The sequence below is a fragment of the Uloborus diversus genome, chromosome 5 (assembly GCF_026930045.1).
Source record: "Uloborus diversus isolate 005 chromosome 5, Udiv.v.3.1, whole genome shotgun sequence".
Taxonomy (NCBI): Eukaryota; Metazoa; Arthropoda; class Arachnida; order Araneae; family Uloboridae; genus Uloborus; species Uloborus diversus.
The window spans coordinates 46,555,112-46,687,614 of NC_072735.1; the positions used below are offsets into that span (position 1 = coordinate 46,555,112).

Sequence of the window (132,503 nt, forward strand, 5' to 3'; positions counted from 1 at the left end):
CCCAACCCTAGGTGGGCACCCTTGGAGTAACCACTTTTCAATGACTTTCTTCCAATGTTTATGAAAGATAGTCTCTTTGATTGTGTTCATGTTTTAGCTGGCAGTTCTTAGAATTATGGAAATGTATTAAAACGTATATTAGTTATATGTTTCGCAGTTCTAAAACTTATAGCATCTTGGTAATATAGAAAATAGACACAAGCGTACATACTTCAGCACTTCAATATTTTTCTCAATTTTTTCATCGATTTAAATGGTTAATAATTGGTTTAAATGCCTCCGTCATTCAGATTTTTATAAAGTTCTTTGAGCAAATTGAATTACTTTTTTTCGTTCATTGATTATAAATATGGTTGGCAATAATGAAATGTGATACTGAAATCAAAAAAAAAGAAAGAAAAATAAACTTTGTACATATCTAGAACAACTGATGCCAGGATTTATGTGTTGAAGCGGTCAATTTAGTGCTCAAATACAATTATTAGTTGCATGCATAGAGTATTTGGAAAAACACCAGCATCGCTCGTTACTATGATAATATTGAGGGGGAAAAAACAGCTCTGTCTAGGTTTTGCTCTCAAATGAGAGGAAAAAATCAGACACCTATGGGTTCCGCTGTCAAAAGAGAAAATCAATCATCATTTGCTGATCCATTAGCGCAAAACCGTGTGAAATTCATCCTTCACCACTTGGCTACGTAACTAAGTTAATTATAGAGTTCAGTATCCGTTTTACGAAGTGTATCTCCATAGCAAATGTCACAAGCAAGTATGCTAAGTTTTGTATATTTAACTTGCTAAGTTTTGTATATTTAACTTACAAAGTTGAGAAATTTCAAATTATTGCTAAAGTCTTTCTAACGTCTGAACTGAAACCGGGTTATATTAGACACCCAACGATCCAGGGGTGCCTACCAGGAGAGGGGGTCATAGTGCAGATTGCGGCATTGAATTTTTTAGGGGGGGTTTTCAGAGGTAGCTCCCTCTTTTTGGGGGGAGGGCTCTCGTTCTTGGGATCTTCCTGGTATTTGGAGAGGGGGGTGCGCCATTTCTCTTTGGATGGGGGGGGGGTAGAGGAGCTCCCTTATAACGATGTTTAACTTAATTATCGTAATTTATTTATTTTATTTTCATTTGGAACACATCAGCTGCGACAAAATTTTCTATCTTTCAACGTTGAGACCTTTTTTTTTTGTGTGTGAATGATATTTATTTGTGCAAATTGGTTGTTGATGAGAAAAAAACACTTAAGCTCAACCTTAAGATAAATATAAAGTTTTATTTCATTGAATGCAGCTGCCACCAAATAACTTTCAAAGCGAGAAAGAGAACCTTAGCTATCACTTATAATTCGTCCAATGTAGTAGGCACCAAGCAATAGTTAGCGTGGAAAGATAAAGCAACCTTAAAATAATTTTCAGTTTCATTTTAGCAAATATCGTGTTTAGCATTGTCCGTCATTCATGTATTTTTTGACATAAACTCATAAACAACACATAATTCCAGTAATTACATGCGTAATTATGACTTCAAAACCTTTTCTTGTGCAGTTTGTTATGCTTCCGTTTCTAATTCCGTTAACAATGAATTAAGACTCATAAAAGTACATCTTTAGGATAATAATGAGACTTAAAAAGAACGAAGGCTAACTTTAGAGAAATACACAACTCAATGTCAAAATGCTCCATTAATTCGCAGCATGTAAAGGTTTTACAATACTTAACAAAGCCCTTACACGGTTTTTCCAAAGTTGAGATTTATGTAAATAAATACCACTTTGTACGATGTCCTTATTTGGCAATTTCCATCATTCTCTCGTTTCTGCTCCACCCTACGCCTGCATCCAACTGTGCTACCTGGTGTTATCAGAAGACTTACTATATCTCTGTGTAACTTAGCCCACATTTTGTCGTCGTCCCCCCCTTCCCCAGGTGCGGCAATACTTAGCCCAAAATTCTGTTTCCACGTTGGGACTTGGAAATCACCCACGACTTTTAAACGTGACCTTCACAATGTACCTTAAGCGGGGCCTCGCGATGCTAAAAGACCCGTAAATCAAACTCTTATCTCCGAAAAAGTATATACTTTGTTGGCCAACTGAAAGAAAGAATATTACGGCAGGATGCATCAATCAGTCAACCCATGTAGTATAACAGTGCCTCAAAATTTTACTAGCGCTGAGTTGTTTCGGGTTTAGCGTGAGATCTGCAACCTATATATAGCAACGAAGGGCTGAGGCTTCAAAATGTCAGGTTCCTTCGCCCTAGGTTCTAAAAGTAAAAGAAACACGATACAAAGCTGATTCCGTAAGTCAAATTTGGGAAAAATCAATTATTTTTTTCCTCCAAGTTTGTCTTACATGTCGTATGGGTGTAAAGTTATGCTTTCAAAGCTTTCGGAGGCAATCACTTCCATCAAAATAACCTGCATTTGATGGTTAAATGTCATTTTGACTAAGATAGATGTCCGTGTATTATATTTCTTTATTAGGCTGCAAAATTTACGTGCTGCTCTCTCACGTTTGAATACTGGTTTTATTTTGGTCGTTGTATTTTCTTTGCACGACATAAATTCAAACATTTTACTTCATTACGTTTTTACTACTTCAATAACTTTAAACTTCAAATTCCAAGCTATTTAATGGTTTTTAACTTAGAGCAGGAATTAGTAAATTGAGGGAGCTAGTACAATCATTGGTTAAGCAAAAGCTTGGGCAAAGTGCTCAAGTCACGGGACTCAACAACAACGAATGGTTGACACGTTTTGCGTGAAACTAGCGAAGAAAATCTGATTTCTTCCAATGCTTTTCTTTAAAATATATCACGTGATTTGGGGTCTTTCCTTCACGAATGAAAGTCTTCTCTTCTTAATGGTTTTGAACTTTACTAAATAAGCAACTTTTTTCTGTGTTTCTTTTGCAATTTTTACTCTTTGTAATCTAGAAAGAGAAGAGTATTTTGTTCCTTTCATATTTTCCTGAAAAATTATAAAGATATTGCAAACACGTGAAAATTTTCATTGAACTAAGGTCCTTTCAAGGTACAGATTAAAGAATTAAACATTAGAGACCAAGAGTAGCGTTTAACGAATCTTTGAAATGCAGTGAATAGGGAAAATAGTACTGAAATGGACAGAATTATTGAGTTAATATGTTATTTGAATTTGTGCCTTTTACATAAGATTTTGGTATATGCACTACTGATGTGCTAAACAAAAATGTTTTATAAGTAACGCGTTCTTCAAAAATATACCTTTATTTATAATCATTTAACTCCAAAAAATCTTACCACATTGGTAAAACTGTGTAATGAGTATGAAATGATGTAAATCTCAATCATTGATGCAGTAATTGGCAAATTTGTGCTGTGTATGACGTTGTTGCTGTTTCTGTTACTTTTAATAAAAATCTATCCATTAATGTCTTGTGATATCATGTTTTAATAAAGTTTTAAGTGCGATTGTGAACGTGATGGAAACGTTATATCACGATCAGAACAGTAAACATTTCATTTATGAACGTAATATCTCACGTTAAAGTGTTCAAGTTTAAACATGTTGATGTTTTAAGTGCTGAGAGGGGGAAAATGAAAGGGAAAAGAGGTTTTGGTTTCATCTCGTTTTCAAAATGGTCAGAGCAGTAAAAATTTCATTTATAAAAGTAATATCTCGCTCAAGGTTATTGAAAAACAAATTTTTAGAATATAACCCATTTTCACTGGTCTTCAGACAGTGAGTGTTCAACAGGTTTAGTCGTGATGTCATTGTATTTAAGTTTAAACATGATATTTTAAAAGACTGAGAGAGGCAAAATGAAAAGAAAAAAAAAGTTTTTGCTTTATCTCGTTTTCAAAATGTTATCACAAAATTGCAAGTTAATAAAGGTTATCCTGCATTTTAATCGATATTCGATTTTTTCCAAAACATAAAAACAGGATTGCGTCGATTTTAGGAAGTATATATATATATATATATATATATATATATATATATATATATATATATATATATATATATATATATATATATATATATATATATATATATAAAACATAAACGGATTTTAGTCAGACAACTTTTTAATTGCGCTGGGTGAAAAATGTAACTCCGCAATACATGTAAATATAATACCTGTTTTGTATATACTTTTCCATAAAACTGAACTGAAGGGCTGTTATGAAAAGTTAACCAGATATATAAAGGTATACCAGAAAACGATAGCTTAGTTTTCATACAGAATCTTAACTATTCATATATATTTATTTAATATACTTTTTGACGCATAAGACTAATTAGTTAATTTTCCCCACAAGTTTACACTTACAGACCTTATGTTCTGATAATATAGTCGAAAATTAACCAAGAAAATACTTCTAGCGTATCACATTTAAGACGGTTGAGTTCAGAATAAATCCTAACCCTCATTGTTATTTTTCAATAAATTCGTGACATGTGTACACACATACATTTAGCATTTCTTAATTTCCTGAATCACCAGAACACTGAACGTTAAATTCCTTGTTCATACTTATTTTGAAATAACATCCCCGCCCCCTTTTTTTGAGTGCTTGAAACGTTTTGTGAAATTTAATTAAAAAAATTAATCTTATTAAATCCTAAAATTGTATTATTACTTATGCCTCTTCATGAAACACATTTTAAAAAAATGATCAGAACTGTAGACGTCATACAGACATTTGCATTTCTCTCAACACTGCCTTTTTGTTCCCACTAGTTGAGAAAAAGGGCGTTGCAGCGAAAGGCTTTCCCAAATATTTCTCAACATCTCCTCAAACAAGGCAACTTGTCAAACTCATAAAAATTTATAGCGAATAGGGTAACTGCATGCGGAAGAAATTAGAAGCTTAGGTCAATCACACCTGTGGTAAGAGACCACAAATTTCGCTGCATCCTGAACAAGTTTCAAAAGCTATATGAGAAGCTTCTAAAAGATCTTCAGATTGGAAGAATTCTGAAGACACTTGGAGAATGTATTGACCTTTGTTTATCTGATGTTATACATTCTTGGGTAATAACTGCATGAATGGATTTTAAAGCATTTCATTCATGGTCCTAGTTTTAATTGCTTTTGTCAAGATAAGGAAGGAGGCAGAGTTTATATTTTTGTTGTATGATTAATTTTGACTTGAGAAAAGGACCAATTAAAACTTTGAACAAATTTCTCAAACTTAATTGTTTCTTATGGAAATACAGTGAAATCTCGTTACAACGAATACCAATACAACGAAATATCCTCTTCAACGAAATAATTTTCATTACATTGCTTGAATTCCATTATAACGAGGTTCCCGTTACAACTAACAAAATTTGCGGTCTTTTAATGTTCGTTGTATCGGGATTTCACTATGTACGGGAATGTGGGGCAAAGTGAAATGGTTAAGATTACTTCCTTTTTTCCATATGAATAAAATTAATTTTTTTCTAAAATTTACGGTTCATAAAGAAAGAACAATATATTTTATAATAAAACTTGCACTGAAACATTATTTTTTATTTTTGTCCGTAACTTTACCTCCAAAAAAAAAGGTGGAAAAATTTCACTTTTTTCCATGGAGCAAAGTGAAAAAGGAAATGTTGTTTCGAAGGAAGGATTTTTTATTTAATTATTAAAAATATTTTTGATCAAATTAATGAGTAAATAAAAGAATGAATAAATAAATAAAAACAAAAGGAAAATAACAAATAAAAAATAAATTACGAGGAAAGTAAACGAGTGAATAAAAAAGTGAATTAATAAGAGAATAAGTAAATAAATGAATAAATAAAGGAGTTATTAAATGGAAGAATGTAAATGAGAAATCTATACATATAATAACATAAGATGTTTGTGTGTGTGTATGTGTGGCGCGCATCCCGGGAAAACGGTAAGGCCTAGAAAGATGAAATTTGGTATACAGGTGTAGTTTTTGCTGAAGTTGTGCACCTCAGGCTTCGATTTTTGATATTTTAATTAGAAAAAAAGTTATTTAATGTTTTATGTGATTTTTAGCACTTTTTAGTACTTTTAACCTCACAGACCCCGAACCAATCGCGCCAGACAAATATTTTTGGTACTATAGTGTCTGAAATTTAATTTTAAATATGATGAACAAAAAAAATTGAAGATAGAGCAATTTTTGTATTTTTTATGAATTTTTGAAAAAACCTTTAATTTGCATGTTTTCCTGGGTTTTATTTTTTTCTAATATCATCCTGCGAGAAGTATCAAAGCCTCATTTCTGAAATTTAAGTTGGTAATAGTAAAAACATTTCGCCCTCTTCAGAACAAAAAAGTTCTTAAAAATACGCAATAGTTTTTTTTTACATTTTTTTAAATGCTGAACACATCATGTCCCTTCACGCATCAGTCGAAAAAAGCGTTCTTCAATCTTTTATGCCTGTGACGTCATTACTTGGGTTTCGATTCGATATTTACGATGGAATCTTAATCGCAAGCAATGTTAATCTTTTTTTTTTTACTATATAGCTTACTTCTACATTTTCTGACGTGATGACCACGTGTTTTTTCGGCAGCGCTTGCTTTTTTTCTTTCCTTTTTTTTTTTTATTTAGGGATTGCATTTATTTCTTTTTCCATCCCCCCCCCCCAAGCTGGACCTTTCGCTGTATCTATATTACGTTATACTTCATAGTTGTGCGCATTAATTCAATAAAAACAGCGAGATTTTTTTTATCTTTGTCAAACGTTACTTTTTGCACACTACGGGGAATTTGAGCTTTTTTTTTTTTTGCTCTACTTAAATAAAAAATAAAGCGGATGGACAGAGTAAGAAATAGAGGAACTTCAACGGCGATCAATAGCCCCCCCCCCCCCCCACACACACACACCATGACTTTGAAAAACATTGCTTTCACATAAAAGTGGAAGTGCTTTTTGTTATTTTCCGACAAAATTTGCATGAAGAGTATGCCCTTTGTGCCTCCCCCCCCCTTTAAAAATATTCCAAAGGATATAACGGGAGATAGATCTAGAAAATACTTGATTCAACACAAAATTTATTTAAGCAGCCGCCGAAGAAGCCAACATTGGCGTAAAAAGGCGAATGATAATATTGATATTTTGAGAAAAACATTGATTAATACTGTCGCTAAATTGTCTAAGCAGCCTCCGAAGGCGGCAACCCTGGCGCAAAAAGGTGAATTGCGTAAAAAGGCGGACCAGCTGGTCGCCGCAGGCGGCTAGTAAGTAATAAATGAATACTCAAGTGATTTGATAAAGTATTGAATGAGTAAACGAAATGAGCTATTTCACTTTGCCCCATCCACTTTGTCCCGCATGCACTTGAATGCCTGTGCAAATTATTTTAAACACAAATAAGCTAATATTAAACAAATAAATACTGCACCGAATATTAGTAGATATCAATTACTACTGAAACCGTTAATGTTATTACATAGTTAAAATGTTACCACATAGGTTGCGCTGAAAGCGGAGTAAATATATCGCCATTTCACTTTGCCCCACATTCCCCTACTTAAAAATGCGAACTGCTGGAAAAGATTGAAAATGGGCGAAATGTAAAACAAGTGAAAGTAACATTAGTAAATGTCTTTGTCTGGTCTTTTGTGAGAAATAAATATAATTGCGTCGATAAAAGAAAATAAAATGAATTCAAAGCAAAACAAATCGCGCGATTTGACTGCTTGACTTAAGTTAAGAGCAACGTAAAAGTCGTGGGCATCGTGATGCTTTAAAACTTGAGATAAAAACAATTGACGAATTCAGCACAGTAAAGAAACAGCTCCACTTTTTGCCATTTTTTCCTTCTTTTGATTGAATTTTATATGGTAAAATAGCATCTTTCATTATGCACAATGAAGAGAAATCTCCATCCAGTGCTGGATAACAAATTTAAGAAACGGAGCTGTAATAGGCTGCAATTCTGAAGTAAAATGGTGCTGCTCCCATAGACTAATAATAAGAGTAGACCGAGCTATGGCAACCCTTTGGCTGCTCATAAACCAAACCATGTGACTGGTGGATATCCTAGCAACAGCGGGCGTTGATCGTAGCAGACGATCAACGTCCGCGAGAAATAAAATAAATAGAATTGATGGAATAAGAAAGAATGATCTTTTATGGAGTCCGATTTGTAAATATTCTGAAGTTGTAAATATTTTGTTAATATAGTGAGTTTTTCGTTTAGATCGTATTGTGCATTTTCTTTAGTCAATTTCAATAACTCTATAAGCAATTAAAGATGCAAGCGCCCAAAAGGAATCAGCAAACGGTAAGATTTTTACCTAAAATTTCAATTTAGGATACCGATTAGTACATTTTTTGGGTTAACACGAAACGTTTACGCCATTACGTTCACGCTGACGCTGACGTAGCAGTTCCAAATGAAATAAAAGTTACTGAAAACTGTGATCAAAAACTAATGCCAAAATAATGCATAATTAAAAGAAACACAGTTCAATCTGCACCTGAAAAAAAAATTATAATGAAAATACATTACGTCTTAAAATACATGTCGAGTGCCAAACTATAGATAATATTGCCATCTAGCAACCATGCCGCCAAAGTTTTCGCCAAGCCTTCCACCAGTCACATGATATATCCATGAACCAATTTTTTTCATCAGCCATTCTGGGAAAGCTCGGTCTACTCTTATTATTAGTCTATGGCTGCTCCTCTATTAAAACTCAACGTGCCATTTTGAAACTGAAATGTTTTCTATCACAAGACTCGTATTGTTTTCTTAAACAAAATTTGTCTTCGAAGTTTGTGTAATATATGCTTATATTTATGTAAAATATGTTAGCCCATGTAAATAATTTATTTTCAAAGATTAATAACACTGCTAACTTCTTAAAGAAACGCAGAAAAAAGAAGAAATAAATAAATTTGTAGTTTTTAAAAATTTTAATATTTTGTTTTTGTGCAAACCTTTCAAAATGCTTCTTGCAAAATGGCAACAACAATCACTTCTACGAATCCGTGCATTCACTTCTTTACTTATTTATCCGAAAATATTAAATACGTAAAGAATCAAAAAATGTTTTGTTTTCATGCTCTAAAATTTTCAGAGTATAAAATACTTATTCAATGCTCCGTTTTGTTAAACATCGCACACAATTTCAAAAGTTATACTTCCAAGTCCTCAGGAATTCAAAAACCATGCAAACAGAAAAATATAAATCATTTCTGAGAAAACAAACCTATAAGTTTTCGTTTTTGCCTTAAATCACTTTGCGTGCATGACTAAAACCCCTTAGAAATTAAAAAAAAAAAAAAAAAAACAATAACAAAACATTTGATTCTATAGTCATCTTTTCAGATAACTCTTCAAGAGCATATGACTTCCAAGCAGTTAACGAATCCAAACAGGTTTTCATCGTTTGCAAATGGAATATTGTTATTATTATTAGTATGTAATAGTCATTCTAAAAATGGTGTTTTCTTTTGACTAGTTTATAAAAACATTTGTAAAATAAAAAATGATGTTTGAAAAGTCTACAGATCAGAGAATAGAAATTCCTTAGCCTAAAACCTAAACTTGAAGAACAAAAAAGCGTGAATAAATTGTTTTTGTCACTTTTATGAACTGCATTCTTAGCTGGAGAAGTGTATTAAAGAAATAATATGCATCGAAAGTGCTTAATTGTTTATTTGTTTTTTTTTGATGAATTTGAAGAAATATCAAAGAAGACCCCTTATTACATAATTTGTGAGTTTAAGCTGCAGTAAACCTGTTTTCTCTCCTGCAGAAAGCGGCGTTTCTATTGCTTTTATTTTACTCTTGGTGTGTCGCCCGGCTTTGCACGGTCTGCCTCGAAAATAAAAGTTACGTCAAGTGATGCGTGTTCAGTTCAACGATCAGACTCAAAAAAAATGTAAAATTTCCCGACCGATCGTGATAATATAACCAAAAAGGATATTTTTTTTTAAATCTACCGATTACAGTGAAACCTGTGTATAACGATACTGTCTATAACAATAACCAGTCTATAACAATTTTTCTTTTTATTTTTGGTCCCAGCAAAATGTCAGCATGAATAATCAAACTGTCTATAACGATAACCTGCCTATTACGATGTGTTTTTTTTTTTGGTCCCAACAGTATCGTTGTAGACAGGTTTTACTGTATAGAAAAAGCCACAAAACAGAAGCAGGTATTTTACTCGTTCCCAGTCGCGAAAAAAATGGCAACAGATCTTTCTTCTCAATGATTTTATTCGCGCTAATTAAAACTGAGCTCGCGACAGACAATACATTTCCGATTTATTATTGATTTTGCTTTACTTAATGATTATAACTTTTCTCCTGGTGATTTTACAGTCTTGGTAGTTTTGAAAAATGAAGGAAGTAAATCTACATTTTCGCGGGCTTTCGAATTAGACTGAAGTTTAGGCAATCGGATAAATGTTTCATGCAGAAATGCCATTTTCGGGTCCTAAAATTGAAATTTGAACAGTTCGGTACTTTTTTGGCGTTTGAACCCCTGCCCTCCACGTAACTTCTCGGGTGTCCAAGTATCTCCCTGCCAGATTTGGTCAAGATCCGACGTAAGCTGTAGATTTGTGTAGGGAACAACGCACATACATACATATATATTCTTGTTTTATTAATATAGATTTCTTTCTAAATTCCTCTCTCTTAAAAAAAAATTAAAATAATAAAAAAAAGAGCTTTCTTATGAGCTTTGAGCTCTAAATATTAATTTTCACTGAACAAGGAAAAAACTCTTGACTTACTTGAAATTGAAACATTTATTTATTGAGCAAACGTAATTGCCGTTATCATTACCTGTGGGCGATTTTTTTTCTCAATTGAAACACGTGGTTGAAATAGTTTTCCCCCATAACTTTCCTCTTGACCTGACAGGGAAAATACGGAAGGAGAAATAGCAGTAACTCTGTGACCACTGTATTTCACTAATTGAAGTCAACTCTAATTAAAACTGTTCATTTAAAAAACTTACAACAATATATCTACAGGGAATTAAACATGGCAGCATTCGTCAATTTGACCTTTCTTGAAAGTGTTTCTCCGCAATTGAACCTCTGGCTAGTAAAGTAATTTCCCCTTGGTGAGGTAATTGAGTTGTGATTTTCACCACTATCAACAATGCAAATTACTCACAATGCAACTTGTAATGTAAAAATCTGTGTGTAATAGTTTACCTTAAATCTTTTGGAATAATGTAATTTTTAAATAGCAGAACCTAATTGAACTATTATTTGCTTGTTGGGTAAAGATATTACGTGACACAAATTTATTGAAAAGTCATATTAAAACGCATGCTGTGAACTTAACTTTTCTTTGCTTCATTCAGCCAGCGTTTTTTCAGTATGATGCTTTAGTGTTTAAAACATTGTATCCTTTTAAACATTTTTATTTTTGAAGCAGACTTTTTATCTCTAATTCAAATTCCTATCGTAATTTCGTAATTGTCACCTCAAACCCGAAAAAGAGGGGAAAATAAATAAAAGAGATAAATAAATAAATGCAAATTTTCGAAATTTTAACAGGTTTAGATTCTTCAGATGCTTGATTTTTTTTTTTTTTAAATTCTCAGAGTGGTGTAAGTGGCTATGTATTGTCATATTGGGGGAAACACTACTAATTTCAATAAAAAATTGTTTCTTCACTGCTTTTATCGTGAAAATAAAACTAAATATTTCCGTGCAACAAGTGCCAATAGTTACTTTTAAAATTAAAAACAAAAATGACCGTTTTTGACCATAAAAACAACTGTTTAGGAAAAAGTGCGAGTTCTAAAACAAAAATTTCACTTCAATATGTTTATGAACGTAAAAATAAAATGTGGTGAAAATTTCAAAGTATTGCGTGTGTAAGCAGTTTTTTAGAAAAGGAACATGAGTTTTTAAAATTGCCGTTTTGAGAAACCGCGCTTGAAAGAAAAATTATTCGTTCATTTTAATGCATTCCATCTCCATTAATATTTGAACTGAGTTACTTTTAATCCAGAGGTGCCCAACTGGGGGGAGGGGGTGTCATGGCGCAGACTGCGCCATTGAAATTTTTAGGGGGTAGTGTTTTGAGGGACGTATTCTCATTTGGGAGGTTCTTGCTTTTGGGGGGTCTTCACGATATTTAGGGGGGATGTACCCTTGTTCTTAGGGGGGTGGGCTGTTTAATTTACATAAAAACATTAATTTTGTGTCTTGAAAGCTCTTGATTTGAAAATTGGAAATTTTTAAAAACTGAATTATTTTTTTACGGTATTAGGGTACCAAATCCCCTTAAAAAGAAAACAAAAAGTGTCGCTATGAAGTATTTTCCAACTCTTGAGTATTAAATCCCGCCAAGAGTTGGCGAGCGCGCTTTCCGTCGGTCGCCAAAAAACTCTACTTAGCGCGCGGTTTCGGTAACAAACAAATTCATCATTTCGTCCTCCGCGCATCTCGCATCCAGACAGTCATGATCGTCCGATTTCGGCAGGAACGTAGGTAGTCCCCGGTTTCGAACGCTCACGAGGTTTCGAATTTGAGTAGTACACACAACGTAGTAATGTGTTGTTGAAAGTACAAGTTCCACGTCAAACAGGTTTGCACGCCAAAGTGGATCTTTTTTATTTTTATTTCTAACCATTCAGGTTCAAGTCTTCGCACAGGTCAGTCACACACTTCCGGTTCGTATTCTTTATTTTTGTATCTCTTTTTAGCCGGTGTTACTGTTTTATTGGCATATGTATCAAGTGAAAAGTAAAAAATAAACCCTCTTCCTTGTTCGTATGACTTTAGATGTTTAACGGCTGGAAACTGGTCAATGACTATAATTTAGTACTTCACCGGTCCATTGTGCGTCGGAGCAAAATTTCAAATTGCAGATATTATCGTTTGAATAACAGGGTTCGGCTTTTGCAGTGTATTACTTTGAGACTATATTTTTTTACATTGTATTTCTTTATATCAGGTATTAGTTACTTTGTTTTATATTTTCCAAATTTGATTGAATGGACGTTTACAACGCGAAAAAAATTACATCTGTTAAAACATTTAAGTTTTGTGAAAACTGGAATGTACATTTTTATTCGAAATTCAAAACTTTTATTAACTGTAAATTTTTGAAGCATGTACTTACTCATATATAACACTTACTCATTTTTTTAAATTAAGAAATTTTGAAATTGGATGTCCACGGCTTCAAATTTTAAAATCCAAGTCTGGGTTTAGTTTGCAAGGGATCTGGGGGGAGATCTGCTCTTGCGCTTTTTTTCAATTTTGCGTAAATTTTAACATGTTAAATGAAATTCGTGCTATTTATTTTTAAAAAGAAGTTCTTAAGACTATAGGGCTGTTACTCTTCTTTAGTTTGAAATAACTTCCTGTTCCTAATGATAATTAAAATAAATTGACGTTTCATAAGAGCTAGCCTCTTCGCATAAGAACCTCATTTCGTTGTGTGTATTCTAAAATTTCTAATAATTACTCTTCTATTTTTTTAAAAAAAATCAACAAATTACACCTAAAGTTCACACTTGCGAGTCGTAAACTTTCTTAAATGCAAACATAGGTTCTGTACCTTTCATTTTAACTAATATATGGTATACAATGTTACTGTTTTCCTACTCATTTCTTAATACAAGCTTTTACCCGTATAAATTTTCTGCGTGTTCTTGCGAATATTATAAAACTTATGTCGTGTAATATTTAAATTACACGTAAAAAAATCACAATTGACAGCCGACTAATATTTTAAGCACACTACTACTGCTCACATAGAAACTTCATTTAAAAAAAATGCCTTAAATTTACATTTTACATTCAAGTGGTTTGACAGCGCTTTAATTAGCGAAAAGTTACATTCGGATATACTGTACTACATTATAACATAAATTTGACCTTGTACTTTACACAATTTGTACATAACTAAAAAATTTACTAAACTAAAAGTGTAATATTTTAATATAGAAAAATGAGTAATTTTTTTTTAGTGTTATACGATTTATTTGTCATGTGATTCGTTTATTGCAAAAGTGCAAATGAAAATTTAATATTATGTAATTTAACGGTTGTATTGCTGAGTGTTGTAAATTGCACTGGATCCTTTCAATTTGCATAGTTGGAAGTAGAGTTGCGACATCGATGGCAAAACATCGATGGTATTAATACATCGACCAAAAAACATCGATGTTTTAAAACATCGATTTTTTTATCATGTATAACATACATTTTTGAATGCACTACACCACAGTATGAACTACATTTTTGAATATACAGTAAAACCTGTGAAGTTGATCACCCTTGTAAGTTGACCACCTATCTAAGTTGACTGCTTTTTTTTTCAGGCACGGAATTAGCCCTTATCATTTAATTCAACCTCTGTAAGTTGACTACCTGTTTAAGTTGACTACTAAAGTAGTACACCGCAAGTGGTCAACTTACACAGGTTTCACTGTACTACTTCTATACATACATGATAATCTAACAAATGTTTCTTAGTGGATCAGTGAATGCTTTTGGCATTGCGTCATTTCGTTGAATTATAGCTATTATTTCAGAAAGTTCTAAGTAAAGTCAATAATAAATTATATATATATATATATATTTGTTAATTTAAGCAATACAAAAGAATGCGTACCCGACGAATATATTGAAAATACTGAACCTTAAATCATGAGTTCAATCCTCATATATATAATAGCGAATGATCGAGTAACGTGACATCATCAAGAATGAAACTTGCGCCACGACATGATAATTTTATAATAATTTTTGGCAATGTTTGACATGAGTAAATGGGAATGCTTATTTTGACAAGGCTGAACTGGATCCTGTCACTTAACTGTTTTACTGGTAAGACAGTCGTTCTAGGGGAATGAAGAAATAAAAAAAGTGGTTGAAAATTAACGCCATCCACTGGAGTTTAGGGTTCATCCACTGGAGTTAGGGTTAAAATTTCAACTGTCAAAATATCACCAAACAGTCAATTGCTTCGTTAAAATGTAGAAGAATAGAAGCAATTTTCACCCGTCATACCTTGACGGGCGACTTTCTAGTTTAATAAGAATAATTTTGAAACATACGTGTGAAAATGAGATCTGTATTTGAGAACTATAGGGCTTCAGTACTTCTTTTGTGTCGATGTTTCAGGGAGTTCAATACTTTTGAGTCAATTTATAGAAAACATCTTGTTTTTTTTTTTTTTTTTTTTTTTTTTTTTTTTTTCATTTTGAAGATTGATGTTTTGAAACATTGATGTTTTTCAATCGATGTCGCTTCCCTGTGAGATATTTTATTGTAATTTTCAATTAAAATACAAAAACATGCAGCATCGAAACAATATCGAACCCAAAACATCGATGTTACAAGAAAAACATCGAAAGTTAAACATCGATATTAAAAATATCGATGTTTTAACAAAAATATCGATGTTTCCAAAACATCAACAAAGATGTCGCACCCCTAGTTAGAAGTAAAATGCCGTTCTCATCAAAATGCTTTTTTGAAAAGTTACCCACACTTTTTTAATTTGTTGTTTATTTCGTTTGTGTATCGGTGTATCTGAAATATTGAAATTTCAAAAATCATCACTTTCAATACTTAATATTAATGGAAACATGATTTCAGTTACAAAAATAAAATGTTTTTTTACGACTCTAGATCTCTAGGGTACAGATCTCTTTAGTTTTAATTTGCAGCATTTTTTTTTTTTTTGAGAAATCACGATTGCTTATTGCTTTCATTTGACTGTTTTGATGTCCTATCATTTTATTTTCACACCGCCACCCTCTGTGCCATCACCGTCGACCGGCTCCTCAAGATGCTGCTCCTATAGCGAAAGCCGTCTCCAGGTTGCGTCCATGTCCCTATACACACGCGCATACATACACAACTACACACGCACACACATACACATACACACACACATTCACACACGCATACATACAGACACCTACACATACACAAACACACACACGCTACATACAGACACCTACACATACACAAACACACACACGCTACATACAGACATCTACACATACACAAACACACAAACACATACAAACACGCTACATACAGACATCTGCACATATGCTTACACACATATACACATACCCCTCCACACACAAACACTCATACACACAACTACCCAAGCACTTATGCCAGCACTCAGACACAAACACACATGCCTACACACACATACACATACCCCCTACACACAAACGCACACGCCGACATACACACTCGTGATTGCGAAAAACATAATTTGAATTCAAGATGTCAAAATTCAAATTAATTTTTCTTCTTTTTCTTTTCTTTTTTTTTTTGCTATCATTTATTTACTTCAATTTTAATATGTTTGTTATAATTTATTCATATTTCAAAACCGATATTTTACGATATTTTAACACTTGATGGTTCATTTGTTTTGCACTTTGGATTTCAATTTCATTGCTTAATGTTTAAGAAGGTATAAAATTTTATTTTTTCTCCACGGCGATCCAAAAATATCGACTATCAGAATCTTTCACAGCCACAGTGTCATGGTGCAGTTATAATTTACTGTTTTCGGCTAATTTTTACTCATCTCTGCAATGTTTACAACATTAAATGTTTCTCTTTATGATGAGCACATAAGACTATACGTAAACTGTGAAGCTAAAAAGTGAATATTAGTAATGGGAGAAAATGTAGAAAGAGAATTTTTATGAAGAAGATAATACAGTAGCAAAAATGTTTCATGAAAAGAGTACTCTGCAAAATTTAGTGTATATAAAGTTATGTAAGTAGATGTTTTACTTATAAAAGACGATCGATGAAAATTTTAGTTTATGAAAAGGAAAAAGTTAATTAAAGACACTATAACAGTTTAACAGGCAAAAACTTGCTCCTGCCTTTGCACCGGCTTTGGAGTGGTTACTTACAGAAAGCAGAAAAATCTCTTTGTTAATTTCATAGAAAAAAAAAGATGCTGATATTTTATTTTTTAATGAAAGCAATAACTAATCACCATTTATAAAATAAGGTCATTAATTCATTTTAAATTTTAAAATGATGACATTAATGTTCCCTAGGAGGTGGCTATTAACATTGAGTGCTATGGGACGGTGTGCTACAGCAATAGATCCCGAACTGAGAAAAGTTCTAGTATGAAAAAAATGTGATTAAAGTAATTTTTGTATAGCTATAGAAAACGTAGAAGACACCAGTAATGCGATCTGGAAATAAAGCCCCGTAATGAGTGGAAGGTACATAAACACAATAAACTAAGTTTCAATTCTGAATGATTAATGGTATTGACACTCGGTTTCGCAAACTAGGTAGTTGCTTGAAAACATTTTTGAAAATCTATCATGTGTTGTTTCCAGAGATCTTGATATGTTTTTTTTTTTTTTCAAGTTGTGAAAATACTCCTTGAGCTGGTTAGACGAGTAAAATTCGTGTTTCAGGAATGAAATATACTTGATATACTTGAACAGATACCATAAAAGTTTCCAGAAATATCGCTATGGTTTTTTTTTTCTTCCAAGGAGTGAAAATACTCTATGAACTTTTTTAGCGAAGCGAAATTAATGTTTGAGGAGCGAAATACACTTTTTTTTTTTTTTTTTGAAGGCGTGAAAATACTCCGTGAACCTGTTTTAGAAGAAGGAAATATACTTAACAGTGACTATAATAGTTTCCTAAGATATCGCTATATTTTATTTCCAGGGAGTTAAAATACTCCTTGAAGTTTTCTAGAGGAGTGAAATATACTTAAACAGAACCATAACAGTGAGATTACAATGTGTTTCGTTATAATATGCTTTGTTACGTATATAGTTCGCATCTGACTTGTTACTTTTGAGAACTTTTCAACTGTTTAACCTTTTGAGAACCATTGAGGAACATACATGTGGCCTGAGTTCAAGGCCATTATATAAACTATTAATTGAAAAGAATAAATACAAATTGTATTTTTTTATATTATTGAGGCATCAAAATCTTAAAATTAGAAAAAAAAAAGAAAAATATTATATTTTCAAAACTTATGCTGATGTTTTTTTTTTTTTTTTTTTTGAGAACACTGCAATTTCAATGTTCTACTTCAGAGCTTATGATTCTGAAAGAGCTGATACTTTTGAAATGAATCTAAAGCAATTGCTGAACACACATTTTCAAAAAATAAAAAAAAAACGCACAAACACAAATGGCTTTTTAAAATGTTTTATATCATTGTTAAGCCTCAAGAACCATAAAAAATCGTAAATCCCATAATTTTCGCAGATGGAAAATAGAAAGTTCTAGAATTTGCAAATATTATGACAATACACTATCTTGACAATGAAAAATAATTCAAAAGCTTAGCCCGATGTTATGACAAACACACCTAAATCACGCATCATTAGAACTCAGTGTGACTGCCATTTCATCATAATGTATTTTAATTGCTTTGCCAGTGCTTCTTGAATGACTCTTTTCTGCGGAAGCCACCGTCGAATGCGTTTATTATTTTCATTTTGTTCATGTAATGGCACTTACTTCCCTCGAGCTGTCCTTGAAAATGCGGAAATTAGCGAAAGTATTTTATGATGGTTTCTTTCCCACATTTCTTTTTCAGTTTTTTGTTAATCGCCATTTTGTTCATGCTTGACGCAGAGTTGAAGAAGAAATAGCTATTCCTTCATGAAAGTTTCAATTTCTGTATAAGGTTTGATAGATTTTGCTCCAAATAAAAATTCTTTCGGTCACTGCATATTTAGAATAAAAATAAGAAACAGTGTTTTTTTAGTTATCTTTAAAAAGTTGAAACGAAATCTATTTTTCTTCCTCTTTCTCTCTCTCTCTAGAGCAGCGTTTTCCAAAGTGTGTTCCACGGAACCCCTGGGTTCCGCCGAAGTATATGAAGGGTTCCGTCGTGAGTCAACCGTTTCATAAATTTATTTTACACCAGCGTCGAGAAAAATGAAATAATCAATATCAAGAATCTAAAATGTCCCTCAGAAGTAGTAGCCATTACAGTGTTTTGCATCGTTGTACAGTGTCATGCCAGCATGATCGGGTAAATACCATCTAACTTGAGGAAAGTTCTTGATGAAACATCAGAAGTCGTTTTTTTTTTTCCAAATCTCGTTTTCTCCAGTCAAGACTCTTTAACAAAATTCATGAAGACATGGGTATGCAGCACAAAACAATACTTTTCCATGTGAAATCTGCTGGCTATCAAAAGCAAAAGTTTTTAAAAGGTTCTATGAACTTCCAAATGAAATGAGGGTTTTTTCACAGGAGCAATAGGCATCAATATTTTCAGCTGTCTAAAACGGTTGTTAGGTTCCGCGCACCTTAAAACGTGTTAATCTGACAAAATTCTCACTTAATCAATAGGTTTTTCTATGCAGAAGAAAATAATCGAATGATGATCATTTTTCATCCGTATCATTTGACTCCTAGATCGTTACCATTTCTTCCTTTAGTCATCAACAAAAATGGGGTTCCTTTTAAGTAAAAAAAAAATTACTAAGGGTTCCGTGACCTAAAAAGTTTGGGAACCGCTGCTCTAGAGTAAGCCCACAGTTACATTGTGACGAAAAATATATGTAAAAGCAAAATATTTAAATTCCCTTTTTTTTCCAGTCTTTAAAAATGCGTCTTCACTGAAATGGCTATTGAGCAACTCATACATTTAATAGCGAAATCGAGTAACGCTCCTGACGTTATAAACAATGAAACTGGCTCCACGGTATGATAATTTGATAATATTTTTAGTGATGTTTGTCATGCAGGGAAATGCTTTATTTTGACGAGACTGAACTGGTTCCGGTACCTTAACTGTTTTACTGATAAGACTATCATTTTAGGAGAATGAAAAAACGAAAAAATTGTCATCAATGAACGCTATCTACTGGAGTTTAGGGTTTGAGGGGGGGGGGGATTAGTTAGGGGCCCTCCCATTTGGAGTTAGGGTTAAAATTTCAACTATCAAAATATCAACAAACATGCAATTGCTTTGTTGAAATGTAGAATCAATTTTCCCGCTTTATACCTTGACGGGCGATTTTCCAGTTTTACAATAATGCTTAGTAAAATGTCTTCTAAAAATTATTTAAATGAATAACAACAACATCCCAATGTTAAATTTTGACCAAATTTATTCTTCACGAATTTGTGGACAAACTTCTATGAACTTTTGGATGCAATAGCAACCAATAAGATGCAGCGCCCTGGTATTGAGTTACAATAATCACGTATATCAAATGTCTAAAAATCTTTGTTTTTCCATTACCAGTACTTTTGTTTACAGATGAAACAACACTTGTCACTTTGAATTCAAGTGCAATTAAAAATATTTAAAATTAGGTGTACATTCCTGATGTAACAGAGGACAATTATCTCTAATAGTGTAAAAATTTCGCTGAACTCGCTGGTTAGATGAAGCGAGAAAAGTATTTAAGAAACTTTTCGACCGCTTTTTGTAAAACTGATATTGTTGTTTTTGGGTGTTGTTCCTGGGAGTGCAAAATAATTTGTGATGTTGCTAATTAACTATAAAAAGCTTCAGTATATTTTTAACTTAAAAAAAAAAGTGACAGCAGAAGTAGAGTTGCGTCGAAATGAAAATTTGCTTCAAGAAAAAGTTATTTAAGCTGTTCATTTGTTTTTTTGTTTTTTTTTTAATGTAAAGAAAATAAAAATTTAATTGTGTCGTATTAGTACAGTAAAATTAGGCCAAAAAATGGCCAAACCCAAACATCCAAAAAAAAAAGTGAAACCTGTTGCAAATTACTCTCTACCCTTCCAGCAAGAAGGGGTAAAAAGTCCCAGCACTTTGCGCGTCGGGTTTTGGGGGGAAGGGGGGGGAGACGAAATAATCCTCTATTTAAATAAAAATAATTTCTATTACTTAAAAAAAATTCTGAAACCTCGCAGAAACCACTCTATAATAGTAAAACAATAAACTCTCACATAAAAAAATTCTAATTAACAGGGGTGTACAGGCGGGGGGGGGGGGGAATGGGGGGGGGGGTGTCCATGGAACAGCTTTGCGTCATTGGAATTTTTAAGGCAGTTTTTTCAAGGGGTATTTCTTTCTTTATTGAGGACTTTTATTCTTGATGGGTACTCCGTCACACTTAAGGGGTGCGCCATCGCTTTGAGGGGGGCGGGGGACCCTGAATTTACATTCCAAAATCACAATGAGTGCACATCTGCAGTGAAGTTCACGAAAGAATTTCCCTGACTTAAACTTTTCCGGAGTACAAAATGCCTCACAATGATATGGTAATGTCAGAATGATAATTCTAAAAGATCTAAGCGAGCTCAGTCACCAAATTATTTGTGACTGGAGTTATTAAACTGTTTAGAGCGCTGGAAAAAAAAAAATTCCTGTGCAGCATAAAAAAAGTCCAAATTGACCAAAGTTTCCCTACTTCTTCTTGATTAACTTACTTCAACTTTTCTACAATCTTTTGCCATCACCGTAAGAGTGGGACAAACCGGAATTGCCAATAGTGAGACGGGCAATGCTGCAATTCTGCACCCTCTAAGTCGGTGGGGGTTTTCATTTGCAAACACCAAGCTACCTCTCTTTTACGCAGCTGGTTATGTGAATTATGCTAAATATGCGGACATATACTTGCAACTCTGTCTGAAACTTTTGAGTACAGTATGCGATAAAAAAAATTTGATCACATCAAACATCAGCTATCCATCGATCTAACGCAGTGACAAATTCAGGTGGTCTAGAACCTGTAGTGATTCAACGATAGAACAAGTCTTGATGAGAGCAATGAGCAATACATCAATAGAATGCTAAATATTTACACCTTTTTGTCTCTCAGTTTGGAAATCTCAATCCGTTTCTAAAGCCCCAGAAGTTTCTTCCCTCTCAAGTTGGTATGGGTATTGCTCGCTGATGATAAGGTGAGTTGCGATAAGACCTTTAACGTTCGGGTAGTAACATCAAACCATATTGAAGGCAAACAATTTTGTGGCATTTCTTTGTAAAGGAGGTAAGCAGTTATGTCTTTAGCTTCTGTTACGAGAGTAGTTACTATCTGTAAAGATGTGTAGTGTAAGCCCAAACCATCTTTTACACCGAATGGTATGAACAGTAAAGATGGAATAACAAATTGCTAAAAACTTCTGGTACGAGTTATGCGCTGATCCTCCATCAGTATTCGATGAATCTGGTTTCAGAAGGAAAGAAATCCTGTATCGTTAAAGTACTATTATCTGAAGCAAAAGGTTCATCCAAAATCACAGAACGAACAGCTGGTGTCATATATGAGGCAGTGAGAAGCAAAGGGATGTAAGTGGACATTTTCAAGTTTTGAATAAAACGCGTTTAAAGATAAGATCCCAGGTAGACTTTCATTGATTTTTTTTTCTAAATCATGCTGTATAGAAGCAACTACCAGGTCTACTAGGACCATTTCTTGCCCCAAGATATAGGAGAGGTTCACCAACCATTTGTACTGGTTATCTCCAAATTTTGAATTTTGCCCTTTGCTTCTCACTGCCTCATATGTAATAGAAGGAAGATACCCGCTTGAACATATTTTTGGTAATGATATGTAAGTTTCAAGGAAATATGCCAGCAATGCAGCGTGTAGGTCACTTGTAAGTATGGGAAAGCTAGTGTCATTTTTGATGGGTGTAAAGAAAGCACCACAGAAATATAAATGAAGTCCTATTACAACAGCCAAGCCTTCTGCTCTAGAAGACTTTCTGCGTCTCAAATCTTGTGCTTGCTCTGAGGGGTTCATTAGTGAATGTTTGAAAAGTCTGAAAGTAGACTGAAGTGCTCAATTATATGCACAAACTGTGTTAGACATAGCTGCAACAATAACGATTTTGCTGAGGATCTAGATTCCAAAAAACATCTTGATAACGAAGACTTTTTGTTACAAGCTTAGGAGAAATCATTTGAAAGCAAAAAACAGTTCAGCGTTATTTTTCTGGCCATTTAATCAAATGTGCATCATCAGAGGGGGTGGGGGGGGGGGAGGATAATATTTTAGTACATAATTTCGTTTTGGGACTTGAGCTACTGTTCTTATGGGGTGGACAGTCCTGATTTATGCATTTTAGATTTGCATGAAATAATACTTCTACTTGAAATAAAAGGTGGAGGGGGGGGTGAGGATTTATTTTATTTGGCAGAGGGGGGGGGGGTGTTGTAGCTTTGAGAGGAGGTGCACCATCGCTCTTGGAAAATGGACACACTTGATTTCTAACAATTTTCTTAGCATAAAATGTTTCCATATGAAATGTATGGAGGGGGTTCGGGGATACTGCTTCGCTTTACCGTGGATAGGGGGGCGCTGTAGCATTTGTGGGTTTTGTCATCCCTCTTGGGGGTCAAACACCTTTAATTTTATGCTTTTAAATTTAGTATAACATAATATTCTCACTTTAAATTTATTCTAAAAATTCTGAAAAAATACCCAAAACTGCAATTTTTAGATGCCCCCCATTCCAAAACCCGACGCACAATGGGGTGGGACTTTTTACCTGTTCTTATTGGGAGGGTAATAAACAATTTGCACCAGGTTTAGCTTTTTTTTTTTTGGATGTTTGGGTCCGACCCCTATTTTTACTGTACTATATGTGTGATAAGATGTGAAGAGTTTTATCTCCCCCACCCCCACATGCGTGACATTAACCGAAAAAAAATTAAGTCGAACCCTTATGTTAAATGCGCCCCCTCCCGCTAAAAGCAGCTGAAAAAACAGACGAGGACGTCTGGAGAAGTGTTGGGAAGTGCCTGTATTTCTAGCATCGGTTTTCTAGGCCAATCTGGTGAAAAGGAGAGACTGCCTGCTTTCATCACGTGACCTATTTCATAAGTCAGTTACTAAATTATAACCTCGTTTTAATGTCAACTACCCTCAAGCTAATATCGTTTCACTTTCAGCATTAGTAAGCAAAAGAAAAAAAAAGAAAACCAACAACAACAAATAAATAAATAAATGAGTTTCTCGAATTAATAAAGCATGCCAATGATGGTTTCTTTTGCTAATTGAAAGAATTTCGGATCTGGAGAAGTGTGTTTAACTTAGATGTTTCATCGTTAATTTCTAAATGTATTTTGGCTGCAATACGTTTCAGTGGTCCATCCATTAATCGCACGCGTTAATTGGCAACCAATGCCACTACTACGAAAACCTGCACCATTAAGTTGAGAGTAATACATGTATACTAGAAAAATTGCACTGATGAAAATAATTTATTAAAAAAAAATTTAAGGTTTATACATGATTTATTTTCTATTGTGCACCTTATGGCTTTAAGTTTCTTCCCAGGGGTGCCGCAAGGGGGATTTTGAGGGTCAACCCCCACCAACCTTAAAAAATTCTTGATTTTTACACATTGCCAATTCTAATGGTTTATATCTATCTGAAGACAGTTATGACCATTGACCAAACCCTCAACCCTCAAAACGTACATTTTGACTGTGATAATGCCTGACGCGAAGTTGAAAATCATCTAAACCTTCTTAGAACTAAGAAAAGTGCACACGGAAAAGTGTTTTGACGTTGTGAAAAAAACTTTTTGAGAGACGGATTAATGTAAGAACAATAATGCTATAATCTAGACTGTTTTTTTAAAGACTTAAGTACCTTATAACTATTTGCTGCTATAACCATAAATCAATTAGCAGTATCAATATTAAAAAGAAGTTATAGTTTCAATACGAAAAGTGTAATTATTTGTGGGGAAAGGTATCGTAGATTTTGCGGAAAGGTGATACAAGCAAACTACAACGAAAAATTTGTGAGAATTCGCTTGAATCCTCTCATTGATCTCACTTCTTGTTGAGTAAAATAATGTTGAGCAGAATGAAGCGATAAAGTATTTTTTCTGAAAGAAATATATTATTTATTTCGCAGAAACTTCTAGTATTTGCCGTTCAACTAAAGCAGAGTTCTTGAGAAAGCACCACAAGCGATAATTCACAATGAATTGTAGTCAAAAAGAAAAAAAAAGAAACAATCAGTAAACGAAATAATTTGACAAGTCATACATAAAATAAACGCAAAATTAAAAAATCCTTTCAAATTTTCAAAATTAATTTGAATTCTGAAATTTTGAATTCAAATTATGTTTTTCGCAATCACTAGTTGCGACAGGTCCCTACACTTTTGGTTACTACCACACTCGCTTGTTTCTAGAAACGGTTTCCGTCCCTCCTCTTGGGCGGTTACGTATGCATAGTTGTGTATGTGTAGGCTTGTGTGTGTTCGTAGACCTGTGTGTATACACGTTGGCTTGTGTGTATGTGTGTGAAGGCGCGTGTGTGGATGTGTGTGTATGAGCGTGCGTGTATTTAGGACATGGACGCCACCGACCAGGAGCAGCGGCTACCGGGAGGAGTCGCGCCTGCAGAGGACGGTGGGGTTGAAAAAGGAACCAAACATCAAGAACGATCAAATGAAAACAATTAGCAATCATGATTGCTCAATAATGATACATAGTTAAATATTCAATTAATATAAATTTGGAAATACAACTTTTGAGATGGAAATGAACTTGTTTAGATCTTCGTAATACATTTTTAAAAGTATTGTCGAATTCGACAAAAATATATTTTTCTTCAAAATGGGGGGGGGGGGTTGCCTGCTCAGCTTAGTATTGAGTTTAATTTTCATTTTCGAAAAGCTTTATTTTGAATGAATAATATAAATAAATAAATAATACCAAACATTAAGGGGATATTTGAATTTTCTATAAAGCCTAATCAAATGGACTAAATTGATTCATATTTTTGTCATAGAATACGTAGGTAAAAATATATTTATTTTTATTATTATTGCGTTTTTTTTTTCTTTTTTTTTTAGTTTTTTGAACAGTTCAAAATTATTTTTGCATTAAAGGGGGAAATTTTAAAGCATTTTTCATAAAAATTAATAGCGTTTGAAACACAGGTCCTATCATAAAAAATAATAGCCTTTTCAAAACACAAGTTCAAAAACTTTCAGAAATTACGCACATTTTTAATTTTTCCCATGAATAGAAATAAAAGCTTTTGCTGAAAGCAAAAATTATTTACCGGTAAACTCTTAAACGATTATATGGAATATGACTCGTTCAATTTTAAGGCATTCCAAATGTGAAAGATAATGGAATTTCTCTCTAGATAAAACGATAAAACGAGGACAAAAATCACATAATTCCAAGAAACACACACACACGCACACATATATATATATATATATATATATATATATATATATATATATATATATATATATATATATATATATATATATTATATATATATATATATATTGTGAAATAATGGTAGATACATTTAAAGTGATTTTTTACATTTTAAGTGAAGAGGGGGGGGGGGGGAATCATCGTTCTATTCAAGCACTTTTTTTAACATAGAAAAGCGTTACTTTGCCAGGATTTTGCGTACCACACATTTTTTAAATAGTTAGGGCTACTCTCAAATTAAAGATAAAGTTTTCAGTCAGAACAATAACGATGCGAAAACAAAATCACATCTATTTGACTGAAGAAAATTTCGTTTATTTCTACTACCATCAAAAAATATTTCCTGGAATTTTTGTAGATTGGTGGCAAATATTTTCTGAAAATCTTCAATCTTATCTTTTGCCTGTGTACAGGGCCAACACGCTCTGGTTCAGACTGAACAGTTTCAAAACTCTTGAATATCTACAAAACTGTCACTTGCCCGTTTTCGTACCATTCTCTGCGGGAGCCGTCGTAGTAGCTGCCAAGAGTAGAATCTGTTGCTTTTGGCAAGCTTGAGCGGCGCCAGATTTTATCGTCCTTATTGAGTGCAGGGTAAGGACTGTCAAGTGCCGCAACCACCTGTAGAATATACGTAGCTTCAGCGCGGGAATTACTTTATTGAATTATTTTATTTGCTGTGCTGTTTTCTCGGTTTATAATAGTGAAAATTTTCGTCTGTTATCAAAAGTAATACAGTTAAAAAGTAAAATATAATTAGTTATAAAAAATAAGCTACTGGCCATAAAAATTGCTACATCAAGAAAGCATGAAATTTACACGACAGGAAGACGATGTGGTATGCAAATGAGTATATTTTCAACTCAATCATGTGAAATAGGTAGCGGCAGCGCCCCCTGCCATTTGATTAAATAGATATTAAACGCAGGTTGCCGTATTTTTTAATTTGTAGTCTGCTTACATTTAATCTTTTGAAATCTTGTGAAGATGTTTTGTCAATGGTGAAAGTTGTTATTGATTGTGGAAGAAATAGAAAGAGAATGTATTTTAAGTTTCTAAAGGCTGTGAGGCTGTGTTGAGATTTTATGTTCCATATCATTCTAATAAAATTAAGCGCGTGGTTTTAAAAATGTCATTGAGAGTTTTTCTTAAAAGTTATTACAAGACAGTTTGAGTAACGGTATTAGATAAGTTCTGCAACATTTAACGATGGTAACTAGCTTTATCATAATACTTGTACTTTCTGAAGTTCAATTAAAACTTTAATTGTGAGGTAAAAAAATTAAAAATATATATGCAAAGTCAAAAAAAAAAAAGTTTTTTTTTTGAAGAAATGTTTTAAAAGCTCCAACTCTGCGGTTGTATTTTAATTTCTATTTGCATAGAGTATGCCAATATCACTCATCCTTGTACACGAAGTAAATTCGTTTTCCGCACCTAGACACAATAGACTTGCCTATAGGCGCGTGCCCTCAGAACGAGAAATATTGACTCGGGATATCAGCTGGCACGTGACGTCGTCGACTGGCCTACTGAGGACTTTTGTAGGTCACGCAGCCAGAAGATGGGCCCACACCTACGAGCGCATTTACATAGTCGCTACAATTTTATTATCTTGCTCGCTTTTTAACGGCCGCAATTTTGGTCTGCCTCATGCAGTTGATGGGAGATTATGCAGCAATTTAAATTTCCGGTTTCCGAAAAGCCGTTCCTCTTCCCGCATGGATGTGGGTTATGTGGAGGGGGCTGGGAGGCATTAGCACCTGTGGTAAATATTGTCTTATTTGAGAGATGAATTTTGCCAATTTGACTCAACTGTTGAGTACTTGCATGCAACTCTCATTCTCTCTCATTCACACTAAAGAGTAAAGTAGTTTGTCATATTGTAGGAAAAGCTTATCAAAAGACAACAACAACAACCAAAGGAATAAAAGTTTTTTTTTACACTGTGGTTTTTTTTTTTTTTTTTGCTGTCAATGTTTTATCCGTCAACCTAGTAGCAAAACTTTTTTCAGCAGTCTGCAAATTAAAGTAAAAAGTCTGCAGATTAAAAGTAAAAATAGTCTGCAAGTGTAACCGACATCAGATTAAACGAAAAATCTAAATTGGCTCCGAGAAATAGGCAAATGTAAGAGGCTAATACAAGTACAAACTATATGTATAGTGTACATTGTATCCCAGAAATAGCGGGTTAATTCTTCATTAACTAAAATTTCGGATTTTTTTTTCCGTTAAAAATGTTCGTTTTTTTTCTCTCCTGAACTAAGAAATGGGCATAAATAGGTATAAATAGCCAAAATAAGAAATTGTGGAGACTTACTCAAGAGTCTGCGACACGCGTCGCAGCGTCGCGCTATTTTTAATGCTGGGTTCATCAATTTTAAAGTTCAACTTCCAAGATGGCTTGTCGGGAATATCCCACTTACCCCTGTTGTTCCAAAGATCCTAAAGTGGTTGACCCTGATACGTGTAAGTCAGCAAATTTTTTTTTGTTGTACCCATACACCTTCACCTCCCTTTAGAATCAGGAAAACAATCTTGGGTATCACAATCCCAACCACAACAACCAACTCGCTAAATGTATCAAAATAGTTAGAAGATAAACTGAAAGGAAAAGACAAATAGAAAAAACCAGAAGCTCTAAAATGATAAAAGAAATCAAACGCCCGAATTGTTTCAGTTGTTTAAACCACCTTTTCCATGGTACCTGACTATTTCATATTAACCTCCATTTGAACTTTAAAAAAGTTATCATTTGAACAAAAAAAAAAAGAATTTTCTTCCTTTTTTTTGCGAGTGACAGTTCATTAAAATTATTTATTGTGTGTGCTCGTAGTGATTTCAGGATTTTCATCTCAAAACCAAATATTTATAGATATGAAAATGGGATTCCATATTACCCTCCTCTCATCTATACGTACGTATATATTCTCTAGTCTGATTTAGAGAAAAACATGAAAACATACATAATTCCATTTTTATTACATTTGTAATAATTTCCAGTTTTTTGCTGTGCTAAAAGAAAAAGAAGAAGAAAAATCTTGATTTAAATTGCCGAGAAATATCATTCTCGATCATGGTTATATAGATGAAACGTGTTTTAATTTCAAATATAGTTCGACCAAAATTTCTTTTCTTAGAATTTCAGTTCGTAAATTGAATTAAAATTATTTAACAAGTTTGACTTTGTAGAAAGCGTTCAATAAATTCTCAATGCGAAATCACATTGAAGAAATTTCAAGCATTAATGTACTTGGGAACATTAAAACGTTTTAATTAAATTAGGTATACCTACATATACACAAAGCATTTGTTTTTCTCAGACGTTTTGAAAACTAACGCTGATGTTCTTTAGTGTCCCCCCCCCCAAAAAAAAAAATCCTTGCATCGATGATTCTATGTTGCAACAGAGTAAATTCGTATTAAAACAAGCTTTTACGTTTATTCTCTATTAATACATGTTTAACATAGTCATACACCTTCAATAGTAAAAGTTAAAGATAGACACATTGCACTTAGGGATGAACACTTTTCTGAAATCAGTGTAAACAGTTCCACCCACGTTAAATAACTCTTTTCAGTAACGTCTGTCCATCTTCGAGCGTGAAAATTGCTCTTTTTAGGTCGTTTCCCTTTCAATTTCCTGTAGCTACAAAACGCACTTCCGACAGTAGAAATGCAGCTGACTTGCAACATAAACAATAGTTTTTGTTCTAATTTAACCTTTAACAGAAAGTTCAATTTTCTTTCGTACGTTTTTGAAACCAGTACTGAATACTTGTTGATATGAAAAATTATTGGGTATTTCGTTACATAACTTAATAAATACCTTATCTACACATGTAATAAAATAAGATGTCTGTGTGTGTGGCGCGCTTTCCGGGAAAATAGTGAGGCCTAGAAACCAGAGCCTCTGAGTCGTACTGATTTTGTAGTAAAGGAATCGGAGTCAGGGATCGAAGACTTAAAATTCCAAGAGTCGGAGTCATAGTTAATTATTTTCCCTCTAAGTCACGACTCTGTCAAAATTTGCGGAGTCGAGGTCTGACTTCTTTTGAGATTAAAGAGTCGGAGCCGAAGACTCTAAAATTCTCGGAGTCAGAATCGGAGCTGATTATTTTCGTTCTGAGTCCGCAGCCCTGATAGAAACATGAAATATGGTATACAGATGTAGCGTTTTCCAACAACGTACATCTCTTTGCACTACTTTTGATGAAATTGTTTGAATTATTAAGGAATGGATTGAGCGTAACTATTCAAAGTTAAATAAAAATTCTAAAAAAAGTAATGAAAATGTCTGTTAATTTACATTTGCGTATAACTATTTTAAAATATTGTGTTTATTTATACATAATACAGATTGAAAAAATACTGCACCCATCTTACATACGCAGAAATTTTCCTACATTAGTTTCTTAAATTTTGTGATTTGTCTATTATATTGAACTAGATTTCATGCCTTTTATTTTTAAGCAACTTAAATGCCTATTTATTTCTTATTAGCTTTTACGGAATATGAAACTGTAAACATTTATTTACACATTGTTTGAAAATTTTCCTTACGAAAGATTCTAAAAATTTGTTTTCAGTTTTAACATTAGTGATTTTTACTGAAAATATTAAATTTTTATTTCCTGTTTGTGAAAAACGAAAAGTCCTGTTTGCTTTATTTTTTAGCAAACCTAATTAATCACAAGAATTATAATAATAATAAATTGTCTGCAGCGCAGTTTTCAAAAAAAGTAAAACCCTCTTATATATTTTTTGATTTTTTTTAAATTAAACTATGATCAGAAAAAAAAGTTCCATCTCATTAGAAACAATGAAAATTAATTTGAATGAGTTTGTATTGACCTATTTATTGGACGTTCCATTTCTACGTCCTATTGATCCATTTTATGCATATCTATTGTTCTCTTTCGTATCATCATGACTTTTATTTGAAGATGTTTTTTGACCAATTTCACTTGTACTTGTTTGTTTGCTCTATTTAGTCTCATTATTTTATAGCTGCCAAGATCTTTAATCTTTGAAAATATTGGCACTTAAAAATGCTTTATGTTCTGAATAAAAATAATAATAAAAAAAACGTTAAGCTTTGACTTTCGAATTAGACAGCATTTTACTCGTTTTATGTTATGTATATTTTTTTTGTTCTTAATCTGGATCATGTGTGTAAAATAATCAAGTCCTGTGGGATAACAACAACAAAAGCAAACTTTGATTCGTGCTGTTAATATTTATCAAAGGCTTTGTATACTGCTTTTTAAATGTATCGTCTGCTGTGTTTTACATTTAATTTTACCATTTATTATCGTCTGCAATGAATAAAATACTTCTTGATACCGCTTTTTACTCATCGTCTGCACTTTCTGTTTTTTTTTTTTTTTTAATAGCAAAAGAAATAATACAGAACAGTATAGTTATTGTGATGAAATTGTGAATGGGGCTTTCTTCTCGCCCTATGTTGGGAGAGAGCATAATTTATGCTATTTACATTTTTATGCAAGTCTTCTTTTTTCAAATGCTGTGAAACCCCGCGCTCGAAAAACTAAGCGTTTGTTAAAAATTTATTATTACATTTTTCTGATTTTACCGAGCTCTATCTTTTGAAAAGCATACGAGAATAAAGAGTTTTGTTGTACAAACTGCGTTTACCTTTTATAAAACCTTGAGAAAAATATATACCGACTGCCTTTCCAAAACGAAAATAAACTGGTGACAGTCTTTAATAATTTTTCATAATTCAAGACATAAATACTTGCAAATCAAAACCATATTGTCAGAAAAAGAGATGTGACTTGTGTCAATTCAGCTACCATTTTCAAGCCTCTATAATGATAACGTTTGCACGTGGTTTTGTCCATCACCTGCAGAAAAAACAAACATAGATCGCTTATTTTTTCAGCCTTCGTTATCCATTTTTCTCTTCGCCATCCTTTTTTTTCCATTGCATTTATTATATTTTCGTGATACTAAACCACAACTACGTACCGCCCGCCCGTTTTCATTTTCCTGAAGTCACTTCAGTCCTATATTTATCTCTTATGCTATTAAATTTCCAATCTGAAATTCAATCCAAACATTACAAGTAAATCGCGTAATTGGCTTTTAAAAAAAGAGAAATAATAATTTTTTTTTAACTGTTCGATAATTATTTGCCTATTCTAACATCGCAGCAACTCTAGTTGCTATACTGAAAACATTTTGTTCTGTAAGCAGCAAGGCTGCGAAGTTGGAGGAAAAAGGACCGGCTCCGACTCAGGAAACTTAAGTACCTTCTACTACGACTCCTTTACCCCAAAATCACTCCGACTCCGCAAGCATAAGCAGTGTTGCGGTCATTTGGCGGGGGGGGGGGGGGGGATGACCGACTCCTACTGCGACTCTTGAAATGGACTCCCCACTCCGACTCCTTTACCCCAAAATTTATCGAACTCTTAGACTCCGACTCCACAGCCCTGGTAAGCAGGGCTTAATTTGCACTCCAGCTCACTTGAGTTCAGCACCTGTACTTTTCAATTTTATTTCATTTTCATATTAGACGAAATTCAGGCTATTTACTCGTTAAAATGAGTTTCAATGACTTTAGAACTCCCACCTTCTCTCATTCCTTCATTTAAAAATACTAAGTAACAATTTACCCGCAATAAACACAGAAACAGCAATAAAATTCAAAACACGCGTTAGGGGTTAACTAGGCCCTAAAATACGAATCTGTTATTTCTTCTTTTATTTCGTGGATATTTATTATGTTTTTTGTTATTTTTTATGGAGTAGGAAAATTGGTACTTAATGTGCCTGAGCATGTTTTTCAACACTTTTTACGTTTTTCTTAAGCCATAAATTTCATTTGTTTATATCAAGTCATCCAACGGATTTACAGTTAGACCTACCATTCAAGGCTTGAAGCCGTTAGGTTCCTTGCTTGAACATGACCTGCATCCCTGCGCCCCTATAGGCGCTACTTTGAGAAATGAGGCGATAAAGTGGCTGTTGTGACACGTGCCTGTGTGCATTGTGTTGTCTGATGGAATTTTCTTTAGTACGTATCTCCAAATCGAGACACAGATGTGAATAGCCCTGAAGGAACATGTCCCCCATCTTTTGAGACGGAGAAAAAACAAACCCAAGTCTTTATGGTACCCACGAAAACTAGTGAGTCCCCGTTTATCTTAATTATCTAACCATACTAGCCAAGTGAGAATAAATATCAACATCAGATTGTTATTGCTACTGCAATAAATAATCCGTACTTTGTAAAAAGACTAATTAATCGACATTTTACCTTAAATCAAATTTATCTTATTATTGAAATTAAAACGACACAGACACAAGTATGGAATTGTATCAGTTTTTCCACAAAATTTTATATTTGCTTTAGAGTTAGTTCAAATTTGCAATAACTGCAAAGTTTTTTAAAAATGTTTTATGTGATGACGTATTTCGCTACTTCATTTTATTAAACCATTCAACGCAAAATGAAACGAAAGCGACGTCACAAATATGAGACCATTTAGAGACAATTTAATGATACCTTGCCAAATTTAGTGTTGAAAATAAAAATAAAATGCCAAATCCAGTTTCAGCTGGGCAATAACTACTGATTTTCCGATATAGCTCCATGTTAAACCATTAGCGAGGTTACTGTCAGTATGTCTGTTAAACTGTCTTCCTTGAATTGTTTCCGGCAAAGATTATGTCTGTAAAATTTTCTTTCCTGCATCTGTTTGCGGCAAAGATTATCTCTGTAAAACTGTTTTTCTTGCCACTGTTCGCGGCGAAGGTTATGTCTGTTAAACTGTCTTTTCTGCATTGGTTTGGGACAGAGTTTATAGCTGTAAAACGGTCTTCCTTGCATCTGCTTGCAGCAAAATGGGAAGTGTGAATATTTAAAATATTACTTTCTACACGTTAAAGAAGACACTTTTATGTTGTTGTTGTTGTTGTTTCTCCCCCCTCCCCCTTTTTAAAAAAGATTTCATTTCATTGTTGATACTTCAGTTCTTTCAGATCTCAAACGACAACAAAAATATTAAACTTCTTTACTTGGAAATCAAAATATAACATGCTTTGGTGTGGAAGTAATTAATTTTAGCACATTCGAATTCGAGGAATATTATTTCTAACGCTTGTTTATGAGTACACGCCCCTGTTTTGTCTTCTAAACAAATATTTATGTGCTGGAAATTAATGCATGAGGATTGGCACGATTTAAACTAACGTTTTTGATTTCTTTAATCTGTTACATGTGTTTTGATTAGAAAAAACTTCAACCAAAATTTAATTCCATTATTTCTAAAATGCAAATTAAATGTAATGGCATTAGTTTGGAGTACGCAAAGTTATATTTTTCAAGTTCTATATGATGCTTATCCTTTTAGAACTGAGCGTTATGCATACAAGAAGAAATAAATCAACTAAATTTGATGTATTATGGATAAAAATAACAGTTACAGGTTGGTAAAAAAATCATTTAAACAACTTAAAAATATATTTAGTGCAATAGGGAATGAAAAAAGCAATTAAAGATACCATACTACAGATTGATCTAGATCGAAGCGAGAAACATGAATGTTCGTTAAAAGCTCAAGAATGGGAAAAAAATTCTTCCGTTAAACTAAAACTTTTTTTATTTAAAAAAAGGGGGGGGGGGTCAATCTTTTTTGTTTTTTTTTAAATGCCCATATGTTTTCTAATTTAAAGAAGTATGCATCACAGTCAGATATATTGTAGTGCTTTTACAAGTATATTTCACGCATTGAAAATAGGAAACACTCCTTACAAAATTTATGTCTCAATTTCACGATATGCTATGCACAATGATCTATGAATTTTGCAATGTAAAAAAATGGGAAAAGCAGTTAACTTTTAAATTATTACATTTCAATGTTTTATTATTGAAATACAAAATGTCACATTCTAAATGTTAAAAATTTAAATAGCCCGCATTTCTACTTTCCCTTTTATCTTCCATTTCATCATTAGAGAGTTAAACTCGTTTATTTAGTTTTGGTAGGATTTTTTAAAAACATTGTTTAAAAATCATTAATTGTATTTTGCCCCCTAATCATTAATATCATAAGTGCACTTTTGAATTATACTATAGTTATATCCTCTGATTACATTACAAGTACATGTCAAGTGTCACTATTTTTTTTTTTTTTTTTTTTTTTTTTGCCATTCATCATATTGTTTCCCATTGCTTATTAAATATTATCAGTGCGCTTTCAAATCATGCAAAATGTCTCAAATAGCTATATCCTCTGATATAGTACATTTCGAGTTAAAATAAAACATTTTTTACCATTCATTATAGTATTTTTTTCCCATTGCTTATTAAATATTATCAGTGCGCTTTCAAATCATGCAAAATGTCTCAAATAGCTATATCCTCTGATATAGTACATTTCGAGTTTAAATAAAACATTTTTTACCATTCATTATAGTATTTTTTTCCCACTGCTTATTAAATATTATCAGTGCGCTTTCAAATTTTGCGATGTGTCTCAAAAATCCATTTACGGTTAAAACAAAAAAATTCCTTTGTATAACTTATCACCTACGATTAGCTTTTTACAAGAAGAAATATGAAACTGATTTTGAACATTTCAATCCTCCAAAGAAAACTTCCTTCCTCTAAATAATATCAAGGAATATTTTCACACCCAAAAAAAAAAAAAAAAAAAAAAAAACAACAACCCTAGCTATATCTCTGATTACAATAAAATTATACTTCGAGTAAAACTAAAAACATTTTTTAACATTTATCTTATTTTCTCCCCACTGCTTATTAAATATTATCAGCGCGATTTCGAATTATGAGATATGTCTCAAGGATCCATTAACTCCGTTAATCAAGAAATTGTCGTGCATCACTTATCACCTTTGATTCAATACCTAGCGTTTCTTCTATTCGCTTTTTTACAAAAAGCAACGTGAAAACCTTAGTAAACATCATTTATTACAAACAATAGCCGTATTGAACGCTGAAATTAGTTCCCTTTTATTTTTGTCAAACACAAAGGGTTCAGTACACCTTGAGACATGAATAAAAAAAACTAACATCGATCTTAAACAGAAAATAATACCGATCAGGTTGTTAACCTTTTGTAATCCTTTTGTCTTCAAGACTCGTCCGTAACTTTGTATCACAAATGCCACCCTGTTAGTTATTGTTATTATTTTTGTTTCGTATGGCTCTTTTTTTTAGTTAGTTCTAATTACTTATACAAAGAATTGATCTATAATATTTCCTCCTTTTAGTAGAGAGCATTAGCTGAAGCAAAAGTCTTCTGTGGCGATGATAAATTATTTCTTATGTCTGAAGTCATTGTCCTAAAAACTAATGCACTGATTCCTTTAAGTTATTATTTTCAAAGTATTCGCATTTTATTTGTGTTTAAATCTTTTTTCATATTTCGATGTTCCATTTTTATTTTATAATTAATTTCGTTTTAGTTACGCTTGTATCAGTTTTAAATAACTTATTTATTTCATTCACAAATAAATAGATAAATAAGTATATAAATATAAACTTAAAATATAAACATAAGAATAAAATGTAAAAAAACTTTTAATAAAAGAATATTATACAGGGTGTCCCAAAAGGTCGTTTACAAACTTAACATGCTGGTCTGCCATATCATGATGAACAAGATTTACAAAGTAACATACGTTCGCAAGCCCAATGCTGGCGCACTACGCACACCAAGTCAGGCACTAAAGGATGCAGAACATGTGGCATATTTATTACACAAAGACGATTTTACACAACATTTGAGTTTTCAAGGAAGGCTTATAGCTGTTTTTGAAATTTGCTGCCTTTAACTGTCAGACACCGTCGCAACGAACGAAGTACCGACCGTCGTAATAACGATCCATTCTGACAAGATTTCTCTGATCGCTGCGTTGTCGTTGCAACGTGATTATGGGAGCTGGCAGGACTCAAATTTTAGCAACTGCTTTAAGTTTTCCTAAAAGACTAAAATGTTGTATAAAACCGTCTTTGTATAATAGATATGTGACATGTTGTGCATCCGTTAGTGTCTGACTGTGTGCATGGAGTGCGCCAGCATTGCGTTTGCGAACACATGTTCCTATGTAAATCTTGTTCATCATGATATGACAGACCAGCATGATAAGTTTGTAAACGACCTTTTGAGACACCCTGTAAATCTAAATTTTATTATCTTTTAGGGGGAAGGGAGGGGGTGTCACTGTAAACTCCAATTGTTTTTTGCTTTGTCGTTTTTAAAAACATTTTTCAAATCTCACAACTATGTGTGTTTTCGTTATTGTAACGTTGAAATACTTTTTGAATTTTTATATAATTCATAAATAAATAGATAAATGAAGTAAATTCTTGCTATTAAAAATTATGTGGTTAATTAAGTATAAAACGTTAAGAACATTAATTAATGTTCTTAATGTAATAAATTAGTCAAAATATAGATGTTTTCTAATTTTTCATTACAGATTTTCCATTTCAATTCGTCATGAGTTCTTGGACGAACTTGCATGGACTCTTTGATTCGACCTCTAAGCAAACTCTTGTACTTATTTTCTGTAAGTAAAATTTTCTTTAATTTTAAGTTTTCTTTCTCAATGTGTGTTTGATTTTCATTGTGTTTTAAGTTATAATTGATAGAATTACAACAACTTTATAAAAGTTAATTCGTGAACGAAAAAAAGTATGATATTTGGAAAACAAAGGGCAATACTTTATTACTTGCACATTGATTAACATAATAATTTCAGAATAAGTTTGACCTTTTTTGCATAAATATGACGCTCTATCTGTACTTAGTTGTATAACACATGTTTCTCAAATCATACAGCATCAATATTACGATCTAGTTCACGAGTTCTAAATGTCAATCACTTATTAATTACTTTGCCATCTCTGATGTAAATAGTAGGAGGGAAATGCTGTTGAAAAGGGGCGTGGTTGAAAAAATAATATCGTCTGCATAAATTGAAAGTAAAGCTGATCCAGAGTATAAGTTTGGCATTAAAATCATTAAATTGATTTGATTTTTGAAGTAGATCATTGAAAATTTTATTAGTATTTTTAAAAAATTGCTTCTCCGATTGCAACGCAAATAAAATAACGGACCGTAAACAATTTTCTAAAAAATCATGTCATAACGGTTCTTCATTCACGTTCCCCTTAATATTACGTAAGGCGTCGCATAGAATGCATTAATAATACTTAAGCGTTATGCAATCTGCTTTCTCATCTACTTGTACAGCATTTCACACACGTATCGCGTGATTTCCGGATGAAAATCAAATAATAGTTGTTCATGAAATTCTCAAAGATTTTCCCTGGAAACCCGAAAAAATCCCTCATTTCATAAAAGACTTGAATGGTATTCTCAGCACGCAAGGACCACTGTCTGGACAGTTCTTTTCAGCTAAAAATAAAAACCAAGATGTTGCACAAAGGACCGCAGGAAATCACAGGTGATTTTTCTGCAGAAGAGAACAACAAATTCTGTCGTTTGGTTCCGTAGTTGCCCCCCTCTGGGAGGAGGCGAAGATCCCCCCGCTAGCTTCCAGTGAAGAGCAAGCCCGCAGTTGGTGCTATTTTTAGTTTACTTCTTGCGCGATGGTGAACTTCGGGCTTCGTCCCCGTGAGGTATAAGTTAGTCCGATTTTTTTCTTATTTATTGTTATGACTTTTATGCCAGGTGGACAAGCAAGGCGCCCATAATTTCGCCAAATTATCGCCAAGTTCATGTTGATTTCAATGTTCAAACAAAATACTGGAAATTGTGTTTAGTTTGTTTTAACTGACGTAATACTTTACGCTTTCGATTTATGCATTTCCAAGTGTTTTTTCACATAAAACTGTGTGTCTATCAATCTGAAAAAGTCAGGGAAATATTTCGAACACCCGAAAAAGTGGAGGAAATTCTTTTATTAATGGCGACTATTGCGCTTTTTTTTTTTTTTTTTAATTCCTGAGGAAAGAATTTTTTCGTTATTTCAAGTAAAAAAATCTATGCCTTGCTAAGCGCAAAAGTCGTATCTGCAGCTGAGGTCAAACCGAAAAACTGCTATTTAAAGTTTTACGTCTCCATGTATTTGATCCAGATTTCACCTTTTTTTATTTTTTTAAAAAATAGTTCCAATTCACAAATGGCAATAAAACATTGCATAGGGGTAAAACATGTTATAAAGAACCACCTCGTGACAATAACTAAATTTTGACAAAAAGTGTAGATACCACTTTTGTGCTTAGCACGGCAGTATTGCTTTGAGTAATTTAAATCATGAAATCATTCATCATAAAATATGTTCACTATTTTCTTTCTTTCCTTTTTTTAAAAAGGAATATTATTTGCACATCTTTGTATTTAAATTTTATCATAAAAGGCATTTTTCTTTACACTCTATTAAGTCATGATCTGTCTTCATGACTTGGCTTAAAAGATTTTTCTTGGTTCAAGCTGATTTTAAAAGTACTACATATTAATATGGAAATTGAAGTTTAAAATGAAAGATAATCATATTACTATTAAACTGGAGTTTGACAGATTTAAAAGAATACAAAAATATTAGTTTATATTAACTATAAATGTTGGATATAAAGTTTTCTTTATGACACGTTTTAAAAATTCGTTAACTGTTCAATACCTGGAAATTTGACTATCGGCAATGAAAAATCGAAAGGTGAAGGCTAAACTGAAATAGACACTCTAAATGAACGCTTGAAAAATAAAACAGGTTTATAAGTTATCGATCTCAGGAATAATACATCATTGTAAAACAAAGTTTAACCAGGACTTTTTACTTTTGGCTATTTCGTTTAAAAAAAATTCAGTATGAGAAAGGTGTTTTTAAAAACTAAATTTTATTAATTTTTTCTACGAGAGAACGAGTTTTAATATTGCCCAATTCTCCCACGGACGTTTACTGAAATGAATCACAAAAATCCTTTCTATCAGAAAACTTGAAGCATTCCCCCCAAAAAATTTATTGCATTGTTTTTAATATAGTAATAAATAGCATTAACAATTTTTTCAGGTTCGCATTATTTTGGAATCAACGTTGTACTCTTTTTTTTAAAATTATTTTATTAAAAACTGTTGCGTAAGTAAGTTGTAACTATTCGAAGACGCGTTTTGAAGTTTCAATCAAAACCTTTTAATCCAAGAAAATGGAGCGAGGGAAAATTAAGTTTCCACGTTAAGTTATTCCTTTAAAAGGCGGTTTTTCCATTTTTCTTTCAAAATCAGCTAAAAATCTCACGAAAAATCAAAACTGCCGCTTGTTTTAAACTCTTCTGAATAAGAAAACGAAACAATGAAACTGAGGGGGGAAAATCAGTTTTTTTCTTTAAAGTTCACGTTTGGGTACTTAATTTTACGTTTTTTTTTTTTTTTTTATTTTTAAGTTTTACTAATAGACAATGGCTACAGATATTGTTCATTTATTTCTAAATTTAAATTCATATCTTAGAATCCTCACACACAGCAATCTCTGCCACAGTTGTTAGTTGACGGAATTAAGGCGTCTCCGTCTGTTTAAATACCCAAATGCAGTTTTTCCATTTTTTTAAAGAAGGCCAAGAAACGGAAACTAAAACGAAGGCGGCATTGCTTTTCTAGTAACTATAATGTTCAAAAATTACATTGTCAACGATCTCTCCAAATCCCCAGGATTAAGGCAATGAACTTCTAAAGATGGCAGCAAAACTTCATATCCCCTATGAGTGTTCTGTTGCAACTGCTGAAGGTCGCTGTCCCACTGCAATCCACCACCCCCTCCGAACAGACGTCACCTGTTGCTTGGCTTCCTCATAGCTACTCTACGTCACTTCCGGGGGGCGGTGGAGCCCAGACGTTACAGGATACGGGCTACCCCGCATCGCAAAGAAAAAACTTGAGAAGACAAATATGACCAACTGCTGGAAAATGTTTTCAGTGGTGAATTTCTGTTCTTGCTTATGTCATGGCAAAAATCGCTTTAGTAGGGAAGATTTTGACAGATTATCGATAATAACATGTTCTTCTGGAATCGTTCCTAAAAATATCTGTGAACGTGGAGGGAGGAAATTTGTTTGAATGGTAAATCGAAGAATATGCGGAAATTTTAGGTCAATGTTCGGTGTCGAGTTTAGAGTGTCACTATGACAAGGTGACGATAATTTTTGGTTGCGGGATTTTGTATTTTGATTTGATTCAATCTAACTAAATCTTGCAATATGTAACAGATGAAATTAATTTTTGGTGGAAAAGTTTTACACCGACTTCTTTTTGTTATTTGTAGTATTCATCTTCCTTTTCTTTTCTTTAGTGCAATGATATTAGTATGATTAAAAGTTTTTACAATTTTCAGTGTTTGTTTTATGGCTCAATTAATGCATTTCATGAGGATGATAGAATATGATTTTGCTAATTAGTATATGTGCTTTTGCTTTAACTGTTGGCATTTTAAAAATTCATATTTCCTCAAAATTTTTTCGTCTAAATTTTCCACATCAGATGTTAAATGGAGCGAGAATTAAATCTTCTTCTCCTTCAGGGTTCGTACGCTCCTTACAAACTCCTTATAAACTCCTGCTTTTTAAGAAATGAAAATAAGGGCCCTTAAAACTCCTGAATTTTGCTATTATCTCCTTACAAACTCCTTATTTTTTTATTCTACATGACCTTAAAGATGTTTTTCTATCGCGAATCTGATAGGAGTGATTACGTTGTACCTAATTTTACCAAAATTCCGCTATTTATTCGTCTGCTAGTACCGGAAATCCGATTTTTTCGTTAGACAAATTTCTTCCCCACATCCGAATTATTTTTTCAACTTTATGACGATTATGTAGATAGTTATTTGTAAAATAACATCTTGTAGGTTTGTTAAAGTACCATTCTAAAGGTTTTTTTTTATTTTTTGCTTCTATAAATTCTTTTATGTAACACCCCCCCCTCCCTTGTATTTGAATTTGATACAGAGGCTGCTCACATCAAAGAAAATGCAGTAAATGCATATTTTACTATAAATTTAGTATGTTTGTGCGTTCAATGTTTTGTATGAAAACAAAAATAAATAATATTAGAGTTGTACATAGTTTTTCTGAAATAAGTTTTAAAAAATACATCTTTAAACAGGAAACTAGTCCTTAAAAAATAAAATTAACTCCTGCGAAACTCCTTACTTTTGATTTTCAAAGTTGAGTATGAACCCTGTCCTTGTAGAACATTGTGATTTCCAACCGCAGCTTTTGGATGATTTAATCTCTGAAATCGTTATTAAAGATTTTCTTAAGTTACTTTCTCTGTCATGATACCTGCCGATTCCACTTTTTCATTGTTGCTAAAACAATGAAAAATAAAGGCAATTATAAAGTTAATTTTATCAATAAAGATAACTAACTAATTTCAAGGCTGAACTTAAGCAAGCATAGATTTGTGGATTTTTAGCGTTTAAATTTTTTTCAAATACTATCTTCAAATATATTCACAACTCCAATAAACTATAGGGCACTGCAGCCACTGTCGAATGGCGGATGAAAAAGGTAAAACAAACAAATGCCGTAACTTATAACTTGCTTTGACACTTGGTGAATGACAGTAATTTTTCATCGTGTTTGTGGGAAGATTTCTTTCTATTCTTCTGAAATTACATTACATCACAAACTGTCTGAAGCCTGTAATTTACCCCAAAGAAAACACGAGGAATGGAATGTTTTACCTTTTTCTTTAGTGTTGTTAAACACCGCAAGGTAGCATATTCGAGCTCTGGAGTTGTGAATACAGATTTTCGAAACTTTCTTTGATTCAAGTCATCATTAATTTTAAAAGCGTTATTAAAAGTTTTTTTCCCCCTATACATCTACTCACAATTGCTTTTCAATTCGAGCATACAAATTGTAACATTTAGAGAAGATTTGCGGTAAATATAAGCTATTCTCTCTTTATGCGCAATACTTTTATATTACAACAAAAGTGAGTACCTCCATTTTTAAAATAAAGCTTGGTAACAGTAAAGGGTTCAGTCATAAATCAGGCAGAAAATGTTATGGATCTGGGTATCTTAATAAATCAGGACTTCAAGTTTAGTCAACAGTGCAGTATTGCTAGTAACAAAGTCAACAAAATGCTTGGGTTTATCAATAGATCTATTTCAAACAAATCTAAGAAGGTTCTTCTGTCTTTATATAGGAGTTTAGTAAGACCTCATTTGGAGTACGCTGTTCAGTTTTGGTCGCCTTATGTGAAGAAAGATATTTTTGTATTGGAAAGGGTTCAAAGAAGGGTAACTAAATTAGTAAGGGGACTCTCAGATTTAGATTATGATACCAGACTTAATAGGCTTAACATGTATAGCCTGGAGCAAAGGAGAGTTAGAGGGGACTTGATTCAATTATTTAAATTTATCAAAATGAAAGATGTAAATGGATTAAATTTTTGCGGGGAAAGCAGGACAAGGGGTCATTGCTTTAAACTATTTAAATCTCAGGCTAACTTGGAAATTAGGAAAAACTACTACTTTAGCTGGGTCGTGGGCACTTGGAATAGCTTACTGGAAGAGGCGGTAATGAGCAAGGGGGAGGATAGCTTTAAGAGGGCCATTGATCTTCATTGGAGACTAATTAATTGATTAGGACCAGCCTAGCTGGACCCAGAGCCTGTTGCTGGTCGTCACATTTGTATTCGTATAAATTTCAAAAAGTTTTACCTCAAAGAAATTTTAAAAATCGAAAGAACTTAAAAATTGAATTTAAATCCAAAGATTATTTTTCCAATCTAGGTTTGCACTAAAAAGTATGAACTAAACTAAGTATACGTATGATTTCCTAAAAAAATCCACTTGATCTTAGCATCTTTATATTTAGGTTAGTTCTGAAGTAGTCAGTAAGAGTTTAATTAAAAATTTGAGAGAAGAGTTAAGCAGCATATAGCTTTGCACGAATAGCTTGAACTCTATAGTCTATGTTTCTTATTCATTTAATTTTTATTTAATTTTTATTGACCATTTTAGAAATAACCTAAATGAAAATATATTTAGATAAACTGCAATTTTTGAGTGTCGAAATCAAGAAATATTATACTTATTTTATTTCATAGTTTCCCCTGTGAACAAGCTAAAAGAAATATATATATATATATATATATATATTGAAACAACTCATATTTTGACTATGACGTTTCAATCTACTTCAGAAGCGAAACTGTGATGAAAATTAAGTCTCGTTATTCTAAGTGTTCTGTACAATAAATAAATAAATTTATAAATAAGAATAAAATAAAATAAAAATGTTAGTAAAAAGAAATGTCCATCTAGAGCGTGATTCAAATAGACGGCGAACACTATAGCCTGAGCTTTAAAACGTTATTGAAACTTGTGCATTTTTGCGCCTATTTTAAGCAAATAAAGTCTTGGTACTGTGAAACTGAAACAGTTATTAATGCCAGGCATAAATTAAATTATAGTAATTTGCCACAAACATGTGTATAACATCACTGTTCGTAGAGCAACCGGTCGAAACTTGTGTAAACTGTTTATTGCACAAAATTCATAACTGTGACATAAGCACTGAATTTAAACCGTTATACTCATTGAATGGGTTTTTAACAAATGTGTGATTAAATTGTAATATGTAATTTAACTGGAATATGCAATTAAATTGGAATATATGTAATGAAATTGAAATGTAATTTTCAGCATACATTCGGCTAAGGTTTGGGTGAACAAAATTATGGTCAGCACTTCTAATTAATTAGTATTCTCTCAAATGCGGGAATTGATATGCTTCAATTTGATTTAGTAACACAACGTAGAAATACTTTGGCTGATGGCTTTTAATGTTCTAGTGTTTATCCTACTTTTTTCAAATATAAAAAAAAACCTTTTTTCTGCTAATTAAAATAATTAACATGAAAGAAAGTTTTGTCATCGCACAAAATCCCTAAAATGAAAAAAAAAAAAAAACCCCAGAAAAAAAAAAAAGCAATTGTCTGATTGAATTACTGCTAATCAATCCATATTACGTATTCTAAAGAATGTAAACGTTTTCTTTCTTGCAAAATAAATAAATAAGGAAAAATATAAACTTCATAAGTCTTGTATATATTAATGATTTTTAGCAAAGCTTTTATATCGCTCTTAGTTTTTAATGACACCATGTTATTTTATCAGGCAACTTAAAATGTGGAATAATTCGGAACTGTTCGATATTGAACGCGAATGTTTACAATTTACAGTACAGTGACAGAAAAAAATGTTCTTCAGTGTTATTTTTTTTATTACTTGGCTTCTCATGCAAACAGTTTCTAATGAAATCTCAGGTCTGTGAATATCTAAGTAATCAAAAGATTAAATATGTTTGGATGTTCATGTAGAAAAGATTGTAGTAACTCAATAGCTATTCTTGATTTTTCTTAATGACTGCTTTTTAAGCTAATTAATTCAACTTCACATTGGTGCTTTTTTTCCGACTGCTCTCCAGACCTTTGTATATTACTAGAACATAATTGAATAATAATAGTAACAAAAGTATCAGCTAATATTATTAATATAGTATAACAGGAATAATATCAAAATATATATATATATATTGAATAGTTTACGCTTTTCAGTAGATGTTTCAATGCAAATTACTTGATTAAGGACTAAAGTCTTTGTATGTTAATATGTGTATACATAATGTGTTGTATGCATAATTGTAATAATGATAATAGGGTCTACTAATATTATGAATATAATATCACACTAATAATGTCGGAGGTTTTCTTGATATGTTTACACTTTTCAATAGTTGTCTAAAAGTCGGTGTATGTTTTACATACATGTTTCAGAACATATAAAACTGAATTAGTTAAAACAAAAAGAAAAACCTTCTCTTCTTGTCCCCCCCCCCCCCTCCGGAATTTGAAACAAACACATTTCGTCTTTGTTATCACGTTGAAAATGAACTTATCGACCAGGTGGAAAAGTTATGTTTTTATTTTTCTTTTCTGTAAGTAGCCGCAGCAACTTAAAAGCCGGAAAGGTCTTGAAAAAACATCCGGTCAGGAAAGTTTGACCTTGAGACCGGAGACCAAAACTGACCTTGATGCATCTGCTCTCTGCATCTCAGCCAGCCCCCTTGTGGAGCCGGCCACTTTCCCCTCCTCACTTCCAACTGTTTTTGTTGTTTTGCCTCAATTATTTTTTTTCTGTGTTTACCTTCACTTTCATAACAGCATTTCGATGTTCAACTCAAAGTGGTCTTTATGTACACTACTATCAGTATGCTTAGTGCCAAGATGGAAATCATTAGTTTTTGAAAATGGTTTCCAAAATATGAAATGTACCACTATAACCGTTGTTTAAAAAGAAAACGCTGAGTGTATATTATTAAGGGCACTTATTTTTTCCAACCTGTTGATTTTATCTGGTTTAATTAATTGGCGAATCTTGATGCTATAAAGAATGGTTATGAAAATATGAAGGAAAAAAAAAAACTACGCTAACTATCTTCAAGGTCTGACATTAGCCCCTTCGAGTTTCAGTTTATGTCTATACTCTAATTTTAATATTTTTTTGTATTATGTAATGTGTATATAGTGGAATCTGATTAATCCGGACTCATTGGGGTGATCCGGGTCGTCCGAATTAATGAAAGTACGAATTAAACAAAATAAACTATACATTGAGCCAAGATAGGTAAACAGACTCCTGTACACAGTAAAAATTGATTCAATGTTGAATAGAAATTGAATTGTATATTGAAAAGAGAATGAAATCTAAAATTGTATGAGAAAACATAGTGTAATGTGTATATATATATATATATATTATTTTAATTACAATAAACAGCAAATGAAAAACTACTTTGAACATGTATTTATACAGTATGTACATCTAAATGACTCTGAATTTAGTGAATTCCGGTTTAATAGGGTACGGATTAATGAGGGATTAATGTTTGTAGAACTTATCATCAAAATGTTGCTAATGTTATTTTAACCATTTCTAAAAGAACCGACCGTTGAAAAATTGTAATTGTTGTAAAAGAAATGTAGTAACTGTTAAAAATATTAACTTAAATTCGTCGGAGACAAATTCAAATAATTTTCACAATCAAATCGAAAATTTGATTGAAATTTGAGTCATTCAAAGAAACAATAAATAAATATATAGTAAAGGAAGAGCGAGAACACTTCGAGTAATGATAAAATTTGGCCAAATGATATGACCTCTTCTCCAACTGTATTGGGCTATTTGAATATAGTGTAAAAGAGTTGATAGCGCCTGAAAAATAAATACAATTAATTAACGTCAGAATTAGGACACAATCCTCAAAAACCATTAAAAAATTTAAAAAAAAAAAAACTTGTACATGAGACCAGTGGCGTTCCCATATGTGTGTGATCGCATACACATATTGTGCATAACTGATTACTGTGAGTATACCCCCAGAAAAATTGAAAGATACATCACTGCATGAGACAAATAGGATCGTTCCTTTTATTTACTTGAAATACGAACAAAAGATTTCATTCAAAATTTTTAAACTGCATACTGCAACAAAACGTCCGTAATAACGTTTGAAAAACAAATGAAAAAAAAAAAGAAAAGAAAAGAATTGATGCGAAAAAGATGATCGTCTGTAAAATAAATGTATCAGTAAAACCATGGATCCACGTGACTCTCTATCTCTCTTATTTCCAAATCTCAAAGACAATAGAACGAATAACATCAAACCATTCCAAAGCGAAACCAATAAGCAACCGTGATTCTTCAATTTGGTCTGGCCTCTCTAAGATGTAGTAATTTTTGACAAGCGATGAAATAATTTTAGATTTGAAGATCTGTCACAGATTTGAAGATCTGTCACTGCCCCATATCCCCGCATTGACTGGAAAATTTCAGAAATCAACAATTTTGTTTTCTTCCCCTTTATGTTTACTTGCAAAAGGCCAGGTGGTCAGGTCGCTGACCGGAGGACTGCAGACTTTGTCCAGACGGTCAGCGGACATAATAGTGGACATTGAATCCTCCCTCTTAAGAAACATCCGGCTGGACATTTGTCGAAAAGGTGTTTATTTCAAGACTTAGCGACGGTTGAAGGTCTGAAGCAATAAACAGATGCATTTGCTCTAAACGCTGATTCTTTTATTGGAAATAAGTTACAAAACTTTATATCTTTTGTAGAATTTTAAGCCATTTAAAGCATTCTAAAATATAAAATGTCTGATCTTTCATGGCAAAAAAAGTATTTGTTTCGTTTTGAAGTTTAGAATAATATTTTTAAGTTAAAACCAGGTGAAAAAAATCATGTCACGGCGAATGAAACACTTTCAACTTTCAGTTTGTAACCATTTTCATAAAAATAAATATTGAGACTTATCTGTGACTAAAAAGAAATTAATGCAAACAATCAGTATCACCTTATAAAATATCTTTGGATTTACGTTATAAGTTTTGTCAATTAGTAATTAAACATTTTTTTTTTTTTTTTTTTTTTGAGCCTTAAAAAGATAAGACCTTTACGTGTGCTAATACTCCGCTAATAGTTGTATTTAACAAGTATATCAGAAGCGAAGTGTAATTCAATTGAACTTATTTTTCCTCTTATTTCCTTGGGTTTTTTTTCTCATTCGTTTGATTATTTTCTTTCCACGCCTTTAACCTAATTAGGACTTCATATAACAAGAAGTTTTCAAAAAAAAAAGGGCATTTCTGTCAAGCAATTTAGGCTTCGTCAAAACTCGCAGTTCCCAATGAATATGCAATGAGTTTACTTTGCGTAAAAAACAACCAATTTGACCCGTTTTCTTTCCTGAACTTTATTTATGCAAAAACCTGTCCTCTACATTGAACTATTGGGATGAGTTAACTTTCACCTGCTTTCATCAGAAGAAAAATAAGTGGGTGAAACAAACGGCTTCTCATAATTTTTTTTACCGTTAACCTCAATGCTCAGAACATTCATTATTCAAGGATTATTGGCCACGTGTTAATACAAAATTTGCAGATGACATGTTCTGCCAGTTGACTGCCGTGTTCCGGCATCATTTCTACTTCGCATTGACTTTAGAATGTGCAAATAAGTGCAAAGGGTTGATTCAGTGAAAAAAATTAACGTGCTTTCTTTAGATTGCAAGTAAAAAAAGAAAAAGAATTGACTAAGTTTCATCGCTTCCGTATGTTTTAAAGAGTGTTCAAAGTGATAAAACTTCAATGTATATGCGTTATGTTTATTTCTTTTTTTCATCGACTGCCATTTTTAGGCATAATTTCTACCTCCTATTGCCTTTAGAATGTGAAAATAAGTGCAAATAGTTGATTCAGTAAAAAAAAATTAACATGCTTTCTTCAGAATGCAAATAACAATGATAAAAAACTAAGTTCTATCTGTTCCGTAAAACTGAAAGATGATTCTAAGTGATAAAACTTTAATGTGTAGGGTAGACCGGGGAACGTTTACAAGGATTTTTTTCAATGAATTTTCTAATTTTTATGTTTCACCGTAGGAAGTTTTAGGCATTACGGTTTTATGAAGAAGTTAGGGGAGTCAAAATTGGTATATTTATTTGTTGCTCAGCTTGTGTTTTTAACCGCTTAAAAAAAATATTTTTGAGTCCAAGCCGCTTGCGCAAACTTGCCCCAGACACGGCGCACGTTTACGCATATTTATTTTGACGCCTAACGTGGTTATGTTAGTGTTTTGAACATAATGTCTTACCATCGTTAAAATAAAGCAAATGTATTACAGACTGAATAATGTATAAAGTTGAAGCTGAAGGGGCATGAAGACGAACTTATATGATTGTAAGCTATAAGATACGAATGTGCAACTTAATAAAAAAATTAAATGGTAATTTTCAAAACTGAACAGCCGGAAAATACTAAAAATATGTGAGACAGTTTGGAGCGAAAAAAGTGTCAGGGGCACGTTTAAGTAAGACAAACTAAGAACGATCATAAAGGTGCTCCGACGTTCAACTTGTTAACTTGCCCCGTCACCAAATTTTGGATTTATTTTTAACATGCAAAAAATTTTAATAACATTTCAGTTCATACAAATACAGTTCTCAAAAAAAAAAAAAGATAAAATTCCGATAATTTTTATATATTTGTTTTTTCTTAACCAAGTATTATTTGTTCACAATAAGCTTCAAAATGTTAAACGCAAAATTTACTCAACTTGATGGAAAACAGATTATTCTTTCTGCATGCTGGACCGAAGCTCGACTAATGCTCATAAACTTGTGAGAATATTTGCTAGGGGGTATCATCAATCTATTATGACTGTTAGCTCTGCAGTTATAATTCGTTTTGAAAAAAGGGCACTGCGTAAACGTGCCTCATATGTAAATGCGCCCCGGTCTATCCTATGTGTTATGTTTATTTATTTATCTATCGACTGCCATTTTTCAGCATGATTTCAACCTCGCATTGATTTTAGAATGTTAAAATAAGTGTAAATGGTTGATTCAGTGAAGAAAATTACCATGCTTTCTTTAGAATGCAAGTAACAAGAAAGGATGAACTAAGTTCTATCACCTCCGATTGTTTGAAAAATGATTCTGAGTGATAAAATTTCAATGTGTTACGTTTATTTATTTATTTATCGACTGCCGTTTTTCATCATAATTTCTACCTCGCATTGGCGAAAAAAGTGCAAATGGTTAATTTAGTGAAAACAAATTAACATACTTTCTTTAGAATGCGATAAACAAAGAGGAATATGTAACAAAGTTCCATTACTTCCGTATATTTGAAAGATGATTCTAAGTGAAAAAACTTTAATGTGCATGTGTTATGTTTATTTATTTATTTATCGACTGCCCTTTTTTCAGCATGATTACAACCTATTACAACAAAGCATTGACTTCAAAATGTGAAAATAAGTGCAAATATTTGACTTAAAAAAACACACCCTTTCTTTACAAAAGAGTGCAAGTAACAAGGAGAAGAAATTGAATACGTTCCAACACTTCGTTATTGAAAGATTATTCTACGTAATATAACTTTAATGTATATGTATTTTGTTTATTTATTTATTTTTCGTCAGCTCTGGCTTTTGTTATTTCAAGAGAACAGCTAGATCTCAATAAAATTAATAATAAATATGACTGCAGAAGTTTCTAAACGGCAATAATTACATTAAAGAAGAAACGATACCAACATAAAAGTAAAGTAAGCGTATTAATAGAAAGTTCGTAGATGATATTATCTTCTATTTGACAACTGTCTTCTGGTATAATTTTTACCGTTCATTGAATTTGGAACGTGAAAATTAGTGCGATTGCTTTATTCAGAGAAAAGAATTAACATCCTTCGTTTAAAATGCAAGTTCAAGGAGAAAGATATAAAGAAGGTGTATCATTTCCGTATGATTGGCAGATGACTTAAAATGTGATACAACTTCAATGTGTGTTAAAAGTCAATAATGGGAAATTTTTATCATCGGCAGTGGCAAATAGAACAGCTTCGTCAGTCGCCACTCTTTTCTTTCCAATTACCAATTTTTTTTTCTTTTTGTAAACCAAAAAAAGTAATTATAAAACGCATTACTTTTAAATTGCTGCTAAAGCATAAAAATATCAATTTAAATAAAGGTAATATAGCAAGTAAATGGCGTTAACATTTATTGCTCACACGTTTAGGGTTGGGGAAAACAACGACCGGGAGGCGAATGATACTAATTTTTTTAGTCCCCACTATTTCATTAAGTCGCCACGTGGCGAATGGGGACCACTAATCTTGATCTTTAATGTTGATGTGTTATTTTCATTTATGTATTTATTTATTTGTTTATTTATTTTTTGGTCAGCTTTGGTCTTTTATATTTCAAAAAGAGCTACTTCTCTAATTTAGTAAATATGATTGCAGAATGTTTCGCAATTGCAATTAAGTAAAAGGAGAATTTATACTAACATAGAAGTAAAGTAAAAGGTTTACGACTGTGTATCATTGTTAGAAGAACTAAACGGTGTAGAATATTCACATACTAAGCCTCTAAGTACATGTTTTCCTTTCTGCTGCAAACAAACTCTTTTTCCATTTAAAGTTACTTGGATTATTGTCGCTGAGAGGAAAGTTAATAACTTAAGTTGTGTGTGTTAAAAATACCTTACTCTGTTTTTTTTTTTTTTTTTTTTTTCGATTTTAGTCCATTTTTATGCAAAAATGAGATAAGTTTAAAAAAAAAAAACAAAATGACAAAAAAAAAGATTTTCAAAAACTTATGTTAAATGTCCACTAAAATAAATCGGGCTCAACCGAAACACGCTGTTTGTGAAGGGGAGCTTTACCCCTCTCAAACGAGGTTGAGAATGTGGAAAAAATTGTCTCCCCCCTCTATTTTGGTACCCAATTTGAGCATGCAAAAAGAATCATTGTGTGTAATGAAATACAATAGCATAAATCAATTTTAATAAGAATAAATGCATGCGAAAAAAAGTAGCTAATAATATAAGATTCGAGAGAATAAATTTCATTGTCCACGTCGCAATGGATCACGTTGTCACTATCTGCCAATCGCTAATACAATAGAATGAGGAACATGAAGAGAAGGCAAGGTAAATCCAATAAGCAATCTTGATTCCTCGAAAAATGATGAAAGTGAGCTTTTGAGATATATATGAATGAGTTTGCAACTCATTACTGAGGAAAATTTTTATCTGGATAAAATACCATCCAGTGGGGTAACTCAAGTCTTTGCGTTTAACTGTTATCCCGAAAACATCTCCTGGGCTACAGTTACCCCAGTCTATGGTATTACTCCCGAAATCTTTATCAGAGCATACTGTAGTCCCATGAAATTGAACCTTTTTTCCATTTTGTTTAAAATAACTGCGATTCAAGCTGACCTATCTGCTTCCTCCGAGGTAAATCAAAAATCATTTCGCGTAGAATAAATCATTAAAAGGATTCGATTTGCTCCTTCGGATATTTTCAAAAGTCTAAAAATACGTTTCATCCTCTATAGGAGAAATTCTTTTCTTATCTTTTTTCTGTTTTTCTTTTTCTTAACTCCCGGTTAAAAACCAGGAAAAAATGCAATAAATAAAATATTTGTACAGAAAAACTCAGGAGAGCAACAACATTTTGTCTACACTAAAAATTCATTTCCAGAAATTACCAGTGATTGACAATTACACTGACAAGCGCGGAACCTTACGGGAGTGGGGAAGGGAAGGTGGGTCGGCTCCTCTAAAACAAATAAAAAAAATGGTCCAAATTTGAGTTTTGTGGACTTTTAGTTCAAAAAATTTGACTCAGACCCTCATTTATGCCACCTCTGACCCCTTATCTTCCCGATAATAACACCCTCCAAAACCAGAAGCTGTATTTGCCCTTGGCACCGAAGCAATAAACTTTAAAACATGCAAAAGTCAGAATTTAGAAATGCCATCACGTACTCGCACTCTTTTAGACCACACAACCACAACTAATGAAAGTTAAGATGCGGAAACACGTACAAATAAAACACCAAACCGTTATGTTTTTAGTTAAAACTAGTTTCTCTTAGCAACTTAGCATATAACAAACTACACAGCAGCAAAAATCGTCTGAAGTTCAACGTACTTCAGCAACAAATGGATGAACGAGTAACATGACAAATTTAGTCTCGGATATTCCCTACGAATAAGAAAGAATTTAAAGATCTTAATTTCCAGATGGTTAAACTTTTGAAAGTTATCTATGGCAGCTCGCTATTAATGGGCACACTATATATTTCAAATAGTTAATGTAGAAAAGGCAAAAATGTCATTTATACAGAGATGGTATAACCAACGCGTGCAAAATATGAAATACGCTTTAAAAATTTAATTTAAACGTATTTTTGTGTTTTCTTTTAAGCAAAGAATTACCATTGTGGAATATAAATAACAAAATGAAGCAATTGGACATTTAAAAATATTCTCTATTTAAATTGTTTTGTTATTTTTAAAACACAAAATGTCATCATTCTTAATGTTTTAAATTGAAATAACACATCTCTTCCCTATTATCTTCCATTTCATCCTTTGAAAGATAGTTTTAAATGTTTTGTGTACTTCACTCCTCCTAACTGAATTTAACTCCTCTAAAAAATGCCAAGGAGTATTTTCACGCTTTGAAAAAAAAAAAAAACAATTAAAAAAAAAAAAAAAACAATATATACGTTTATATTTTTATAAAACGCCTTGCATGACGGGAACTAGGGCATTTATTTCTTTCTGGTTTGGTTTGACTTTAATTATTTTTTTTTAGTAGTAAGAAAATATCAAGGTAATCAATCCATAGCAATTTACATGAAAGATAAAACCAAAACCGCTTTACGTCTCTCTGGCATATAAATTTATGGAGTTTTCCTATGCCTCCTAATTTGGATTCGAACATTTCTCACAATGCAAGGAAAAAATCGCATGGAAAGGACACTAAAAGAATATGAGTTAGAAACGAAACTTAAAAGTTTCTGAAATAGCAAAAAGACTTATCAAGCTCAGAGTAATGTAAACAAGCGAAGGGCAATTCGTGTTAATTCGCAAATTGAGGTACGCATCACGGAACAATAACTTGGAACGACGACTGAGGTGTGTCTTTTGTCACAGGAGATTCTCCGTTCTGAAGGTCTTTAACGACATTCGAAATCTCGCCAAGCTTCAGTACCGTGTAAAATTTTTGTATATTCTGTTAATGATATTGATTTTTTAATTACGAAGAGGAGGTACTAGAGCGCAGATGTTCTGCGCTGATTTACCTAGTTGCATGCAACTAGCTGCCTCTAAGACTAACTGTTGCTTGACAAGTTTAGGGCTAAAAAAGCTTTGCGAGGGAGAATGGATATTTTTTATGCGTAAATCTTTCTATTCGCCTTAACATAAATAAACTGCATGTGAATCTGTTAATCTATTGCATGTTGGATCTGTTGATTTTGTGTAAATGGATGGAACAGATATGTCTGTATGGTCCATGAGAGACGCAAAGCCACAACTAGTTTCCAAAATTTGATTAATTTAGTACCCAACTCAGAAATATTTAGATAATTGCTGAAATTACCTACTCTTAATCTTCAGGTAACAAGTAATATTGAAATCAGTGATGTTCCGGATATCCGTATCCGTATCCGCGGATATCTGAAAAAAATAAAGATATGTATCCGCGCCCGTATCCGTTACTTTTTTGACGGATCTTAAACGGATCTTTTCTATTCTAAAAATTATTAAATATTTGAATATAAGACTCTTAAATTCCACTTAAATTAGGTTTTATTCCCCATTTAAATTATAAGGTATCATTTCAGAAGCCAACGACCCTCTGAGACATGTTTTTATTTTAATTTTTGTTGAATATTAGTTTTTGTTATACATTTGGGGTTTCTGTTATTCTTTATCTTGGTTTTTCTTGGCATCCTTCAAAAAAATTGAGGCAAAATTCTCCATTTACTGTTTGTAAAGGTTCTGTTATTCCGTCGGTCGGAGTAATTTGGGTGGAATGGGTCAGCGCTGCATTTATGCTGAAATAAAATGCGAATAATTATTTCTAGCCTATCCAGTAGCACCTTTACACTCTTGCTTCTGTATCCTACATCTACCGAGCAAGCTAGAAATAGTTTTTCACATTCTATTTAAGCATTAATGCAGCGCTGACTCGTTCCTACCAACTCTCCCTCAATTTTAATGGAGATTTCTTGAAAGAGTAAATCATAGTCTTTATTATATTTTCGCCGAGGACGTTTTTTGAAGAAACAGTGTTATTATTATGACGAGAATACCTTCCGTAATAAGTTTTACACTTGGATAGTTGAATTCGACAAAAAAAAAAAATCTTGAGATCCGTATTCTCGGATCTTGACACTAATGATCCGGATCCGTATCCGGATCCGCGGATCTACTTTTTTAACGATCCGGCACAATCACTACTTGAAATAAAAACAAAAACACGGCAGTGCATACAGCATTACTTCATTGGCGAAGATTTAGAAATGAAAGTAGTGCAGTTTTAAACAATAAGTTTCATAATTATTATTATTTTTCGCTAATATTAAAATTCTATTGTCTCAATATCGTTGAGAAAGTGTAATTTAAAAGTTATTGGTATTCGATTATTTATAAAATATTTTGAATTTAGGGAACTGATGTATACCATGATCTTTAAAAGTTAATAAATTGTTCTCTTCCGGACCTAAACATGATACTAATCCATCGATCGTGCATTGGAAAACTGGACTTCTGTAGTCCTCTTTCCGAAAAGAAAAGGAAAATAAAAGAAAATAAAAAAAGAGCTAAATCCAGTAACTACTCCTAACCGTACCATACTACTCACTGAGCCGCGTAATTTAACCAAAGTCTTTCCGACAAGTATACGTCTGGGAAAAGAAGAAAATTATTTATTACCCTATAGACAGACAGCAAAGCGTTTACAAGATCCGAAACACACTGTCCTGTCGAAAAATAATCATAAAAAAATCTTACCTTTTGTTTCATACTTTCTTAGAAACAGTTATATGGTGGCTGGGTGGGAAAATAATGCAGTTTTCAAGGTTTTTGACCGCTGAGTTGGGTTTATAAACAATTACTCTAAAGGAAATATAGCTTTCTATGCGTTTATATTTCCTTCTGCACGGGAGAAAAAAAAAGAAAAGTATTTAAAAAAAAAACTACTCCAACTTTCACTTTTAGTTGCAATAAGACGAGCATGACAAAAATTCGAGAAAATTACGATTTTTTTTCTACTTCCTTTATTACTTTCTTTTTTTTGTTCGTAGGGAATCTCCGTGACAAAATTTGTCGTGTTCCTCGTTCATCCACTTGTTGCTGAGTACGTTGAACTTCAGACGATTTTTGTTGCTGCACAGCTTATTATATGCTAAGTTGCTATTAGAAACTAGTTTTAACTAAAAACATAACGGTGTGGTGTTTCTTTTGTACAAGTGTTTTCGTATCTTAACTTTCACTAGTTGCGGTTGCTTTTTTTTTTTAGTTTCTCAAAGCGTGCGAGTACGTGATGGCATTTTTCAATCTTTACTTCCGCATGTTTTAAAGTTTATTGCTTCGGAACAGTTGTCGATCATTGACAATTGCTTTTTCGTGTGGGCAAGATGTTATTGATCCCTACCTCAAGAGAATGGAGATCTATCAAGGCAGATGAATTTGTAATGAGCTTACACGATGAAAGTCATTCTGTCTGCGAAACTTTAATGATGATAAAATTAATGTAATGCATCTACTTAATCAGAGCTTAAATAAAATGAAGTTGATGACAGTATTCTCAAAATTAGTTTTTCTTTTAGTTCGTAATAGTTTAACGTTCGTAAGTGAACTTTGGTAGTTATTATCTATTAGAAGTTAGTTATTTATTTTAATCACAAAATTAATCATCATACCGGAAGTGCATTAAAACTTTTGGTGGATTTATAAGCACAACCGATAAATTATTTTTACTACTTTACGAACCCTAAGTGAAAAATAATTTTGTAGTTTTCAAAATTCAAATTGTTTTAGCGGGTTTGAATGCTTTCTGATTTTCTCAGGTCATCGTTCCCGTGGAGTAAACGACCTCAGTAGTCATCGTACCCTTGAAGTAAACGACCTTTTCCTCGTTGAGTTCTTTAATATTAAACTTTGCGGCTGTTTTCTTATAAAAATTGAATTTTGCCAGTCAATCGGTTTTGAAACATTTTTTTCTTGCCTTTGAAGAACAAACTTAGGAATTGCTATTTTGATATTTTCCGCTTTCAGAAAGTGAGATTTTTCGTTTGCTTGTAACACTTAAATATTATCGATATTCAGTGCTGGCAAAATTATTAGAATAAGACTGTTTTAAAAGCAAATTCTTTATTAATTACATAACTATAGACACATTAACGAACAGTGAAATAACTATCTAATATTTTGTATGCATTCCTTTGTTCTTGATGAGCATGTTAAGTCTTTTTGGCATACTTTTCACAAGGTTTACACCATTTCTTAACTTCTTAAACAATGAGGTAAAAAATTGTTTATACTCACTATTATATATGCTACCATACTCACTAATTGCCTAAAACTAACTTTAAATGTAACAGAACACAGTAATAAAAAGAACTAGTGAACTGTTTAAGCTGATTGAGGTCCTGGTAAGTAGATAAACAAAGAACATAAACAAAGCAGACAGTGCTGCCACCTGCAAACATTAAATTATGCTAAAATAACGTAACAATCGGTGTACAGTATGTACTGTACTTTAACAGTAGGATAAATAGTATTTTAGTACAAATAGTGTACAAAAAAGAAAAAAACTCTTTAGTCTAATAATTCGGCCAGCACTGTACATAGACACCCGTTAAATATTCAAAAGTTGATATTCTTTCGAAAGTTATACAATGCAATCTTGTTTTCAATGACATTGAATTTTTACTCCTTTAAAAACTAAGTATTATTATATTTTATTACACTGCTCCTTTGTTTAAATGATGCTTTATTTTTATCTTATTTTAAAACTGAGTTTTAGCATTCATCTTTTATGAATTAAATGTTGTTATCTTTAAGTACTCTCTGAAATTCAAGTAAAGTGAATGAAAAAATGAATTGGATGATTTTCTATCACCTCTTTTACAGAAATAAATAATATTTCATTTAGCACCTTCATTAACTATATTTCATTATCTGATCTTATATGAGTTCTTAAATTTGTCTACTTAACACTACAAAAATAAATTTGTTTAAAACCTCCTATTAGCAAGTAAATCTTATAATCTTCTTTAAGAAACTGATTTTTTTCATCTTTTTTCTTTATAAGCTGAGTTTTATCTCTAGCTTCTTATAGAAGATAAATTTTCCCTACTCCATTTTTGTTAAAGATTTACAAATTGAGAGTTTGATACAAAACTCGCTTAGAACCTCGGTTTCATTTTGTTTCAAGAACTAAATTTTAAGTCGTCAATCAAAAGAAAGAGGAAAATATTCGAACACAGTTAGAGTAACAATGATAAACTTCCATTAAAAAATCTAACTTTCCAATGACGAGATAGAAAATGTGAGGGGAAAAAGATGCGTATAATTTTGGTTTATTAACGAGTAGAATTTTTGATTTTCAAATGCAATATTTTTAAAATTCAAATCACTTTTCTTCTTAGTTTCCTCGATGCTAAATTTTTAATTTAGATACAACGCGCGAAAATACGCTTAGCGTAATTTTAGAAGCGTATTTTCGATTTTCAATGCGTGAAAATACACATTTGGGGGCAATAAAAATATTACTAGATTTGTACTTATCAAACAAGAATGGTCTGATTGTGAAAACAAAAAAATGGTCTGATTTCATCCATAAAAAGCATTTTAAAGGAACATAAAAGCATTTTTAAGCATGCATTTACTCAGACTTTCTATTGTAAAGAGCGTAAACAATCGCTAAAAAATGTTTCACAATCATTAACGATCAAAATTATTCATACTCAAGAGCTTTCCGGACTGGTATGAATTTTTTTTCGTAAAGAAATTCTAAAGCGGTAAAATATTTCTCATTCTTAAATACTGGACAAAATCATGCGTAATGTGAGCAGAGCATTTTAAACTTTTTTCCGCAGGCAAGCGTGCTATAAAAGTAATGATTGTAACACAAATAATAAATAAAAAAAGATTGTATAAAATAATAATAAATTAGTGTCTGAAGTTGAAAAATATTTTATTTCGATGCATATGCAAAAAATCTTTTAAATATAACATAAAATTACAATCAACACAACTCATAACTCTCGTAGAAATATGATATACTTCTTTACTAATAATAAAACTAAGTCCGGATCTCTGTGTCTGTGGGTCTGGATGTCCTTTATGCGCATAGCGCCTGGATTGTTCTGCCGATTTTCATGAAATTTGGCAGAAAATTAGTTCGTAGCATAGGGAAGAGCACCTCGAAGCGATTTTTCGAAATTTAATTTTCTTATTTTTACCACCATTGGTTGATTTAATTCCTCTGCACCGAGCGAATCACCATAACATGGAAGAGTAAAATACCATAACATGAGCGAACAAATTAACATACCATATTAGCGAGAAATTCACCATCCATTATTTATAAATATACAGGCGAACCAAATGACCTGTTAATTTTCTACTACGGGCAAAGCCGTGTTGGTATCCGCTAGTCATTTAATAAAAGCAGCAGAAATGTTTTGTGATATGACCTTTTGCTGAAAAGTTGTAAGCACTATTTAATGAAACGGTGACTATTGCTGTAAATGAATTTACATTTCAAACGGCCCTTGAAAAGGAAAATATATTTGAAAGCGAATAATAGCAGTTTTTCCCCCCATGCTCTCCTCCACATTTAAATGGCATTCTTACATCACTTAACTGTGGGCTTGGAATGTTTAAAACGCCAAATAATACTTGTAGTTGAAGTTGAAGTTCGTACCAAAAAATAACACTTAACCGCTGCAGTTCTCCCCCCCTCTTTTCCCCATTATCGTGTTAAAAATAACGTCACTTGAACTCGGCCTTTGGCAAAAATTCTTTTACTGTTTGTTTTTTCTTTGAAATCAAAATGAAAGTACTCTGAAAACTTTAACAGTAGTATATCAATTCCTCTGAGCATTTCATTTTCGGCAGCATGGTAATTTTAGAAAGCTCAAGCTATGTTTTTGAGGAACTGAATTGCATTCAAAACGTTTTATTTATATTGCAAGACGTTACGGGTTTGAATCTAGGAGATAAATTTAAAGCAATTTAAATTCCAGTCTTAGTCTAAACTTTATTAAAATACGGGAAATATGAACTCAGAGGAATGTGACCATATCGAATTAATTTATATTTAACAAAACTTTTTCTCGTAAACTGTTTTGTCCCGAGCTTTTAAATGTTGCGCTTGCGGGGTTTTAGCAATTTTACTTCAAAACATGAATAACTTTTACGCATAATTTTCTTTTCATTTGTTCGAAGCATCAGGGTTTTTGCTTCATAAAATTTTTCATTGCATGTTGGTGTTTTGAAAAACACCTCAAAATATTTCTTCATTACAACGATTTTCGCGTGTTTTACACATCTTCGCGGACAAAAAAACCTATCCTTAAATTATATCCATGAGACATTCGCACAAAAGCATACATTTACACTGACAAAATCAGAGTTGCAGAGTCGGAGTCGGACTGATTTTAGCGTAAAACAGTCAGAGTCGGGAGTTCAAGGTTTAAAGTTCTAAGAGTCGGAGTCGGTTATTTTCCCTCTAGTCCGCAACTCTGCCATTACTTGCGGAATCGGGCTAGGTTTCGGGTAAATAAGTCGAAGTGGGATATGAAAGTTCTAAAATTTCGGGAGTCGGAGTCGGAGCTCGAGTTTGTCATTTTCCCTCCGACTCCGCAGCTCTGTATAAAATAATGTGTACATGAACAAAAAATCATGATTATTATTATTTTTAATTTTTGATTATTATTATATTTTTAATTTTTGATTTATAATAAACAGAAATGGGTCTTAAGTGTATTAATTATTTCCTGAAACAAGTCTCACATGCTTATTTTTCCAACACACATTGAGAAACTTGAAAAAAAAAAAAAAAATGAGCACCCTTTCCATCCATAAAATTATTCTTTCTATATGAACATTTTTTTTCCTTTTTTTTTACTGGTAATTCTACTGGAAAAAGATATGGCAAATACGAAATACGTTTCATTTATGCAATTTTCTTTTAGTTTGAGATTTGTTCCCAGAATACGGATATCACTTATATCGTAAAGGATAATAGCAGTCCATGAAGGAGTCATGACAGTAACTTTATTCAATGGATACAATAATTCTAATCATATTGTTCCAACTTCAATCCAGAAGATGGTTAGTACAATCTTTAAAAACGTTTATTTTGTGGGAAATCTATTTGAAATCTTCTATTTGAATAGTTAAGAAAACGCTCCTTTGAAAATTCAGAGAAAATTAATATCAACGTCATATCAGCTTAACTTAGAACTAAAATTCGTTAACCTTGATTATTTATTTGAAAATAAACACTAAAATCCTTCTGTAAAGCATTTATTTTTGCAAGAGTTTCGTAATCGTAAAATTTTAAGCCAAGCAAAATATTTTTCCATGGAAGATCTTTCAACCTCTGTGCACTTAAAATTTGCGAAATTTTCTGCTCGCGAAATCACCGATATCTTCATTGTCGCAAAAATTACGGCTTGCGAAATTTCATGCTTTTACATTATTTATTTTTAAAAAGTTAAGACCCCCCCCCCTTTATTTATTCCTTTTTTTAGAGATGTCAATGTTTTGAAGAAGTTTGGAGACAATGTAAGACCACTCATGTTCAAATCTTTTCAAAATTTTAATGATTTCTTTATAGACCGTGAGATTCATTTTGAATCAGAAAGCAAAAGATAGCTCTTACTCATAAAAAAAGTGACGATATATTAATTTTCCTGCTCGAAAAAAAATGTTCGGAAAACAAACGAAACGAAGCACGTGTCCGATCTTCAGTTCTGAGGATTTCCAAGGCTGTTCCAGTCAAGCTGTGCCCTTGGCAACTTGAGCTTCTTTAATAACTTTCCTTTTCTCTAAAATTATGCGACAAAATGTCGAAGAAACTGATTTATTATTTTGTCTGTTTCTTATTTATAGGTCTAGAAGTATTTAGTCGGCAAACAGATTGCATTTGGCTGCTTTACTTTGTTCGAAATATTTATCTCGAATTGAACTTACAAACACTCTTTATTGTCTAGTTTCGAAGATTGGTCAGTATTTTGCTAGTAGGTTGAAGCAAAAGTTTGAACCAAATTTTGAAAATTGGATTGCTTTAGTCACGAACATTGACGGTCACACAAAATTATCACAATCAGAATAACAGAGTCAATTAAACAATCGTTTATTGCACTTTTTGCTCTTATTTTTACTAATAAGAAAGCTCAAAGTCTCTGTCTGGATTTCTGGATCTCTCTCTGTCTGGATGTCTGTGACGCGGACAGCGCCTAAACCATTCAACCGATTTTCATGAAATTCGACACAAACTTAGTTTGTAGCATGGCATGGAGGTGTGCACTTCGAAACTATTTTTCGAAACTTCGATGTTCTTCTTTTTATATTCTAATTTTAAGAACATTTTTCCGAGCAAATTATTGCAACGTGGACGAGTAAATTATAATAACGTGGAACCGTAACATGGGCAAGCAAATGAACATAGCAAATTGGCGAGAAATTCATCATCCATTATTTGTAAATACACAGGCGAACCAAATGACCTTTTAGTTTTTCTCCTACGGGCAAAGCAGTGCGGGTACCACTAGTTTGAAAATAAACCGCAAATTTTACGGAATGCTAATAATTTTGCGGAATCGTCAGACAAAATTTGCCGAATGATAATAATTTTGCCGAATCGTCAGACAAATTGCCGAATAAGGAAATTTTCGGAAGGTCACCGTGACCTCCCGAGGGCACTCTTCGGGGCACCTATGGCTTCTAATATGTAAATTTCATATGACATGAAAAGGAAGTACGGTATCTGAGCTATCATGCAAATAAAAAGGACCGATCCTAGCAGGTGTGCAGTGTCTGCACCGCACACGGGCGGCCAAAACAAGGGGCAGCCGCAGGACGCATCATACAGTTGTTTTATTAAAACTTTTCTTCCTTTTTATAAGTTCATGATTCTTCTGGATTTTTTAAAAATTAGAATTTAATATAGAAATTTAAAGAAATATTTATATGGACGTTAAAGATTAGTCAAAATATGTAAATTACTCTTGAGAAGCGGCTCATTAGTTCTTTGCACGTGGGTGGCCGACACCCTAGGATCGGCCCTGCAAAGCCCATACTAAGTGTAAACCATTGTCATCTTTTTCCTGGAGAAAAGGGTACTAAATATGATAATGGAAGCCAATAAGTACGTTTTTTGTCATCGTTTAAACATTTTTGTCTTCATTGAATATTTCGAATAATGTTAACATTGTTAACACCGACGATAGCACAGAAGACGGATCCGATTTTAAAATATCATATTTTCGAAACTACTCCATGTGTTACAATTATGCATGAGTTTAAAGGAAAATATAACAAGTTTTTCTTTTTTTTTTCAATAAAGTTCAATTAGACGAATGCGCAATGTGTTTCTTTACCATAAAATTAGTCCGACCCCGACACCACATCCTTGGTAATAATTACAACATGTCCCCTGATCCTTCAAATAAACACTAATGAAATAAACAAAATTATAATTACAAAGATGATATCTTTTACTTGAAATAAATATTTATACAAAATAAGGAAGTGATATCAGTGGTAGAGATGGGAGCATTCGGGAAAAAACCTGGAAATTATGGGGGAAGTTTTTCTTTTTCGTTTTTTCCCGAAAAGGTGTTACTTTACTCTCGGAAAAAATGGAAAATTTAGAGATTTTTGCACATTATAAAGCATTAAGAAATTCATATAATATTTACATTCCAACGCTTTTTTGTTTTAAATATTTTTCCATGTTAAGAATGAAACACGAAAACACCATCTTTAACAATGCAGGTTGTAAGATAATTTAATTTATTTGTGCATCTCAGTATTGTATGCTACTTTCCTCGGGGAAACTAAATGTATGCACATGACAGAATTATATCAATAATAACACCATTAGTGGAAACGTTTCAAGTTAACATTTTAATATATTTTCATTTAAAGTTTGTAAATATATGTGTGTGTACAAGTATGTAAATGCACGTAACACACTTTTTTTAGAAAAAGAAAAACAACTTGTTTAAAACTTTAAAATTAAAAGAATAATAATAAATAGATAAAACCGTCAAAAAAATGAATAAACAATTTACGAAAATTACATCCAGCTGAAAATTAACTGTCGAATGATGATTTGACTAATTTCGATAATTTTTGGTCTTTTGAATATAGAACTCCACTGGTAGTTAGAATACTGAAAGGCCTTTCCAATAGTAAAAGTTTTACGCATATTAATGTGAAGAAAAAATAATATAGACTACTGCATTAGCCCCGACGAGAGGACATGCCAGCCTAGTCGAAACTAGTGGCCCGGATCGGAATCGGAGAAGCGTAAGTTCTGTAATTTTTATTCGGGAGGAGTCCCGGAGACCAAACTGACAAAGGGCCCGCTTTCGCTCTCGGTGGCTCTGGGCTGCACATATTTAGCACTTTCTAAGCGTTGTTAGTTATAACTAGTAAACTACAAGTTAATTTTTAAAAGATCAGAGTTTCCATTTTTTCCAGGAAAAAATCCGGGTTTTTTTTCACAGCTGCAAAAATTTCCAGAAATTTTACATCTCTAAACAGTAGTAATAATTACATCACGTTCCCTATTGTTTGATAATAGTTCTGCAGTGAGAGCCGAAAAAAAACCGCCAGGGAAACTAATTACTTGATTATTTTTCATTGTTCATCTTTGTCGATAAACCGCCACTTTTCAAAACACGATAAACCTATTCGAAGAAAAGATAACTTGGAAGTATTTCCGGTTATCTGCAGAAGAAATTATGTATTAATTCTTGGTAAACTACTCAAAGCGATGATAACCATCAGGCTGCGATCCTTCTAGGATTAAATCCACACTAGTTACGGTCGGCGAACCATGCGCCTGGCAGTGAAAGCAGCAGCGGCGTATGTTGCGTTAACCTTGGCCCTGCAACAAGAACCCATTTAGAAATAAGGTCAAGTTCAGCACGCGCTACAGACGGAGCCAAATCGATACGTCGCCAAGACCGCGCCAAATCTGACTGCATCGGAGAAAGTTTTCCGGGAGGAAAACTGTTTCATTTTTCTCCTCTGCCGCGTCTGGGATAAACATGCGAGAGAGGATGGCTCGTCTTGCGAACGGGAAGCGGAATGAATAGGTAAATTTGAATTGTTTTTGGAATATTTTTTTGTTGTTTCTGTTGCCGGCCTGTCTCTTATTGGTAGAAGGGTTTTCTTGAACTTCATACTCATTACCATGTATCGTAAGTTTTTTAATTAAATTATAAAAGAAAGAGAAATTAATGGATGAGTATCGTAAAAAATTTTTTTTTTTAAATAAAGAACTTAAAAAGTGCAAATTAGTCAAGTTTCTTTGAAATTTCAATATTGGTTGCTGTCTATTTTTTGTTCTGAATTCCAAGTTAATTGTAAATTGTGTTGCACATCCAAACAGTGTTGGATATGTAGATTCGGAGGCTCGTTGCAACAGCGGTCCTCTTTGTCGACCACAAAACTATGTGAAGCATTTATCATGTGCATTTTTTAATTCTTTTCCGAGCTGCTAGCAATTGTCATTCGCGACATGGTAAATCCGCCACTGTTGTACATTTAGGGCTAGTCAAAATATATTTGACCTTGACTAATCAAAACAAACATCTCTACCTTGTTCGCAAAATGTCGTCTCACTTCTAAGTGAGCTTCCAAAAACGCAATGCACTTTCTCCAAAAAGGTTTTTTCGTTGCTGAAAGCATTTTTCTATGACATTTTCAGCAGTAAGTGCCTACAATTTCCTTGTCACGAATCTTAGCTCACTTCCTTTTTTTTTTAGTTACTCAGTCACACTCTCTCTCAGACTTACTAGACGATGCGGTCTGCAATTTTTGCATCTTCTCTTTGCTAGCAATTCTTCATGGGGAAATTTAAAAACAGACACATCAAAGGAAATGCCAAAAAAAAAAAAAAAGATTTGTGGTGCTAAAGATACTTACGAAAGATAAATTTAGAAATACTTCCGGCAATGCAAAGTTTTCGAGCAGAAGCCTGTTGCATGAACGGTAGCCTACATTGAAGTCTTAAAATAAACGAATATTTTTATTTGTATAAACTGAAATCAAATAATTTTGACTAGATTTTACATGCATTAATATGCTGATGTGTCTATTATATTAAATTATACAATAAGACTAGACGCATGTCCTTTGTTGTTCAGCAAATAGTAGGGGGTGCTTGTAAAATAATATTTAGATATGATAATTTATTATTTTTGAATTCTTAACTGCGTGCAATAATAATAAAAACGGAAAAATCTTACTAGAAATCAATCTTTGAAATTTCAAGATTGATTATGTAAGTGATATTTTGGCGGATTTTTCATGTGTGAATTATTTTGTTTATTTATCTGTTGTATGTGTTATAATCACTTGACTCTGAGTAACAACTGATGATTGTTCAATGATTGACAACTATAGTTAAATAATAATTTCAAGTTTTCTTCTAGTTAATAAGAAATACTCAGTTTCTGAGAATCAAATGGATTTTCATTAAAAACTATTCTGTTAATTGAAGCTAATTATTGATAAATAATGTTATCAATAATTAGCTTCAAAGCTTAGCTTATCAATAATTAGCTTCTTAGAAATAATATCAGATCATTGGTTATGATAAAACTATGTTTTTCAATAAATTTTTGTCAGTTTTCAGAGGTTGGTTGACTAATTCAAAATTATTGCGTTGGAAAGGAACGCAAGATATTCGACAAAAGGTTAACTCAACCACTCCTTTGATTACTGGTTGCGAATCGCATGCTGTTAATTTCAAGCTGCATGCATGTGTGCAAATTTTTGTGCTTTATTCGTATGATAACAGTTAATAATAAGTAGTATTTTTGAAACTGTAATTTAAATCGTAGGTGATAATTACCTGCTTTTAAGACGCAATTTTAATTTACATGACGATTGCTTAATATTTAGGTGAAGTTGGTTTTTCCGTTCTAAAAATTTATTTTCAAATGATAACTTTTAAGAGATACAGCCAACAGATAATTTATATTGTATCAGAGATGTGTAAAAGGGAACTATTCTAGATTTTTGAAGTTACATGCATTTCTTAAACTTGCTTGTTTCTAGATGATATCTCCTAGGTTTACATTCAAGTGTTAGATGATTGTTGGCTGAAAGCCAGATACAAGATCTTTTGCGATGCAACTGTTATGGCTAGAGTAAAATGTGTTAGATTTAAGCTAGAAAACTTATTACCAACCAACAGTGCTACATAACCAATCTTTCTTTCTCTCTCTCTCTGTCTTTCCTTTTCTAAGCGTGTTAAAACATTGTACAGTCGCACCTTAACATCTGCGCATAACATGCACGTAATGTTTGTCATTGTTGTGCATATGCGATTTATTTTGCATATTATGCACTGTTTCTTTTCCGGAACCGTTATCTGGATCTGGACTATTTTTTATGCTTTGCCTTTTTTACCCGGCTTTTTTTCAATGCGAGAAAATACTCCTTGAAATTTCTTTAGAAGAGTAGAATTCATTTTGAACGAGTGAAATGCGCGAAAACAGTAAAGATCGTAATTGTGATAGATTAGATGAAAAAAAAAATACTTTTTAAGAATGAAGACTATATGCAATATATTAGCAGCTCGGTTATCCAATCCAGAGACTATAGTTTTGTCCTTGTTATGGACTCCTCAGTCTGGAGTAAGGAATAACCAAGCTGGAAGTAGATGTCTTTTCATAGAAGCTGAGAGTGCCAACAAACGGGTAGATAAAGTACATTTTTCAGCTTCAATGAGATGACATCTGCGTCCAGTTCGGTTACTTCCTATTCCAGACTGATAAGTTCATAACATGGATGAATCTGCAGTCTTTGTATGATTTTACTAGGCTGTTAGTATATTGCATGTAGATGACAGAGAAGTTGGCAGCGAAAGAAGATATGTGTAATATTTTGATCTTAAACATCTACAATGTTTTACATTTTGAATTTTAAATTAAAAAAAATGAAGGTGTATTTTAAGATGTTCAATTGCATATCCCTCCTTTTTCCACGACGCCAAAATTTTATTTAAAATACAAAGGCAAAAGACGTTTGACTGAACTTGTGAGGCGTATTAATGATTTTCAAAGCGTGGAATACGCTTGTAGATGCGTTAAAAATATCTCTGGCTGCATCGCATTGACAAAACGTCAATTCAACATTTTGTGGTTAGCTTTTTCGCAGAGATAATTCTGTACCTCAAAGCCTGACAAACGTAAGTCACTGTACCACTACTTAGCAGGAAAACTTGAAAACGTTGTGACTCGGACGTTTATAACACTGATAAATAGGAGTTTTTTTTATATGAAATTACGGTGTTAGGACTCAGTGCGGGATAAGATTCTACCAACAATATAGTGATATCCTGAAAATTGTCATATTTAGACTTACGTACGTCTGCCTCTGAAGTATAGAATTAACTTTCTTTTCTCCACTCTTTTCCCTCTCTTGTCGATTCATTCTCTAGTGTCGGAAATCGCTGAACTTCGATGAATAATTTTCGGTCATTTGCGCTAGCAGAATAGCCTAGTCCTAATTGTCCTGAACACTCCGTCACACATCTGAAGAGGACCCTTCACTTGTCGACCTCAATAAGACAAAACGGCCCATCACGCCTCCACTGCATATCCGCATCACAAAAAATAGCAGGCGACTAAGAGTGACTAGCTGATTATCCATTTCAACCTTATTTTCCATACCCGGATCTTTTTCAACTGCCGTTACCGTTATCTGAAAAGGAAAATAATAAAAAAAAGACGGGCAAAACATTCAATTAGCATCTTTCTGTTTCAAACAATTGCTATCTCTTGACCATAGAATGGTTGCATTTCTTTTCCCGTAACTTGTCCAATTATCTTCGTGTAATTTCACGCTGTTCTGAATCGTAGACGTGGTATTAATCTTCCATTGACTGATGAGGGTGTATCGCTGTTTTGGAGAGGTCGGAAATACGAATTGTGCTTATGGAAATTTTGAAGCTAATTGGTGCTGAACCTATGTTTTCTCTCTTTAAAAGATATCTTTCGTTGAATGTGTTTACTCATATTTGTTTACAAAACTATCCACAAATCTTGACCCCTAAAAAGCATTAATTTTCAGTGGCCTCATTAGCTAACTGCTCATTTATTTGTAGAGAAGGTTCAGTTTGGACTAAGAGAAGCGAGTTTAACTCTAGTATCCTATATTTCTGTATTTATAGACATTTTAATACAGATTCAGGAGGAAAAAAAAAGAAATAGAGAATGCCAAAATTACAAAATACAAAGCTTGGAAGAAGACAGAGTGAAATACGTGAATTTGGGACAAACGAGAAGACCAGTCTCTTAACTCACAAGGCCTTTTTTATTTAACATGAGGGAAGGCCCTAAAAACATGCTAGCTTCCCCTGTTTGGGGCTCACTATCTGTTTTGGGGATCTTCCCTCATGCTAAATAGAAAGGACGTTGTGAATTAAGGTACTGGTCTTCTCTCTGATGTCGGGGCAGTCCCTAATTCACGTATTTCATTTTGTCTCCTTCTAAGCTTTGTATTTTGCAATTTTTGCATTCTCTATTTCTTGTTTTTCCTGAATATTTTTGTACTGGTTTTGTTTCTAGCAGCTTTGTGCTGACATTTCAGTACATTTTCGGTTTAATTCTTTCAATTTTATTTGAATTTGAAAATGAAATGTATTTTGTGTATTATGTATAAATATAAATATATAAATACTGAAATATAGGATATTAGAGCCCCCCCCCCTCCCCAACTATAGTGCTGCTTGACAACGGTAGCTTTTACGAAGAATGGAATTAAAATGTATTATGTTTTTCATGTTAAAAATATGACTGACAAGTAATATGCTAAAGAATGTGAGAAATCTCCGCTTCCCTAGCTAAGTTAGAGTGATTTTCCTTAATTGGTTACGCAAATCAGTGGGTTAGTCTGCTTTGAAAGGCCGGCCCGGACCGGACGCTTAAACTATATATCCTTATAGGTCACCATCCTTATATTATAATGAGCTTATCTTGCTTTTTCTTAACTTGTTCAAATTAATACCTTTATTCACTACAGCAATCACAGATTCACACAATGACAAGAATCATTACATCTCTCTTTCTAAACAGCAAGTGAAGAATTGCTTCTCTTCACTTAATTCACTTTCGATCAGAATGCCTGAATCGATTCTTTATCAGAGCACTTGTAAGAGTTAATTGATTTGATGATTTCGTTTCGTGAAACGTGTGTTTACTTGATAGATGTTTCTCTTGCTTTTATTGCTATTTGACTCTAGGGATGTATTCAATTTCTATTTTCTTAATAGAACACCCAGCTTGCGTTAATTAAAATGGATTTATTAATTAAATTTGAATAATTGAAGTAGCTGTAAATCGTTTGGCTCAAACTTTTTCGTTGAATGTTGTGTTCTTTTTTTTTTCCTTATTTCAGAACACTTTTTGCGATTTAATTCTTGGAGTATGGGTGACAAATATTTACTGTAACAATAGCATTTAAAAAAGTTGTGCAGTTGATGTTTTTGTTAAAAGTATTGAATAGGGTTTGAAGACAGTGATATAAATAAAATCTAATTAGGTGTTTAGCCAAATAATAATAGCAATAATAATAATAGTAAATAATAAAAATAACAAACAATAATAATAACTAATTTTGTGAAATTAAAATATAATAATAATCGAAGGTGTCAATTTGGAAAAAAAAAAAATACTTAGTTTGTTTCACGTCATATTACATAACACATTACTCATAAAATATATTTGTAAGTTCAATGAGCTTCTTTAAGAATAAGACCGTTGCCAAACCGGCACCGATGTGCAGAAAAGTATGACCAATCCTCATTGATTATTACGGTCTGAGCAAAAAAAAAAAAAAAAAAAAAAAAAAAAAAAAACCGTTAGTTTAAATGTTAATACATAAAGAATGAAAAAGAAAATAACTAAATAAAATAATGAAACAAAACGAAATGAATAAAAATGCCATATTTCTACATTGACTTTTTGATTACATTTTTTTTTTTTTTTGTGTGTGTGTGTGTGTTTCTTTCCAAAAGCTCACTTACTTATGTGTAATAATAGCAAAAATTATTTATTACTTTATTCAAATTTTACTGTAAGTAAGTCATAATAAAAATATTACTATTAACTTGTGTAACCAAACCAGTTGTTTCAAACTTAATAAAGCTTTTTTTTTTCCTTTTTTTTCACCAAAAAAAACTTTGGGTCAACAAAATTTGTTCAGAAATTTTTACCGGTCCGAGTTTCAAAAAGAATAAATTTTAAAAAAGGAGAGAGAGAGAAATGTTGTTCTGAAAAGTGTTACACACTGCATATAATAATTTCATTATCTCTTCCGATAGAAAACTTGTTATTAGATGAAGTGGATGAGTTCTATCAGTTAATGTTTCCGATCAACGACTTGGGGAAAATTATCTTCCATTGGACACTTCATGTAACTGTAATTATTTTATAAACATTTCCCGATCAATGACTTCGGAAACTGACCTCCACCTTCGATAATTCATCAAATGTATTAAGTTTCAGTGTAGCAACAAGTTAGCTTATTTGTGCATTTTTTAAGTGCTGTTAATTGAACCCAGGTTCAAGGCTGTAAATTTGGAAATCTCACGAGAAAATTCGTATCTTCTCTTTTAAGGAAGATACTGTTGATGGAGGATCTTGAAGGAAATGTTTTTTGAAACAAAGACTCACTTTCTTTAGATGAAGTATATTAAGTGACTGATTCGATCATTATAAAACTAAGTTACCTCGTTCAATTAAATATTGTTCTTCCCTGCTTCTTTTGTTTAATTACACATGGGCGTAGCCAGAGGGTGGATGGGAGGCACAACTGCCCTCTCTAGACGAGAGCATATGATCCCCGCGCTCCTCTCTAATGTCACCAAAGATGAGTTGAAATTACATTTGGACTTCAATTTCAAAAAACTTCTGGAATCGAGACGGTAAGTATCTTTTCCCCCTCATGTGATCATATATATATATACGTATATATATACGTATATATATATATATATATATATATATATATATATATATATATATATATATATATATATATATATATATATATATATATATATATATATATTGAAGGGGTAGGGGGCTTTAATTTCTGGCTATTTCTAGGGTCCGGTTCTGGATGGAAGTGCAATTAAAAACCACTATCTTGTTGACCTTTGCTTGCCCTCCAAAACGGAAGTTCTGACTACACCCATGTTCTTACACTCTCAAAAAACATCGCTCACTCTTTATTAATATTTAATCGAAAGACAAATTTCGTCAATTGCGACGATACTTTTCTCGCTGGGTCAGAAACTCATGCTCAAATCTCACGAAGTTTCCCTCAGTTTGGTAAGGAGTTGCCTCAATTTGAGTAAAAGTTTTAAACAGAGCATTTTTCAAGAAGCCAATTGGGAAAATGTTCGCCAAATAAGGCGAAAACGTTGTGAGATTTGAGGGTGCATTTCTGAGAGTGAACTTGTTCAATAGCCAGACGAAACACTTTATTTAGAAGAGAGAGTGAATTCTATTAATGCAAAATGATAAAAATAATAATAATGTGCCTAGTCCATTAGTAAGCTCATTAGTCAACTACGTCGTTTCAATTTTTTCCAGGGAGGGGGCAAAAGTGTATATATTCAATGCATATTTTATTGAGAAACAATAAAAACCACGCCCGCCCCGGGGTGGATTGCTCCCCTGGCCCTCCTAAATTACGGGCCTGTCATTAGTTAAGGAAATAAGCCATTAAAGAGATCAAAACATCGATAATTAGTGAAAAACCTAACCAGAGCTACTGTTTTGTTCACGTTTTTGAAAAAGTCCGAGGCACCGGAAGAAATTAGATAAAATGTAGGAAATTGGGTGAAATGGATAAAATCTGTTAAACGAAAATCCACTTATTTTCCATATCTTTGATAAATGAAATTAATGCTGTGATGTTGCTGAATTATTTTCGTACATTATTCATTGATAATGAAATCTTTAAAATATTAATTTAAACTTGGTTAAAATTTAATGACTGCTCCCCCCCCCCCCTTCCTCCCCGTTTATTCAAACGTTGGGACCGCTCTGCTTATTGCTATTTCACTTCGAATCATTATGTCGGTTGCTTTAATAAACATCAGAATCGATGACTGCTGGAAAACCACTTATTTTCGCGAGGCTTTAATTTTCGCGATCTTCGCTAGCCCGTCATAATTGCAAAAAATTTAAGACTCAGAAAATATTTCAGTCTGAAATATATAATCAATTTTGTCTCTGTTCATAAAAAAACTCGAAAAATTTTAAACTCGTGAAATCAACGGCATTTTTATTTTCGCGAAAATTAAGGCTCGTGAAAATAACTGTTTTTACAGTTCCTTGAGGGAACTATTCAACAAAGCTTTTGAAGTATTCCGGGAGATAGAAGAAAGAAAAGTCAAACCTTAAAACGGTGTTTTTCTCTGCAAACCATCTGTAATTTTCACTCCCGCAAAATTTTACTCCAAGACGGAAATTAACTCCCTCGCACAAGGAGGCTGGAGTTGTTCAAAAGTCTAGACCATTTGTAGACGCGTCTAATTTATTCCAACAAAAGACGCCGTTATATATAGCTAGTATTCTAGAGCCTAGTGACTAGACGTTGATATTGATTGGTTCTATTTTGTTGTTTTTTCACCTTAAATTTGCAGCTTCACATTCGGCAAGGTTGTCTGGCTGGCGTCTGGTTTTTGTACATCTGTCGTGTGCGGTAATGATTATCTTCCGGGTGGAGAACTTGAAAAAATTTCTTTAAATTGAATTCAGTAGGAATATGGGGCGGTTCTCCTCTTGCTGAAGCAATATAACCGTATTAATGAAGCCCCGAAAGTATATTTTGTTGGTTTTACTTTTCATTTCCTTCAATTTTTAGAGAGTGCATTTAGATTGAAAATTTGCAGCTAACTCACCGCCTTAAAATTGCACATACGGTAGAAGCTCATTAATTCGATACTGTAATAATACAGACAGATTGAAAAATTCAAAAGAATAGTACAATTTTAAAGGACCAACCGAATAATTTTCTTTTGTATGTAATCCAAACTTAAAGTTTTAATACTCATGAAAATACAATGTTTATCAAATCCAGGTTTTTTATAGCATTGACTCAAACAATGCTTTTACAAGTTAATCTGATTTTTTGCGATACTTTTTTTTAAAATCACGCATACAGTAAACTTCTTCAATCCAAATCTTAGGATAATCCTGATCGATTCCGACCGATAAATGATCAAAAGATGAAAAGGAGCGTTTTTTTTATGTATGCTCGACAACTAACTATTACTGTAAACCTACCAAATCTTTTTACTTTGCATGAAATCGCAGAAATTCAAGGCTGTTTTTTTGGGGGGGGGGGGGGGGCAGCGTGGTTATTTATGAAAATAAAATACAGACCAATTTGAAATCCAATTCAACTATTTTATTGACTAAAAAACATTGATGCAAGTTAATCCGACTTAATGATATTAAAAGTACTCTCTAGTTCGTAATTTTATGTCGTTTTTTGCATCATGTATACAGTAAACTTCTTCAATCCAAATCTTGGGATAATCCGGATCGATTCCGATAAATGATCAAAAAGATGAAAAAGAACCTTTTTTATGTACGATCAACAACTATCGTTATAAGCCTAGCTTATCGTTTTACTTCACATGAAATAGCCAGCATTCAAGCTTTTTTGTTGTTATAATACAAAAGAAAATAAAGTGTTGTACAGTTTTAAATTTCATTCAGGTATTTTATAGCATTATTGACTTAGATGATACTGATGCGATTGAATCCGATTTAGTGAGATTAAAGGCACTCCCGAGTTCACAACGACCTTATCGTTTTTTTCCAATGCGCATCTAGTAAATCTCTTCAGTTCAGATCTTGGAATAATCCGAATCGATTTTGCTAAAATGTCAAAAAATGAAATGGCACATTTTTTTCCTCTTCTGATCTGCAAGTATCGTAACTACAAACCAACGCTTTCTTTTTCTTTTACATGCAATCGGCAGAACTCAAATTTAGTTGTTAAAATAAAATGTAGTCCTCTTTTAAATATAACTCAAGTATTTACTAATGAGTTATGACATTGACGTGAAAGATTTTGATGTGCGTTAACCCGATTTAATGAGATTAAATTCACTCTCAACTTCACTAAGTTCTCATCCTTTATTGCAATGCGTGTATAGTAAATCTCTTCAATTCACATCTTGGAATTACCCATATCGATTAACCGATAAAATGTTAAAAAATTAAAAAGAGCATTTTTTTTCTCGCATATGAGCGGCGGAAATATTGCAACTATAAACCAACCTTACATTTCTTTCTTCTTTTTTTTATATATAAAATCTAGAATCGACAAAATTCAAGTTAATTTGTTGTAAATATTTGTAGAAATACAACGTTTACTCTGATCTGAACCATAGTAAAAAAATTCTTAGACAACCTTTTCAGAAAGGCTCATTTTTACTGTCAGTGCGTTACCTAATAGCTCAAAGCCAAAGGTGAAGAAGACTTGTAGAAATAAAATGTAAAGCAGTCTCAAGTATAGATGCTGAAACGCACTGTACCAGAATTTAGAACCTGGGGAGGATGTCATAAGTCTTTATGTACTACAGTAAGATTGGTAAAATGGCTTAAAACCAAAGGTTTTGGGGAGGGGGGGGGAGACTCACCCTGCTAACCACGCTAATGACAAGCACTGTTCATCTAATTAAACTGTTATTAGGGATAGTTTACAAAGCTCTAAGTTAAGTGTTGACATTGAATTTAGCGAAATAAGCTTAGCCTGAACACAGTTCTTGAATCCTCTTGCACAGCTTAAAGCAAAAGTAGACTTACGTCTTCGAATATTTCACAATGAAGTTTCTCAATTCCACTTATTATATTTAACAGAGTGAAAATTATTCTAAAATTGTTTTAACAATTCATCTCAAAAGGAAATATTCTTTTAAAATCTCTTCTAGATACAATGAATTCTATTAACTGATCAATATAAATTTCTTAAAATCAATGAATATTTAAGTAAATTCTTCGTCATTTTCGTATGAATTTCAGTTCAACTCAGAATATGAATTAGGGATTTTCGGACACGAGGATAAAAGCTTAGTATTCTTTATTTTCTTTTAATTCATCTGCTCTTTTGCGAAACTGTCTGCTGTCATGGCAACGGACTCTTAATTCATTTCATCAGGAGCATTGTCGGGATAATTTACTAATATCAATTATTAATTTCTTAGTTGCATCCTATTTTTTGTTGAAATTGATAAGGAGAATGAACTTTTTCCGGAAAAGAATTCTTTTCATCTTGGAAGTTGAAATGTTTAATTAGTACTCGATGGGACATTTATAATTAAGTCTTCAATCACTCTGCTTCCCTGGGAAATATCAGTTTTACTATTTATTTTTATTGATTACTGTAATTTAATTTGCCTTTTTCTGCGGTTAATTCTTTCTCAAATGTCGTTTTTGATGTGATTGAAACTGAACCTGAGCAGCCTATTTTTTGAGTTTACTCTTATGAACTTGGCTATCTCATATCTCCAACGACACTGTGATATCTCCCTCAAACTTTTTTTATATTTCTTTATTAAAAATATTACTTTTTTTTTCCTTTTTCAAGAACATCCACGCTGTAAAATTTCGTCTGTGACTAAAATGAAATAAAACGTATAAGCTTTTGTAAATTGTTTCTAACAACATTATAAATGGTGTCCCAAAAATTTGCAAGATTTTTCTATTTTTTTTTTTTTAATTGATTTTTTTTTCTTGAATCAGAAAGTACATAGGATAGAAATGTGTTTGGAATAACACATTGGGCAAATGACCTCCATGGCTTTGCTGACACATATGCACTCTTTTGTCGAAATTTTCCATACATTGGGCTTCATGTCCTTGATGCAGGAAAAGTTCTTCAATGCACGGATGGATGTGAGCTTGTTGACATATACCTTTGACTTAAATAGCCGCAGAGAAAAAATCTAATGTCGTTAAATCACATGATCTAAGGGGCCAAATGTGATCACCGACACTTGAGACCAAGAAATGTCTCATACAGTAACTGGATTGTTAAACAATGAAAACACGTTCTTTCATGTAGTACTGCAATTTTATTAATCCAAAACTGTCAGTTGTCAAACTGATTCTCTTTTCTTGGTTGCTAAGACCCAAATTGTTAACCATTCTATTTGATTCAAATCTTGCTTGAGTTCTAGGACACCCTTTAGAAATAGTTTTCATTAAAATAATAACTATCTTTAAAAGTCACATGCATTGCCTTAAAGCTCAAAATATTATGAAATTAAGCTTTACACTGGAAAACATCGCCAACAGAGCACACACACACACCACGTTAATAAAAAGACTGAACTTGTGTAAATTTTCTAGACACTTTGCCGTTTTCTTTGAGACTGCCTCGACTGAAATCGCTATTCCAATCTCGTATAAACATAACTTCTTCATTTTGAATAGTCAGATGTGCCAATATATTTCTGCTAATTAGGTACAACGGTTTTTATTTCCTTAATATGTAGATCTGTAACCACCTTAAGAAACATGTGTAGCACTGTCAGTTTATAGCGTGCCCTTTCTTGTATCTCATATAAAAACATTAAAAACAAACCCAACGATGAAAAATGAATCGTAAAATTCAATAGTAAATTATTTAATGTCACGCAACAGTTAAAAGTTAGCTTTATTACCGGTTGAAGTTCACAACGGTTCTTTGTTTATTACAGTTGTAATAAATTTTGTGGTAAGCTGTGTATAAATATTTGATTTTCAAGGTTGATTGTTTCTTTTTGTTGTTTGTAAAGCCATGATGCTTTAAAAAACAGGAATGGTTTTCTTTCTTGTTATTAAATTGACAATTATAATTTAGTAATCGTTTGTGCTGCAGTTGGCATTCTTAAAAAAGTGCCAAGATTTTAATTAAAAAAAAAACAGCCAATTGCTTTTATATGTGTGTTATTTTCTTGTTATCTATTTTCAGTATAGTTTCTGGAAAGAAGTAGCATCATGCAGTGTCGGATTTACTTATCACAATTGCGGGGGCCCCTGCTGACATAAGGGACCCGAAGGGGTCTGAAAGAGCATAGAAAAATATTAAACGTAGTTCTATTCATCTGAAAGGGACTCCTAAAAATGTATTGTGTCTGGTCCCCAAACCTATAAATCCGTCCTTGCACCATGAAAAATGACAACTTTGGAATTTAATTGCGTAAAGGTGTTTGGAAATGTTCAATTCTTATCGTTTGTGACCTGCTTCAAACTCTTGTTTTGTCTATGCCAACTTTGATCTACTATGTCTATCTAATCAAATAATAGAAGCCAGAATTTGTGTTATTTCATTCTTAGCCGGGCTGACATTCATCATTATCATTTTTTTTTCTTATGCGAACTAAACCTTGATCATTATTATTAGAATTAAAGATGGGCAGTTATATATTTTGGAGAAATATTCTTGTGTTTTTCAAAATTAAATTCTTTTCTTTTTTAAAGTTTATATTCCACTAGGGGAAAAAATAGAGAGAGAGAGAGATAGATTTGTTAAGCTTTTTAGTATGCATTTTTTCGTTCTTTTATTTATTTTTGAGGGAGGCACGGAGAAGCGAAATTCGGTTTGTTGTTACATAACAACACTGCTTCTCCGTAAGCTCATCTGTTTTTCTAATTTGTCGTTTGGGGAAAGAAAAAGAGTGCATTAAGCATTTATCGATTACCACTCAATCTTTGTTAACAACCATGCTCTTCGGTCTAGGTCTTCACTAGTGTTGATCGACGCCGTGATTTGCTTATCCTCAGGCGTTGCCGGAACACTTGGATTTCCGGGATCCATTCTGTGGAAACCTAACCATAGAATCCTGATGGGATGGGCGAACGGCACCCATCTTTAGTCACACGGCCTTCTGGAAAAAGCGACTGTGTGGCCCACTTTTGTAAGCTAGAACTACATTGAGAACGGAAATTCAATGTCCGGATTTATATAAAGCTCAAGCATCTATGATCTGTTAAATCGAGTATTGATAGCACATTTTCATTAATTTGTGCTAATGGGATTGCTAAACTGTAAAAAGTTTCTCTTCTGGACTAAAACATAGTTGCTAAATTCTTTTACAAACGAACCAACTTTTTCTCCATTTTACGAACTTATCTAAGTAGTGTGTGTGTGTGTGTTTGGTATGGAATACTTGCTTTGTTGCGATATATGCAAAGTTCTATCTTACAGACCGACCATGATCTGTTAAATCAACATAGGCATTAATAACATAATTTTTATTAGTGTGTGCTAATAAAATGACTAAACCGACGAAACTTTCTCTTCTAAGCTGAAACATTATTGTAAGCTTATTTCATAAGCAATCGCGTGGACTTCGTCTTCATTTAAAAATTTATTTAGTGATTTTTTTTCTTCTTCTTGAAACACTTACTTTAGTGTGATATGACTTTCGGTATGAAAGAAAGTGAAAATATAAAAATTATTAGTGTATAAGGTTACCAGACGTCCGGATTTCAGATCCAGATTTTTGTCATTTGAAAGTGACAACGGTTCACTTCTTAAATAGTCATGCTGTAGTACAAAGAGTTTTGAAACATTTTTATTTTATTTATTTTATTTTATTAATTAATTAATTAATTAATTAATTTTTGCATTCACTTTGATTTTTTCCCACTTCTGGTTTTCTTTTTACATTGTTTGGAGCGAAACATAAATGCGCAACTTAAAAATATAGTAAAGCTCAAAAGTTTCAAAAATAGATAAAAATGTTCTAGTCAAAATTCGATCGGAGAAACATTATACAGGTTCCCTCCTCTCATTATGATGAAGTTGTCCGGATTTGGCCAATATAAATTATTTTAACCGTATTTAGTATTTATATACCCCCACCCCTCTCCGAAATCTTGCTCCCTCTCGTTACAACATCCTATATTTTCATATTAAAAATATCGTTTACATGCTAAAAGTGTTATTGTTTTTACTCTGTCGCGTTAATAAGTTGAACCTGTATGTCTTGCTACCAGTTTTATTTTCTTCCTTTGATAAATAAATAAATAACAAAAGAAGGGATTGAAATGTGCAACAGAAAATAAATTAAAAAACAATGGTCCCAAAATATCATTACATCATATGCTACGAGCATGGATATTATAAAATACAATTATAAATATATCGCACACACTGAATTTAAACCCCTGCAGTATATTATTATGTTTGTTGATTATTTCTTTTTTTTTTCTCCTGAAACTAAAATAAAAAAATATCTCCGTTATAAATTATTATTTGATAAAAAGATATGGAAAGAGATTCTTCGTCGTATAACTTATCTATTATTAAAACGTTTAGTTTCAAGTAAATGGAGTTACGATTTTTGTACAACTTCTTACAAGCAATTCTAGAAAATACACAAATCTTATCGCATCTTCCAAACAGATTCCTTAATAATTTTTTTATTACTTTGAAACCGACGTTTTTATTGATTGACATCTGACTAACTTGAACTCTTTCTACTTGACAAACAGAAACTTCGACCGAAAAAAATTGCGTTTGATCGCATGAGTGGTGTCAACTGTCAATATTTTTTCACAAAACATAGTACTGGTATTTAGAAAATTTATTACGGCATCCGTCAATGATACGAACTTATCTTTCACCATCACACATTTAGGGAATTATTTCATTATATTTATTTCTTCATTTTTGTTATTTATTTCTTTATTTCGTTTACATCGCCAGCGTTCAGGCAAAAGTCACCTAATCCAAAATTCCAGATTTGAGACATTGTTAATTTCACCTTTCAAATCGTTATGGAAAAAAAATCATTTTATTGACCCCCTTACTCTTACCATACGTTTATGCATGAAACTTTTGAATTATATAATTCATTCATATCGTACAACAACTCATATTATTCATCATTTTTTTTTCACTAAGGGATTTCTGCCAAAACGCCGACGACAAGCATTTCTTCTTATTTATTTCTTTATTTTAAACTAAGCACTGCATTTTCAATTTTAATCATAAAAACAGTGTTGCTAGAAAGTTGATATTTCTTATTAAATATGTTTTTAATACAATTATTTTAATTTAGAATCATTTAATATAGCCCCTATTTTTTAACCTACCTTAACAAAAAGACAAAGTAAATACAAGAACTACGTTGAAAACCATTAAAATTTCCATCAAAGTGAAAAAGCATGATATGTTACGAAAATTAATTACAACATAACATTATTTCTTTTCATTATAAATGAAATAAATTGTTATGCTTTAAATTTGAAGTACATATTTCGCTTGGTATGATAAGATTTATAGGAAACGGAAAAAAATGGCGCTATTGGTTGACATGTTCTCTACTATATTGTGTAACTGGAGAAAATTATCAGATGCAAATTTTCAAGCTCTTGAAAAAAATATTTATTCGATTTTCAAACGGTTTAAAATATGATTTATATTACATTACACTTCTATTTAAAAATAAGCAAAATGCTTCAACTGCTGCATGCTTTTTTTTTAAATTTTAAATTCATCAAATAAAAACATTTCACAAAATTTACCACAAAGATATTAAGTGCCCCTAATCTTAATCTAGACGCTTCCGGATATAGCATTCCAATTGGAGATATTGAACCAAAGAGAAGAAAAGGAAAAGAAAAAAATGCTAGGGAAAAATATTGATGCTACAAAAACATTAGTACTTTTTCCTGCCACGACCTGCCAGCCAACAAAAACAAACAACGTCACCGAAAAAAGAAGCAACGCATTAAAAAAGGAAAGAGAGAGAGAGAGAGAGAAGAAAAAAAAGCTTGCTGTATGTATGGTGAAATCTGACATTGAAAAAAATAGAGTATCTGTAGTGTTTGTTGCGCGCTGTGTAGTTTTTTTACGCGGTTGAGTCGTTATGACTAATGTGAGAAGCGTTTTTAAGCATCAGTGCGGAAATCGTTCGGGAACATACTGCGCATGGGATTCTAAACATGAGAAACAGCATATAAATGTTCTCGTTTCTATATTTCTTTTTCTTTGCTTGGTATTACATAATTTTGCGTTGAAAAAGTTTTTTTTTTTTAATAAATTGATTGAAATTAAAAACATTCCAATAATTTATACGAAAAAATTACAATTTTTAATTTAATTCTGAACATGAAAAACAGCACATAAATATTTTTGTCTTTCTTAATTTTTTTCTGTTGATAGTATTACATGATTTTGCACTTGACAAAAATGATATAATTTTGTCAAGTGCAAAATCATGTAATACTATCAACTAATACTATCGCAATACTATCTAACTAAAACAATTGAAAGAAAGAAGAATGTTGCTATCATTCTGTTTACTAGGAAATAAAATACAATTTTAATACTAACACTGAACATTAAGTTAATTTTAATTATATAGCAATTGGAAACCAAAGCTTGTCCATTTATGCATGTTTCTTAATATCTATTTATTAAATGCAATGTCTATTGGCGTAATTTTGTCCAAAGGCTTCATTTTATAAATTATTATTTTCTCTATCTGGTGTACTTGAGATTTGTTTCTATTTCATAGTGTGTTAAGTTTCTCCAAAGCACTGGGCACTGTCAGTTCACCGGGCTAGAGGCACGCAAAGATCCTCAACAGGAAGCTGTAGATTTTCTTTCTTTCTTTCTTTTTTTTTTTTTTTTGAAGCTCTTTAAACATTTTGCGGGAGGTGCCTCTAGTTGCTCGTGCCGCCACTGGTATGATTTATACTTTCTTAGAGAATAAATATATTGAGAAGCGGTACTAATTACCAAGTTAACTGTTGTAAAGCGTAATCCTTATTTCATTTACAATAGTCTGTTGATGTTATTCCAATTAGAAATAAGGAGAGAGAAAGAAAGTTAAAAAATATTATTTATCTCCCAAATTCAATCTACACTGATCCAGATGAATATCATTAGTTCGTAAATTACTCCATTTGGTTCTAGTTTTCTTTTCTTTTTCTTTTTTTTAATTTCCAAATTTTGTCAGTATAGATGTTAAAATTTTGACAATAGACCTAATTTGAAAGATGTGGACTTTGTGGTACAGTTCGTGTTGATGAAGCAGTAAGATAATTCACAACTTCTAGACGTGGTTTTTTTTTTTTTTTTTTGAGAAAACAAAAATGTGTACAATAATGTTTTGATTTTTTAAATTTACTTGAACTATTAATTTTTAGTATGAAAAAATAATAAATCTTCGATTTAGTTTTTCTCATTTAACATTAAGATTTTTCGCATAAACAATTCTGGAAAAAAAATACAATGCGAATCAAAAATTAATAAATTTCTTATTTCCTTTTACAAACGTTCCATACATTTTTTTTTACTCTGCATTTTACGTCATCTCAAAGATAGATGGTAGGGCCATCTATTCTTTTACAAGGTTACTAAATGAAAGTGGACGGGAACGCCTTTTATTTATTTGAATGGAAATCTCCTTCTTTTTATACTCCAAAATGAAATTTCCCTTCTACTGAACTACCAAACAAGTCGAAATTTTCGATAGGATGCTAATAAACTTATTTTCCTCTTAGTTAATTACATTGTTCTTTTAAGAATCATCTTCTGAACAGATATCCGTTTCGTTCTCTCTATTCTACACGTGATTGTCTTTCACGTGAATTTATGACAGTCGAAAATGCACATTGAGAACAACCAAGATTTTATTTGGATAATCGGAATGAAATTCGACCTCGTTATTCTAATGTATGCCTCGATGTATGAAAAGATCTTCAAACGTTATTTTGAGAAGGCAAAAGAAAACAATAATAGTTCCCGTTCACCAGAAATTAATTAACTTCATATTTCACAATTGCCGATGGGAGGTGGTCACTGAGACCTTCCAAAAATTTCCTCATTCGTTAAAATTTGCAGTTCTCTATTCGGCAAAATTATCATCATTCGGCGAAATTTGGAGTTCCTTTCCGCAAATTGAGAGTTTCTGCCCTTCCAAAAATTTAATTTGGAGCGCCCCTGTTATCAAGATCTGAAAATTTGCTTAAATATTTGCTTCTAATGCAATGCCTAGGTAAGTGCTTGTGTGTCGAAGAATAAAACAGGGAAAATTCTTTAGTAGATAGTGACAATTTTATTTGTAGCCCTTTTTTGTAATAGTAGCCACATTTTTTAATTAAACGATGGTAATAAAACATTTTTCCAAATTGTTGAAAATTTAAATCTTAAATACGTTAATCAATATAAGTAATGTATTTAAAAAATCTTTAAGAATCTTGTTTTTGGTAATTACTTTCGGATTGTAGTGAATACTTTAAGTTCATTATTATTATTATTTATTTATTTATTTTTGAGAGAGCAATTGACACATGGCTTTAAATCGCCGTTTTTTTTTTTTTTTCATTTACTCGCATACTCGCACTGTTTTCTTTATCGGCCGCTAAATTTACCCTTTTTTGTTGTTTGCATTAAAGAGAGAAAACCCAGAGAGAAAGTGAAAATAATTTGCTTTCATATTTACACAAAGATGCCACAATAATATAATTTTAGTTGCAGCTGGTTCTGCACAAAACCTGAAGATAACAGCCTAAATAATCGCTGTCATTTGTGATGCTGCTTTGTTGACTTCTTTGCCAGTTCAATTTTGCGAACTGGCACGTGCTCAATAGCGCATAGAATGTAAACATGGCTAGCTATTCGCTTAAAAACGAAAATTAATGATTCTGACGGTATTTCAAATCTCCCACAGTGGCGACGTGAAGTCTCTGTTGTGAGACTGATCGACTTGGCTATTTTTTTCGTCTGTCTTTCTGAAATTCAGACAATAGGAGATCAGTAGTTATTTCATTTATTTTTTTTATGTAGGTAGTTTTCGAGAAGTAAAATACCTAAGCTAAGTGCCTGAAGAAACTAAAACAGTTTCGTGGCGAATGTATTTTCGAAAATTGTTTTTAAGAGAAGTGGTTAGGTTTTAGAATGTAATGAACTTTTTCAATTCGGACGAATGATTAGAGTGTCTTTTTGTTTTGAAGATCAGTGCACGAAAACTACTTTTAAACTCGTTTTAAGAATAAAAATAAATAAATAATTTTTTAGCTTAGGATGCGCCCGAATCTTTCAATGATGAAAGTTTTCCATCTCTCTCTCTCTCTCTTTCTCCCTTTAGAAGTCGTTAAGACAGAAAAGGGTGAAAAAATATCGTCCTCTACTTAATCGTTTCAATTTTATTCATTTTTATTTACGATACTCTGGAAATTGATGATTAACATACCTACTTTTTGAAACATACATGAGGTTTATTTCCAAAGTTTTGTTTTCTTGTGTACACTCAGGAATGTTACGTATGCCTTTTTTTTTCTTTGTTACATTTTGGTCTTATATTGCATTTAGGTTCTTTTAGTTTACATTTACGATATTTCATTAGTGTTAGAAAAATATAAAACTTGTTTTGTCGTGAAAATTTTATAATAAATGCACCTCGACGTTAAAGTTTCATTTTTTTTTTTTTTTTTTTTGAAAACGTAACAATGGAGAGAAATAATAAATGTAAGCAATGAGTTTCTTTTTTGTGGAATTCAATTGTTAAAAGGAGTGGTAGGGGTGGGGGTACTTTCTAAAAGACTATAACTTTGATGCTTCAAATAAAAATAATAACTTTTAGTAGCTAAAGTGAAATAATAGCGGCTACTGAAAGCAAATAATTTTAAAAATAATGGATCATTTTAATTCATGAAAAACTATAGGAAAGGGTAATAAAGGATGCACTACAAATTTAGACTTGGGTAAAAAAAAAAGCACAAGTAGTAAGTATAATTAATAGTTGATGATGGCAGATTTAAGTTACTAAGGTATGATAGTGCAATTTAGTTACGGAACACAAGAAATAGTATTTATTTGCTGAAAGGGAAGTTACTTTCGTTTTGTAGAAATGAGTAATTTTTTATGTGTGGAAAAAGTGATGATTAAGTTCAAATCGAGAAAAATAAAATAATCGAATAAAACAATGTGTTTAAATACATGAAATACGTCGCCAGCTCAGTTATTCCATCCGAGGACTGCAGTTTCGTGCTTTTTAGCACTCATAAACCCGGAATTGGAAATAACTGAGGTGGAGGCGGAAAACCTCTTAAAGGAGCCAAGAGAGCCAAACCAATTGGTAGCTAATGTAGAATTAGCACTCCGGACAGTCTCACCTACGAGTATAAATGTTTATATAATATCTTTTATTTAAGAAAGAGAAGTAGATAGGTGCTAGTTTTTCTCTTCCTTTAAAGGAGATAATCGCGCATTGGTTTCTACTCCATTACAGACTTGGATTTAGGAAGACTTATTACAGCTGCTATAGAGTAATAATTATGGTTATAAGTTTGGCTTTTTTGTAAATAGCTCAATGTCAAATCTTTGCATTTTTCATTCATCCAAGAAGAAATTTTGAGACTAAGTATATAATACATAGCTTAAAGATTTAAAAAAAAAATACTTTTTTATTGAACACAAAAAAGGCCGTATTTGATCTTCACGTTATTTTATTGATTATGGCTTAGAACATCCGAGAAGAAATTTTCTGACACAATATAATACATGACTTCAAATTGAAAAAAATGACCCTTAATTTCCAATTGAATGCAGGAAAAAATTAGCAACTATATGTGATCCTCTCATTACTTTATTGATTTTGGCTCATTATAACACTACATGATCATGAATGGTATCATGACTGAGATATTTTTAGAATGTCTCTTCTATTAAAAGAGCTATATTTTTTTTTCTTCGCGATTTACGTTCACGAATTCGATCGGCGCCAAAAATGTTGGTTGGCTTTAAACAATAAACTATGAAAGTGACCTGGTAACCCTGGCCTCGACCATCGTCTGACCTAGGTGTAGAGCTGGCAACTTGATCAGCTTATTAGGTCAGGTTTGGTCTAATTGCTGCATGACCATTGTCTTTGCCACAGTGACATACTTTCTCATCCTACGTTAGAATGCGATGCTCGGGCTCCTAAGTGAAGTTATTTCACCTTGTGTTTTACTTACCACCTCCGTTTTGCGTTCGATGGCAAAAATGGATTTATACGAAGACGAAAACGAGTTTCATCCGTTCTAACCTATTTATGTCAGTTTGATATTCGTATTCATGAAGGTATAGATAAAGGTTGCTAAGGTCGCTTTGATTTTTCTTTCTTTACTTCATTCCTATTGTGAGATACTTTAGAGTCTTTTGTGTTTGACGCTGCGGGTAAAATATTGTCTAAATAAATACAAAAACATAGATTCCGTGTGGACGATGTTCAAAAGAATGCTGGTGGTCATATGATACTTGGGAATACTTTTTTGCATGAGTCCGAAATAGGCACAGAATTGAAACGATTTTGTAGTTTCAAGTTATCCTAAGAAGAGAATGACATGAAATTTCCTTATTTTATTTTTGCTGTGGAAAATTTTAAGTACATAATTCGTTTCTACCATTGCATGTCATTAGAATTTATTTTGATTTAAGCTATCAATCATCATTAAATATCCATTCCTATTTCAGGTTATCAATCACCACTGAAATCTAGTTCCGCCAATGGAACGTTGGAAGACATCTCAAGGTCCTACTTGTAGAGCCTGTCTGAACACACTTGATGAAAGGTCGTCATTTCTTTCACCAGGAAACATGATTACTCCGAATGGTCTCGGTACTCCCTTGAAAAACCCGCAGAATCTTACTGCCGGTTGCAATGGCAACCTCTTAATCAAAAACGGTCATCCAAAAAATCATCTGTTCAAAGCTCATATTCACAACGGTCAATCAACCAACGGTCACCATCCCGAAAAGAATGGACGTCACTTGAACTTAGTAAAAGAAAGCTTATGTTGCTTCAAACCTAAAAAGAAAAATGAAGCAACCATTGAAGAAAGTGATGGTTCATGTGGACTTTGGGGCATCAAGCCTAGATGGCTTCAGTCATTTGCGAATAAAAAAGTGTTCTTAGCTGTGTTTTGCCTAACTAGTGTTCTTCAAGGCATGTACTATACGTATTTCGTCAGTGTCTTGACGACGATAGAGAAACTTTACCAAATTCAAAGCAAAACGACCGGACTCATTATGTCTGCCACCGAAGTTGGTCAGATTGGTGGTGCTTTAATCTTGTCATATTATGGTGGACAAGGACATAGACCTAAATGGATTGCTTATGGTATGATAGTGTTTGCTATCGCTTCTATATTTTGTGCCACTCCGCATTTCATGTATAGACACGTCACGAACCCTCTTCGGTCATCCATACCATTAGAAAATTCAACAACTCTTGCACTGCGCGAAATGAGGACGAAACTCTGCCAAAGCAATGTGATGTATAAAAGTACCTCTTCAAGTTCATCATTGCTTTCATTCTCTTCATCTAATTCATTATTCGACAGCGATTTTCCTGCGCTAGCAAATATTCCCAATGATGCCACCAAGTTCTTCATGTACAATCGAACATCCCGTTCTGCAAGTACAGGTAAGTATATGCCCGAAAATGCTTTTGTTCTTATTTTGTTTAAGCAGCACCACCTTAGTAATAAATGCTTATCGCATTTGCCTCAAAAATTGACTACCCATGATACAGAAAACAGCGCTACCTCGCGGCCATCCAACGAAGGCTTTGCTATGGCGTTGGGTCCAAACAATTAAAAATGAATTGTTAATTGGTTAATTTCTAAATTCAAATTTAGAAATTAACTAATAGGTAATTTCTTCGCTATTAATGTCAAATATCTCTGATAGATGACAGTATTATCCGTACATGTGTGAGTTCGTTTTTGCTCCATATAGAAAACGAGAAAGCGATAGACATTTAGTATTACGAGGGAGTTGGGTTCAAGGTGAAAAAAAAAAGCAAATTTTTATAAACTGCTGCCAATCAGCAACAAATTAAAGTACTTAAGTAGATGATAATAGAAGTTAGTTTTTTAAGAAAACGTTGTGATTACAAATTTCATGTGACGAGTTAAATGTTATTTTGTGTTGTTCTGAAGGATTAACTATTGTAAAATGCCATATCCTGAAGGAGTTGCGAGATTTTCTGAAAACGTGAGTTGAAAATGCACGAGGTTTTACTTATAATCATATTTTTTTGTCTTTCATGTTAATACTCTGAAATTTTAGACTAGTACAAGGGAAGTTTCAACGATTGTCGCTGAAATATAATCAGCACCAGTTCTAGGGTGGTTCAAAAAAACTTTTTTTCAGCTAGAGTTCAGGACAACCCCTATTTTTTAGACTTATTGATAGAATTCTGCTGTAAAAGTGTTAGCTTCTTACTCAAATTTAAAGAGGGTGCTCAATGACCCCTTAATTTAACATGAGCCGTAGCATAGAAAATACCACAAATTTAGAAACATTTAATTTCCCCAGTTGTTTTTTATTTTTTTGTAAATAATTATTTTATTGCAATGTATATGAGTATCACTAGTGTATATTATAATGTGTAGCATTGTTTTGTTTTTTTCAGTTCAATGTATTTTTTAAACACCTTCCCCATAGTTATGAAGTTTGGGAGAGGGGCTTGAGCACCCTCTTTCAGTTGAAATAAAAAAATAAAATTCTTCCAGTATATTACTATCCACAAGTCTAAAAATATTGAGGGGTGTCCCGTTATCTGGGAGAAACTTTTTTACATGTATTTTTGAACCACCCTAACCAGTTCATTTCAGGAGTCATCTGCTTACGTTACCGAATATGTTAGATTTCTTGCACTTTACCTCTTGCAATTAATTACATTGAAGCATAAAAAAAACACATCCGATTTCTCAACCCCCTTGGAGAAGTTTGCTCCAAAAAACTAATCAGTAATGTTTCCTATCAGAGTCCGTCTATAAGCGAATTTTTATTTCAATTCTTTCGCTGCTCATCGAGATATAGATGCCACGCGGAACTACAAAATCATTCGATTGCGCCTCCCTCTTGGAGCGAATGGCACCAAAGATAAATGAGCAACATTTTCTGCCAGATTCCAATCTGTATTCTATCAATACTTCTCGATACGTAGCAATCATGTTTAAATATAAAAACGTTCAACTTGATCACCCTTAGGAGCACTCGACAGTGAAAGCTTAAGAAAAATAATGCAATTGGGGTTCATCTGTAATTAATTTTCATTTCCTTCCCTTCTACAATTGATTGAGATACAAGGAACCTCTCACCCCTCTTGTGGAAACTGGAGTCAAAAACTGATCAGAACCATTTTTAAATGGGGCATAGCTTTTATTTATTTATTCATTTTATTTATTTATTTATTTATTTATTTATTTATTGAATCCTTGCATCAATTTTTGAGATAAAACAGTTATGCTCAATGAAAAAACGTTTCCAATTTTTTAGACTTAAAGTAAGTAAGAAATTTAAAAGCTATTTGAAATAGTTTTCCAGCGAAACTTAACAAGCGAGTTTAAGTTTAGAAATAATTAATTTCTAAAGCCACACGTTGTTACGTATATTACCTAATGATTTGAGCTTTCAAGGCTTTCACTTCATAATTTCCATCGAGTTAATTTAAAGCTTACTTGAAATTAAACGTATTAAGTACACCGTAATATGGTTACCATAATATTTTTGAATAATATATTTCTAAATGTTGTTGAAATATTTATAATGTTTTAAATGTGTTATTACTAAGAGTTTTATTCACTCGTTGTCAATGTTTCAGTTGTCTTGCTTGTTGAAAAAAATTTCTCGAGAGCTGTGTGGACAAAATATGCGTTTTACGCGCATGGTGGTTACATGTGATTTGATAGCACGAAAATCAATACTGACTCTTTTGCCACTTTTTACGTACGAAAATTTTGAGTTATGAAAACCATGTACTAATCAAATAGAAAAATGAGCCTCAATACTCGAATCCATCGAATGAACAAGCTATTTCTGAAAAATTTATTTCAAAGTGGGATTCAAAACCCTAGAACGCCCCTAACAAAAGATTCAGAGGAAAAACACAAGAAAAATTAATCTTTGCTATTGAACATTCAACTCTTAGGCATTAATAAATTCTGTTATTTGTAAATATAAATGGATATTTTACAAGAAACGATAGTCAGGAGTCATCTTTTATTTGTGTGCAGAACAAAGAAAATAACAATTATTATATTTAATGTTAATTGAGATGCATTTTGGTATCATTTCAAAATGCTTATTAGAAAATTAATATAATATAAAATATATCTTATAATAATAAGAATTTGATGAAATTGCAAAGGAATTTAAATTAAAAATATTTCATCATTCTCCAAATTGATAATACCATACCATGGACTGGACTAAAACATATAAAAAATGTTGAAAATGACATTTGAGATGATGCCTATTGAGCTTTGACAATTTATCTAAAAAAATTCCAAGCATGCTAAAATTAACAATTGTAATAAGAGTAGGGGACACATAAGGCAGTACATAATGCTATTTGTGAGTAAATTAAATTAATTGTATGTTAAATGTTTTAACAAAAAGAATTTTCTACTGCATTTAGATAAAGAATCTATAATATGTTGACCTACTTTAAATTAATCTTAATAAATAATAGTCGAAGCTCTTTAAACGATCCCTGTTATCCAAACAAAGTCGGTCGCTATGTGTGAAATCTCGTCACAACGAATACCAATACAACGAAATATCCGTTTCAACGAACTAAATTTTCTATCCCGATTTAATTTCCAGAACCACATTGCTTGAACTCCATTGAAACGAAATTCTCGTTCCAATGAACAACATTTGCGATTCGTTGAAATTCGTTGTAACGGGACTTCACTGTGTTGCATAATATTTAATCAAAATTAAGGATGCAACATTGGTGAGTGTCACATTTATTGCAGTGATAGGTGAAAGCTTCAGTTCGGACTTCCTAATGAATTTTAAAATAGCATGCCATCTATGCAATAGTGAATGGGATTTAAATGCATAAAGGAAAGGTCGTTGTAACGGGTCGTTTAAAAGGTGTAGTGTCTTCTAAGATTAAAATAACATTTCCCGAAAAATCAAAAACTCCTGTTAAGCATTGTCCAGTGTCCACCCTCTAACGGGGATTGAGGATTCGAGAAATTGTAACAGTTGTGACAAGAGAGATGAACGGTGTTACATAAAATGTGACATCACGCATTTTTATAACAAAATGCTGTTGAAAAACTGCATGACCCGTGACAAAATAAGGAGGGAGTAAGACAAAGCAAGGCACTTTGTGACATTGAGGAAGCAGGTCAAATTTGTTGAAAGAAAGTGACATCGTTTATGGACAGGCTCTTATGAATAGGAACGTACTGTCCAGGAGCGTGCACAGGGCGGAGAAGGGACACCTGTTGGCCCAGGCCCGAGCCTGAAGAGGGTCCAATATTTTTAAAACTAGGGTTCAGATATAGGGTAAATAAGGTGAAGGGGGCCCGGAAAAGTCATTTGTGATAGGTCCCAAAATTTCTGTGCACGCCCCTGGTACAATCTATCTATAATAACATCAAATAATCCATATAAATAAAACAGAGAATAAAATATGAGGCAGTGAGAAGCAAAGGGATGTAAGTGGACATTTTCGAGGTTTTGAGTAAAACGCTTTTAAAGGTAACATCCCAGGTAAGCTTTCATTGAAATTTTTTTCTAAATCATGCTGTACAATAGCAACTACCAGGGCTACTAGTACAATCTCTTGCCCCAAGACAGAGGAGAGTGTACCATGTGTACTGGTTATCTCCAAATTTTTAATTTTGCCACTTACATCCCATTGCTTCTCACTGCCTCCATATTTTTTATTTCTAGTCACGCAGCCGTTCAAGAAGTTATTACATTTCATTATAGCTGAAGTTAATGCTCTCTTTTTCAGATAGTCTTCTTCCTGACGACAATGTGACATCCACTTTCTCTTTGCCATCGATAGAAGCTCTAGTTGGGATGCAAGATGATTGTTCACTAACAAATAAAGTGACTACTACTTCGTCAGCCACAAATCCGGTCCTCTTGATTTTCTTCCTCAGCCTTTTTTTCATTGGAATAGGCGCTACAGCTGTTTATACCCTTGGCATTCCTTATATAGATGATAATGTTGCCACACGAGAATCTCCTCTATACTTCGGTACGTATGAAATCTTTGAGAAATGAAAGGTTACCTGCAAATGTGTGTGTTCTGGGTTTTACTCGAAACTAAGGATGCACCGATTAATCGGAAGTACCGATTAAAAAAATAAATTTTTTGAGCATACCATCAACAACAAACTATGATGATTACATTTATGAACAACTAGTGGTACCCGCACGGCTTTGCTCGTAGTAGAAAATTAAAAGGTCATTTTTGATCCGCCTGTATATGTACAAATAATGGATGATGAATTTCTCGCCAATTTGCTATGCTTGTCCATGTTGCGGTTCCACGTTATGATAATTTGGTAATTTACTCGCCCACGTTGTGATAATTTGCTCGGTAAAAAGTTCTTAAAGTTGGAACAGAAAAAGAACAAAATTGAATTTTTGAAAAATCGCTTCGAGGTGCACAACCTCATGCTATAAACTAATTCTGTGCCAAATTTCATGAAAATCGGATGAACAGTCTAGGCTCTACGCGCGTCACAGAGATCCAGACTTTCAACTTTATTATATGCTAGTGGTACCCGCACGGCTTTGCCCGTAATAGAAAAATTAAAAGGTCTTTTGGTTCGCCTCTATATTTACAAATAATGTATGGTGAATTTTCTCGCCAACTGGCTTGTGCCCATTTTACGGTTCCACGTTATGATAATTTCGTAATTTACTCGTCCATCTTATGATAATTTTGTTCTTAAAATTGGAATAGAAAAAGAACCACATCGAATTTTCGAAAAATCGCTTCGAGGTGCACCCTCCCACGCTACAAACTAAGTTTGTGCCAAATCTCATGAAAATCGGACGAACGGTCTAGGCGCAATGCGCGTCACAGAGATCCAGACAACCTCTAGACATCCAGAGAGAGATACATTCAACTTTATTATTAGTAAAGATAAATATAGGGAACTATGGCACACCAACGAAATACGGGGAGACATACCGTATCTCACGGTGAGTAAGGTTCACACATTAAGGGGTAAACTCCCAGCTGGGCTGACGCCCAGCACGGGGACCTTCCCCGGCGCAATAATTACCAAGCCCTTCCGTAGCACTTAACGACTATCGACCGTCGCACTCAGTCGTGCGGGAGGCCCGCTACGCGGACCCCCCGGACGATGGAGCCAAAGGCTAACAGCTAAGTGGTGGGGTGTGTGCGGAGAAAAGTAAAGATAAATATAAACTTAATTTTCTGAAAACATTATTATAGAACTGCAGTAAGAAAGTGTACAGAGTAAAAACAAATAGTTTAGAAAGTGCATAAAACTGAATGAAATATAAAAGGATAATTCTCACATCTTATATTCACATGACACTACAAAGAATAATTAAATTCTAGGACTTTTAAATTGAAATGTGAAAAATATTTATCCCCTCTAGCCCACCACTCCCCCCTCCCCTAAACTTTTTTTATATCAACCACCTTGCAGATATTTTTTAATTTTGAAATTGTTTTTGGAAAATCAGAAAAGAGGAGAAACAAAATTGTCTCTCAGAAATAAACAGCTGTTAACTATTTCTAAAGTCTAAAAAAAAGTGATGGAGGAATTGGTAGCATTAAAAATAATCATTATGATCATTAATCGACCAGAGCCGATTAATCGGTAATCGGCCAATTTGCTTATCGGTACATCCCTACTTGAAACTACACAAAAGATTGCGCTGTTTGAATGGTATTTTTTTCTTTCTTCAATAATATCAGTTAAGACATTTTTACATAATGTTGCTAAAATAACGTGGAAAAATCCTTGCAAACTTGGTTTTAATCTTCTGATTTAGAACGGCATTCTTACTATGTGTATTCCTGCTATGAGTGTTTTTGTCTCGATTTTTTGAGGCTTTCATTAATTCGAATCATTTATTAGCGCTTTTTTAAATTCTCCAAAAAATAATTAATAATGTTACACATTTTTTATTTTTAAATCATACGAAAGAGCGAATTGTTCTATCCTAATTGAAGTTGTCCCTAAAGCTTGAATTTTGGTGCTTTCAAATTATTTCGATCACGAGTGGCAGGTTAGCTTTTTCATAAAGCTTTCCTCACAATTCAAGTAGTTTACTAGATCTTTTTCTTTTTATAAACATTATAGCAATTCTCTCCTGTCGTCAGCAGCTGCTTTTTTTTTTTTAATTTTTTGAAAACAATAAATATTTTTGCATATTATTATTTATTTATAATTAATTTTTTTTGTTAACTATTTATGGACTGGAGTATTTAGTTTGGAGAAATTGGGTGAAATTAATTGCGAGTATTTATATCAAATGAAAGTTGTTTTTTTTCTTTGCAAAAGTTATTTTCTAATGCATTTTATTTTGCCTGTTTCCCTTATTCTGATAAAATGTTTAGAATGTGTTTACCTTATTTAGAAACATGTTCTTATTCAGTTGTTTTTTTTTTAGACGGACAATTAATTCTATTTCAAAACAACTGCATTTCTTTTTTTTTTTTTTTTGAGCAATCATGAATTGCTTATTTTTTTCACATAACCGTTGAGTGACCTCCTTTGATTTTTGGAACTGGGCATCTGCGAACACCACACATGCCCACACACCCATGCCTACATACACACAACAGGGTTCGTCGATTAAAATCATGATTCAAATCAAGTGATTTTTTTTAACAAAATCAATGATTAAAATCAGTTGATTTAATTTTCAAATTATTTTTGCATTTTTAGAATGTGTTGCTCTAAATTTAACTACACTGCATTATACTATCTTCACTTCAACTCTCAAAACTACATAGATCCCATGGATGTAGGAATAGCAGGAGGGAGCACAGGGGGAATTTCTAGAAGCGATAACCGTAACCGGCCGCCATCTTGCGTGTATCGAGAAACCGTGTCTGCAATATTTAAAATACGGAAATTGTCGAACTTTTTTATGGAATTTCAAACGAATTTCGACTTTATGGCCTCTTGTAGCCTTCAACTACACTAATAATGCACGTACGAAGGAGATTCCTAGCTAATTCAGCATAAATGGATAATTAATTTATTCCATAATACATGAATGAAAAGCAGATAATAATGGTAACATATTGTGTAATAAATAATCCAGCATTTATCTTACTAACAAATACAAACCCGAGTTGCTTAAAATAGAATAACAAAAAAAATTTATTGATGTGATTTGCTGTTACTCTTTGGTAACTTGTAAACAATTCTATCAATAAAATTGTGAAATGAAATTCGGAACATTGTCAGATGCATGACAGGAAATATCCAACGTTGTTTAGCACAAATAAATAGATTACAGAATACACGTGTTTCGGGGTTTCAAGGAACCCCTTTTTCAATTCAAAGGTGTGAGCTTCTAGATGTAAAAACACCCAGTAAAAGCAATGAAAATGGACAGCAGACAGTTAAAATATCAAAATAAGCAATTAACAAAAGCCAAACAAGACAAAATGGAACTCACAAATTTTCTCACATAATTTATATGCTCTTACGAAATTTCAAAGAACGGCTGGTCTGTCCAATATAGGCAAGGCCACAAATGCAATCAATTTTATAAATTCCACAATCATCGTTTAAAAGAGCATAAAAATTATGTGAGAAAACAACAGTTCAATAAGTCTAGTATTGCTCAACACTGCTGGGATTTTATTTCTGCTCCTTTAATTTCAACTCATTTTAAAATTATCCAGAAATGTCCAAATTCATCAGATCTTGATTTTTGGGAGTCTTTCCACATTCTGAAGAATCGTTCTAATCTAGTTAACGATCTTAAAGCCATTCCGTATTTTTCTGCAGTGTGGCATCCATTCATTAATTGGTAGTCTTTTTTCGCCCCTCTTCTTTGATCTCATATTTTTTCTCCATTTGCGTTGTAGATGGTTATGGTAATGTCTTTCTTTGGTACTTTTTTCTGTCTTTACGTTTCCATTTCATGTTTTATTTTGTACTTGTTTAAATTTTGTTGTCTTCCGACTTCTTTCTATTTTCCTGAATTATCTTTGTTTTTCCTTTCGCTAAATGTGGCACTTGATTCGTAGTAAAAATTTTTCGGGCATAAATTTATTGCTAATTTATTAATAAGCGGTTTCATTTTGACAGCAACATGTATTTTATGGGCATTTTTACTGAAATTTATTGCTTAACGGTTTTTTCTGGAAGGAAATCATGCAATAAATCTTGACTTTGAATTTCATTTTATCTTGTTTTGCTTTTGTTAATTGGTTATTTTGATATTTAAAAACTGTCTGCTGTCCATTTTCATTGCTTTTACTGGGTGTCTTTACATCTAGAAGCTCACACTTTTGAATTGAAAAAGGGGTTCCTTGAAACCCCGAAACACGTGTATTTCGTAATCTGTTCATTTGTGCTAAACAACGTTGGATATTTCCTGCTATTCCTCGGCATAAATGTAATTAGTTATTGTTTAATCGTCAAATGCTTTCATTTTTTGTTATTAAGTGCAAATTAAACTTTGATTACAAAAATTAATTTTAAGTAGGTTGTTCTTATAAATCAATATTCATTATTTCATGTGGTGTAAGAATTAGAAATTAAAATGCTACAAAATTTAAAATCCAAGTGCTTTTCTTTGAAAAAAAAAAAAAAAAAAAGCTGAATATATTTTATGCATGGATGTTACCACATCCATGCATAAAATATATTCAGTCTACATTGGCGTCTACACACACACAATCATGATTGCGAGAAACATAATTTGAATTCAAGATGTCAAAAATTCATTTTTTTTTAAATGTTTTTTCTGAAGTTTTTTTTGGAATGATGAAAGTTTATCATTCCCCAAGCTGTTTGCCATAGAATCCCCATTATTTCAGTTAAGTTATTTAATAACGAAATATAAATTTTTGAATATTTTTGCTGTTTTAAATGTTTTAACCAAGTAATGCTAACTTACATTTTAAAAATCTTAATTTCTTTTACCAGGAATTACCATTGGAGTTCGTATTTTCGGCCCAGTTTTCGGTTTCCTATTAGGCTCTTTTTGTACAAGCATTAATGTCAATTTTCCATTTGGTAAGTAAAATTTGTACTGATCCTAAATATCATTTTTTTAAAAAAAAATTCAGTAATAAATGTTTTTCTTTTGCTACAAACACATTTTTTTTTTTTTTTGAGCATTTTGATTTGCTCCTTTTTTTCTTTTTTCTGTGTGTTGCATTACACAATTCTTGGATTAGTTGAGAGGAAAATTTAGTTATGTTAATGTCACATGAAATACAAACAAGAAGAAAAATATTCACTTAAAATGCTCACCTATAACTACGTATATTATAGTATATTTTGGAAATCTGCATAATGTTACTGCTATAAAAGATTGGTTTTATGCTGTAATTTTTCTTTCCCTTCTCTTTTTTGATATTAAATTCTTAGTACGCTTCGCCAAAAGATATGGTGGTCACTTGAGGACATTTTTGAATTTAATGGGTGAAAGTAGTCGAGTATTTTTTTAAAAAGTTAAAAGAAAGAAAAATTGAATTAATGATGCTATTATGTCAATTGAAATGTATACTTCCTTAAAATACACAGCAGTTTTGTTCTGATTTGACTTAAAAGAACTGTGAAGATATACTCCTATTTATAGCTTCTTTTTCGCTGGAGATCATTGCCCAATAGATGTATTAGTATATTTTCTTAGTTTTCTAATACTAAACACGATAAAACTGTGAAGCCCTTTTTAGAAATCCTCTGAAATACTTTTGTAAAACTAAATGAAAATAAAATGAGACAGAGGGGCTTTAAGTTTTCCATCAACACTTGATACTCCCTCTGCTTGTAAAAGGAAACTGTAAATGGGTTTCCACAGATAAGTTGGACGGCATGCAGTAAAACCAACGATATATTAGTTATTGCTTGTGCTCATAAAAGGAATCTGTAAATGGGTTTCCACTGCTGGGTTAGACAGCATACAGTAAAACCAACTTTACACTAGTTATTGCTGATGCTTTTCAAGGAAATTTTGTAAATGGGTTTCCACTGCTAGCTTTGACTGCATGCAGCAAAACTAACTTTATTTTTGATAAATTGCAGTTGCTTCTTGAAGGAAATTAGAAATGGGTTTACACTGCATGAAGTAAACTAGACTGCATGAAGGAAAACCAACTTTATGTTTTAAGAAATATCAGTTTTATGATTTTAAACATCAATGGATAATGCATTAAATAAATTATTTTTGATGTTAATACAATGTTATTGAAATATTTCATTGCTGTATTTGAATTTCAGAAACTACAAAACTTTCAACTCAGGACCCACAATGGGTTGGTGCTTGGTGGCTAGGAGTTTTAATTGTTGGAGCAGCCTTAATTTTTACAGCCTTTCCTATGATGTCATTTCCTAGAAATTTGCCAAAACCTTGCAAACATAATCAACCTCAATCAAAACCATTTAATCATAATGATAATGATGCATTTGACAGCTGTAATGGAAATGTTGTTTCGCCTTTGCAAGATAATCATCAGTGCCATCATTGTCAACCACTATCTTATTGCACGAATCAGAATGAAGGGAAAAAAAAGCCCAAGTTTAAAGGTCGGTCTTTATTGTTTCTTCCTCAGAATTTGTTTACAGAAAATAAATTAAATTAAAAATTAAAAAAAAAGTCAAACAAGGACTGAATTTCCAATGCATTTAATCAGATATTAAACTTTTATTATTTTTTGTAGAAGCAATACAATGAAGTTAAAAAGCAGAAGGCGGATTCCGATTTTTAAAATCAATTGACACATCTTGCATGCCTTTTTTTTGTTGAAGATATTATTATTATTTTACTTTATTTATTTTTGCATTGCCTATTGCTTCATTCTCTTAATTTGTGGAATTTAATAGTTGAAAAAAGGATAGTTTCTCAAAAATGAAATAATTTTAAAAACCATAAAAGTTTGCAATTAAATTCAGTTACTTACAGTTCCTTATTTTTTCCTTTAATTAGCTAATTATGTATTTCATTAACAATTCTGTTGAATTATATGAGCGTTGTTAAAGACCATTCATAAATAAATGTATATTGAAAATTAATAATTGAACTTTAATTGAAGGACTCGGGGTAGAAATGTAACAAGACACTAGGAGTGACTTTTCGACAAAAATTTTTGTTTCTCATAACTATAACTGAAATAAACATGACAATGGATTATGTCATTTGTAGAAAAACATATCTAGTTTTAGTATTGCAAAACATAGAATGTATAATACCTTTGAAAAATTCTACAAATGTTTTTTATAAGTTGGAAAGTCGCCTGCCTTGTCTAGTGGTCAGAGATGTCTGACTGCGGCAGGAAGGTCCGGGTTCGAATCCCGGCTCGGGCATGGACGTACTTTCTCTCTCCTGTCCTTGTCCTTTCTTTGTGAGAATATGTTGTTGTGCTGTGAATGGTTGCCTACCTTATAAACGGGTCCTTATGGTATGTATGTACTGTAGAAGTCGGACTTCACACCAAATAATGGTACAGTTGAAAAAGTGAAGCAGTTGCCAGCCTAGCTGGCACAGGACAACAACAACATAAGTTGGAAATTGGCCCACTGAAAAATTCACATCTTGTGGCACGTCACATTCTTGCCCGAGCCCTTCAATTCTGGATAAAAAAAACTCCTCTTTTTTTTGGTATGTTCTCTAAACAATGTCTTATCTTTTTAACTTGATCTAGAAACTCAATCACAATTTTTATTGAAATATAATTTTATCAACAATTACTACAGACTCATGTTACAAATATTATTTTCTTTGGTTAATGCAATATTGTTCTTTAATAATCTGTGATGTTTTCTAATTATTTCATCAATTTTATTAATTACAGTTAGCTATTAAAATGGCGAATGTGATGCCACTTTAAAAAACTAATGTTCCCTGCAGCTTCAAATATTCAAAATGAATTTAACTTGTTAAATTTTCATATTATTATTCCATTTCGTTACTTCAAGACTTCTCTGAAGAACTTATTATTGTTTTATTAAATACTAAACTCTAAACTTTCATGTATGAAGCAGTGAGAAGCAAAGGACATTTTCAAGTTTTGAGTAAAAACGCCTTTAAAGATAAGTTCCTAGATAAGCTTTCATTGATTTTTTTTTCTTTCTAAATCCTGCTGTACTGCAGCACCTACCAGGGCTGCTGGTACTATCTCTTGCCTCAAGACAGAAGTGATGTTCACCTACCATTTGTACTCACTTGTACTAGTTATCTTCAAATTTTTAATTTTGCCATATACATCCCTTTGCTTCTCACTGCCTCATGTGTGTTATTTTACATGCTAGATTTTTGGTACAGATTTCAATTTGAGATAAAAATATAATTTTTAATTTTTATCAAACTTTGAATGGGAGGAGTGGTTCATACTTTCTCTCTCTCTTTCTTTCATGCTGTAGTGGACTTCCCATCAGCCATTAAGAGACTTCTGAGGAATGAAATCCTTTTGTACAGAACAGCAAGTAGTGTTCTTCATATCCTACCCATTGCTGGATTGTATACCTTTCTACCGAAGTATCTTGAAAGTCAATTTCAGTTGACGGCTACAATGGCGAATATGATATCAGGTAAATCATTAAGTTAAAAAAGAAAAAAGTTCATTAATGGTACTAATATTCCGCATTATGTACAGTAAACTCCCAACTATCCACGGAATAGGGTGGCACTGTAACCAAGGATAATCCGAATAAAAGGTAAAAAACGATACATAGTGTTTAGAATAACTAAAAAATATTACTAACACTTGCACATACATTTAAACTATTACTAAAAACATTGCTATATTGCATCTACTAACATTGAACATAAAAAATATAGGTTAAATCTAAAAGCGAACAATAACACAATAATAAGCTTAAAATTAAAAAAAAAAAAAAAAACTGTGGAAAGACCCGTGGATAATTGAAAGTTTACTGTTCTCTTGAAATAGGACTTGGGCACAAAATTTTTTGGGGTGAAATTATTAAACGGTTGATTATCTGTGTAGAGATCTTTTGTTTATCATTTTTCTAAAGATATGCTAACCAATTATTATGAATTTATCAAACAAGGAACAGATTATATTGCTCAAGTTCAAAATTTATTTATCACATGAAAATAATTTATAAATTATATTTTCCCCATGTTATTAACTCATCACATTAATATTAGCAAAATAAAAGTAAAAAGAAAACATTTTGAAAACATCACACACAAATGCATCTGCACCATACAGTCATGATTCTGCATTCATTCAAGATTACTTTCTAATTTGACATCAAATGTAGGCATTGTCATTATATCGGAGTTAATCAGAGTGAATAAATGAAATTTTGGAAAAGAGTTGTAGTTTTGCATCTCTTACGCACCATATAGAAACATACACTGGTGTGCAAAAATTAAAGACAAAGTCAAAAAATTAGCATATCAGCTGAATGAAGAGGCAGAGCGGACAGAAAAACCAATCAGGAGATTAAGTAAGGTGATGTACCGTAGCACATGCGCAGATATGCAGGCAGACGTAATGGGGAAGTGTCTGAGTAGTATAAAGCATGTTGTCGGTGTAAGATCAGTATTTCTGGCTAAGAGATTGCATGCCGTATAGCAGTTAAAATCACACCGAGTTGCTGCCTCAGCGAGAAATGGCGAATAATCAATCTGTTTGACGACATCTGGATGCTTTTACCTGAGGTTGAATCATTGAGAAGTTGGAGGAAGGCCGCAGTGTGACAAGTGTGGCTGCAGAGTTCGGAATTGCTCACAGCATCGTTTCACGACTTTGGAGACAATTTCAAATTACAGGAACATCTATCCGGGGGTTCAGTAGTGGTCGTCCACGAGGAACCACACCCGCAGATGACCGGTATATTGTCTTACAGGCCAGAAGAAACAGGCGGCAGACAGCGGGGGAAATTGCTAGACACACGACACAGGCGACTGGACGACCAATATCACATTTTACCATGGCCAGAAGACTGCATGGTGGTGGTCTGTTTGCACGATGCCCTATACGGTGTGTACCTCTAACGCCTGCCCATCGGAGAAGGCGTTCTCTGTGGTGCCAGGAACACCGGAATTGGAGAGACAATGAATGGGGACGAGTACTCTTTACAGATGAGAGCAGATTCAGTCTGAGTAGCGATTCTCATCGCATACTCATCTGGAGAGAGCAAGGAAGCCACAATCATCCCTCGAACATCATTGAAAGGGACAGGTATGGAGGTCGCGGTGTTCTGGTTTGGGGAGGCATCATGCTTGGTAGTCGTACAGACCTTCACATCTTCGACGCAGGTTCAGTCAACGGGACCCGTTACTGTAACGAGATTCTTCTTCCATATGTGCGTCTTTTTAGAGGCGCTATGGGTTCACAGTTCCTTTTCATGGACGACAATGCACCATGTCATCGCACAGTAGCTGCCGAACAGCTCTTAGAGAGTGAGGATATTGAACGTATGGATTGGCCGGCACGATCTCCGGATCTCAATCCCATCGAGCATGTATGGGATTTTCTAGGCAGACGCTTGGCAGCTCGTACCTTACCACCAGTAACGATTCGGGAGCTTTGATTGGCGCTGCAAGACGAATGGGCAGCAATGCCTCAACAACTCATTGGCACCCTCATTCTCAGCATGGGCAGACCTGCCTAGCAGTTGGGGGAGATCATATCCCCTACTAAAGAACGGATGTTTCTTGCTGGACACCCATCACAGGGATGTTTCGGCCTTCAGTCGCATTGCGCTCCATGCTACTTTTTCAATAAAGCTTCTTTTTATCCCTCTGATTTCTCTTTTAGTAAGTGTTGCTTACATTACACATGTCCTTATGTATTGGGCATCTTACGGTATTAAATGTGTTGATTTGGAAAGCTTTTGTACAAAGTTATATTGAAAAAACCGTCTCGTCCTTAATTTTTGCACACCAGTGTATGTCCAATCAACTTACATGGTATCCACTGAACCTATTTTCACAAAATTTGGCACACATGTTACTTATTTCAGCATTTAATAGTTTCATGCATGGCAAATTACCATACTAAACTGAAAAGTTTCTACTCCTTAAAGAGTTAATTGAATGCTTATTTCATTTTACACTTCATTTGTTAAATAATTCGAGGCAATTATTCTAAAATAATGCTCTTAATTTAAAAGTCAATATTTTGTTTGTCATTTCTTCACATTCCTTTGAATCCATCATGTAGCATTTATTTTTAATTTTATGTAGTAATAGACAAGTTCTTTAAAAATATTTTAAAACTTAACAGTGTTGTGGCACTTTTACTTTAGTCAAGGAACTTCTTTTACTTTGGAAATGTTTACAAATCAGTCCCAAACAGCATTGAAGATATATGTACCTAGTTCTAAATTTTGTATTGCAAACTTTTTAAAGAAAATTTATTTATTAATCTTAGAGTATTTTGTCTTTTGTCTTCAGCACTACAGGAAAAGTAATATCGATTTTTTTTTTTTTTGACTTGAATAGGGATTGCTGGCATACTTGTTATGGGCGTTGGTATATTTGCAAGTGGAACATTTATGCGAAAATTCAAGCCCTCTGCAAGATTTGTTGCACGTTGGATTGCCATTTCTGCTTTGTTGTACGCTATTGGAATGATGATTTTGATGATCTTTGGTTGCCCACTTAACAAATATGTTGGATTGAACTCTGGAAGGTAATATTTTGTTATATAAAGAATTTTCAAGGATCATAATGTTAACTAAATAATCTCGTTATGCAGCTGCAAATATCTAAATTATTATTGTGGTTTCCCTAATTCAGAAATTAAGTATTTTATAGCTTATCAAAATCTTATGCTAAAGTACTGCTAGTTTCTAATTTATAATGAAAATGTAATAATCCCTAATATGGTCATTTTTAATCATACCTTCAGGGCCCGACTCGCGTTTTTGAAGACAGTGGGCACGAAATTTATTTGGTGTGCCTCCCCCCCCCTGAACTTATTTTTTATGGAAAAGCAGTAAAATATCTTGATACTTGCTTATTGGCATACTTGTACTAAATTTGGTGGTACCTTATAGTACAAAAAATAGATGTGACATAGTATTACGATAACTAAACATGATAATATAAGATGTCGTCAAACTTTGCCAGTTGGAAAAAGAGATTAATATCAAAATTATCTATGGTATAACTTTAAAAAGTGTTGTAAATATAGAACGAACTAGGAGTGGTTTTGGGATTTGCGAAAGAGATTGAATTTTTACAAGGTTTTTTTTTTCTAATTCAGTGCCATATGGAATGATTCAAAAATCAAAATTTTACCTACAGATTTGGTGCCCCCCAAATGTTGGTGCCCTAGGCCCATGCCTTAATCTGGCCCTGCATATCTTTAATCATTTTAAAAAAGTAAACATATATTAATTGATATTAGTGTATCAAAAATGAAGGCTGGGTTGGGCAGTCATGCAATTTATTATGCATACAGACATACCTAATTATTTATATATTATCTTTTCACTCTTTTAGCCAATATGAAGATACCTCTCAGGCAACTTGCAATGAAACTTGTAGTTGTAAGCCAGGAGAATTCGCTCCTATTTGCACTAGCGAAGGTGTTACCTATTTATCTCCTTGCTTGGCTGGCTGTACCAAGGTTTCAGGACCTTCTTATGATCAGGTAAAATATTAAAGTTGCGCTCATTTGCTTTTACTTGTTCATTGAATTATTTTGCAAATTAAAGCATCAGGTGAAATTTTTCCAGAACATTTTAACTGATTACACTTTTTCCCTGTTTTTATTCTCTGAAATAATTAAGAGAAATTTTTGAGATTAACTTTTTACACTTGATACCTTAGAGGGAGTAATCATCATCATCAAACGACATAAATTACACTACACATAACATCTGTACATAGTACATTACATCTTATTCTAAATGCAAAAAAAGCTCTTATTTCGTTACAAACTTTAATAATAATTATTTAGAAAACTCGGAAATGAGAAAAAATTAAAAATGTATGAGTAAAAAGCGCTGAAATTCAATGTACGATAAAAAAAAACTGTCTGCAAAGCAAATACAGTCGACTCCCGCTACAACGCAATTTGACTTACGCGAAATGACCATAACGCGAGTTTTTTCACCAGTAACGAATTTTAGACTTAGCGCAAATTCCTGGGTCGCAACAGAAAAATTTTCGGAAGGGAATCATAAATCAGGGGGTATGTAAGTGTTGCCATTATTATTGGCTGCTAAAAATATTTTTTTCGTGAATGGGCCTTCATCCCTTTAGTTCTACTGAGAGCAGAAGTTCTGACACCGTACTAGTCTGAACATCGCTTTGTTAGTGGATACAAATAACTGCTCCTCATTTTTAATGATTCCTAAGAGCTCAGTTTCATCTACAGTTTGTGAAAATAGAAAGAAAAACAGAAAAATTCCAAAAATTAAATGAAAGCTAAAGTTTCTCGATATGCTTGAACAACTAATACATGCTTCGAAGGTAGCCCGAAAATTAGGTATGAGTGATTCTTTTTTATGTACAATTAGTAGTCATGAAAAGGAAATCAGTAGAAGTTCAAAGAGTAGTGTTTTAGCAAAATGCAAAAAATAGTTAAATGGAAGCTACTCTTGTATTGTGAATTAAAGAAACTAAGAAGAGTGGTGTTGCCACAGATGGAAACGTTTTAAATAATTAGCGAAACAACTGTATTAAAAAATATATTAAAATAACAATTTGATCACGCAGCATAAATCATCGACATCTTCATTTTTTAAAGTTTCAAATATCATTACTGGATCTACTGTACAGTACAACTTTAGTGCATTATTTTATTATTACTATCTACAGTACATACCATACTGGTATATTTTATGTCTCTCTTTTCCATTGATCATTGATTTTGTGCATTGTAGCAGTAGTTTATGTTGAATAATGTAACTTTTTTTCAAAAACAAAAACTCAATACCTTATGTACAAAAGGGTAATGTATGATTCAGAAATGATTTTAAAATTTTCTATGGTGTTTAAAAGTGTCTAAAATCATTGGATATCTTTATAAAAGTTTTTACACAAACCCTTTTCCATAACACAAAATTTTGACTTATGTGAAGAGTTTTGGAACGCATCCCTCGAGTAAGTTGGGACTCGACTGTATATGGAATAGGGCCGATTACAGAATTTCGTTCTGTTAGTAAAGTGTCTCTTATTCTCTGCCATTGGGAAAAAGTTTTTTGGAAAGTTACCAAATTACTTTTGGAGTTCCATCGAGTAGATACCTTAGTAGTACTCAAAAAATTATTAACCATTACTAATGCACTTTGCATTAGCAATTGAATAAACTGATTAATCAATTGATTAAATTGATTTATTAGAAAAGCTATTGTACGATGCTTGTCTGTTCAATTTATGTTGGTTTTAAACTGAGACAGAGAACATCTTAAAAAAATTTCTTTTATTTACATTATTTACACTGCCGCTTCTTGGCCAGCAAACAATTGAAGAGAATAATTGAATCTTTGACTAAATATAATGGCCTTAAATTAAAGTTATAAATCCAAAAGCATAGTCCTATGATATTATAAACAATAAATGAAAAGTTACTTTCCTGGTGTCTTCCCAGTCTGTGGTACGAAGAATAAATACTGTTGAGGTTGACTTGTTCCCAAACTTGAACTAGAACGGTGGGTTGTGATCCAGCTAAAAGAATTATGCGCTTATAGCAGCTAATATGGAACTCCTTGAAACAGTCGACTCGACTTGGATTAAACTGATGCATGAACGAACTGGTGACGACAACTCATAGCGCAACTTGCGCTGTTAACCAATTCGCATATGACATATAACCTCTTCATTTGCATTTCGGGGCGGAGACTCTCCAGCTATCAATAAGAAAAGGACATTTTAAAACTAATAACACCGTATATTTAATCAATAAATTAAATATAGTGTGCCATAATACCTAAAGTGGGGTATCATTGCCTTATGTCATTTTGATAAAATAATTGCTTAAACACTTTGCACAATGAATAAATATCGTTCAATGAATGAAATAAAATGGAATAGCATGAGTAAATTTATTATTAGTGTGACTTTTATTCATTACAAATGTTAAGACATTTTAGCATCACAAATCTTATGATGTCTAAGTGTTTCAGATGTTTTCATTAGTAAGAGTATTTTAAAATTTAAAGAGTTGTTCTTGGTATACATATTACATATTTTAAATTTATATTAACTAACTAAAAAAAATCACTTTTCTGAATGTTTAAAAATTGCTTTTTAGTTTGTGTACGAAGACTGCTTATGCCTTGGACAAAATGTGACAGCCACTAACGGGTTTTGCAAAATGCAATGTGATAGTTTACTTCCATACATCTTTGTATTTGCTTTGTTTGTATTAGTTCACTCTACTTCTGAAGTTGGTTCAATGCTATTGACACTAAGGTAAGTTTCAAACAAATATTTATTTTATTAAAAGACTAGCGGTACCCTCACGGCTTTGCCCGTAGTAGAAAATGAAAAGATCATTTAGTTCGTCTGTATATTTACGAATAACGGATGATGAATTTCTCCCCTTTTTTGCTATGTTAATTTGCTCGCCCATGTTATGGTAGTTTGCCCGTCCACGCTATGGTAATTTGTTTGTCCATGTTATGATAATTTACTCGGTAAAGTGCTCTTAAAATTGGAGTAGAAAACGAAAAAAAATCTCATTTTGGGAAAATCGCTTCGCGGTCTAGGCGCTATGCGCATCACAGACATCTAGACATAGGTCCAAACTTTCAGCTTTATTATTTGCAAAGATGAAGTTTATATTTAATGACACGTGAAGTGAAAACCTCTTATAGTATCATTCATAAATAGATTTTTCAATAAGTGAAAATCTGCTGCACATAAATAACTAATAATGACAACTTGCAAAAACTAAGATTTATTTTTCTTAAATTTTTAAAAATAATTAATGAAAAGCCAGGAAACAAGAAATTTATCAATGTTAGCTTTATGTTCAAGATAAACTTTTCCCTTCAGTTTGGAGTGTCTTTTCAATCACATTTAAGATCTAATGACATTACAGTTATTACTATATATGTTTTTGTCTCTTTTAATTGATAAAAAATTAGCTGCTGTTTATTGGTGATCTTGGAATAAATATTATCTCAAGAAAAATAACTTTCTTTATTACATCTACAGATGCGTTGAACCACAGGATAAAGCAATGGCTTTAGGACTGATTGCATTTGCTATTGGATTATTTGGTATGTATTTCCTGGTCACCTAAAATTAATCTTGCAAAATATCTTTAGTACAGGGTCACAGGGATGGAAATAAATATAAAGCAGAATATTTATTGCTTTTAATTAAATATTGTTTTTTTAGTGGTATGGGAATTTTTTTTGAGGATTGACCAATTCAAAAATTTCAGCATTAAACATTACTGTCAATGTCATAAGCTATTTTTCAACTATTTACAAGCATACCCTCCCCCCCAGGTGGTGTTGACGCTTAACGGGCTGTGACAATATATGACTTTTCTGTGTTAAACCGATGCAGCTCATGCATCCACCAATCAAATTCAAAGTTTGTTTATTTTTGATATGACATCACTCATTTTGACTGCAAAAGGCGCTGAGCGGAGCCCTTGCATCCACCAATCGATGGTAACCTAATGGAAACAGGGGTTCCCTGCAGTGCCCTCTTTGTTGCCACAAGTTGTCACAGCCTATAAGAATTAAGTGGTGCCATGGTACTAGAAAACAGAGCAATGTTTCATAAGAAAAACAAATGTACAAAGATACAGGGTGTTCCGTAAAGTCTTTGACATATTTTAAAAAATCATAGAAAAAAAAACAAACTGTGTAACACCATAATACTCCAGTTTCAGGATTTTTTTTGCGATATCGATAAAAAAAAAGGAAAAAAAAAGATAAAGTAAAAAGTGTAATTATAAGCAATTTACAGTGATGTCCGTATCGCCAAAATAATGAAAACAAACCCCTTGTGGGATGTTTAATCATTTTATTAAACAGAAAGCAATACCTTTCATTACCAGAGTTCAATGTGTGCACCGTTTATGGATATGGGATGGATTTGAATACCAGTTAGATATGGTTCGAGCAACATACGGTGCACACATTGAAATCTATGCTTGAACCTATGTCAGTTTCCAACTTTTTTGTAAGAGTACTTTAGGGGAGAAATCTCCCTTACGGCTTCAACTGATTTCAAAATTTCTTGAATATTTACAAGAAATACCTGAGAGTAATATAATAGTGTGTGATGGTTAAACGAGTGGATAGCGAAAAATATACTTTTATATCTGAACTTTTTCACAATATTTTTAATAAGGGAGAAAGAAAGTTGCAGAGTGATATTTTAATGAGCCAATATATACTGGTCATAGTTTTGTTTATTTAGGTACCATGTACAATAAAAATATTTGTTTTTTCTGCAAAAAGATTTCAATGGTCATAAGCTACCATGAGTATTTTCTGAGCTGTAGCTTTATACAGTTATTTTCACTATGTATTCTCATAATATTCTTATAAAAAAATATCGAAATAATAAAAAGAGAAAAGTTAAACCAAGAGAAAGGGAACATGAAGATAATAAGGTCACAAGTCTTAATCTTCATATATATTCACTGATGGAAACGCCGACGTCACCAAAAATGAAACTCTGCCACGGTATGATAATTTGATAATATCTTCTGGCAATGTGTTTAACATGAAGGGAAAGGCTTTATTTTGACAAGGCTGAACTGGATCCAGTAACATACTGTTTTACTGGCAAGACTGTCATTTTAGGAGAATGAAGAAACGAAAAAGTGGTCAACAATGAATGCTATCTACTGAAGTTTAGGGTTAATCCACTGGAGTTGGTTAAAATTTCAACTATCAAAATGTCACCAAACAGGCAATTGCTTGGTTCAAATGTAGAAGCAATTTTCACCCATTATACTTTGACAGGCAATTTTCTAGTATAGCATATTAACACACATTTTTGAAATTTGGATTTTCTTTTTTGCCTTTTATGTTAAAAGCAGGGCCGGATTTAGAAGTGTGGAGGCCCCTAATCAGGGTTCGAAAAGATCATCATATTTTCGAAAATATCCGATACTTTGATATATATGTATATATCCGATATTTTCGACCCGTGAAAGTTAGGATACTTGGTAAAAATTTTACTGTGGGGGCCCCTTTGTTGTGGAGGCCCCGGGGCAGTAGCCCCGCCTGCCCTCCCCTAAATCCGGCCCTGGTTAAAAATATATTTAAGTAATTTAATACTCATTTACAGGTAATGTGCCTTGTCCTATCATCTATGGTGCTGTTGTGGACTCGGCCTGTCTATTTTGGGAAGACAACTGTGGAACACCCGGTGCATGTCGTCTCTATGACCCGTCCAAATTCCGCTCCGTTTTCCATGGTGTTACTGCAGTCATAATGTTCATGGCTTTCCTAGTAGATATTGTCGTTTGGTACAAAGCGAAATCCATACAATTTCAAGATGAAGATATTGTAGACGATACAGAAGAAACTGTTCCTTTCAATGAAACACAAACTGACGCACAAAGGGAAAGTAGTGTGTAAATATTTTTGAGCCATCACATTGACTTTCAACTGATGTTTCTAAAATAAAGATGCCAAATTAAGAAGTGTTTCAGAACATTAGAAAGTGATCTGAAATAATTTGGACAATGCCTTTGTGTTTATTTATTTATTATTATTTTTTAAATGTTTAAAATACTGCTTAAAAACTTTTGTGCAAAATGTATATACAATAAGAGTTTACACTTGGAAGCTCCAACATATTTTACAAAAAAAAAAAAAAAAAAAGGCATTAGCATGTAAGTATAATTCACTAAAGGTAGTAAACAGAAGAACTAAACTAAATACTAATGATGAAAAATTTTAAATCATAAGATGCTGTTTATACTTATTGAATATTTTAGCTGGTTTACAATATATTTCTATATGGCCGAATTAGTTTTTTTTTCTATTGTTGCTCTTTTTAAATTATGGCAGCTGTTACTGTAGGACATTTTAACATGTTCTTCATTTTTATTCATCTCATCAGTTTTCATGTTGTCAGTCATCCCTACATATTGGACGAATACGCTGTTTGTTGCCATTTTAAATCATGCTTTTAATGCATTTTAATTTCAAAAGATCCTGACCTAGGATTCAGCGAATGAACAATTGAACTTCAAATGCATTTTTATTGATCATAAAAGCATCATGTTCCTTCATTTTACTTGAAAACGCAGTTTTGAAGGAAATATGGAGAATACCTAGTGATAGTTGAATATTTAGTTGAAGTTCAAGAACTTGCTTGAAATGTTTTTTTAAAACCATTAAACATATCCATGCCAATGATATACTTATGAAGTTTTCTTACTGCAATTGTTTGTAAGCAAAATACAATCCTAAATAAGAATCATTTTCTCTGTCTGCAAAATATTTGTATATTGTAAAAAAATAAAAGAATTTAGAAATTATATATATATATATATATATGCTTATAGTTGTGTTTGTGATGTGACAATTTATCATCCTAAAAAATTATTTTCCAATTTATCTGCTGTGTATCAAGATGATTGCTCAATAAATATTGTTATATATACATTGATGAAATGCACTTTGAAACAAAATCAATGAATTTAATTATTCTATTAACATTTGCAAACATACAAAAGTAACTTGCATTCTATGAGCCCTATTGTTTTACACTGCATTCTTTAAAATGATACTCATGATACTATTTATTAGAATAGATATTAAAAGTAAAATAAATACTAATAAAAAATAATAATAAAAGAAAATATTTTTTAAAGAATGAGTTCTACAGTATTATGTTGTATGTACAATCAGTCTACTTTTCTTTTAACTTGATAGCAATTATTGTTGGAATTTTGAGTGGTTAGTAATCTTAATATAATTAACCCATGCTTAATTTTTATAATGCTAAAGAAACTAAATGGACACCCTTCAAATGGAGACACCCCTCTTACGCAGACAATTTTTAACTCCGCGATTCCAAGGCAAATAACATTATTGAACCCCTGTCCTATGGACACCACTCTATTGCGGACAAAAAAAATTTGTCCTGTTGGTGTTCGCATTAGAGGGCTTTTACTGTATATCAAATAAACATCTGTGTATATTTTTGAGAAAAACAGTTTAAATGCCAAAAACAGTAATATAAATATTCTCTTGTTTGTGATTTTATTTCAATCAATAAAACAAATGTTTATTTTAATAATATAAAACTTAGCACTTTTTAAAATTAACCAGTAGAAAGAGGACAGACTCCAGAGAGGTTATGGAGGAAAGAGAGGGAAAGTTTTCAAATCTCTGACAATAAAATGTGCCTTTAAAAATAAGGGGCCTGTATTATATGCATTTAGTTGCATTTTTGCATTAAATTACAAATAAGTAGCACTACAAATCATCTCAAAGACAATATATAAGGTAAACATACTAGTAGTGGCTAGTGCTTCAATAGTGGCTACTTTAAGATTTAAAACGCACTAGTAGTTAGTGGTCGCAGTTTATTTTTAAATTTTGTAGGTCTACAATATTAAGTACCTCTTTTGAAACTCACGAGCGTATTGTAGTCCAACTCTTCCTTAATCGTCCCATTTTCTAAAAATGCCAAAATTTCAATTTGTTTAATTTTTATCCATTTTTTCCCAAATTTCAAATTTGGTTCAATGGTGGCCACTCCTAAATCTCAAAATTTCAGTAGTGGCCATCTGACATTCTCCTATACGAAGAATTTATATTACTAGCTTTAAATTCAAATAACTGATGAATAACAGTGATTCAGCATGATGGTTACATTAAGTACCAATATATTAAACACATTATTGTTGTTTACTTCTTTCTTCAAAGTATATAAGTAACCTTGAAGTGGCCATAACTACCAAAATCACCAGACTTAGAACAGGGCACTTCAAGGGCATGAAGATTATGCCTAATGGATCTAGAACCTTCCAAGATTGCCTACATTGCCCAGACAAACAACTTGACCCAGAACACATTTTTAATTGCCCGTCCATCATAGTGGCTCTCTTCAAAACTGGCCTGTACTGCACAAAGCAAACGCTCTACACATACAAGGCCATAGAAGTCGCCAAAGCTGTTCTTGAAACTTTCAGCTCAATTTGACTCTTTTTTTTTAAATTGTATTTCATTTTGTACTTGCCATATGACAACAACAACAAGTGGCCACTACTAAAGCACTGGCCACTACTGGCGTGTTTGCCTTACAATATCTGAATAAAAATTATGGGCAATCATCTTGGATCATTGTGATAAGCAATTTGTAGAACACAGTGCTTAAAGTATGTGTGCAGTATATTGAGCCATTATTTCTCACAGTTCATGGTTCCTACTTAGGCTCAGTTAAAACAAGTATTGTTGATGTGTGCTTATACTCAGGTGAAAGGATTTACTAAGTAACTTAATGGTCACCAGCTAGTGATCCAACTGTAGTAAACTTTTTTATGGTTGTAAAGATTCACATATCATTGCATTGACTTTTTTGAGGGAAAAAATCTCATTCATAAAATAATGTATGTAATTTTATACAATTTTTATATATGTTCACTTAACTCTTCATTTTCACCAATGTAGCAATCATTGTGTAATATATATTTGAAAGTGCGCTTTAAAATCGAAATTTTTTCTCTTTATATGTTTGAAATGAAAAAAGATACTGTCAACAAAGAAAATTGTCATGAGGTAGTGAGAAGCAAAGGGATGCAAGTAGCAAAAGTAAAAATTTGGAAATAACCAGTACAAATGGTAGGTGAACCTCTCCTGTGTCTTGGGGCAAGAGATTGTACTAGTAACCCTGGTAGGTGCTGCTGTACAGCATGATTTAGAAAAATATTTCAATGAAAGCCTACCTAGGATCTTTAAACGCATTGTACTCGAAACTTAAAATAGTCCACTTGCATCCCTTTGCTTCTCACTGCCTCATATAAGAAAATTATTGAGATTTCTACCGGGAGGGGGGGGGGAAGGGGGAGAACACATCAAAGAAAAAAGATATCAAGAGAATGAGCTTTGCCATTTTGTATTATTTCTGTACTCAAGTGAATTAGTTTTATTTCAATGGCATATGATAATTTTTCAATATTGAGTGGTTGAATACTTGAATCTATTATTTCAGAAAGGGTGTAAGGTCCAATAATAATTCTCATAGGACATACGCCCTCTGAACTAATCGATTCATTTGAGATAATGCTTCATTGATCTATATTCATTTCAAAGATAGTTCGGTTCAAAGAATTTGGATTCATCTTTTTAAATCTTTCCTGCAGTCAAAACTAATCATTAATTTCTTCAGTGACAAATATTTTAACTAAGTTCTTCATTAATATAGAATATTTTAACATCACATTGAAAGTGTTAAAAATTAAATCCAAAAACATACTTTAAATTTGAGTACAATAAAACTTATTATATTGCATGAAAACAACTTGTGTTGGAATACTTTAAGTATTTATAATTTTAAAGAAATTAATAAAGTAATGAGAGAAAAAGTGTAAAAGCTGTAGCACACATTTTATAATTTGCATATTATTTAAATGATCATTGAGAAATTTTTATTTATGAAGTTGTTTTCTATTCGTCTAAATTTGTCTTTTTAAATAAACATGAACATTAGCCACTCTTTAAAAATACTTTTACAAAGATAGCTTAATGCAAAAAAAAAAGTATGACAAATATTAACTGTAGAATTAATCTAAACATTCATATTCTATATGTTTAAAACGAACATGTAATTTTAAACTTTTTTCTTCAAATATTCTGATATATAAGTTTGTATAATTTTCTGCACAAAATATTTTTTTATGTATATTTTACCACAGTAAAGAATGTATGCATACTTGTTATCACAAAAACTTTGCATGTACATAATTATTTTTCACATTTCACTGATGCAATTAATGTGTGATGATTATTTTACAACATAAGAGGCCACCAAATGAATCACGGAAGTTGTATATGGTGCTCTATAGTAAGTCGATGTTGGTTGCTAGAAATGTTTATTGAATGTGAAGTTTGAAAATATTTAAGGCTGAATGATCAATGTACTATATTCACTAAAAGAATAGAAAACATAACTGTGTTCTAACTTGTTTATACTATTAGATATATGTGCCATGTTTTGTTGTGTTACATGTTATTAGGACAGTTTAAGATGGAGTCACTTAAAAAGGTTCTCTAATATTTTTCATTAAATGAAATAAAACAAATGAAATTAAATTTATATTAGGAAATAAATACCACACATGAAAATAAGACAAAATAAAAATTAAGTAGTAATTCTAGCTCTTATTATGTAATCAACACTAATTTCACATATGAAAACTAAAGTTTCAGTTCATTAAGAAACGTTATGTTTATTCAAAAGAAATAATTACATCAATGGTAATCTGGTATTGTAACAAAAAGTTGTTATCCATTTTTTAGGAATTCTATATGACAGTAATATTTGTAGCCCAAAAAGCAACCAAAAACCCCTATAAATTTAACGAACTTGTTATCAATGTAAGAGTTAGGCTACATCGAAAAATTTCCACCTTCAAAATGTAAAAAAGAAGTTATGGGGAAAAAACTGATAGATAACATTTTGTAACTTGACCACAATGATACTTCAAAAATAATGTTTTTAAGATAATATAAAGTAAATGGACAAATAAAACAATTACCAATTTAATGGCTTGATTATATAATGACAGTATAATTGTTGTTATTTGTTTTGTTTTAAATAATTTTGATCAAGCAAATATTTACAAATTTAACAACTTAATCTTATTTAAGTACCAATTTTTATTAACCCTAATTGCTGAAAGTTTAAAATTAATTGATTGAGATACTCTTTGATGAAATAAAAGCTTTGAAAAGTTCTTTTTTTTTGTAAAGCAAAATTTTAAATTATACAAAATGAATCATATTTTATTTGTTGTTAAAAACGGCTATTCAATGCCTGTTTTGATGCAAACTTTAGAATTAACAACATTTTCATAAAAGCTTTGCAATATACTTTCAATACCTTGGCAAATCTAAGGTTGTTAAAAAGCAAAGAATACATACATGTAATGTAATTAATTGAAAATATACCTATAGAACATATAAACACTTCGTAAAAATTTCTGTTTACCATGAATTACAATAATTGTTATTGCATTTTTAGTGAAATATTAGAAAACCTTTCTCAGTGATTTCTTTCACTACATATGTGTTCATGAATTCAGGTTATGTGATCACATTCATTTTTAGTGTATGAATGTAAAGCAATCTAAAATCTTTTTACTCTGTTGGGGTATTAACCCTTTGCTTGTATTGCCTGAAACTTGTTTGAGTAATTTAAACTTGACTAGGATGAGGCTATACTGGCAAAGGGGTTAATGTTGAATGTTTTAAAAACTTATTATTCTATTCAGATGTTTTGACCATCATAGGTTTAATACTAATTATTGGAAAAAAAGTCTTTTCTGTTTTTAACATAATATATATTGCAAATTGTGATTATAGAGGCATGTGATTTAAGAAAAAATGCTTTTTCATGTATTTGTATCTGCTTTTATTGAAAGATATTATGAATTTAAATCTATTATTACTTCTTTGTTTTTGTAGAATGTTGACAAAAACTTCAAGCATTAAAAGTTAGAGAAACAAATTAAGTAAAATTCAAGTGAAATTAAAATTAACATTCAATGGTTGAAGGAATAAGCTGCTCAAAATAAATTCATTTAATTTGTAATTAAAGATATATTATTATAAATATAGCATTATAAATATAGCATAAAAAAATTTGCTATAAATATGCAATTCTTAAATGTTTCATAACGTGTCTTTCAGTTTTTAAAACCCATGAATGGTTATTATCTGTATTTTTCCTACAGCAAAAATTTTATTTCTACTTTGAAAAAAAAAAAAAAAAAACAAGTTGCATAATATTACAATTTTTCATGGTTTAAAGTGTTAGGCAGGGGAGAGGGGGGGGGGAGCAAATTGGTAAAAAATTGAGTTTTGCAAAACATTAGTACATAAAGATTAAGCTGTTTTTCAGTTTAACAATAAAACGTTATGTAAACATACTAAAACTTATGCATAGGGAATAATAAAATCATATAAAATTGCAAACGTAACTTTTCTTAATCATTTTATAAAACAATTTCGTATTTTATGAGAAAAAGGGGATAAAAATTTGATTATCTGTGTGAAAGTCAACTAATTAATTAAACACTAAAGAGATGCAAATACATGTTCAGCATTAAGCAATTTTGTAATATTTGTAATAGTTTCATTTTTCATAAATTTAGTGATCATGCTTTGTGTAAAACATGCAAGGAAATCAAAACCTATAATATTATCTCTGTGTGTGTTGCGCGTGTGTGTGTATTTATACATCCAAGGCAACTAAGTTGCATTTATTGAAATTAATATCCCTTTTACATTTAACATATTTATTTCCTTGTTCAGCTATTATAAAATTGTTGCGCATAATGTGTATGATGTTAATTCATTTACTATGTGATATAAATTTATACCTTTTTAAAAGTTTATTCAGATTACAAAATTTCCAATTTATATATATATATTAATTAGAAGTTTTATCTACAATTCATATTTCTATTTAAGTTCTGTTCTCACAGTAATTTTAAGATTCACTATCAAAATAACAATGCATTTATTGTTATATAAGTTGATTTGTATTGTGAATGTGAGCTCTATTGGTATTACAGATTGAAAAAAGAATTTGCTATATAGCTCTACTTTGGATTATTTTTAATTAGCAATTCATCCTGTTACGAAATTCTGTCTTCACAATGATTTGTAGCTCACTGTATTGAAAAAGCAATGCATTGAGACTTTTTTAATCAATAAAATTGCTTGTCTTTTGTAATGCTCTTTTTTTTTTTGACAGACTTAAAAAAAAGGTTATGATTTCGTCTTGCGACTTTTTATGTATGTTTTGGTATTACTCCAAGAATACTGGACTGATTTGAAAAATTCTTTTCTTGTTTGGAAAGGTATACTTTCCAGATGGTCCCATGTTAATTTTGTCTGGATCTGATGAGGGATCCCGGAGAAATTTAAGAAACTTTAAATTTTATATGTTGTGGTTACGTAGACCAGCTTTCGTCAGCTGCGCAATACGTAACAGGTCACATGGTTTTGGTGTGAACGGTGCATTTTTTCGATGGAGGAATTTTATCTTGAACAATATTTCATTCTCAGGCATCAAGATGTTTGATTTTCAAAATACCGCCTGTTAATTTCAATTATAGTCTTACTAATGTATTTATTACTCATGCAGCAAATCAGTAAATTAAATGTATTTTGCTATGAAAATAGTTGAATAATTAATTTAATAAAATAATTTTTTTTGCTAAAAAATAACTTCATTTAGTCATTAAAGGTTTTTTTTTAATATTTCAGTTTTGAAATATATTTATTCTTAAATTAAAGGGGAATTAAAGACAAAAATCTCCCCCCACCCCTCTGAAGATTAAATTTATATTCCTTAATAAATATATCGTAACAGGTGTTCGATTTCTGAAGTTTGACAAATATTCTAGATTTGATGCTTCATGACGCTGTCAGATTAATTTACAGTTATGGCAACACTAATTAACAGACTTCATTGGAATTTTTTTATATACTATGCTCCCCGATTACAAGAAGACGCCTGAACCGATTAGGAAATTTCATTTTCTGTTTGAAACGGTATACTTCTCCCAGTCGTTTAATGGTCTTCAAGTCATCGAGGGAACTCTTCGATTTTCATACTTGCGCTTTGTTGTTTGTAAATTCATAGCGTCTCACTGAAACTATTTTTACGGTTGTTTTGTTTAATGGATATGAGTGATCTAACTTAGGTCCCAAACCTTTGCTTCAACATATTTGTTCTTTAGAAAAAAGTTATGGGCAAAAAACAAAAAACGACATTTAATTTCAATATTAAATGATTAAATATAAAATTCATTGTTAAAGAAAGTGCCATAAAACAAAGGTACTTTATCTCTGGTAAAGAAATTACCATAAAACATTAACATTAATCAGGGGTGCCCCTTTAAAGGCGGGGGGGGGGGGAGTTGTGGGGTATTTATCCTTTTTAGGCGACTCTAGCTTTGGGAGAGTACACCTCTCCCCCCCCCCCCAAATATTTCCATGAATTAATCATTAGTAGTCATAATATCGCAAATTTTGAATAAAGATTCCTCTGAAGCAATGAGAAATTCATTAAGTATCATTGCTTTAGCTGTATTTTGATCTTCATATATACAACATCACAGTAGATATTCTGTTTCTAGTGTGGTGTCATCAATAACCTGGCCAAGTAAAGAGAAATGTGGCTTTTTTCGCGAGTTACGTGGCACGTATTATTGTGAAATATAAAATAGTTAGGAAAACCATCGACATTTAAATAGTTCGAATTAAATTAGTGCACAAAAAAATCCTGGAGAGTAACAAAGATCAGTTTTTATTGCCAATTGTATAAAATATTATACACATAGAGATTTCTTTTTTTTTTTTTAACCGACTTCAAAAAGGACATTCTCAATTTGTCGGAATCTTTTTATGTATTTCCCCAGTGAACTCAAACATGCAAAGACCAATTTGGGAAATTTTATTTTCTTTTCTCCTTTGAAAAGGTATATTTACTTCCCAGGTGATCCCATAGTCATCAGGTCAGCATCTGAAGATAGGATCCTTGAAAAATCAAAAAAACTCTTCAAATTATATAGGCAAAGTTAAAACAATTTCGGTTGTTTTTTAGTGACTCGTGAATTTTTTTCAGAAAGCATACTTAGATGAAGTCAAACTGATGATGAAGACAATTTTCTTTGTAAATAATTGCGCATTTGAAAAATCTTTTCTTCAGTCTTCGGAAGTCTCCGAGACGCTGTACTCTATTTCTTTCTCTATTTTGCTCATCTTTGCTGTTTTCAGACTCCTGTGCTAGATGCTTTCTCACTTGAGATGCATTTAAGGAGTGTACCATATACCTTACATGCATCTCAAATCTACATGCACCGTAGGTACTTATTCTATATTTACACCACTAAAATGCAAAAATAAATAAATTATTTTCAAATACAAAATGAACCAAATTTGAAAAACACTAAAAAGTAAGGAGCTAAAAGAAGGAACTAAAAAGTAAAAAATAATTGGACATACTTACATACGATTTCCTACTCAAATGTATGAATCAAATTTATTTTACAATTACAGTACAAAAATCAACTAAACACCCAATTATAAAATAAACACTGATTTTAATTACTAGGGTCTGTTGGGGGAAAGTGGTCATATGTCAAATAAATGGCTCTATCTTAGAAATAAATGTTCGAATGAATGTGAAAAATTTAGTTTAGAGTAGGGCAGTTAGAAACTACATTTTGAATACAAAATTTTACAACTGGCAAAATTTTATTTGGTAAAAAAAAATATTTTGTGTGAATAAGAAAAAATTTAAAATCTAAACACCTCTTTTAATTTCTTTGGGAAATTTTGTTTGTTAGAATTAAGAAAAAATTGACTGGACAGAAACTTCCTATATGTCTCAAGAACTCTTACTCATTAGCAGTTAGCTGAATGTATTACGATATACAAGTGTACAGGGTGAGTTTAAACTCTTGAGCAAATTATTAAAAGGTGTTAGAGAGGAGGATAAAAAGCAAGAATCATAAGAAACATATGGTCACAAACACAATGCTGACGTGCTACATGCACGAAAAGACAGAAACTAATGGATGCAAAACAGGTCACAAATTTATATTACACAAAGACAATTTTACACAACATGTTATGTCTTAAAAAAATTATAAAGCAATTGATGAAATTTGCAGCCTGCAGCTGTCATACATGAGTCGCAATCACAAATCACTCTCTTGCAATAACGAGACTTTTGAAAAACTTTTATCAGTCAGCCTTTGTTCCGATGCATATATTAGAGCTACTACAGGTGGTAAATTTAAACAACTGCTCTAAATATTTCTTAAAAAGGAAAATGTTGGGTAAAATCATCTTTGTGCAACAAATTTGTGACCTGATTTGCATCCATTATTTTCTGGATTTGTGTGCATGTCGCGTCTCGGAGGACCATAAGTTTCTTATGATTCTTATCCTCCCCTCTCACACCCTTTACATTTTTGCCCAAGAGCTTGGATTCACCTTGTTGGCATACATGTGTGTATATAAGCGTATATATTCGTGTATACATACATGTACTGGTGAATACATGTAAATATGTCTATACAGGTATATAATCGTGTTTGCACATATGCATACGTATAATTTTGTGCTTCCATATTTATATACGTGAGCAGACACGTACAAAGACGCACTGGATATATCCACGAATTAATATATATGTATATATATGCGTCTATATGTCTACTATACACACATATACTCGAGATACAAGTGCATTCGCACATATTATGTTCACTTATAAACATATATACTTGTATATATCTACATGTGACACATATATACTCGTGTAGACACGTATACACTCCTGTAGGTAATAATGTATACATGCTTATATACTTGTATATAGATGTATTATACACTTGAATAGGCATGTGCATGCATGTATCTGATGTATACATGTATCTACTCATTATGAATGTGTTTACACATGTTTACACGACACATATATACTAATGTATACACACATATACTTGTGCATATACTTGTAACTATAAAAATAACCAAAATATACAAATGTTAGAGTTATTTATAATGGTTTTGCACCAATTTTTAACTATGACCACTTCCCCCACCCCATGTGGTAAATGGTCATAAATACATAGAAAAAAGAAAGTGTTATAAAACTACTTAAATCGAAATTTTTTTCTCCCAAAATTCAATGGACCGTGTTCTTTAATATTACAATGTAAAATAACAACAAAAAAAGTTGAGATGTTTATAGAATGTATTGTATTTATTATCCGCCTTAGTTGAAAACCTATGATTTTATGACCATTTTACCCCACCAGACCCTATATGATGAATTATTTTAATACCTAACTAATTATATACGATCTCTTAATTTTTAATAACCATTTGAAGTCGGGGCCTCCTATACACTACTACCTAATGTAACTGACAACTCACCAAATTCTGAGTTAAACACTAATTTAACAAAACATGAAAGTCTTCAAAACTAAACCTACTTATTTACGTTCGGTAGTAGTTTATAGGAGCCCCAACTTCAAATGGTTATTAAAAATTAAGAGATCGTATATAATTAGTTAGGTATTAAAATAATTCATCGTATAGTAATTAAAATCAGTGTTTATTTTATAATTGGGTGTTTAGTTTAGTTGATTTTTGTACTGGAATCGTAAAATAAATTTGATTTATACATTTGGGTAGAAAATCGTATGCAAGTATGTCCAATTATTTTTTACTCTTTAGTTCCTTTTTTTAGCTCCTTACTTTTTAGTGTTTTTTGAAGTCGGTTCTTTTTTTATTTGAAAATAATTTATTATTGCATTTGAGTCGAATATTTTGATTTGCAATCCAGCAGTGCAGCTACCAAGGTGCCATAGCAAAATCACACTATTGCAAAGAGCATTATTGCAGTTTTATTAAGTGAAACCTGCTACTTCCAATTGAGGCAGTTAGAAGCAATTTTAAATTTAGAGGTAATCTATACATACAGTAGGAGAACATCTCTTCTGTTATGGGGCAGGAGATAGTATTAGTAGCCTCGAAATATACACTTTGGTTTTGGAAAAAAATTCAGTGAAAGCCTACTTAGGATCTGAACTTTATATGCGTTGTACGCAAAACTTTAGAAAGTTCACTTTCATCCCTTTGGTTCTCACAGCCTCAGTTTAACTAAATACGACAAAAACAAGATGGGCAAGTGTGTTTTTTAAAATAATTTTTACCCAAATAATTACAAATTGAGACAAAATTAGTGCAATAGATTTAATTGAGCATAGAAGCTACAAATTAAAACAGTCCTCTCCAGAAATTTTTTTCCACCCATCAAGTTTTCTGAGATGATACTGGCTATCGTTATCACTCTTAACAGCATTTTTAACCTGCGAAAATTCACTAAATTCCATTCCTAATTGATAAGTACCTGATTTTGCACTACTTTGTTTCAAAACCAAAACCGTGCATTTTTCCTTTTCAGAAATTGCACAAGTTTTTTCTTTTATATTAATTCAAAATAAAAATAAAGCAGTTCATTTTAACTTTCTAGCTGTTAGCAGTATAGCTCTAACAGAGTTAATGAAACCTTGAATAAACAATTGTGCTTTCATCCGAAAAGTTTTATAAGTGTGTTAACCACACTGGTTTTGCGTTTTATTTAATTCATTGAAAGGATTTTTAATTTTTTTTTATCAAAAGGAAATTTTTAACATCAATTCTTCACTCAATAGAACTAAATTTTTGAAATTTAGCACTGAAAATTTAATATGAAACAAAGCATTTGTAAAAAAAAAAAAAAACACACACACACACAAATAGATTTTTATTATTAGAATCATAATAATTTCTATTTATTTTTTTTCAATTATCTGCATGATCTCTTTAAATTTCTTGTAAATTCATACAGGAAAATGCAAAACAATATAACAGAAAACTTACTTTCCCATGATGACATTATTTCTACCATTGAAACTTTACTTTGGTACTTACAGATACTCAGGTAATGGAAAATATTGAAAGGGTAAAATGGACTGGAGAATCACTAAAAATAAATAATTTTTAGTACATTATTAATTTGAATTATCTTCTTTTTATTTAATTAAAAACATACAATCACATCTCCAAAAACGGAAAGTAAAAACAAGTATCTTGTAGTTATAATTAAATTTCCTTTGTTTAGATCGACATAGATCTTGTTTTAATAAATGTATGTAATGAAAAATTGACTACTTAAAATAAACTACAAGTTGTTCGGACAATGCCTTTTTTCAAGTGAAGCTCTTGATGCAAGAAACATTACTATAATACATTATGTTGAAGCAGTATATAATTTCTTTATCCAGAATTCGAGAACTGGAAAAGTTATTTGCTGGTTGTGCATTGATACATTGTAAGAAAATAGTTAAAATATAATAAAGAATTTGGTCCAATAAACTAATACTTTTAGTTTTATGGAAGCAGTCCACTATTTTTGAAACAAAGCGATTCAACAAACAGATGAAAAATCAAAACTAACTCATTTCTATTGTGATTTAAAATGGTCACTAAAAAAAGCAATATTTTAAGAATAATGAACAGTGTTAAATATATTAACTTTAAAAAAAAAAAACCCTTGAATATTTCATGCAGTTGAGTAAAATGGCATTTGAACTCGAGTGAAGAAGATGCAATTCGAACTGAGAGAAAAAATATATATGAATAAGCAGAACAAAAAATCAAACTTGGTCAGTGTAAAAATAATAGTAAGAAACACCCAAAAAACAAACTGATAATTAATTCTCTTCAGATTTTATTCAGTGAAAAAGAGTACAAAAGGTTTTACAAAGCATTCATTTTAAAAAATACAAAATGCTAAATTTATCAAAAATATCATAGCTTCATAAAATACTAGTAAAAGACAAAATAACTGAATGAACTAAAACATATGTATTTTTAAAAAATGCTGTGTTCATCATAAGTATTACTAAATGTTAACACATTGACTGCCATGGAAAATTTTAGAAATCGGTATAAAAATATCAATTTGATTTTTTCACATTATATTATTAAAAACTCTAATTCTAGCATAATTAGTACATTAGTACATTAATAGTACTTAGCATAAAAAAGCATAAAAATTGAAACCACCTTCCAAAAAAAAAGTGTCCGACAAAGCCATGCAGTACGTGTACTCAAGCAATAAATGGTGAGAAACATGTCATTTCTGTCCATCCTGTAAAGCGAAACCAGCGCTTTGTGTTGAAGAGTGTTTTAAGAAGTTCCACAGGCAATAAAATCTTTTATTTTGTGAATTTAATTAATTTTTATAATAAACTTTTTTGTTCTTTTTTTAAATAAATTTTCTGTTTGTGTAAGGCAGTACTGATTTTTTGTTCTTGTCCCAGAAGCTATTGATATTACCCATCTATATTGATATTAGCACTGATATATTCCAAATGTAACCGCAGCTGCCAAAAAGTGACAAGTAGCTCGTAGAACTCGTAGATAATTTGTAGTTGGCGTCCTAGAAAAGAGCGCAATCTATGAGTTCTTGTTGGGGAGAATTTCTAATCTAATAATATCTCCCCAATGTTTCCTTTGATACTAGCAGAGTGAGTTCTGAAATAAGACTAACAAACTATTTCTAATTTTCATGACGTCTAAACAACAATGTAAATAGTTAAAACACTGTAAATGATAAAAATAAGTACTAAGAACATAATCTCAACACATGCTACTTTTGAACGAGATAACTAATACTACAATGCAAACTGCATGACTATCGACTAAAACTTCGACGAAGAAACCCATTTGTAGATAAGCTAACTCCAGCTCATCATTTTTAATAAAGGCAAACGGCAGAAACTAGCAAGTTCGAATACTTATCTAGTTACCGTCTACAACTACGAGAGATGATCAAAGAGAAAGAACATAAGCCGCAAGTAGTTTAAATATCCCCCCGGGTCATTAGTATATCCGAGTCATGTGAACGGACACTCATCACTGCTATCGTTAAGCACACGTGCCATCAGATTCCTTCTAGAAGCTTCCGTGTGACGTCATCCACTACAGAATACCCGCTAAGGTGGACGAAAGTGAAACCAAACATTCGGTCGATTCGACCAATGTGAATGAGTGCTGATAAGAATCTTTTGCCCCAGTCATGCAGAATGATTGGTAATACATTATAAGTAAGGGAAAACATTCTTTTACTATTGGTGTTGTGAGGTGATGAGATAGGATTATTTACTGTTGTTATTAACAGGCATTTATGCCTAACAGTTCTCTCGTAGTTGGCAGTAAACGTGTTAAGTTAGACAAATGCAAGCAATTAATATACAAATGTATATTGCATCAAGGTATACTGCCATGTGCAGGTAAATGGCAGTATCTGCAGTAATGAGATTTTGAGATAGTTGAAGAAATGTCTGGTGGATTTTATACTAATAGAAAAATGTTGGAATTAGACATTTTTTCGCGCCTTTTTTTCAGTGGAAACCAAAAAAGCAAGCTGGTACAATAAAGATAACAAACAATAGATGACAAAAATGCATTTAAATGAAAATTTTGCATTTACTGCCTTTACCTGCACACAGCAGTATAGGCAGTTAACGGTGCCCTAAAGCTAACTTTCCAACAGTTAAATTTCAGTGTGCATTTGTAATTTTATAAATACTCTAAATCATAAAAAAAAAATTATTTATAATGTTTAAGTGAATGAAAATATTGTAATAAAGGTAATGAAAGATAAAATCGTTTACAGTCTCATGATCTTATTAATCACAGTAAGTTCAAATCAATAAAATAAATAAATAAAGAGATCTTAACATAGAAGATAACAAAAATTTAACACTAAAAATAAAATTACCACATAATTAGAGATTCAACATGAATGATCTTCTTTAAATACTTTTTTAAGAAGTATACTACATCACCAAAAGTATTGGGACACTTTCAAATAATCCCATCTTTATGAATTTTTCGATAAATAAGAGACAAATTGTTATGTAGCTTTTGTTACATAAAAGGTATGCTCCCGCTGTCAAAGACAGGCCAAAACTCTCAACCAGCAGCCTCCCTGGTTTAAATCCAGGGAACTGCATAATTTGAGTAGGAATGAGATCAAAAAGTCTGTTGGGTTGCTAAATTAACTCATGCATTTAAGGGATCAGCAACAAATTGAAGAAAGCAAAAACGTTTTTTGATCATTCCTCATCGTAAATAGCTGGGAGTAAGCAGCAAATTTCAGACATTAGTTAGCTTACTATGTACAGTTATTTTATACTTACAAGAAAGTATCAGATATTAATGAAGATATAAGCATTTATTTCAAAACTACAAATTTTATTTGAAGTTTTTTGGCTCATAACGCACAAAGTTTTCCATCGAAACTTACCAAACTTTCAAAAAACTTGAAAGCATACAAGAGAAGTAAAATACAGTGGCTTATATGAATCCTACTTGTTCTAAACAGTTTGAATACCAAAAAAGCGGCTGATTCAATAAAGCTGCATTTTGTTCTGTTTTGGCACAGTTTTTCACTATGCATGCACAAAAGATAGCAATTTATAACTTTCATAATCTAAACCCCAATTATATTCCCCAACTTAAAATAAAATTCCAGTTTAATATCTGAAAAATTCAGAAAATCAGCAATCTAATGAGCCCAATTTGAATAGCTCTTGGATAAGTGATGATTCGTTAGAGTCATTCGCAAGTTTGCAACAGTCGCTTGCAATCTCTCAGTGTGAATCATGATAAAAAGAGATTATTTGTGTACTGAAGAGCTATTCAAATTCGGCTCATTAGATCGCTGATAACTTCCTGATTTTTTAAGATATTGAACTGGAATTTTATTATGAGGTGGGGAATCTAATTAGGGTTTAGATGAATGGGTGGCATAAATTTTATTGGAAAATAACAATTGGAGCATACCTTTTATGTGACAAAAGTTACAAAGCAAATGGTCTCTTATTTCTCGAGAAATCTTTAAAAATGTAAATGTTTGAAAGTGTTCCAATGCTTTTGGTGATATAGTGTATAATTGTCATATGATTTATTCACAGTTTTCTGATTGGAACTAAATGCATACCTCTATAAGGCTTAAAAAATGAGCTATCGAGTTCATGATAATTTGTGTATATACATATTATATACACATCTGAAAAAAAATAAATAAAACAATAATACCATTATGATACTTTGCTTGTTGTATTCAGGAATTCATATTTTTACACATAGACCAAACTTAGACAGTATATTTTACCTTAAATTTTCATTCTCCTGAAATACAGTTGACGTACAAGTTTAAAGAAAATAGAGTAATTCTTCACAGAACTTTATTTATGAATCAATATTTTAACAATTTCTAAAACAAAAATTTTACTTCATAAGTGTTAGATAAAAAGCATAATATTAGGGTAGGGATATTGCATAGTTATTTATTTGAAGAAAAATTATTGCTGTTTAAAAAATGGAATCAATCCAGGTTTTTATTTTTTGGATCTGCATTTTGTAAAAGAGTAAAATATTTTTGTGAATTTTCCTTATTTTTGTAAAAAAGTCATTTTCATGAATTTGCCTTTTTTTCTAGAAAAACGTACTATTAAAGCATTTTTAGTCGTCATACAATATTAATAAAGTCCTAAAGAGTATAAAAAGAGCAAATGATAAGATATATAAAATAATACGCTTAAAGTTCTTAGATTTAATCAAAGTTCTTAAAAAGTGATGCATTAAAAAAACTTTTAATTACAGAGTATCTGCTATATCAGCAGCTGCTTTTACAATGTGAAATTCTTGTGAATAATAAGGCCTTTTTTACGATGTGGAATTTAGTGAAGGGGCCACAAAGCAGACCCAATTTCGGCTTGGATCGACCCCAGAAAAAACTAATGCAAAATAATTGCAAGTTTAAAGATTTTTGCATAAAGACATGGCTAAGTCTAAATGAAATCAAATTACTTGCAATCTGAGCAGTAGCTGCTCTAAATTAACATCAACCAGGGCCAGATTAAAGCTGGGATTAGGTTTAGCCATTTAATATTGTTTTGACCAGAAAAAAGTAATTCTTTAGAAAATGTGGCCATTTTGAGGAGTAACTGAGAAATAATGTTAGTCAGAAAGAGAAAATACTGTATTTAATAGAATTCCATCAAAATAAATGGAACTTTTACAGTCTGACACAAGTTTAAAATATTAAAATAAAGAAGTAATTACTGTGAAGCACATATTGAATTTAAAAAAACTTGATATCGGAAAGCGACTTATTTTACAACACAAAGTGTTTTAATATGAAGAAAGATTGGACTTGCTTAAAAATGGAAAATTTTGAAATTTTGATCTACATTTAAAAACTCAAAAAAAAAAAAAAAAAAAAAATCATAAAAAATAATAACTCTATAGATACACATATATAGAGTTAATTCTAAAACAAATTACTCACATTACAGTTCAAGCACATCTAAATGTTATTAAATTCAAGAACAATATAATTAACATGGTTAAATTCCAAGTTTTTAATTTATCTCTTGCATTGTGTTATAAAAAAAAATGCAAGGGGACATACAATACTTATTCTGCAACACTTGAAATTATAAAGGATTCCAACAATTTCAGACACGATGAATAAATTTCACACAATAAGAGTAAAAACACATTTGATTCAATGTGATTAGTATTAATTAGTTGTTAGTAATTACAAGTAAAAAGCTCAATGCTTGTACAATTAGAGACATTTGAGAAAAATTAGTATATCAGACAAAAAGCAAAGATTTACTTATTATTAAACATTTATTTGAAATTACGAATGAAAATTTCGGAACTTTGATCTATTGAAATAGAAGTAATACTAATGAACTCCTCTTGTTTCGACTAGCAAAGAAAAAAAAATAAAGAACGGAAATTCTAGAAAATAATAGCCAATGCAAGATTTGTATGAATATACATGTGGAAAAATTCAGAAGGAAATGTGCCGCACAACATCCCGTTCTAGTTGGTTAGCGTGCAAGTGTCATCAAACGCAAAAATCAAGCAACATTGGCTTTAATATTTTGTAAATAAATTTAATTTTACAATAAGGTTAAAAATATTCAAACAAACAGGAAAAAAGATTAAATTAGTTTTGTACCACAAGTATGCAAAAATTTGCAGGCAGTTAACATTCTGTAACATTAAGAACTAAGTTTTTAGTTTAAAGTATAAGACTAGGACTTCTGAATAGTAGCTACTGGCTACCAAAGTCAAAAAATGGTAGCCACTTTTTGAAAAAGTATGCACACATTGCAAACAGTATATAATCCTTTCTGCTATTAGTAACATTTGCAACAAATTAAAAGATTCTGATACTTTACAAAAAGAACATAAAAAAAAAAATCACTGGATATAAATGAAATATCCTCTTATAAATAATAGCCGATGATCGAGTAACCCGCAAAACAGCATGATAATTTGATAATATGTTTTGGTAATGTTTAACATGCAGGAAAAGATTGTGACAAGGCTGAACTCGATCCGGTAACTTAACTGTTTTACTCGTAAGAGTGATTTTAGGGGAATGAAGAATAAAAATGTGGTTGAAAATTGACGCTATTCACTGGAGTTTAGGGTTAAACCACAGGCGTTACGGCAAAATTTCAAATATCAAAATATCACCAAACAGGCAATTGCTTCGTACAAATGTAGAAGAGTAGAAGAATTTTTCACCTGTCATGCCTTGACGGGCAACTTTCTAGTAAAGATATAAGCATGCAACAAAAGGAAATATTTTGCAAATTTTTAAATATAATACAAATGTAGGCAATTATAACTAAATGAGAAAACTAATGTGAGAATTGTCAACAAATGTGAGAGAGGTTTTGGCTTTTTTATTAGCCAGAAAATTTCTGTCACCTGAAACAATAATTTTTCAAAGCATTTGGAATTGTTAAAGATCTTAAACGCAAACATAAGAAAAAAAGAAACTATCTTGATTGTAAAAACAGACCATTTTTAAATGCAAGTTGATATACAAATATCAGGAATAATTGATTTTAGAACTTTGATTGAAAATATTCGGTCTGAAATGAACAATGGGAAAAAAATTATTTTTACAAAATGAAAAATTGGAAACTACTAGCACAAAGTTATACGTTC

The 132,503-nt window shown here is 32.2% G+C and overlaps 1 protein-coding gene across 1 annotated transcript; it reads left to right on the top strand.

Annotated features, from left to right (window-relative positions):
* Window positions 1-37,606: 37,606 nt before the first annotated feature.
* LOC129222731 (solute carrier organic anion transporter family member 74D-like) lies at window positions 37,607-113,128 on the top strand. Its single transcript, XM_054857263.1, has 11 exons — window positions 37,607-37,696; window positions 88,273-89,224; window positions 93,566-93,814; window positions 98,718-98,807; window positions 100,017-100,322; window positions 102,156-102,323; window positions 105,214-105,403; window positions 106,219-106,369; window positions 108,977-109,137; window positions 109,885-109,949; window positions 111,988-113,128. The coding sequence occupies exons 2-11, from the start codon at window positions 88,306-88,308 to the stop codon at window positions 112,278-112,280; spliced, it is 2,592 nt and encodes an 863-aa protein (XP_054713238.1). The 5' UTR covers window positions 37,607-37,696; window positions 88,273-88,305; the 3' UTR covers window positions 112,281-113,128.
* Window positions 113,129-132,503: the final 19,375 nt, after the last annotated feature.

What these genes read in the sequence shown, in the direction of transcription:
- LOC129222731 (XM_054857263.1), top strand. Translation starts at nt 88,306, where the DNA reads ATGGAACGTTGGAAGACATCTCAAGGTCCTACTTGTAGAGCCTGTCTG. An exon ending in ATCCCGTTCTGCAAGTACAG is followed by an intron (nt 89,225 to 93,565) that starts GTAAGTATATGC and finishes TCTCTTTTTCAG; the next exon opens with ATAGTCTTCTTCCTGACGAC. An exon ending in GTTGGATTGAACTCTGGAAG is followed by an intron (nt 105,404 to 106,218) that starts GTAATATTTTGT and finishes TCACTCTTTTAG; the next exon opens with CCAATATGAAGATACCTCTC.